We start from the raw sequence: 121,896 nt of genomic DNA on the forward strand, positions 1-121,896 counted from the left end.
ACAAGCTAAATCATTTAATCTGTCCAAAGTTTCTGCATCTGGGACTTTCACGCGGCCCGCATGAGAGATCAGGCAACTTGTACGCGGGCCGCCTGAATCCTTAAGTCAGAACGCGTAACTGCAGGTGGCTCGCGGCCCGCATCAACTCATGCATAACCTTTACGCGGCCCGCATTAGACTAAATTTTCAAGATTTCTAAATCTTTTGTAATCATTAACCAAATCTTTAGTAATTAATAACCTAACCTTTCGGTTTTGAAGGGGTAACTTTGCGATTTGGCCCTCGATTATTTACCGTTAAGGGCCTCGTGACCTTTACTCGCATTATTAAGTCCCCGGTTAGTTTAATTACTATCCGAAAAGCCTTAGCTTTCATTGTTGACGCTTTTAACCCCTCTCGTACGAATTTGATCATAACTTTCTCGTTTTAAAACGGAACTTCGCGAAACTTATATAGTATATTCTAGTGAGTATATTTTACTGTTACAAAGCCTCGGGTTCGTCAAAGGGTCACTCAGAGGTATAATTAAACATGTTGACACAGTTAACCCCTGTAGCTTGTAATCTCTCACTTTCTTCCGCGTTTTGCTCCGTACGATCCATGATTTATTCGTTTGAAGGTACGAGCATCGTTTAGGGTTACTATACAGTATATTTACCCTTTGTTGACATTTATAACCCTCGAATTTACATACTTTCAAGGTTTGTCAACTTTAGTCAACTTTAGTCCTTAATTTAATATTTAACGCCACGTGTAAACTCAGGACACGTGTTAACACATTATTGGACACAAAATTTCGAGGTGTTACACATACCGTATCCCAAATAAATAAACAAGTTATCATAGAAGCAACTAGGCAAATAAATTCTGTTCCGACAACTCAGATTTAATTGTTACAAACCAAATGTTTAAAAAAATACTGCCCAGAGTCATTAAGACTCATCCGGACAAGATCTACAGACAACTAATGCCATAGATGCTTGATCGAACAACTCCAACGGCTCCATGGCTATAGTTTATTTGCTTCTAGAGACCCCTAGGTAGGCTACGACCTACAACTGCTAGATGGGCTCTAAAGCTTTATTATTGCCTCGTTTTCCTAGCAAGCTAACACCTTAAACACCTGTCACATACGTTAAAATAAAGTTAATACATAAAATGTAAAGGTGAGCACACAAGTTTAGTAATAGCATATAGAGTTTGAATAGTTTACGCATAACCAGGCACGTACACAGAGGAAAACGATGCATGTTAATTATCGACATGGGACCATCGATACCAACGACTGCGGGTTGACCGTCCGAGACGGTTCGCAATACATGATTACCACCGTAATCCATGCAAGTAATTGTCCTTAACAACCCCCGTGTGAACGGGTGCTGAGTCCAAACTATAGTACTATGTTGCTAAGGCAGGTAGATAGCACTCCACGTGTAAACATAATAAACAACATTCATTTAGTCACATAGCACATGCATTCGGTTAGCGTTCAAATAGTTTGTGTTTGATTGTGATTTGATAGGTAAAGTATGTAACACCCAAAAGTGCTAAAAGCAAAAAGGGATCGAGTATACTCACAGTGATTGATTGTGGATTGAAGGGAGCGCTGAGAGTAAGATTAGCCTGAATAGTTCGATAGCACAACGATAAGTAACGCGGAAAAGTAAACAAGTATGGATGGATCGAATGGGCTGGTCGATCGAACGGCAGGTTCGATCGGACGGCCCGTTCGATCGGCTGATACATCCGATTGGACAGTCCTGTTCGATCGGCCGGTTGGCTCGATCGGCTGGACCATTCGAGTGGATTGTTTCTTCCTCTGGTGTGTTTGTGTTTGAGGATTTGAACTTTTGAAGTTTTCGTTGCAGCATTTGAGAACACTGAAGTGTTCCTACCTTTCAAGTCGGTCGATCGAACGGTTCGTTCGGTCGGCTAGCTCACTCGATCGGCTAGCTCACTCGATCGGCTAAGAGCTTCAAGGTTAGTCCCCATCTGAATGTCACTCGATCGAACAGTCTGTTCGATCGGCTGGCATTCCCTACTACGAACGAGCTGTGAAAACGATTAAGTGTTGAAGCATAGTATCTCATGATCCGAACAGTAATGTTCACCAATCGAGTGCCATGTTCGATCGAACACTACTTCGTCAATACTATACCTCATAAGATTTTGAAAGTGTGGGACCATGTGCTAGCCGATCGGCTGGCCCGGTCGATCGGCTGGCATGTCCGATCGGCTGGGCTGTTCGAACAGCCTAGCCGTTCGGCCAGCATTTCTGACCTGGTCGGCCTTTCGTCTAACACTTGGCTGTTTGTTTATGTGTCATTCTTTCAAGGTATCTTGACATCGTGTTGAACTATGATAACCTTCGTTCCTACTTGTTCCCTTGGCTCGAACAGGAATCACCCAAGTCCGGCCGGTGAACGGTTCGGAATGTCGGTCTTAGAGTTTAACCCGAAATCGGTGAACCTTGTTCATAGAATCTGAGTCTTGAACCTTTTAACTATTTGAATGATTAGTTAGCCGGTGCAAGCCCCGTTTTCTATCGGTTTGAAAGCATTGTGTGTAAAAGAGTTGAAAGAAAGTTGGAATTCCTTCTTTCAATCCTTCACAACTTGTGGATGTTTAGATCTTTGATAGATCTTAACTTGTTTATGTGGAAATCGGTTAGATCTAAGCTAATCATAGTGGAATGAGGCCAAAACATGGTGTTCTTCTAGACACCATGATGACATCACCCAAGAACACTTAGATCTTGATGATTTCACGGTTAAAATCCAAGTTTTGAAAGATAGAAAGGTGTAGAATCAAGTAATGATAAAAAACGTACAAGAATTAGAGTGAAAACTTACCGGGATTGAGAGAAATCTGAGAAAAGGTGAAGAAGATAGCTGGTTCGGTCAAAGCTTTCCAAAAATGGAAAGTATGACAATGACAGCCCTATTTATAGGCTTCCAAAAGAGGAAAGTGGCAGCCGATCGGCTGGGAGCTCCGATCGAGTGGGCTGCTCGATCGGCTGGCAAGATGCTAGCCGATCGGCTGGCCTGTTCGATCAGGATGCTTCCTGTTCGATCCGCCACGCACTTCGAGTATTTTGCGACGATTTTCGACGTTTCGATTTCGATGGACGATGATACGGATACGATAGAGTTCCTAGTTAAATTACTTTTAATCCCAACCACTATATTTAACATACAATCTTCTATAAGTCACGTTTCGATGTCGGTTTCGATTGAGTTCGATTGCTTTTCGAGTTTCGATTCGATTTTCGATTGATTTGCTTGAATACCATACCAAACATAAAGTAAGCACGCACAAGTAACACTTAAGGCATACACACACGTATAATAATACCAAAATTCGCATAATTCGAGTCTCGAGTCCGATTGATTGTTATATAGGTTTGATTACTGATTGGTTATCTTTATCGTATTGTTACCTCCTATCATTCACAGTCGTAGATCGGTTCGCGTTAAAACACATTCGATTACTTCGGTTCTTGCTGATTACAACACTTACTCCACATAATACAACTAAAACACAAAATCGACTATCTACAGTCAAAGAAAGTCAAAGTTGACTTGGACTTTGACTTTGACTTTGACATTCGAAAACACGGGGTGTTACATCTTCCAAACGGCAACCTACTCTGTCTAGATCTAGTGCCGAAGCGGAATACCGTGGTGTTGCAAACGTCGTCTCAGAAATATGTTGCTCAGAAATTTGCTTCTCGAATTATACCATCCTCCTACTCATGCCACGCTTGTTTATTGTGATAATGTTAGTACAATTTACCTCACGGGCAATCCCGTTCAACACCAACGTACCAAGCATATCGAAATGGATATTCATTTCGTACGTGAAAAGGTGGCTAAGGGGCTGGTTCGAGTTCTCCATGTACCGTCTCGTTATCAGATAGCCGACATATTTACCAAGGGGTTACCCAAGATTCTCTTCGAAGACTTTCGCTCCAGTCTCAACATCCGTCACCCTCCCGTCTCGACTACGGGGGAGTATTAGAAGATATATAGAATATTTTGTATTTATTGTGAATATTGTGTTAAATATAGAATTTTCACACTAATGTAATCTATATATACTATTGTGATATGGAATAACAGAGACGAGGATTTTTCCCTACTTTCAAAATGAACATAAATAAACGAACACAATGTGGGTTCATGTTCGTTTATTTAATTAAATGAACAAATTTTTTTTTCCTGTTCATTCGTTTATTAAATAAACGAACATAAACGAACTTTCCGCCGAACAAGTTCACGAACAGTTCATGAAGGTTCGATTCGTTTACAGGCCTAACTATGATGTTGTTGTTCTCTATGTGAACATGTCATAGTCTATAACGTTTACGCAATATCTTATAATTTAATTTCTTTTAATGACAAAGCTTACATACTCCTAAATTACACCAAATAAATTCTTATATACTCCTTGCTTTGAATTGAATCCAAGACCTCTCATTAAAAGGCGAAGGCCTCTACCAAGCATTGTTGCATTGTTATAAAACTGGTGAAACCATGTGTTTAAACTTGTTGAAGAGTGTATGTTTCGCAGTTTGGAAGACGGAATCACTATCTACGAAACATAGATTGATTCTACTTCTTGACAGTGACGAACTTAGGAATATTCGGGTCATAGCGGGTAGGGTCATGTAAAAAAAGAAAATCAAACTAAAATTTATATAATTATCCAAAACACGTCAAACGTCATTACAAACATACTTAAAGTTGTGCTATACGGTTTTCATTTCATTTTTCAAACAATGTTTCAATTTCAATTTTCAAACCCTAGTTTTCAATCTAAATTCTAATCATGTAAACAAACAATGTTTTATTTTTAGCTCTAAATCACATAAAAAACACAAATCTTCAAACAATAACTTGGCGAGCAGGGTCAATGGCTTGGCTGGGCGATCACTATCAGAAGGATTTGAGTGGGGGTTTGGGTAGGAGCTGGTGTATCAAAAGCCGACATATATAATGAACAGTGATCTAGGTTATATTAGGGATTTTCACTTTTAACATCAACACGTGTATGCGTATTTCTATCTCCACCGCTTCTTCTGTGGTGGTTCAAAGCCCAGATTAGACAGACAGATAGAGAGAAAGAGAAAGCGAAGCGATAGAAGGGGAGTGATAGAGGGAGGAGCGACGGTGATGGAGGAACCGGCCGTCGTCTCCCGCCGGCCACCCTCTTCGTCTTCGGTTAGACCGGTGGTGGGTTGTGGTGGTTTAGACGAATGAAACGATGGTAGAAGGCGGTGGTCCATGTTGCCGGTCGGTAGGTGGTGGATGGTGGCGCCGCCGCCTCTGCCAGACGGTGGTTGTCCAGTTGCGAAGTTGCTGACGGCGGCTAGGGTTCAATTCCGACCAAGGTAAGCCTCCAGTTCCGATTGGGTGTGAGACTTGCCCATCGGTGACCTGTTGAACCGTGGGGTTGAATCATGCAAGTCTTGAACTCAATTCCTAGGTTTCAATTTCCGACCACTGTAGGTGTTCATTTCAACTAAATAAGCAGAATATTAATCAAGAACCTTTATCATTTTTCCATCATCAATCTCTTCAGGTTTGACCCAGAAACCATTTCAAGAAAGCCTATTTGTGATGAGCTCAAGAAAATAGAAGAATGATCCGAAACCTAAATTGTATAATCTGAGACTGTTTTTCTGCTGCACTTAAGTTACAAGGTAGATTTTTTTAATTCTTTATGTGATTTTTTTATATTGAGGAATACCTTATATTCATTTGTTATGCTTTGGGGGAGTTTATGTAAGCTAAAAGTTGAAGTATATTAAATAGTTGGTGCAACTGACATATCCAATAATTAATAAGGGGATATGAATATTTGTCATGATAATACTAAAAAGGATTAGTAATTAGTTAGCTGTATGTGACAACCTATGCTAATTTCAAACTAAACTTATTTCATAACTTGTAATGATCATCATATGGAATTTGGAGAGTTGATTCGGTGCAAGTATTTTTTATTATCATTTAATTTGAATTAGTTATTTAATTGCTTAATTTGGTTTATGTGTTTAATCACTTGTATCTTTACAGTTTAATTTGTTTTTAAAGTTTTATTTACAAGATATTTTGCATTATGTCAGGGTTGTTGGAGGTTATCGAAAGAGGTGACCGGAGGTGTGAGATAGTGGTGGCAGTGGTATGATGTGTTGTGGTGGCATGAGGCACGAGGTAGACGAACATGGTTGAGAACAAGCTATGAATAGTCAATAATGTTTGTAGAAAGTATCTCTGTGGGTTAGTAAGCAAAAATGATGCTACTTATGTGTTCAACATAGTGCCTATGTGAACAGGACATCGAACATGTCCTATCCTACTCTTAGTAGTAGATATGTGTGATCTTTTATTTTTAAGACATGTGATGTAGGTGGTTGACCTTTACACGCATGCTGAATTAAAAACAAAGCATGCTCTAGATGTTTAACACATATATCTTCGTTGAGAACACACACTTTTTCTAGGAATAACTTCTAATGCATTTTTTGTAGGTAGATGGGTGAATCAGCTGTGGTCTTGATTCGTTCACAAGGGCGATGCCTCCGCCACTTTCCTTCCTCCAGTGAGATGGAGGGAGAGATCTGAGTTTGCGTTCAGGCAGTTGGTTTGATGGCTCAGGAGGGGCTGTTTGGAGGGGTTTGACGGCGGCAAGAATGCAAGATGTTGTACACTAGACAAAGATGGGTGTTGCTAGGGAGACACTCGATAGTCTATCAAATGCCAGGTTCGATTTTGATATTTTCCGAATGATAAATTAGTAAAATTTGATTATTCTAGGTTTGGCTCAAATGCTTTTGTTGCTTTGATTTTACGAAAAGGGTATGTGTGTGATGTAGATGCTAAAGGTATGGAACAACGCTAAAGGTGCATATTGGAAGCCTTGTACAACTTGATCTTCAGGAGGTATGAAAGTATGAAACAATCCTTTTGTTCACACAAAAAACTTATATTTAAACTCTGGGTTATCAGATTTTTTGGATCTTTCCACGTGTGTAACAGGCTTACCAGAATTGAACTGGTACACATATGTTGAGGGAAATGGTGGCTTATATCAACAGAGGCATGGGTAACTCAAATGTAACACTTTCACATGATGGTTTCAATTTTTAACAAATTAAATACTTATTCTATGGAGAAACTAATAAAAAGTTACCATCCAAAAATCCATCACGTCACCGCGACTCCAAAAAGTTAACAGTGTCCTCTTCGTGGGTCAATTTCAAACAAATGGATACCAGCTTAGGGATGAGTTTGTAAGGGTAGAGAGGGTGGACATGGAAATGGCGAAATAGCTCGACTTGTTTGAGTTGGAGATGAAACGAACCAAATTGATTTTTTAATCGCGTCAAAGACTTGCTGTTTCGATTTTGAATGTAGCAAACAAGAAGATAAAGAGGATGCCTTCACCTGATTCTTGAACGATAGTCTTGGATAAATGTCTACAAGTAAAATAAGAAAATCATGTTTTTTTATTAGTTGAAATTCTTGCTTATATCTTAATGACAAACTTTGTTTCATATGTTGTTTTGTAGTTGGATGTTAGATGATAGTCATCAAGCGAATCAAACTGTAACGCCCTGCTTTTTCATACTTTCCATAATTAGAAAGCTCGCCTTGTAATGCTATTTTTGGAAATCTTGTATTATTGTAGTTGTCTTTTCGTTGTAAAATCTGAGACTTGGATCATAAATAAAATTCGTATTTCTTTAAATTCACCATCTACATATTCATACATGTTCATACGTTCGAATTCATTATATATCGAATCCTCATTTGTAATTCATATTTATACGATACTTATTCACGATGCATGTCCATGCTTGTCCTTAAATTGTTGATACCTAAAAACCCCTAATAATATGCTTATTTATACAACGATTAATCATCTAATATGTGAAATATACTTGTCACTTACAAACATGTTACATACTTGTACATTACACTTTTTACCTAGTTAAATCATGTTTTATTTCATAGTTACAAGTTAGGGGAAACATTGTTGCATATTATTACACAACTTAATTAACAAAATTACTCATTATAATGTTTTAAAAAATAAAAAAAATAAAGAAATATGGTAGCCCCAATTCAGCAAAATTCAGCCCCATATAGTTGGGTTTTGTGGGCTAGTTTCAAGGTGTAACCCCTTCTAAACACTTCTAAAGCCCAACCCATTGAAACCCTAATCCTTCCCCCTATAAATACCACTTATAACCAGCCTCCCTACCACTTTTGCAACACTAAAAACTCTCAAAACATCCTCCAAACCGTAGCTGAAAGCAAGGGTTCGAGCAGATTGACACCCCTTCACGAAAATGAGCATAACTCACTCAATTCTTATCCGATTCACTCGATTCTTTTTCCTACTACTTTGTATTGACCTTATCTACGTTTCCATGGGTTTTTCACAGTAAATAATCCCCTGGAACTCTGGCAAAAAGGCTCCAAAGTCCACTGATTGTTTTTGTTTTCATGAAATCCTTGTTATTTCTTACCAAACTTGAGTCTATCACATCTCAAACCTATGTCCTAATGCTTACAACACTTTAGTGGTTGGTTAGTCTTAAAAACAAGGTTGAGACACTTAAAAATCAGAGGATTAAACCTCATAAACTTGGTGTTTTGTTTAGGGTTTTTAACCCACAAGTCATGTCAAACTTTGTCTTTGATACATGAGTGATTATGGAACAACTTGGGTTGTCCAAACATACAATCCTCACATGATTTGATGATTTCTCTTAGTTAGTGTGTATATTTCTTATTCTTTATTGTATGTTCATGACCCTCCTTGGTTGTTTTTTTACATCAAGTGTAGTGGTGAACACATAGAGGTGCCTAAATGGAAGACTTGATCTTCCTACCTCCTACATGATTTCTATGACATTTAGAGGTACCAAAATGAAGATTTTAATCTTCTACCTCATGCTTGAACTATTGGACATATATTATATAACCTAAACATATTATTCGAATAATCGAATCTTTGATGATGAACTAGTGTTCATATGTCGGGGCACTAGATTACATCATCCTAGACTATGATAACTTGTCAAGATTCTAATGGAACCTTGTTCCATGAAAACATCTAAACTCCTTCGATTTTCCTAGTGTCAAGAACAAGCATCATATGTACTAAATGATTATTTTCCATGTTATTCTCATATCTTGTTTTTATGTTGTTTTAAACACTGAATCTCGACTCTAAACATACTTGAACTTTAACCCTTATACATTCGGACCCTAAATCTCTACTCGTCAACAATTGGATAATCGGAAAGCATATGCAAGCCTTGTGAGTATACTTGACCCCTTTTTCGTTTACCACTTTTTGGGGTGTAACATGTTATTTATAAACTTACACACAAACTTTATCATAATACATAAACATTCCTATTACACGCATGCTTATTTGATTACTTGATACTTTAAACTTGGGTGATACTTATGTGTTGAACTTATCATTAACTTCGTACGAGCCTAACCGTGACATATGTAGCGCTATAGGATTAACGACCCGCCCGTAAACTTGTGGTTATGTCATGAGCATCTTCCGTTTCATTATTGGTTTGATATGTTAGACACATGCCAAATTTATTGTTTATCTTGAATCGAATGCTTGCTATGAGGAATTGTTTAAAACTTATCTTTTGTTATGTATGTATCAAACTTGTATACTCGCCTTTGCTTTTGCATTGAATTGTATTTTAAACATGTTACAGGTTGATGATGACGATGCTATGAAAAGAAGTAGCGTTGATGCCTAGATACACATATAGACGTTTAGGTTTAATATGTTGTACCAATTTTGCTTATGTTGTTATGTACTTCTTTGAACTTGTTGTATTTGAATTTCTTGTAATGTTGACAATTTACTTTATGAAATGAAATCGGTTTATTAAATATTGTCACAAATAGCGTTATGATGTCTCTAGCAATCTTCACACTTCGTCTCATCCCGATGTTTCCGCCATTGGTTGGGGTGTGACACAAACTCATTACGTGTCTAATATTAATCATGTATTTCTATTATGATTTGTTGATTATTAGCCAAAATTTGGGATATGTGATGAATCTTTTTTTTTTTTTGCTATTTTATAACTGTAGGTAATTGAAGAAAAGGTAAACATATTATGGTTTTGTGAATTTGTGGTATTACAACTTGAAAACATATCAATGTATGGCGCAAGAATCTCGGAAGGTAAACCTGGGGGTTTTGTTCTTAAAAATTAATACATATTTATGTGCGAGATGATTTTTGGACTAAATGTTAAAAGACTTATGGTTACTGTTTGTGATTGTGAAGCGTTTCTTGCAAATACAAGTGCAAATGCTTAACGCTACATAATAATGAGGGGAATTACTTGCGCACATGCAGCAGGGGAAACAACCTCAGACTAATTTGCCAAAGAGAGCTGCTCATGGGGCGAAAGATGCGATGGCAAAACCGCTTCCGCATAAGCGTAGCGTTTGTCTAAGCAACTCAGGTAATGGCGATCAACTCAATTAGTAATCAGGTAAAGTATCGTTTAATACTCTGTTTGTACCAAGTACAGAGGATGTCAATATTGCATTGCGAGGGCCTTATGTTGCTGGAGATGCGCTGGTTACAGGGTTGCCGGCGGTAACATCGTGGAACCACTGTTGTGAGAACATGTTAAAAATCCAAATCAGCGATGATGGTTTTGAAAAGATGAATCAATTTTGTTGTCTACAAAACCCATGTGGGATTTGTGGAGTTTGTCTGCTCAAAGTATGGGGGTTTTAGTTGAATCTGATTTAGTTTTGATTAACCTAACAAAGGTATATCTGTAATTATACTTCTTTGTTTGAATAAAGTTACTTGAATTTGTACTAATTATATAATAAATCCTGTAATTTTTACTTTGATTAAGTGGTGAAACAAGAGTTAGGGTCTACGTTTAGTCTTTGCAAGAAGTGAAACAGTTAAAAGAAGAGTTGCAAGATGATGTCAGTCGAAAACACCAATGTCTTTCGCGCAACGCGCGTCATTGAAAAACACTACTTAAGTTTAAAAAGATGTTGGGTTGGGCTAAGATAAGGGCTTGGACTTGAACATGTTTAGTGGGAAATTGGACAATGGATTGTGCTAATTTGTAATTTATATAAATCAAGTTAATTAATTAAATAGTATTAATTTTTTAATAAATTTATAATATATTTTTTTCTTAAGGGTCGGTTTCAAAAGTTTTAAGGGGTTCGTTGCAGTTGAGAATTTCAGCTATAACTAAACATTATCTTTTTCAGAGGGTGCGCCCACCACCCTCACACCCATGCTTATTGATTTTAGACAAAATGACAGTGCACGTCCTTTAGGTTTACCTAAAAGTACAATGCATGTCCTTAACGTTTAAAAGTTGCACTGCAAATCCTTTACCTTTAAATTTGTTGCATTGCAAGTCCTTTATGGCTAACGGTGTTAACTTTTACCGTTAAATCCCCCATGTGCCTCCCACGTGAGGGGTATATCCGTCCATTCCCTTCATTCTTCCCCTTTAAAACCCAGTCTTCAACATTTCACTACATCCCCTTCCTCTCTGTTTTAACCCTAACTCCAATATTCAGAGAATCGGTGCCACCCTTCCTCACCTGAAGAAAATAATGGAGAGATTGCATTCCGGCCAACAAAACAAACCACCTTCCCTCTCAGGTTAAATCGCCGGCAACCGGAGCCGGTATTCTGGCGTCGGACCTCCTGCCATTTCCAAAACAATCTGGAGAACACCCTCCTTTATGTTATTCACAGCCCACACCCACCTCAGGAATTAGCAGAGTCAGAGAGTGAAGCAAAGAGAAGCAGAGAGAAGCTGAAGAAAGAACACGGTGGAGCCGGCATCAAGCTCCGGCAAGGTACGACGATGGCGGAAGAACCAGAGAAAGAAAGAGAACCGGCGGAGCCGGAGCCATCTCCGACGATAGCGGTACTTCAGGCGATGGGGCCTGTAATTCCTCCTGACGAGTCACCGACGGTGGTACAAATCGGATCTCGGCAAAATAAATCGGCAGGTGTGACGGCGACAACATGCATTCTTTCAGTTCATAACTTCATAGGTTCGGGTATACTCACCTCTGATTTCTCGAGTTCTCCGTGACTTTTGATTGGTGAAATTATGTACATATGCTTGGTGATAAATTGCTGATATGTTTGTTGGAATTGTTGACTAATCAATTTAGGGACCTTGTATGTATGCCGTGACTGTAAAAGTTGATCTGGTGATTTGTTATGTAAATGGTTTGAGTTCTATTATAAAGGGCTGCGTTCCTCGAGTTTAGTAGGAATGATTGTATGATTGTGTACAAATAAAACGTTATTAAAGATTCATATCTGTTAATGATAATCTTGGAATGAACTGTTTTAATCTTGGGTTTTAAAGGGGAAGAATGAAGGGAATGGACGGATATACCCCTCACGTGGGAGGCACGTGGGGGATTTAATGGTAAAAGTTAACACCGTTAGCCATAAAGGACTTGCAATGCAACAAATCTAAAGGTAAAGGATTTGCAGTGCAACTTTTAAACGTTAAGGACGTACACTGTACTTTTAGGTAAACCTAAAGGACGTGCACTCTCATTTTGTCTTGATTTTATCACATACAATACATCAAAGTATTAACACCTTGTTGAAAAACCCAAGTAACTTGACATATATGTTACTTTCATCAATTATCCAAAAAAAATTACTAATAGAGTAGAGCCAGAGACTGATTCGATATAGAACTCAATTAATGGGCTGTTTGTTTCAGCTCTTAACGGGCTCTTAATGGTTCGAACCTCTTACTGGTTCATCACTTAATGATTCAGACTGTTTGTTTCGCGAGCAGATGTCTGAATGGTTCAGACATTTGCCTATGAATGGTTAAGCATTATACTGAGTCTGAATGGTTAAGACCTCTTATCTGAATTGGTCTGACATTTGCCTTTACATGGTTAAGCATTATACTTTTTTCTTAATGGTTTAGACCTTTTACTGATTAAACACTTTGGTAGCGTTCGTTTCATGGAATGGAATGGAATTAGGAAGTTTTTCTTTGTAAAATTGATCTTGGTTGGGGGAGGGAGGAATTTAAATCCTTCACTCTAATGAAATTTGTGACTATTTCAACATTCCTTAGAAATCCTTCACTCTAATGAAGGAATGGAATGGAATGTTGAAATAGTCACAAATTTCATTGATTAAAGAAATTCATTGGATTTCAAATTCCTCCCTCCCCCAACCAAGATCAATTTTACAAAGAAAAGCTTTCCAAATCCATTCCATTCCATGAAACGAACGCTACCTTTATGATTTAGACCTCTTACTGGTTCAACATTTACTCATTCAGAACCTGCCAAACAACCGCTAAACTTTATTCACTCGAGCTGCTTATTGTGTGTCCATCCATACGCTACCTCTCGTATCCTGAAGAATTGTCGAGTTATAGAACACATTTCTAATTTATTATAAAAAACTAAATCATCATTAGGGAAGGGGGGTGGTCACTAGTGACCATTTTTCCATCACTCACAATATCCAATCATGTTCCGCCATATCAGCAACCATTTTTCCATCACTCACAACCTTTTTTAGTGGGGGTGGTCATCACTCACCACCACACCCAACAATTTCCCCTCAGCCAACAATTACACTCACAAATAAAACTATCACGGCGTTATAAAAATAACGAAAATCGATTTCGTTGAAAATATCACTCGTGAAACTTTGTTGTGGGGGTGGAAAAAGTTCAATATAACGCGTTATATATTCCTATCACTCGTTATAAACCATCCCCCCCCCCCCCTTATTACGTTATCATTATATAAATTTAGAAGATACATACAATTAGAATAGAAAGTTTTTGTATTTCCAAACATACAATCTTTATGTTCTTTTACCAAATTTGGATGTGTCCTAAACTTTAAATCTATTATAACATAAACAATATAACTCCAGGGTTCAAATTACAATAACCAAAACCTAAAACATTCAACTATTTAACCAACGCTTACATTATATGACAAAAGCAACACCACTAAAACAATGCCACGTAGGACAAAACACCCCACACTATTCAACTATTTAAGCGCCTCTATTCGTCCCTGTTCATGCAAGTATTTATTTTCTCTCAAAATTCAAAACCCCTTCTTAATCACATAGATATGGGTCGCTCCGGCAATATTATTCTAGCAATCATCTTGATCATCGGTATGTTTTTCATATTATTACATGTTTATGATGCTACTGTTTTTTTAATTATTTATCGACAAAAGAAAAGACCATGCATCTTAATTATATAATATATGTACTAATGAATGTTATTGTGTTACTTACAGGTTGTTGTGTATTTGCAACTTCGATCGCTAAAGAAGAATCCAGCAAGTTAGGAACTGTTATTGGGATTGATCTTGGGACTACGTATTCGTGTGTTGGTGTTTATAAGAACGGACACGTTGAAATCATAGCCAATGATCAAGGAAACCGTATCACTCCATCGTGGGTGGCTTTCACGGACAACGAGAGGGTGATCGGTGAGGCCGCCAAGAATCAGGCGGCTGTAAACCCCGAAAGGACCGTCTTTGATGTCAAGAGACTTATTGGGAGAAAGTATGAACTTAGTTACAGTTTTCTTGTGTTTAAACAGTAAATATTGAAATTATGTTGTTTTACATTGTATCTTTGTTTTGATAGGTTTGAGGATAAAGAAGTCCAAAAGGATATGAAACTGGTTCCCTACAAAATAGTGAACAAAGATGGGAAGCCTTTTATCCAAGTTAAACACAAGGAAGGGGAAACCAAGGTTTTCAGTCCCGAAGAGATTAGCGCGATGGTTCTTACAAAAATGAAGGAGACAGCTGAAGCATTCCTTGGAAAGAAAGTTAAGGACGCTGTTGTTACAGTTCCTGGTAAGTAGATTTGTGGGTTTGAGTTTAGTCTAAACGGTTCATGTCAGTTTCAAGTCAAACCCGTGAACACATTTAGCTAAACGGCGAAACGTGTCGTGCCAGTGTCAACCCGGGCGGGTTAGCGGGTTAACCGTTTATGTCATTTATATATTTTCCTAGTTTTTTAATTAAATATTTTTTTATTTGAGTTTTTTTTTTTTTTTTTTTTTTTTTTTTTTTTTTTTGCTAAAATTTGAAGATTTGTATGTAAACTGTCGTAGTTTAAACAGATTTGCTTCAACAAAATACATTAAAATGTAAGTTTATTATTTTTAAAATATGTACAATTTTTTTTGGGGATTAAACGGGTGGCATACGTGTCAAACTCTCAAACAAACGTGTTATATTTGGGTTCGACCCGCCAACCCGTGGCAACAACACGTTTGGAACATAGTTTTCAACAGAATTAAGTTGTGTAATGGTTTGATTCTCCTTGCAGCATACTTCAATGATGCCCAAAGGCAGGCTACCAAGGATGCTGGAAAGATTGCTGGTTTAAATGTCGTTAGAATCATTAACGAGCCAACGGCTGCTGCTATCGCATACGGTCTGAACAAGAAAGGGGTCGAGAAGAACGTTCTTGTATTCGACCTTGGTGGAGGAACATTCGACGTGAGCATCTTGACACTAGACAATGGTGTTTTTGAAGTTCTTGCCACACACGGAGACACCCATCTTGGAGGCGAGGACTTCGACCAAAGGATCATGGAATACTTCATCAAACTCATCAACAAAAAGTACGGAAAAGACATCAGCAATGACAACAGAGCGCTCGGGAAGCTAAGAAGGGAAGCCGAACGGGCCAAGAGAGCGTTGAGCAGCCAGCACCAGGTTCGGGTTGAGATTGAGTCACTTTTCGACGGTGTAGATTTCTCTGAGCCATTGACAAGAGCCCGATTCGAGGAGCTTAACAACGACTTGTTTAGAAAGACAATGGGGCCCGTGAAGAAGGCCATGGAGGATGCGGGTTTGGAGAAACACGAGATTGATGAGATTGTTCTTGTTGGTGGGAGTACCAGGATTCCAAAGGTTCAACAACTTCTTAGAGACTACTTTGATGGAAAGGAACCAAACAAGGGTGTGAACCCTGATGAAGCGGTTGCTTTTGGTGCTGCTGTTCAAGGAGGCATTTTGAGTGGAGAGGGTGGTGATGAAACTGAAGGTAATTCATTATTCTAATCATACATGCCTTGTACAAAAGGTCTACAACGGGTCGGGTCGGGTTGGTGCCAAAAGGGTACATTTTATGGGTCTAAAACGGGTCAGATCGGGTTGGTGCCAAAGTGTATATTTTTATTTTTATGGGTCTAAAACGGGTCAGACCGGGTTGGTGCCAAAGTTTATATTTTTATTTTATGGGTCTAAATGGGTCGGGTCGGTGTCAAGGTGTATATATTTATGTGCCTAAGTGGGTCGAGTTGGTGTCAAAGTGTATATTTTTATGGGTCTAAATGGGTCGGGTCTGGTTGGTGTCAAAGTTGTATATTTGGGTCTTAGTGGGTCGGGTCTAGTTGGTGTCAAAGTGTATATTTATATGGGTCTAAATAGGTTGGGTCTGATTGGTGTCAAAAGGGTAGATTTTTATGGGTCTAGAACAGTCCGGGTCAGGTTGATGTCAAAGTGTATATTTTTATGGGTCTAACGGGTCGGGTCGTGTTGGTATCAAATTTTTTTGAGTTGTGTTGGTGTCAAAGTGTACATATTTACGCGTCATAATCGGGTGAGGTTGGTTTGATAATTGATACAAAATTAATCTGTTGACAAATCAATGCTAATGCTGCTAATGTGTTCACGAGTAGAAATCGTTCTTTTGGATGTGGCTCCGCTTACCCTCGGCATTGAAACCGTTGGAGGGGTGATGACGAAATTGATCCCAAGAAACACCGTTATCCCGACCAGAAAATCTCAAGTATTTACCACCTATAAGGATCAGCAAACTGCTGTCTCCATCAAGGTATTGGGCTCATTTTTAACCCCTTTATTTGTTTATTTTTCTTAAAAAAATTATTATTAAAAGTTAATCAGGTAAGTGAAAATCTGATATAAATCCATAGCAAAAATATCTTTGAGAAACTATGTAACAAACTCTATACAAAATGACCATAACTAGTAGTATTATCATACATGTAATGTAATATCAACTAACTGTCTAATAATTATTATTATTCTTTTTTTATAACAGGTTTATGAAGGTGAAAGAAGTCTCACAAAGGATTGCAGGCTTCTTGGAACATTTGATCTCTCCGGAATCCCTCCAGCACCAAGGTTTGTATTTCGTGTTAACGTTATCGAAATCGCATTTGTGCTTTCGCGGGGCTAAAACTTTCTTATGCTAACACAGGGGCACCCCACAAATCGAAGTCACATTCGAGGTAGACGCCAACGGTATCCTAAACGTGAAGGCAGAAGACAAGGTGGCTGGCAAATCCAAAAAGATCACAATCACCAACGAGAAGGGTCGGTTGAGTCAAGAAGAGATAGAGCGTATGGTTCACGAAGCCGAAGAGTTTGCTGAAGAAGATAAAAAGGTGAAAGAAAAGATTGAAGCGCGTAACGCGCTTGAAAGTTATGTCTACAACATGAAAAGCCAAGTTAATGATAAAGATAAGTTAGCCGAAAAGCTCGAGTCGGATGAAAAGGAGAGAATTGAAAGCGCAACGAAAGAAGCACTTGAATGGCTTGATGATAATCAGTCGGCTGAGAAAGAGGAGTATGATGAGAAGCTGAAAGAAGTTGAAGCGGTTTGTAATCCGATCGTAACGGCTGTTTATCAGAGGTCGGGTGGGGCCGGTGAAGCGGAAGATGTTGATGATGAACTGTAGAGAAGAAGATAGATTGTTTAGTATAATATTGGGATATTATATTAGTAGATGAATTAATTAGGTATTTCTGAAATTAGTTACAGCAATTTAATTTGTTTCTTGTCTGAATATTTATTTCCATTACATTGAAGATCAACATCTGTCAACTAAATTAGACAAAATATGGAACTACTTTATCTTTTGGTGTTAAACGGCAATGATAACAAAATACGAAGCTGGAATAAACTAAGATATGAAGCCAGAAGTAAGTAGTAAACAGATCAGTAATAAAATTCTGGTACGAAAAAAAAATTGAAACTTGATCCAACCATACAGTTCGGTTTGCTGGTTCAAATAAACTCAACCAGACTGGCTATGTAGCTGGTTCCGGTTCTGAAAACAGTGAGAATGAGAAATGATGATATGAAATAGGCAATTAATTAAATACATGTGCCGCATATGCCTCTTGGTCCAGAAGCATGAAGGCTGTTTTTGTTAGATTTATTAAACTAAGTTATGTTTATGTTTTTATGTTCTATTCGGATATATAATTAGAAACACTTATTAAGTTAGTTAATGATATACTTATGTAATAATCAGTGAATAAGCGGGAAAGCCTTTCAAATAACTGTCAAGAACAGTTACCCGCCAATTCCTGAACCGCCAACTTATATGTATAAATTGATGTCACCGGAAACAATATCCGGTACCAAGACATTTCCTTATTCAATAACGATCTGTCCACCATTGTTCTATATCTTGATTTTCATCACAAACACACACTATGCAAATCCAATTCGGTTCATTACCAGATATGTATTTAAACGATGTTAACACTTCCGCTGCAAGTACCAGTTCTGATCCCCAACAGTTTTGATTTACATCTATAATTAAACATGTAAAATAGACAGGTATGAAATGGAAAGGAAATCTGAATTGTATTAATGAAAAGTGTGTTTACAAATGAAGAGGATCCCTCTATTTATAGGGGAAAGAGGGACCAACAAGTAAATATTAATTACATGTAGGGACACTTATATTTACATGCAAGGACATCTATAATTGCAAGTAGAGACCTCTAGTTAACAACTAGGTCCTTCAACTATTTACAACTAACACTCCTCCTCAAGTTGGAGCATAGATGTTAATCATGCCCAACTTGCTACATATGAAATCTATTTGAACCTTCCGGAGTGGTTTTGTGAAGATATCCGCTAGTTGGAATTCTGTTTTAACATGAATTGGCTGAATAGATGGAGGATCCTTTTGAGTGCCCACTATCCTATCTCTGATTAGGTGACAATCAACCTCAATGTGTTTAGTTCTCTCATGAAATACTTGATTTTTGGCTATATGTATAGCTGATTGATTATCACAGTATAATCGCATTAAGTCATCAGAGGTAACCCCGAGTTCCCTGAGAAGGCGACGAACCCATATCATTTCTGATGTAACATCTGCCATAGCTCTGTATTCTGATTCGGCACTTGATCTGGATACGGTATGTTGTTTCTTACTCTTCCAAGACACAAGATTTCCTCCAACAAAGACACAATACCCGGTAGTGGACCGTCGTGAAATAGGACATCCTGCCCAGTCTGCATCTGAGAATCCAGATATACGTCCATCTCCATCTTCTGTGAAAGCACCTACGCGGCAATGACCCTGATCAGAGTACAAGATCCCTAGACCTGGTGTGTTCTTGAGATATCGTAAGACACGAAGAGCAGCATCCCAGTGTCCGGTGTATGGAGTGGCCATAAACTGACTTAGGACACTGACGACAAAGGAAATATCTGGTCGTGTAACTGTCAAATAATTAAGCTTTCCAACCAATCGTCTGTATCGTTCGGGATCCTTCAATGGACTCCCATCCTCTGGAAGGAGCTTCCTCGTAGGAAGCATAGGACTATCAACTGGTTTGCAACCCAATAAGCCACACTCAGTTAGCATATCAAGGACATACTTCCGCTGAGAAAGGAGTATTCCTTGTGGGGAACGAGATACTTCTATGCCAAGGAAGTACCGAAGTCGACCTAAGTCGCTAATCTGAAACTGAGACTGAAGGAACTGTTTGAGCTTGGTAATCCCAACTTCATCATCCCCTGTAATTATGATATCATCCACATAAACAACTAGAAGGATTCTTCGGCCCTGATGATGTCTAAAGAATACAGAGTGATCATATGCACTACGAACCATCCCAAACTCTCCCATAACACTAGAGAAGCGACCAAACCATGCCCTTGGAGACTGTTTGAGACCATATAGGGAACGGCGTAGTCTGCATACTTTTGAGGCCTCCTCCTCAACAATGAACCCAGGAGGCTGCTCCATATAAACCTCCTCCTCAAGAACACCATTGAGAAAGGCGTTCTTGACGTCAAGCTGGTGGAGCGGCCAATGATGAATGGCAGCAAGAGCAATACAAATACGCACAGAGGGCATCTTGGCAACCGGGGAGAAAGTCTCGTCATAATCAATACCATAAGCTTGAGAATAACCTTTAGCTACCAGACGAGCTTTCAGACGATGTAGCGATCCATCAGGGTTAAGTTTTACTGTGAAAACCCAACGACAACCAACAACACGCTTACCAGGAGGAAGTGGTTCAAGATCCCAAGTCTGATTGGCCCGTAAGGCCCCAATCTCGTCTTCCATGGCTTGACGCCATCCTGGATGAGCTAGAGCTGTCATCACATTTTTGGGAATCGGATAGGAATCAAGTGAAGTGGTGAAGGCATGAGACTCCGTGGATAGGTGAGTATAAGCAACATAATCCTGGATGGGATAACGGGTGGCATGTCTCGGTTCTTTTCGAAAGGCAATAGGTATATCAGGATACGGTGCACCTGGAGGATCATAGGTAACAGTTTCTGGTAATGGTGAAACAGGTTCAGTGTCAGGTGGTGGAACTGTGGACGTACTAGATGTAGAGGCTGGTTGTGAATCAAGAGTCTCTGTTGTTGATTCCTTACCTCGCCTAGCATATGTGAAGAGTAATGGTGGAGGATCTGTTGGAAGTCCCGAAGCTATAGGAGCTGGAACTGTGGTGTCTGAGATCGAGGGAATAGGTGACACAGGAAAGGTAGGAATGATGTGAGACTCAGGTATATCAGGATCAGGAAACAGGTCAGACACTGGAATGGAAGATTCTGGAAAGAAAGGGCACAACGGATCAAAGGTGACGTCAGCACTGGTAAAATATCGACGAAGAGAAGGACTATAACACCGATAACCTTTCTGGACACGTGAGTAACCCACGAAGATACAACGAATGGCTCGAGGGTCGATTTTAGGGACTCCGGGACGATGATCATGGACATAAGCTACACATCCAAAAATTTGAGGCTCAAGAGGAAACGGGGTTCCTCTAGGAAATAAGACAGAGAACGGGGTTTGACCATGAAGAACAGACGATGGCATACGATTAATCAGATAAGCCGCAGTAAGAACAGCATCACCCCAAAATTGACGAGGAACATGAGAATGAATCATGAGTGTGCGAGTAACATCCAACAGATGGCGGTTCTTGCGTTCAGCAACACCATTTTGTTGAGATGTATATGCGCAAGAAGTCTCATGAATAATACCTTGTGATTTGAGATATGTAGAGAAATCGGTGGACATATATTCTTTAGCATTATCGGTGCGTAAGGTTTGGATGGACGTTTTGAACTGGGTCTTGACATATGCATGGAATTCACGAAAGATCGAGTTGATTTCACTACGGGATTTCAATAGGTAAACCCATGTGGCACGAGAATAATCATCAATGAAAGTAACAAAGTATTGAAAGCCCAATGTAGTCTTAACTGGACATGGACCCCATACATCTGAATGGACAAGTTCAAATATGGAACTGGTTCGGCTTGACACTTTTGGGGGATAAGGACGTCGAGTATGTTTACCGAGCTGACATGACTCACAATGGAAGTTATCGGGAATAGAGATGCCAGGTCTCATTTGTCGTAGGACGGCTGCTGAGGGATGGCCTAACCGACAATGAGTTTCAAAGATACTAGACTCACAGATGTTTGCTTTGGGATGCGACAATGAAGACATTCGATAGAGACCTTCTGATTCGAGGCCGGTACCAATTACTCGGTTAGTACCGAGTTCATTAAAGGTACAATGAGTAGGATAAAAGGTAACGGAACAATTATTTCGTTTAGTAATCTGACTGACAGATAAAAGACTGGCAGGGAAGTTAGGAACAAGAAGAACAGAAGACAGGTTTAGGCTATCTGGGTTCTGAATGGATCCAATGCCGCGTACGGGGCACGAGGAACCATCTGCAAGTTTAACCGGTTGGCAAGAGGTATTATGAAGGCTAGTGAGAATTTCTTGATTCGCAGTCATGTGATGAGTAGCTCCAGAATCAATAATCCAGGATAAGTCAAAGCCAGAGAACGTACCTGATTGTACTGAGTTGGTTTGAGGACTCGATGACCAAAAAGCAAGGAACCGTTGAAGCAAATCATACTCCTCCTTGGTGCATGTAATGGTGTGATTTCGTTCGTCACCCATTTGAAAAGATGTTCAAGCAGAAAAGCGGAAAGCTGAGATGAAACCCGAACACACGAACCGAGGCAGAAAACGAAAGTGCTCGGATCGAAAAATTAACCTGACGAGATGGACGGGGAGGTAATTCCGACCAGACTGGCAAAAAACGGCGGCCGGAGAGGCGGCGACGCGCCGTCACGCGCGGCGCGTGGATGAGGGCGGCGGAAGGGGCGGCGGCGCGTGGGGGCGCGTGGAGCGGCGGGCGTCGGCGATTTTTGAGGGGTTTTGTAGATCGGGCAATTGCGAATACGATGGTGGTGGTGGTGTATGTTAACTCGCCGGAAAAAGGAACGGATCTGGAAAAGTAGGTGGCGGGTTGTGGTGGTTTTGGGTGTTTGAACAGATCTGGAACGGGTTTTTAGGACGGAACTGGTGGTGACCGGAAATGGTATGAAAGAGAATCCGTTTCTGATGTGGAAGGTCAGACTGAGCTGCAACCACAGAGCATACTACGAATTTTCTAAACTGAGAGACGGAAATGGTCACCCGAATGAGGATATTCTTGAGCTAAACTACCTTTAGCTCTGATACCATGTAAAATAGACAGGTATGAAATGGAAAGGAAATCTGAATTGTATTAATGAAAAGTGTGTTTACAAATGAAGAGGATCCCTCTATTTATAGGGGAAAGAGGGACCAACAAGTAAATATTAATTACATGTAGGGACACTTATATTTACATGCAAGGACATCTATAATTGCAAGTAGAGACCTCTAGTTAACAACTAGGTCCTTCAACTATTTACAACTAACAAAACATATGATATGAACCATCGACAAGGAACAGACTAATATCAGAATTTCATAGGAATTTAAAAGCTTGAACCTGCAAGTGCTCCGGCAATCCATTTGTTGGCGGTGTTTGTGGATTCGCTGAAAGAAGCAAGAGCTGCTAATGTTCCTTTTTCAAGGAAAATGATGATGCTGCTGCAGCAGCAGCAACTGTTCTTCCTTTTACAACTGTATACAAAGTAAATTTAACACTGCTAAAATTTGAAAAGTTAACTCAGATTTTAATAATACAACATAATTTGAACCCAGAGTGTACCAAAAACTTACCAGAGGGAACAGGATGCTTGTGCTTGGAAGCATAGAGAGAAAAGACCTTCTGCATATTTGAGAGCTCATCTTCGTTTATAGTCGACCAGAATAGTCACAACTGAAGCAATTGGTTCCGGCTCATCCAACACCGTAAAGCTAGAGCTCCGGGCCAGGAAGGCGCGGAGCACTCAGCTACAGAGCGCGTTAACAGGCATTAAATTCCCTGACATGCGAGAAATGTCATGGCATTGGCAAGTCATGAACATTAACCACCGGCACATGGACCTGTGGTCAATATCCTGGTCTGCTGGATAATACTTTGCAGGGCCTGTAAGGGGAAGTGAAATAAAGCAAGGGCTTTGGGCCTCCGCTTCACTAAGGCCCCAAATTCTAAAAACTATATTATATGTAGGTGATTTTGGCTTTGAGATTAGATCGTTGACATTGAATAATAGGATCTAAAGCAATCATTTTTCATTTTTTTTTACGAAAAGAGCCCCGGTTTTGTTATCCGCTTTGGGAGTAAAAAAATTTGAGCCATCCCTGATACCTTGAATCCCTGGTAACCTTGAACCCCTGGTAGGTCCGACATCTATGTATTCAGCACCACCACATGTCATAAATTTAAGTACTATCAATATTCCGCTTCTCGTACAAGTAGAGCAACCTTGCATTTGTTAAACTCAAACGGATACGCGCAGCTAATGTTCAGCATCTCTTAACACCGACACGTAGCTCTATATTCAACCGCATGAATCTTTGAAGCAACATCGAGTCATAATAGTCGCATTTTATACTCTTAGCGATACATATAATCAGCCGATTATATGGGCTGTTATCTTGTGAATATTAGTATTAGCTGTATTTGATTTGGTGTATAGCTGTCATATATTTCTGTTTCCTATTTTACGGGTGTATCATTCCCTATGTAAAGGGTTCTCTTATTCAATGGAATTCATTCAGAAATTTACACCATAAACTCTTTCATGGTATCAGAGCAATTCTGATCACCTTCCTCTCTTCCGTTCTTTCTTTTTTTCTTGTTCTCGGATACGTCCGATCATAATCATGACCAAAGATACTGTAGAGCAGCCACCTAAAACCCCATCCCTGCACCCAGCCTATTCCGTAACAAACATCCAAACCAAAATCAGAACCCTAGACGGCACAAACGTTACCTATTCTGCATGGGTAAAGCTTTTTCGTCTCCATGCCGTCGCCTACAAAGTTTCTGATCATATAGACGGGACTGCGGCTCCGGCATCTTCATCCGCTGACCATGATGCCTGGAAAGAAATCGATGCATTGGTTCTCCAATGGATATACAGTACAATATCCGATGACCTTCTGAAACGTGTCCTGGACAGCAAAGCTACGGCTCACGCTGCTTGGACAAAACTAGAGAAAATTTTTCTCAGTAACAAGAAGGCGCGGGCTGCGTCGCTGGAAACAAAGTTCTGCAATCTCACCTTGTCAGCGTGTTCCTCCATCGAGGACTATTGTCAGCGTTTGACTGACTTGGCTAACCAATTAGCCGATGTAGACGTCCCTATCACCGACTCTCGTCTAGTTCTTCAACTAGTACGAGGCCTTCCTGCTGAATACAATACCACGGCGTCGCTAATCAATCAGAATGGTGTTGATTGGGACCAAGCCGTGACTATGCTTAATGATGAGGTCTTGCGTATGGAAGCACAAAAAGGTACTCAATCTACTGTCTTGGCCGCCACATCTCCTCATACCCCACCTCCAACCAACCACTCGAACCAAAACTCACAGCCTTCGGACCCTAACTCTTATTCCACTCGTGGACGGAACCGGGGCCGTGGGTCTTGGAACCGTCGGGGTGGCAGGGGACGAGGTAATAACCGGCCACCTTACACACCATGGCTCGGTCATCAGCAGCAGCAATCTGGGTATCCCAACTGGGCCTGGTGGACACCTCCACCATGTCCTTATCCGGCCCAACAACCATGGCAGCAATGGCAGCCCAACAGCAGCCCCGTTCAGCAGCCTACAGCTCCTACCCAGGCCCATTTTTCCGGTGTTCCACAGCAGCAGTTTGGAGGATCCAGTCCATCACCACAGGGAGTCTACAATGCACTGAGCCCTTCGGATCTTAGCGTTGCATTCAACAATATGCAGATGAATCAGCCCTCATCCTCTTGGGCTTCGGATCTCATGGATACAGGGGCCGAATCACATGTCACTAACAATCAAGGTAAGTTACTAATCCCACATTCTTCTCCTGTTTGTAGTAAGTTATTGGTGGGCAATGGCAATTTTTTACCAATACACGGATCGGGAACGGGTTTCCACTCCCTACCTAACCGCACCTATGTCCTACCCAATGTTCTTTACAGCCCACAAGTTATCAAAAATCTTATTTCTGTCAGACGTTTTACTCGTGATAATCAAGTTTCTGTTGAGTTTGGCCCCTTTGGTTTTTCCTTGAAGGATCTCAAAACTAAGAAGCTGCTATCCCGCCACAACAGCACTGGAGATCTTTATCCTTTCACTCAGCCGCAACTACCTTCTCAAGCCACGTTTCTTGCTTCCACCAGTCTCCCCTGGCATGATCGTCTGGGTCACCCAGGGGCTCAAGTTTTAGACCTTTTAAATCGTACTTTTAATTTTCATTGTAATAAGAGTAAAAACTCACATGTTTGCAATTCTTGTCAACTTTCTAATAGTAAACGATTGCCCTTTCATGCTTCTAATACTTTTACATTTGCCCCATTTGATATAATCCATTGTGACTTATGGACATCTCCAATCACGAGTAAAACAGGATACAAATATTATATGGTTCTCATTGATAACTTTTCACATTTCGTGTGGGTGTATCCTCTTAAATACAAGTCTGACACATTTCCTACCTTTGCCAGATTTCACCGTCTAATTGAAACACAATTTCATCGTAAAATTAAAACATTTCAATGCGACCTAGGGGGTGAATTTGACAACCTAGCCTTTAAAGCGTTTGCAAACCAACACGGCCTTCTATTTCGGTTTGCGTGTCCCCAAACCTCTTCCCAAAATGGTCGGGCGGAACGAATGATTCGTCGCCTTAACGACATCATCCGCGCTATGCTCATTCATGCCAATCTCCCCCCCTCTTTTTGGGTAGAAGCCCTACACACGGCCGTTTACTTGCACAATATTTTACCTACTAAACGTCTAAATTTTTATACCCCTACCTTTGCCCTTTATCTTCGTCATCCCGAGTATGAACACCTACGGGTGTTCGGGTGTGCTTGTTACCCAAACACCTCTGCTACCCAACCGCATAAATTGCATGCTCGATCCATTCGATGCATTTTTCTCGGGTACCCACCAGACTTTCGCGGGTATCGATGCTTTGACCCAACCACTGGCAAGGTACACATCTCTCGCCATGTGACTTTCGATGAGCACGTTTTTCCTTACACCATTCCTCACAGCCCTACCGCATATAATTTTTTGGACGACACCTTTCCCCCGGGCTTTACTTTTCATCAGCCTATCCCCAAGCCCAAGCCATCTATTACAGCCCCTTACCCCATTACCTATAGTCGGCGCCCTAGACCACCTTCGGCCCAACAGCAGCCTGCCCCAAACAACCCACATATACCCGACCCAAACCCAACAGCCCCACCTTCCTTCCCTGGTCCCGGCCCAAACCCTCCAGCCCATTCTCCCACATCCGGCCAGCCCGTACCACAACCACCTCCCATTATCCCCCCAGCCAACTCACACCCTATGACCACCCGCTCTAAATCTCGGTCCACAACCCAATCGGCCTTTACTACCACTAACATCTCTCCCATACCCTCAACTTATGCCAAGGCCCTATCCGATCCTAATTGGTTAAATGCTATGCAAGCCGAATTTACCGCTTTACAGGATAATGAAACGTGGGAACTAGTTCCTCGACCTACGGATCGTCCAGTCATCAGATGTATGTGGCTTTTCCGCCACAAGTTTAAAGCAGACGGTTCACTGGAACGTTATAAGGCCAGACTAGTTGTTAATGGGAATTCACAGACAGTGGGCATTGACTGCGAGGACACATTCAGTCCCGTTGTAAAACCGGCGACCATTCGGACAGTTCTATCACTCGCAGTCTCACGGTCATGGCCTGTCCATCAGTTGGACGTGAAGAATGCTTTCTTACACGGGGAACTAAATGAAACTGTCTTCATGCATCAACCTCCAGGTTTCTATGATAGACGGGCTCCGAGCTTTGTGTGTCGTTTGAAGAAGTCACTTTATGGGCTCAAGCAAGCACCGCGGGCTTGGTACACCCGCTTTGCGTCCTATATTACTTCTCACGGGTTTCATAGCAGTGCCTGCGATAACTCACTGTTTATTTATAATCGGGATCCGTCTAACATTGCTTATTTACTATTGTACGTCGATGATATAATTCTTACTGCATCTAATGACACTCTCTTGCATGATATCATTGCCACTCTATCACGGGAGTTTGCTATGACTGACTTGGGACGATTGCATCATTTTTTGGGAATTAAAGTCTCTCAACAATCCCATGGTATTTTTCTTTCACAGGCACAATATGCAAAGGATATTATTGCTCGGGCTTCGATGTCTTCATGTAAACCATGCACAACTCCCGTCGACCTCTCGGCCAAACTAAGCAGTACCGACGGCCCCCTGTTTTCGGATCCTACTTTATATAGAAGCCTTGCTGGAGCTTTACAGTACCTCACATTCACGAGACCTGACATCTCCTACGCTGTTCAGCAGGTCTGCCTATTTATGCATGAGCCCCGCGATTCTCACTTTGCGTTTATGAAAAGAATCATCCGGTATATTCAAGGAACACTTGATTATGGTATACGTATCATTAAATCAGCATCTCATTCTTTGGTGGCATACTCTGATGCTGACTGGGGTGGTTGCCCAGACTCACGGCGCTCCACATCAGGTTACTGTGTTTTTCTTGGTGATAATCTGATCTCTTGGTCCTCTAAACGGCAACCTACTGTTTCTAGATCTAGCGCCGAGGCCGAATACAGGGGTGTTGCTAATGCCGTCGCTGAAGCCACATGGATACGCAATTTACTGCTTGAGCTACACACTCCTCTTCAACATGCATCAGTCGTCTATTGTGACAACGTATCAGCTGTGTATCTTTCCAATAATCCAGTGCAACATCAGCGAACGAAGCACATAGATATCGACATACATTTTGTTCGGGACAAGGTTCGCGTCGGCCACATTCGGGTGCTTCATGTACCTTCATCACTGCAATATGCGGATATTTTCACCAAGGGGCTTCCACGGCAGCTGTTCCAGTCTTTTCGCTCCAGCTTGAGCGTCTGTCCACCGCCCGCTCAATCTGAGGGGGTGTCTTAGCGATACATATAATCAGCCGATTATATTGGCTGTTATCTTGTGAATATTAGTATTAGCTGTATTTGATTTGGTGTATAGCTGTCATATATTTCTGTTTCCTATTTTACGGGTGTATCATTCCCTATGTAAAGGGTTCTCTTATTCAATGGAATTCATTCAGAAATTTACACCATAAACTCTTTCATATACATCCAAATTTAAAATGATTCTTGAACTTGCAGTGACAGAAATCACTTGAAAAATGAAAATTCAAGCACCCAATACATAATCAACGACATATTCATACCCCTACTTGGCTTCCAGAACCACAAATGACAGAATTTACAAGATATTTTATTGAGTGGTAGCATTATGTGTATGTACAGAATAACCCAATAACCAACAACTGTACAAATAAAATCCTAAAATTTGCACAAATTACTTTGATGTATCAGATAAATGATCAAGAGTGGTTGAATCTGATCCCAACTTGCACTCGTCTTGCAACGTTGCCACCCAAGCATCCACCTGAACAAATGTAAAAAACGTCAGGCAGGACAACAAACATTTTTATTATATAGATTAATTCATATTCATAACATACCAATAAATAGTGTCTATCTTGTTTTTTTTTTCGGGTTTTTTATTTTTATCATAACTTTTAACATTGACACTTATAGCCCCTCAACGTTTCAAAAACTTTGTAAAATGTCATTTTTACTCCCTGTGGAGTTTTATGTGCTTTCTTTTATGTACGCGTTGGTTTACGTTTCGACGTTGATTTTTTCCTGAAATACGTCCGGTCAAATATAATACGTTTTCGTCCTTATTTTTATGTATGTTTTCAGTTGGTCACTTGGTGTTATAAATTCGTGCATTTGTTTTACGTTTTTCCCTGGTTTTTGTCGTCGTTCGGCTAGCACGGTTTTAAACCCCCTCGACCCCACACTAGTAGCACGGTTTTACGCTCACGGCCCGCAACGCGGGGGCTTAAGACTAGTTTTTATTAATAACTAATATGTTAAATATGATCATATTTAATAACTACAATGATAAGCTAACACTTTTAAAGAGGGTTTTGTATGCAATAAAAACTGGTACCTGCAATTTTGAAGCACTTGAGCATTCATATCTCAATCCCTGACGCGTAACTATGTAAAAATGATACCGAGCAGCGTCATCGTCTTCTTGAGTATGACATGGCATATGTCCAACTTCCACAACATCAGACAAAAGGGTGGAGTCTTGTGGACTTAGATCTGCATTGTTTTAAGTCAACAAAACCATTAATAAAAAGATTAATAAGAATAAAAGCCACACCATCCGGAGCAGAGTTAGTTAGTTAGTTACCTGTGGACACAAAATACAAGAAAATGCATGTTCCTTGAAGAACAACGAATCGTGGAAGCCAGTCATCAACTTCAGAATCATCAAGAGGTGCTGGTTCTCCAGGAAGTGCGGTCCATCTCTACGTAACGAGATTTAATGGAATTATTAAACTATTAACGTAATTCACGGCAGAATAACATATGCAATGAGTTGATGGGAATACAGTTCGCATCTGTAAATAGCCTGAAAGACGAGCAGAACGCAGAATTTCATCAATATGTTCCAACCTGCATGAAACAATAAGTGAGGAAAACACTTCCTTTGCTTTTCTTGGTTTTTAGGGAAAAAATATGTGACAAATATGATTAAAAAGTATATCATTAGAATAATAATCTAATATTATATTTGAAGGGGTATGGTCCCAGACCTCGCGTCAGCATCGACCGCGAGTGACCATTACCCTTATCAAAACCCCCACTAGCTAACAACCTACCTGTGTCCGTGCGGGAACGCGCAGACACAGTGGTTGAATCCAATCTGCCCAATGATGGAGGAGGACTTACCTGGAATATGAGAACGGTATAGTGATGCGGCATGGCACCGCATCTGGTGTATGAAAACGGAAGCGTTCACAGCGATGCAGCCTAGCACTGCATCCAGTGAACACTTCTATCAATACAAGGGAGCTGGATAACAGCAACAGTCACCACGGACGACGATGCGGCTTGGCACCGCATCTCGCATATTTCTTGATCAAAGAGTGAGACGCGGGAACATCTACAGTTACCGCAGACAGCGATGCGGCCCGCACCGCATCCTGTGCACTCAGCAAGTGGGACTGACACCACAGAGCAAGTAGCACCAATGGCAGCCGCCTGTCAGGTCTACGTAAGCGACAGACTGACGTGGCGTCACCTCCACAGCCGACATGCCTGACACACCTGCAAAGGTGCAGCATGCCGTCAGTCTATCCATCCACCTCCTCCTTCACTCCTCGGCTATAAATACCAACCCCAAACCAGGTTTGAGGTATCTCTTTACAACTCTCTCACTACTACTACTATCATACTTTGCTTCCCAAGCAGACTACTGATTCTCACGCCGGAGAGTGGTAACAAGGAGCACCCCCCACCCCATCCTCCTTGTTACGAGTCACGGTTTGTTTCCTTGTGCAGGAGATCAACCGGCAGCCAGCCAGCGATCCTCGAGAGGAAGGGATTAACCCTTCTTGACGAGACCAGTGTGTTAACCCTGCCCGGTTAACCATTGTTTCATCAATATTATTATTATATATATGAATTTAAAGAGCTCATGAACAGTAAGGATCTTTTTAGTTATTTTTAAAATTTTAAGTTAACTGTTCTATATTTAAATAATATGCGTTTATAACATATTCAGTTTTCATTTAAATTGTTTTCCTTTTATAGCTTGCGTTCGTTAACTTGCGTACGTGTGTTTTTTCTTGACCTTCCGGCGTAAATTTTGTTGAAAACGGAGTTGCATTCAAAGTAGAATATTTTATTGAAATTGTAAGCTATAGCGAGTGTTGGTACCGTACTGGTATCGTGAACTGAACCGACCCATATCGGTACCAGCAACTGGTTTCGGTTTTTGTTTATATAGTTTTCGATCGATTTAAAACACGTGTCGACATCCATTTGGGCATATCATGACTTCGTTCATTTTTATGGTTTTCGATTGATGTAAAACACGTGTCAATGCCATTTTGGGCATATGAAAACTTTATACCGAGTGTCGGTACCGTAACAAACCGAGCCAATACCGATCGATCCCGCCGCATCATGTGGGGGAGTTTTCCTAGTTCAAAGTAAAACAAGTTAGGAGGTTTTACGCCTTTTGGGTCACCCGTTTAAAAATTACCCATTTGACCTGTGAGTGACGACATAATAACAAAAAATCCGAACCAACCAGTTTACCCAACAAACACGGGTCGAAGTTTACCGAGCTTTTAGATGAGCTTCTCGTTCCTCTAAATCAGCAAGTTCTGAGCGGATTGATTCTACTTGTGTAGCAGATAATGCAACCTATGCAACACCATACCAGTAATTTTATTTTAGAGAAAAGGTAAAAAAAAAATATAAATTAGAATGGGGTTGAAAAATGTTTTATTTTATTATGTTTGACCTTTTGTTTCCCATCATCTGTGTCATTTCCCCAAGATAGCCTCTTTAGGTTGAATAAGTTCAACATAGATGCTGCAGCAGTGCTTAATCTTCTTCTTCTTCTTGTCTCAGCGACCCGAACCCGTTTAACTCAAGCCCTTACCCACCCGTTTAACTTCGTGTCAATTATATCTAGGTCAGAAATGGACATTTGAATATCCTATTAGTCATCAAAGTATATATAGCTAATCTAGAATCAATAACCTATTCTGTCTTAATTACTTATTTTAATCAGCAAGAATTAGGGGAAATTAATTCAAAATACTTAACTACAAAATTAACATCATAATCCAACACACACACACACACACAAATTCGAGTTATGAACACATAATCATAAATAACTAAATTAGTAATTGTAAATAACTTACGAGGTGTGAACTGGTGAGTCTGTTATTGTTAATAGCAGATGATGTTGATGATAAGATCGTTGTATAATGCGGATTGAGAGAATTTTTTTTCTAGAGAGAGAAAGTAGTGAGAGAAGAAGAAGATGGAGATGATGATTGGTTTTTTTGTTGTTTATCAAATGATCTGATAGACTTGCCCTACACGGAGCCGTTAGCTAATACGTTATTCTTTTTTTTCTTTTTTTTTTTTTTTTAAAGAAACTAAATTACCGGATAAGCATTCTGAGATGTTCTCAATCGAGCAAATGCATCACCTCTTCCATAACTGTCAGAGTTGGATGCATATCCAAGCCACCAGTTCCGAAGAAAACACGCCGCCCGAAGGCCACTGTGGTAAAACCCGGTTCAGCTCGGTTTCAAACTGGCGAAACTTTATTGCTACCACCAATGTCCTTCAAAGTGATGCTAATGGGAGTTGAACTTAAGACCTCAAGAAAAGAAACCAAATGACTAACTACTAGACAAACTTGTCAGGATAGCTAATACATTATTACGTTGTTGGTTTTGTAGTTATGATTTTGGGCCTGTACGAAGAACAAAAATCTTAACTATTGGGCCAAGAGAGTGTTTTTTTTTTTTTTACTTTCGTCTAGAGGTGAAAAAAAACGAATTAAATAATTGAAACCGGTTAATAATCGATTGAGAAGTAATTGGTTAACCGTAGATTTATAACTGCTAAGAAGTTTCTTAAAAGGAGCCAGTTATTTTTAACCAGGCTTTTTCTTATTTATCGGTCAACTAGAAATTATTTTTTTTTAAAAGAAGGAAAACCCTATTAATTAATAGCAAAAACCGATTATTAACCGGACTAGTTAAATTAAGGTAATAATTGGTTAAAACGAAAATAAAAAAAAAACTAACCGACAATTAAATTAACAAAACCAGATAAAAAAATAATAATAAACGTTTAATGCACCTCTATTTTCATCTGGGCCTCCTAAGACCGGGTGTAGTGTTAAGAAAAATAATGTCTCCATCATGGGGCATTATCTGACACGTGGCAGTCCAGTCAGCATGGGCCATTATTGCAAAAGTGGTGTAGTGGAGCATTATTCCAATAACGCCCATGCAATCATTTCACAATTATTTTTTTTTTTAATATAAAACATAAAAATCTTCATTAATTTAAAATAAAAATTACACTACTTGAAATAAAAAAAACCAAAAAAAAATAACAGAAAATAAAAAAACCAAAAAAAAAATAAAGTTAAAAAAAAGAAGATGATGTAGAGTCCATATTTTTCTCGAATTTTTTGGCGACGCATTTGCGCAAGAATCAACGCGTCGTCTTGGAGGTGGTCGATCGGTTTGGACAAAAACTCAATGTCCTTTTCCATTTGCCTCGCCTCTTGCATCTCGTTAAACATTTTGGTTTCGGCCACTCGTTCTTTCATAATCTCATAACGTTGGTGGCCGAGGTCGCGAATGTCTTGGAGACGACGGTTCATCTCCTCGAAATCTTCCTTTAACTCGAGATCGGAAGACGACTCGACCGTTTTTTTCCCGGTTCGCTTATCCTTTCTTCTACCGGGCGGTCGGGTCAACTCTTCTTGAAGTTCCTCGTCAACGTCCACCACCTCATTTAGATCGACATTGCGGGCATCCGATGTCGGTGTTTCAGGGTCAACGGAGGATGATGTTTTTGACCTTTTAGCTCGACGTCTACTACTAGACGTCATTGGATTAACTAGCGCCCACTTTGGACTTTTTCGTAGTAGATCCCAACACTTATAGTATGGGAAAGGGCATTTCGTTTTCTCGAACTCGTCCAAAGTCTTCGTTAAAACCCCGACGTCACTTTCACCGCTCGGGCTGTCACACCCCAACCAATGGCGGAAACATCGGGATGAGACGAAGTGTGAAGATTGCTAGAGTCATCATAACGCTATTTGTGACAATATTTAATAAACCGATTTCATTTCATAATTTTTTTGTCAACATTACAAAGAAATCAAATAACATCAAGTTCGAAGGAAATACAATACAACATAATCAACATTGATACAACAATTAAACCTAAACGTCTATATGTGTATCTAGGCATCAACGCTACTTCATTTCATAGCATCATCGTCCTCAACCTGTAACATGTTTAAAATAAAGTTCAATGCAAAAGCAAAGGCGAGTATACAAGTTTGATACGTACATAGCAAAAGATAAGTTTGAACAATTCCTCATAGCAAGCATGTGATTCAAGATAAACATTTAAACATGGCATGTGTCTAACATATCAAACCAAGAAAACGCAATATGCTCATGACATAACCGATGATAAAGGACGGGTCGTTAATCCTATAGCGCTACATATGTCACGGTTTGGCTCGTACGAAGTTAATGATGTGACAACCCTCACAAAACCAGGTATCCGTACGACTTAATTAATTATTAATTGCTGCCTAATTACTGTGCTTGACTGAGATTACTGCTACTTGATTTCGGATACTTATACATGTCTGCATCATACTATGATTTTCCTGTCACTACATTACTTATTTACTGAACCTTAGTGACAAACATGATGCACAAAAAGCACAGTAGCACTAAACGGATACACAGTGAACATGCTGGTATAGCCAGCATCAGGCAAACACTGCCTCTAAAGGCCTGAATGAGCCAGAATTATTTTACTACACCCATAGTGTGTGTAGGGATACAAGGGTTGTATGATTACGTCTCTAGGGTTAAGGTATAGAGATTTGGATGTGCCTAAAACATACTTTAAGCACGAAACACAGCACTTTTACCAACACACTAGCTTCTAGCTAATTAATAAAGTGCCAAAACATGAGGAATTATTCCCGACCCTTTGCAGAATAAATTGTGTCACTAAAAATATTATTTATGACGCTTAAAGGATTACTTAAGCACTTTAACGGATTACTATCCAACCGAACAACCGGACAATACCCGGAACATAAAAATATTGCCAAAATTAATATTAGTACTTTTCTGAGCCAGTTAGGGTCCCTGATTACCCTAACACCCGCTTTTAATGCATTAAGCAACTAACGAGGTTAGTACCTTAAAGTAACGCACTTAACCAAACTGAACCGTAACTGAACGTTTGAAAACGAACCGAGCACCATTACATCCTAAAGGAATCGGCCAACTAGTGGGACCCGGGGGAGTACACCTTTATTATTTTATATTGGATTGCACGAGGATCGAGACGACTTTCTCTATAAATACCTCACTACCTCTCACACACACAAACACACACTTCACCTCACCACCACTCCCTCTCCCTCTCCCTCCTCTCGGCCGAGATCACCACCACCCCCACATCCGTTTTTCGGTTCAAGTCTTGACATTCCAAGGGTATACAAGTGTCGGTGGTTACGTACAACGGAGCTCGGAACAAACGGAACGCGAAGGACCTCTACCGTTTGCTATTATCCACTCAGTTTTCGCCATAGATCTTCCCTAGCCCCGAGCTAGAGGTATAACGTTTAAAACTCATTATTAATCGTGTCTAGAGTGGTTAAAAGGATTTTTGATGGTTGAATGTCGGTAACCCGCTAAATGAAACTTTAAAGTCTTCAAAAACGTGTATTTCGTTGGATAAAAGCACATAACGCGTGTAAAAGTCGTAGTACTTGAATATGTTGATTAATATGGCCCGATCTACGATGTGGTGGCTCTCATCATCGTTTAACCCTACTTTGTCCGGATCGCGTATCTTGACACACACTTGTTTCTTGTGTACAAGGGTTAAAAGGTGAAACTCCACCACACGGGAAACATGAACTTGTGTAAAAATGTTTTTGACATGAAAAATAGTATCTAAAACAAGCCGATCTACGGATGTACAAGTGGTATATTCGTAGGACCGGGTGTCGAGAAAATCACGTTTTTATAAAAATGGGTAAGATATGAATAAGTATGATTTTCTATAAACTACAAGTGTAGAAACACTTGTACATAAAAGATCCGACAAAATATTGAGTTTTTACAAAAGTTGTCGGGAAGTTGTGAAGAGTGATTGTTTCTAAAAACGGGGTTTTTACAAGACTAAGTTATTATATGAATAGATCCACTAATATAAAGTGATCTACAAAACGACTCTTGGAAAAAATTACAAGTTCATGTGGTAATACGACCTCGCAAAATAATCTACAATTTGAAGTGTTAAAACTTGTTTAGCATGTTGGAAAATTGTTTCGGTTGATTTGATAAATTGTTGAGATGTTTTTGTAAAAGAAAATGATACGCTTGAAAGCGTGGCCACCTCCAGTTACAGGGGAAACTCTGGCGAAATTTTCTAAAAATCTAACACTTAGAATATTTACAAGTGTTGGAATTATTTTTGAAGTATTTACAAAATATATTTCGCCATGACTTTATTAAATATTCGGAGGTGGGATTTTCACAAAAATAAACGTGATAAATATTTATTCAATAAATATATTTTTCACAACACTGTTTATGATTATTTTGTGAAAATGTATAAATATTATTTTTAGAGTAAAAATAATATTTACAACTTTGTCGAACTCAAAATAATACAAACGCTTATACGACAAGCATAAAAGTTACAACGGTAATTTCTATTACCACCTAATCATTAAAACGTAACTTACGCTTTACGCAGAAATATTCATCGACACGTATGTTGTCAACGTATTATTTTGGAAAAGAATTATGTAAAGAAAATATATTATTTTTGAGAAAAATAATTATATTTTGGAATAAGAAATAAAATATATTAAGTGGGACTTAATGAATACACATGTATTTAAATCCCCCATCCTTGGGAAGGAAAGTAAAATACCAAGTATACACACGAAGCGGTTGTCTAACCGTTTCCCAAAAATATCAACTATGAAGCTAAAGCACGGCCATCCGTCTAATAGAATTAGCACATGTAGGTCGTTGCGCAGCACACGGATATTCGGATTACTGATTTAGTGACGCCTTCACTGTGAGTTCATGTCCCCCTTTTCTCTTAACTGTTTTCAGTTTTATAAACTGCGGGGGTGAAATACATGTTACAATGATTATGGATATGTTATACAAGGTATGGTTAGCATAAGGAGGGTTGTTACTTAGATCATGTGAATGGGTAGGCGGAAACTTGAGGTCATTAATCCTCAGGGTAGGACCGAGGGGCAGGAGCGGTAGATCTATTTGGGTGTAGCGAGCCCAGTCCCAGGTCCAGCAGAACGGACCTTGGGATGACTTTGTTCCCGACGCATAAATTTGCTAGGTTTGAGCCTTCCTACTTGCATTTACACATATCAATGGCCTTGCAAACCATTGGTGATCTCTTTTTCCTTATTTGCTACATACCAGGGTTTTGATAAAGATAAAGGTTTATTTACTCATTTTCGCATGAACTCGCTCAACATTATTGTTGATTTTTCAACTTACATGTATTTCAGGGAATTAAGGATCTGGCACGGTTTAGCAGGATTTCCCGCTGCATTTAGATCCAGAGTCATCCGGGGTTCAAGGCTCATGGCTCTTTCCTGGACAAGCCATGGCCCCTGAACCGTGTTTATTTTGTTTGCATTATGGTAGTAGTTGTACTGTTTAAGACAAGTAATGGTTGTTGGGTGTTTACCCATTTAGACAATGTTTGACAATTTTATTTTCAATGGATGACTTTGCATGATTTTAAATTCATATAGCTTGTTATGGTTAAGCTATGGTATTAAGAAGTCACACCAAATTAACCACGCTTCCGCAAAGCCAGGGTGTGACAGCTTGGTATCAGAGCTCTGATCATAGCGAACTAGGGTTCATTTTGAGTCTAGACTATGATCACTAGGGCTCTCACAAAAATGTTTTTCTGCATACCACTTAAGTCCAGATCCAAAACTTTTTATAAACAAATGTTGAGCATATTTTTATATTAGGCTCAGTCTGGGAGGCTGAGGCTCGGTCTGGGAGGTCGAGGCTCGATCCAATCGATCGAGGTAGTTGTCTAGTGGGACTAGGGAGTCAGTCTGGGAGGCTGGGAAATGTTTGCTAGTGGGACTAGGGAGTCAGTCTGGGAGGCTGGGAGAAATTGGCTAGTGGGACTAGGAAGGACAGTCTGGGAGGCTGGGAGGCTAGTGGGACTAGGAGGAATATGAGATTATTATGTGGTAACTTGTGTGATTACCTGATTTGCTGATATTTGTACATACTTGTGATTGTATTACAGACTCATGGATACCTCAGATACAGGAGATTCGGACACTACTGGACCCCGACCCATGGAGTCAGACGAGAGTATGTCATCAGAGCACGAGGTGCACACCTCGGATTATACCAGTACAGACGACGACGACTTCCAGCCGTTCGCACTACCTGACGGCGTCGATGAGCCCATCGTTGGTGGTCCTGCTGCGGATCTTCCTCTCGCTGTGATTCCCGCCCCGATTCCTCTTGCATCCTACCCAGCTTATGAGCTTATGCTTGATGCCGAGGCTGGTGGCGATATTGATCTTTTCGATGATGAGCTATACGAGGACGAGGATCCTGACCCAGCTCTTTTGCCCGCTGGCGGTCTTTTGATGATCGCCGGTGCTCCTGCCGGAGACTCGCCTGTTCATTCTCCAGCTCCAGACTCCTTTGAGTCTGTGGCATCTGCTCCATCACATGTGGCGAGCACGCAACTTTTCGTTCATGACTCGGATCCTGACCAGGCGTCATCTGCCGCCCCTATGCCGAGCTTTGTTTTTGAGCATGACGATATCGAGGATTCTGACCCTGTATTTCCTCCTGGATTCGATCCAGACCGTGATATTGAGTTCGTTCATATGGACCAGCCTGTAGAGGACCCCGTTGACCCTGCCGACCCTTTTGATCCTATCGACCCGGACTTTGACTTCGATATGGCGTTTGACGATCCCGAGCCTGCAGTAGCTCCGGAGCAGGCCGCTGTTTTCGATCCCGCACATGAGCATGGTTTGGCACATGCTGATGTTCCTGTTGATCCTATTTTGGCGGGTCAGCCACTTGGCGATGTTCCTGTTGATGATATACCTTTGTTAGATGCTGACCATGTTGTTGATCCTCTTGTTGACCCTCCGATCACTGACGTTCCAGTTGACCCTCATGTCGATCATATTGATCCTGTTGTTGCTCACGTTGATCCTGTTTTAGCTCCTGTTGATCCCTTACCTATTGAGCCCGAGCATGCTCTGTTTGCAGAGCACATGGATCCCCCTGACGAGGAGGCTCAGCACGGTTGGATACCGGCTGACGAGGATGTTCCGCCGCTTCCTCCTCACCGCACTGATGCTCACCATCCTGAGTTCTCGTTTCAGATTCCTTCTGTCATACCTCCAGCGGGGCCTGGAGAGGGCTCTTCCGCCCATCCATTTGGCCATGTACCGATGCCATTACCTGTCATGCCTCAGATAGCACCCATCCCATCTTCTGTTGCACCTATCGATCTTACCAGCACGCCATTACTTTGGTCCTCTTCCTCACCCATGCCACCCACAGATCCATACCACCCATTTCATTTGGGCCATACTATTGAGGATCTTTTGATGTCATTTGTACACCAGCATGATTCCCATTCTCAGCGTTTGCAGGAGCTCGAGAGAGCTCAGATGCCTCCTTATCCATATCTTGGTCCGTCATCCTCATCTGCTCAGCCATTTCGGTCTTTTCCTCCTGATATTGTTGCTCGACTTTCGATCCTAGAGCAGCAGATTGCATCCGTGATCCGCACCCAGCAGGCCTTGGAGGAGGATTGGCTTCTCTTTCGCCGCCTACATTATCCTCCACCACCACCACCATTCTAGAGATCATCGACGTTACCAGGGTAGACACCGGTGAGACAGCCGCGATTGTTATGCACAGCTTTTGAAGACCATTTGACTACACAGATTTTTGTTGATACATGTGATGTATTGTTTGTATGTAACACTGATATGATGTATTTTGTACAGGGGTGATGTAACCCCTATGTGATTGATGGATGTACTAACACACTTACTATGCTTATGGCCTTGATATATATGCAATCGCCGCATTCTCATCATATCTGATTTACTTGATTGATTATTTTTATATTTGGACATGGGATGTTGGACATGGGATGTTGTGTGTGATATATTGATAACATGAGATGCTATATGCTATTACTATTACTATATACGTATGATTTCTATGGCCTAATCGACGTACACATCTTTAGAGAATGGCACCAAGACGTCAACCGCAGCCGATGCCCACGACTCAAGAAGAACTGCAAGGGATCATTGCTGCCGCGATTGCTCAGTATGCTGCATCGCAGGGAGGACCCAGCTGGAGTAGCTCCAATGGCAATGGCAACCAGAATCCCACTCATGGTAACCCTAAGTCTTTACGACGTACCATGGTCTAATCGGATTCCTGTAACAATTGCTAATACAGTTCCTATGTTGAAACGAATGTGCAGGGTGCACCTTCAAGCAGTTTCTGGACTGTAAGCCCACAAACTTCGACGGCACGGGCGGTGCTGTTGCCTTCGTTCGTTGGGCAGAAAAGACTGATTCCACCATTCGTATGAGCAAATGTGCGATCGACCAGCAGGTCACTTACATTTCAGGGCTGTTTCTAGATGGAGCCCTATCTTGGTGGAACCTTCAAGTGCAAACTCTAGGCGAAGCTGCCGCTTACGCCCTGTCTTGGGCCGAATTGAAAGAGCTTATGCGGAAGAAGTACTGCTCTCGCGCGGAGATTCAAAAGCTTGAAACTGAGTTTTGGCACTTAAAGATGGAAGGGTCGAAGATAGCGGAATATGTTCAGAGATTCCACGATCTGTCTCACGTGGTACCTTATATGGTAACACCCGAGTTTAAGAGGGTTGAGCGCTTCATCTGGGGATTGGCTCCTCAGATAATCAGTATGGTGACTTCTTCCAAACCCGCAACCATCACAGAAGCCATCGATCTGAGTGTGGCTTTAACTGAAGAAGCGATTCGGTTAAACAAGTTCGATGAGATTGAACCCAAGAAAAAGGAGACTCATGTGGAGTCATCTAGTGGTAATAAGCGGAAGTTTTCAAGTTTCAAGCAAAGCACCGGGACGGTGGTCAAGAAGGGAGAAGCGAATGCACCAGCTCAAGATTCAGTTGGTGGTGGAAAGAAGAGCAGGGGATACATGGGTGCACAGCCCAAGTGCAACTCATGTCAAAAACATCACTCCGGTCGTTGTGGGTTGAAAGTTTGTGAAGCATGTGGAAAGGTTGGCCACCTGAAGGAGACTTGTTGGGCAAATGCTGGCCGGGGAGGTCAGGGAGGAAATGGAAATAGAAATACCCGTAGTGGTAATGGGAACCGCCCACAAGGAAATCAGGGAGGAAATGGAAACCGTGCTAACCAAGCAGGCACCGTGAACCGAAACCAGGGAAACCACCAGGCTGGGAACAATGGTGGAAACGGGCAGAGGCCCGGGTGTTTTAATTGTGGAGATCAAGGGCACTTCAAGAGGAACTGCCCGGAATTGACCCAAGCTCGTGGAAGAGTTTTCAACATGGAGGCCAGGGAAGCGCGCCAGGATCCCAATGTTGTTACTGGTACGTTCCCTGTAAACCAACGCTATGCGTCTGTTTTGTTTGATACTGGTGCCGATTATAGCTTCGTATCGCTAGAATTTAAGAACATGCTCGGTTTAGTCGCTAGTAAGTTAGATATTCCTTATTCGATCGAGCTAGCTAATGGGAAGTTAGTAGAAGCCAATGAAGTGATTAGAGGTTGCGTAATCGAGTTAGGAGAGCGTGAGTTTGCTCTCGATCTACTACCAGTCCAGTTAGGAAGCTTCGACGTGGTAGTAGGGATGGATTGGTTAGCAAGTAACAAGGCGGAGATTGTTTGTCACGAGAAGATTATCCGTATTCCGACCGACGATGGTGAAACCATCATTGTCCATGGAGAGAAGCGTGAGACGCCGTTGCGGATTATCAGCTGTCTGAAAGCAAGAAAGTGTCTGAAGAAAGGATGTGTTGCTTTTCTAGCACACATCGTGGATAAAAAGGCTGCTGAGCCGAAGATCGAAGACATCCCTGTCGTAAGGGAGTATCCGGAAGTCTTTCCAGAAGACTTGCCTGGCTTGCCGCCTCAGAGGCAAGTGGAATTTCGCATCGACTTAGTTCCAGGCGCCGCGCCTGTGGCTATAGCACCTTATAGACTTGCCCCGTCTGAGATGCAAGAGCTATCGACGCAACTTCAAGAATTGTTGGATAAGGGTTTTATCCGACCAAGCTTCTCGCCTTGGGGAGCTCCAGTTTTGTTTGTCAAGAAGAAGGATGGTAGTTTCCGTATGTGCATTGACTACAGAGAATTGAACAAGCTGACGATCAAGAATAGGTATCCTTTGCCAAGGATTGATGATCTGTTTGACCAACTTCAAGGTTCAAGTTTCTACTCCAAGATCGATCTTCGATCTGGATATCATCAGCTTCGGATACAGGAGGAAAGTATCCCGAAGACAGCCTTCAGAACTCGTTATGGGCACTACGAGTTCCTTGTCATGCCGTTTGGTTTAACAAACGCACCTGCAGTGTTCATGGATTTAATGAACCGAGTTTGTAAGCCGTACCTGGATAAGTTCGTGATTGTGTTCATCGACGACATCTTGATCTACTCAAAGTCGAAGGCAGAACACGAGCAACACCTCAGAGCTATTTTAGAGCTACTGAAAAAGGAGCAGTTGTACGCCAAGTTCTCTAAGTGTGAGTTTTGGCTGAGAGACGTGCAATTCCTTGGGCACGTGGTAAATGAAAGTGGAATTCATGTGGATCCAACCAAGATCGAGGCGATCAAGAACTGGGAAGCGCCAAAGACGCCAACCGAGATCCGGCAATTCTTGGGTTTGGCTGGTTATTATCGAAGATTTATTGAGGATTTTTCAAAGATCGCTCAGCCATTGACGCTCCTCACGCAAAAGGATAAAAAGTTTGATTGGGGAATCAAACAGGATGAAGCATTTCAGTTGTTGAAGGATAAGCTTTGCAACGCGCCAATCTTAGCTCTACCGGAAGGTACCGACGATTTTGTGGTATACTGCGACGCATCGCGTCAAGGATTGGGTTGTGTGTTGATGCAACGTCAAAAGGTTATCGCCTACGCATCACGCCAACTGAAGGTACATGAAAAGAACTATACCACGCACGATTTGGAGCTAGGCGCAGTGGTTTTTGCTTTGAAGATTTGGAGACACTACCTTTACGGTACGAAGTGTACGATCTTTACAGATCACAAAAGCCTCCAACATATATTCAACCAGAAGGAGTTGAATATGAGGCAAAGGCGATGGGTTGAGTTGCTAAACGATTACGACTGCGAGATCAAGTATCATCCGGGGAAGGCGAATGTGGTCGCCGATGCCCTAAGTCGCAAGGAGAGAATCAAGCCCATAAGGGTTAGGGCTATGGAAATGATTATCCAAACCGATCTTTCCTCACGCATTCGAGCAGCGCAAAAAGAAGCTCTCAAGGAGGAGAACCTTGAGAAAGAATATCTCCGTGGGATGGAGAAGATATTGGTTCCAAACAAGGAAGGAACGTTATGTTTCGAGAAAAGGATTTGGGTTCCTTTGTTTGGTGATTTAAGAGAAGTTATTTTTGATGAAGCTCACAAGTCACGGTACTCTATCCACCCGGGAGCGGATAAGATGTACCAAGATCTTAAGGATTATTATTGGTGGCCTAGGATGAAAGGCGATGTTGCTATCTATGTGAGCCAATGTTTGACTTGCGCTAAGGTTAAGGCAGAATACCAGAAGCCTTCGGGACTTCTGCAGCAACCAAAAATTCCCCAGTGGAAGTGGGAAGAAATATCCATGGATTTTGTTACAAAATTGCCAAGAACGCCTAAGGGCCATGACACTATCTGGGTGATAGTGGATCGCTTGACGAAATCAGCACATTTCTTGCCTATCCGTGAAAAGGATCATACAAGCAAATTGGCTGAAATTTACATGAGAGAAATTGTCACTCGCCATGGAGTACCTCTCTCGATTATTTCTGATAGAGATGGAAGGTTCGTATCGAGGATATGGCAATCCTTCCAGGAAGCTTTTGGCTCGAAGCTGAATATGAGCACCGCGTTTCACCCACAGACCGACGGCCAAAGTGAGCGGACGATTCAGACATTGGAAGACATGCTGAGAGCATGTGTGATGGATTTAGGCGGTAGCTGGGATAAGCATTTACCCCTGGTTGAGTTTTCATACAACAACAGCTACCACACCAGTATTGGTGCCGCGCCATTCGAAGCTTTGTATGGGCGCAAGTGCAGGTCGCCGCTCTGTTGGTCTGACGCAGGTGATAGACAATTGGTAGGTCCCGATGTAGTTCAGGAAACTACAGATAAGATCGCGCAAATCCGAGATCGCATTAGCGCGGCTCGTGATCGCCAGAAGACCTATGCAGATCTGAAAAGGAAACCTCAAGAGTTTGAGGTTGGGGATATGGTTTTGTTGAAGGTATCACCCTGGAAGGGTGTAGCACGCTTTGGGAAGCGTGGGAAGTTGAATCCACGCTACATTGGTCCTTTCAAGGTTTTGGAGAAAATTGGAACAGTAGCATACAAGTTGGATCTACCTGCCGAGCTGAATAACGTTCACGATACATTTCATGTATCCAATCTTAAGAGGAGTCCAACTCAAGTTAACGTTGCCATTCCTACCGACGAGATTCATATTGATGACACGCTCCACTTCATTGAAGAACCAGTTGAGGTCACGGATTGGAAAGTTAACAAGACCCGCCGGAGCAGTGTCAAGCTCGTCAAAGTTCGCTGGAATGCTAGACATGGTCCTGAATTCACCTGGGAGCGTGAAGACCGAATGAAAGAGAAATACCCCCACCTGTTTCCTAAGAACCCTACTTCTTCAAGCAGAACCTAAATTTCGGGACGAAATTTATTTAACGGGGGGAGAATGTGACAACCCTCACAAAACCAGGTATCCGTACGACTTAATTAATTATTAATTGCTGCCTAATTACTGTGCTTGACTGAGATTACTGCTACTTGATTTCGGATACTTATACATGTCTGCATCATACTATGATTTTCCTGTCACTACATTACTTATTTACTGAACCTTAGTGACAAACATGATGCACAAAAAGCACAGTAGCACTAAACGGATACACAGTGAACATGCTGGTATAGCCAGCATCAGGCAAACACTGCCTCTAAAGGCCTGAATGAGCCAGAATTATTTTACTACACCCATAGTGTGTGTAGGGATACAAGGGTTGTATGATTACGTCTCTAGGGTTAAGGTATAGAGATTTGGATGTGCCTAAAACATACTTTAAGCACGAAACACAGCACTTTTACCAACACACTAGCTTCTAGCTAATTAATAAAGTGCCAAAACATGAGGAATTATTCCCGACCCTTTGCAGAATAAATTGTGTCGCTAAAAATATTATTTATGACGCTTAAAGGATTACTTAAGCACTTTAACGGATTACTATCCAACCGAACAACCGGACAATACCCGGAACATAAAAATATTGCCAAAATTAATATTAGTACTTTTCTGAGCCAGTTAGGGTCCCTGATTACCCTAACACCCGCTTTTAATGCATTAAGCAACTAACGAGGTTAGTACCTTAAAGTAACGCACTTAACCAAACTGAACCGTAACTGAACGTTTGAAAACGAACCGAGCACCATTACATCCTAAAGGAATCGGCCAACTAGTGGGACCCGGGGGAGTACACCTTTATTATTTTATATTGGATTGCACGAGGATCGAGACGACTTTCTCTATAAATACCTCACTACCTCTCACACACACAAACACACACTTCACCTCACCACCACTCCCTCTCCCTCTCCCTCCTCTCGGCCGAGATCACCACCACCCCCACATCCGTTTTTCGGTTCAAGTCTTGACATTCCAAGGGTATACAAGTGTCGGTGGTTACGTACAACGGAGCTCGGAACAAACGGAACGCGAAGGACCTCTACCGTTTGCTATTATCCACTCAGTTTTCGCCATAGATCTTCCCTAGCCCCGAGCTAGAGGTATAACGTTTAAAACTCATTATTAATCGTGTCTAGAGTGGTTAAAAGGATTTTTGATGGTTGAATGTCGGTAACCCGCTAAATGAAACTTTAAAGTCTTCAAAAACGTGTATTTCGTTGGATAAAAGCACATAACGCGTGTAAAAGTCGTAGTACTTGAATATGTTGATTAATATGGCCCGATCTACGATGTGGTGGCTCTCATCATCGTTTAACCCTACTTTGTCCGGATCGCGTATCTTGACACACACTTGTTTCTTGTGTACAAGGGTTAAAAGGTGAAACTCCACCACACGGGAAACATGAACTTGTGTAAAAATGTTTTTGACATGAAAAATAGTATCTAAAACAAGCCGATCTACGGATGTACAAGTGGTATATTCGTAGGACCGGGTGTCGAGAAAATCACGTTTTTATAAAAATGGGTAAGATATGAATAAGTATGATTTTCTATAAACTACAAGTGTAGAAACACTTGTACATAAAAGATCCGACAAAATATTGAGTTTTTACAAAAGTTGTCGGGAAGTTGTGAAGAGTGATTGTTTCTAAAAACGGGGTTTTTACAAGACTAAGTTATTATATGAATAGATCCACTAATATAAAGTGATCTACAAAACGACTCTTGGAAAAAATTACAAGTTCATGTGGTAATACGACCTCGCAAAATAATCTACAATTTGAAGTGTTAAAACTTGTTTAGCATGTTGGAAAATTGTTTCGGTTGATTTGATAAATTGTTGAGATGTTTTTGTAAAAGAAAATGATACGCTTGAAAGCGTGGCCACCTCCAGTTACAGGGGAAACTCTGGCGAAATTTTCTAAAAATCTAACACTTAGAATATTTACAAGTGTTGGAATTATTTTTGAAGTATTTACAAAATATATTTCGCCATGACTTTATTAAATATTCGGAGGTGGGATTTTCACAAAAATAAACGTGATAAATATTTATTCAATAAATATATTTTTCACAACACTGTTTATGATTATTTTGTGAAAATGTATAAATATTATTTTTAGAGTAAAAATAATATTTACAACTTTGTCGAACTCAAAATAATACAAACGCTTATACGACAAGCATAAAAGTTACAACGGTAATTTCTATTACCACCTAATCATTAAAACGTAACTTACGCTTTACGCAGAAATATTCATCGACACGTATGTTGTCAACGTATTATTTTGGAAAAGAATTATGTAAAGAAAATATATTATTTTTGAGAAAAATAATTATATTTTGGAATAAGAAATAAAATATATTAAGTGGGACTTAATGAATACACATGTATTTAAATCCCCCATCCTTGGGAAGGAAAGTAAAATACCAAGTATACACACGAAGCGGTTGTCTAACCGTTTCCCAAAAATATCAACTATGAAGCTAAAGCACGGCCATCCGTCTAATAGAATTAGCACATGTAGGTCGTTGCGCAGCACACGGATATTCGGATTACTGATTTAGTGACGCCTTCACTGTGAGTTCATGTCCCCCTTTTCTCTTAACTGTTTTCAGTTTTATAAACTGCGGGGGTGAAATACATGTTACAATGATTATGGATATGTTATACAAGGTATGGTTAGCATAAGGAGGGTTGTTACTTAGATCATGTGAATGGGTAGGCGGAAACTTGAGGTCATTAATCCTCAGGGTAGGACCGAGGGGCAGGAGCGGTAGATCTATTTGGGTGTAGCGAGCCCAGTCCCAGGTCCAGCAGAACGGACCTTGGGATGACTTTGTTCCCGACGCATAAATTTGCTAGGTTTGAGCCTTCCTACTTGCATTTACACATATCAATGGCCTTGCAAACCATTGGTGATCTCTTTTTCCTTATTTGCTACATACCAGGGTTTTGATAAAGATAAAGGTTTATTTACTCATTTTCGCATGAACTCGCTCAACATTATTGTTGATTTTTCAACTTACATGTATTTCAGGGAATTAAGGATCTGGCACGGTTTAGCAGGATTTCCCGCTGCATTTAGATCCAGAGTCATCCGGGGTTCAAGGCTCATGGCTCTTTCCTGGACAAGCCATGGCCCCTGAACCGTGTTTATTTTGTTTGCATTATGGTAGTAGTTGTACTGTTTAAGACAAGTAATGGTTGTTGGGTGTTTACCCATTTAGACAATGTTTGACAATTTTATTTTCAATGGATGACTTTGCATGATTTTAAATTCATATAGCTTGTTATGGTTAAGCTATGGTATTAAGAAGTCACACCAAATTAACCACGCTTCCGCAAAGCCAGGGTGTGACAAATGATAAGTTCAACACATAAGAATCACCCAAGTTTAAAGTATCAAGCCATCACGTATACAAGCATGTTATAGGAATGTTCATGTGTTTAAGCAAAATGTTCATGTGTAAGTTTGTTGATAGATAAAACATGTTACACCCCAAAAGTGATAAAAGTAAAAGGGGAATACGAGTATACTCACAAAGTTTGCATATGTTTTCCGATTATCCAATGTAACAAAGTTGCCGAGGTTGGAAGGTTGAATGCGTAAGGGTTTAAGTTCAAGCATGTTTAGAGTCGAGATTTGGAATAAAAGTGACATGAAAATATTATATCAAAATATTCATCTTCACACATAACACTTGTATGACACTTGGTAACCTCATGGGTTATAATGATTTTATGAGTTGAACACCCATAAGAATCATAACAAGGTTTAGGTCCTTAGATGATAACCTACTACTTTGACAAATGAATATGATTTCAACATCAAAGATTCGAGTGTACATAGATAGTATGTAGGTCGTATATTATACACATATTATTAAGTCCAAATGTTCAAGTATTCAAGTAAGAGGTAGAAGATTACATCTTCATTTAGGTACCTCAACTTGAGTCATGGGTGTCATGGATGGGGTAGGAAGACAAGGCTTCCATTTAGGTACCCCTTTGATGTTCACCACTACACTTGATGTAAAAACAACCAAGGAGGGTCATGAACTAAGGTCTTTACATGTATGTAAAGTAAACTAACTAATAGAAATCATCAAAGCATGTGAGGATTGTATGTTTGGACAACCCAAGTTGTTCCATAATCACTCATGTATCAAAGACTATGTTTGACATGATTTGTGGGTTGAAACCCTAGACAAAACACCAAGTTTATGAGGTTTAATCCTCTGATTTCAAATGTCTCAACCTTGTTTTTAAGCTTAACCAACCATGGGATAAGTTGTAAGCATTAGGACATAGGCATGAGATGTGTTAGACACAAGTTGCATAGGTTTAAACAAGTTTTGAAGAACATAAAAATCAAACAGAAAGTTTATGGACTATTTCGGGGCATTTCCAGGTCTGATTTCTCCAAGGAGAAGTCTAGGAATCGAACCCCATGATTATCCAAGCAAGTAGGAAAAAGAATCAAGTGAATCGGATAAGAATTGAGTGAGTTATGCTCATTTTCGTGAAGGGGTGTCAATCTGCTCGAACCTTTGCTTTCAGCTACGGTTTGGAGGATGTTTTGAGAGTTTTTAGTGTTGCAAAAGTGGTAGGGAGGCTGGTTATAAGTGGTATTTATAGGGGGAAGGATTAGGGTTTCAATGGGTTGGGCTTTGGAAGTGTTTAGAAGGGGTTACACCTTGAAACTAGCCCACAAAACCCAACTATATGGGGCTGAATTTTGCTGAATTGGGGCTGCCATATTTCTTTATTTTTTTTATTTTTTAAAACATTATAATGAGTAATTTTGTTAATTAAGTGGTGTAATAATATGCAACAATGTTTCCCCTAACTTGTAACAAGGTGAAATATGAAATAAAACATGATTTAACTAGGTAAAAAGTGTAATGTATAAGTATGTAACATGTTTGTAAGTGACAAGTATATGTCACATATTAGATGATTAACCCCGTTGTATAAATAAGCATATTATTAGGGGTTTTTAGGTATCAACAATATAAGGACAAGCATGGACATGCATCGTGAATAAGTATAAGTATGAATTACAAATAAGGATTCGATGTACAATGAATTCGAACGTATGAACATGTATGAATATGTAGATGGTGAATTTAAAGAAATACGGATTTTATTTATGTTCCAAGTCTCGGATTTTTCAATGAAAAGACGACTACAATAATACAAGATTTCCAAAAATAGCATTACAAGGCGAGCTTCTAATTATGGAAAGTATGAAAAAGCAGGGCGTTACAGTCTCCCCTCCTTTAGGAAATTTCGTCCCGAAATTTATTCAAGAGGAAGACCTTGGAGAAAAAGCATTTTGGCTAAAAGAACCGAGACTTGGGAGTTTTGAAACGTTTAGAAAAGTACGAAATTTTGAAGAACGATAGGATAGGAATTTGTTTGACTAAAATGGGTTGAGGCGTTTAAGCATAGGTAAAACGGGTATGCGTGCGCATAGGCAAAGGAGTTTAAATAAGTTTGAATGTGAACGGGGTTCATATGAAAGAAAGGATAATGGAGAATAATAGGAGTATGGGGTGAACAATTGACACTAAATGAATGTAAGTATATGAATGATATAAGTATTAGATAGACGAAAGTAGCGTGTTAAAGATGAAGTCTCGGCATGGATAATCGGATATGATGCGTTTGTGAGTTGTTTAAAGCTTGTATTAGGTCCAAAAGGTCTGTAAAACACTGAATTTCTCATGGCACGTTTTACGAAAGTTTGGTAACATGGTGAAAACACTTATATATAGGAAGTACCAGCGGCGTATCCACCATGTTTTGACCATGTTACGTCCGTTTCGTCTTCGGTGTCATGTTACGTTCCGTGTATTACCATACGCAGTAGCACACTCTATGGTTCTCATACGCCTATCACTATAATCCCGTGTGCACCCGTGATTATTTTGATCGTCGCATGATCCGCATAGCTTGTACTAGTTGTGTATGAATCGGGGTATACATAAAAAAAATTTAGAATGTGTACGTACAAGAATGTAGTATATAAGCAAGTCCATGTTTAAGTATGTGTGGGACCCACGCAAGCGAATCTCTCGGGTTGCGCTCGATTATAGGTACGAATGTATGAATCATGAGTAAGGATGAGAGTATGAGCATAAGGTTAAGTATGAATACGCATGTATGTATGAGCATAAACATAAAACGTGTAAGTAGTATGTGTACAAGTAGAAGCGTAAAACGTATAAGTAGTATGCGTATAAGTACAAGCATAAGACGTATGAACATAGGTGTAGGTATGAAAAATAAATATTGCGTAAATAGTGTTTGTTGGGACACCACGGATCTAAGTGTGTAAAACATTCAAAAGGTCGAGTATGTAAATACGAATGATATAAATGATGTTATCGCGAGGTATCGACCAAAATGTGTACGATGATATGCATGTATAGTTGTTTAAATGAAACATTGAGTTTATCGAATCAAAATTAGGTTGACCTTGGTTGAAAGGGTAGAATATAGTTGTGTATGTAAGAGGATATAAAGTACTAATTGGTTAAGCATAATGTATTTTTGTAATGATTGAAATGCTACTTTTGTTAAAAAAAAAATTCATGTAAGTCAAAGATTGTCGGTTCCCATGAAGACTTCTTGCCCGCGTGTTTTGTAAATTGGTGTAGGAAAAAGGTTTTCGTTAAAAAGTAAGTTCGTTTCATCAAATAAGAAATTATGAATTTAGGAGGTCCTTGTGAAAACTAGGATCTTTAGAAGGGAAATTTAGCAAAAGGACTTAGAAATAAAAATAAAATAACAATTGATTTGTTGGTGTTGGAAAGGGTATTTGGTAAAACAATCATATAACTTCTATAAGATCTTATAAGTATTCGGGAAAGGTTGGTTGGATTTTGATTAAAAGTAGAAGGTGGGCGTGTTTTAGTGATTAAGTCGAATATGAAGTTCATGGGCAAGAGTTTCATTGAACCGATTAAATTGATAGGTAGCATTTCGTAAGGTTTTGAAGTTCGAGCAATAAAACGTTTTAAGACATGATTATGAATTTCGCGTATATGAGTTGAGTGAAAATAGATTGTAGAATAAAAAGTACGTTTGATAAAACAATGTATTTCGAAATCTGTATGAGTGGGTATTTTTAAATAACATTAAACAATTTGGGTATAAAGTATGATCGAGTTTGCATAATAAGATGTTTCGAAAGAGAAGTTTTGGTAACGGTCACCTAAGTTAGGGAATCACCCCTAACTCGTTGGTGAGGTCGTTTTAAGGAAAAGGGAGTGGAGCTAATCGTCAAGGTAAGGAAGTCACTCCCATCTCGATGATATTTCTCCACTTGTCGTTACAAGGAAAACGAATTTAAATTATATGAAATTGTAACAGCCCAGCGTAACCGCACCATGATATTGTCCGCTTTGGCAGCCAGCACGCCCTCAGCGTCTGCCCCTCACGGTTTTAAAAACGCGTCATGATGGTGAAGGTATCCAGCCCCTTATAAGGAAGCCTTAGTTCCCCTTCACAACCGATGTGGGATATCACAGTCCACCCCCCTTAGGGGGTCCAGCGTCCTCGCGGGACCTGGCACAATCGGTCCGGCCCTGGAAGTGTATGTCGAAGGAGATACACAAACAAGTGTAAACACATAGGAAAGCATATCAAGAATGGTACTTAAATAATGAAATGATAAAACAAGTATTAACACATAGAGAAATATGTCAAGAATAACACATAAAGAATCAAACAACGAAACAAGTGTTAACACATAATAAAACAAGCATTAATGCGTAAGAACAATATGTCAAATATTACACACGAGTAACATACATGTTTAAAAGAGCATGAATAAGTAACAAATAAGGCTCTAAAACTATAGACTAGGTGAAAGCATTCCTACTTTTCCTAATTCCCTATAGTTATGGCTCTGATACCAATCTGTCACACCCCAACCAATGGCGGAAACATCGGGATGAGACGAAGTGTGAAGATTGCAAGAGACTTCATAACGCTATTTGTGACAATATTTAATAAACCGGTTTCATTTCATAAGTAAATTGTCAACAATACAAGAAATACAAATAACAACAAGTTCAAAGGAAATACATAACAACATAATCAAAATTGATACAACATATTAAACCTAAACGTCTATATGTGTATCTAGGCATCAACGCTACTTCTTTTCATAGCATCATCATCCTCAACCTGTAACATGTTTAAAATAAAGTTCAATGCAAAAGCAAAGGCGAGTATACAAGTTTGGTACATACATAGCATAAGATAAAAGTGTGAACAATTCCTCATAGCAAGCATGCGATTCAAGATAAACATTAAATATGGCACGTGTCTAACAAATCAAACCAAGAAAACGCAACTTGCTCATGACATAACCAAAGTTTCAGTAGAGGCGGGTCGTTAATCCTATAGCGCTACATATGTCACGGTTTGGCTCGTACGAAGTTAATGATAAGTTCAACACATAAGAATCACCCAAATTTAAAGCATCAAGCCATCACATATACAAGCATGTTATAGGAATGTTCAAGTGTTTAGACAAAAGTTCATGTGTAAGTTTCAATAGGTAAACATGTTACACCCCAAAAGTGGTAAAAGTAAAAAGGGGAAAAATGCGAGTATACTCACAAATTTGCATATGCTTTCCGATTATCCAAGTGAAGACGAATGTATAAGGGTTAAGGTTCAAGGTATGGTTAGGGTCGAGATTCGGGATTAAGATTCAAAGAATAACAAAGTAAGTATTATGAAAGTAATCTCTATGGTATTAGCACTTGTCTTTGACACTATAGTAATCCCTAAGGATTGTATGTGATTTCAAAGGTTCAAGACCTATTAGAATCGTGACAAGGAACTACACTCATAGTGATAAACTTATTAACTTGGTAGAGGATTTATATAATCACTACCAAGGGTTCGGTTTTAAGGTTTATTATTGTAGTCATATCATGTACATAATAATAATTTAGTCATGTAGGAGGCGGGAGGTTGAACCTTCCACTTTGGTACCTCTTGGTGTCATATAAGTCAAGTAGGAGGTAGGAAGATGAATCTTCCATTTAGGAACCTCATAGATATGTACAAGAAATGATGCAACTAAACTAAGTAAAACATCAAGTGATGTGTGGACTTGTATGTAGGTTAGCCTAGGCTAACCAAGTAGTCACACTATCTTCAAGTTCGAGACTTGGCACCACTTGTGAGTTAAGAACTCGATTAAAACAGAAAGTTTAGAGTGTTTAGACACTCATATTAAGTGTAAAACAACCTTGGTTTGGCTTTACTAATCATACAATGGATTAGGAGCATAGGAACACAAGTTTGTTTGATGTATACAAGAGTTTAAGAAAGTTTAAAACACAACAGAAAGTTTATGGACACTTTCAGGGCATTTCCACGTCTGATTTCTCCAAGGAGAAATCGGGGAATCAAACCCAAAGATTATCCAAGCAATTAGAAAGAAGAATCAAGTGATTTGGTTGAGTTTTGAGCAAGTTATGCTCACTTTTGTAAAGGGGTATGAATCTGCCCGAATTTCTGATTTGCAAGAGTTTTGAGAGGTTTTTTTTGAATGTGTTTAAGGGTTGTAAAAGTGTGAAAATGGCTAGACATAAGTGGGTATTTATAGGGAAAGATTAGGGTTAAGTTGGTTGAGTATTAATTAGAGTTGTTGGTGGTTAAAAGTAAAAGAAAAAAAAAAGACAATCAAAACAGCATTTAAGCTACGTTCGGTTGTGGGCTGTTAACAGCCTTGTTTATTCTTTCTTTTTTATCATCATTTTAACATATATGATTAGGTATTTTACATATTAATATATGACAGGTTTGTTGCACAAATTTACCACTAAAATATCATATTTAAACATTGAAAAAAAACTTAAGGTAATCAGCCACATGGGCTGTTCCGGTCGCAAGTGGGGGGCTGTCCCCTTTGTTTATTTTTTTTTTTTTGTGAGACATAATATGATATATATGTAGTACCTATTATATATTTATTATATTTATTAATTATTCCACACGAATCAAAGTCACAAGTTTCAAGTAATTGGGATTTATTGAACAAAAGAACGTTAGGGTGGTTGTCTAATTCCATTCGCATGGCTGTTAAGCCATTTAATTATTTTTTTTTTCTTTTTTTTTATCCAATGCCCCTCAATTGATTATTATATATGTTTAAAATACTACCATAAATTAATGTATAATATGAACATATCTACCAAATTCCTTGAATGGAATTGATGAAAAAAAAGTGTACGTGGATTTGGATTCAGACAACTTCCATTTGTTGGCAAACTTTATAATAATTTATATTATGTATCAATAATATATAAGTAAGTAATTTGTTAATCATATATATATATATATTAACTTACATATAGAACATGAAATTAAATAGGTTCGTATAAACTAAAGTATGGGTTGTGTATTGTGAACATATAATCAAATGTTTGCACGTATAGAAGATCTAGAATCACGTATTGATTGTAAGTTATGCATGTGTTTACAAGGGTACGAGTATGTATCAAATGTACATAAGGATTAAAAATATAAGCATGTAAAAAAAAACGAAGTATAATTCATATGAAATAATTAATTTTATTCCGATCAAAGTCTCGGGTTTACAATGGCTTGAAACGAAGTATTACAAGAGAAGCAATGTTTCCAAAAATAGAGTTATGAGGTATGCTTTCTAATTAAAGAAAGTTACGAAAAAGCGGGGCGTTACAGTCTCCCCTCCTTTAGAAAATTTCGTCCCGAAATTTATTTAAAATGAAGACTTGAAAAGAATTTTGGCAAAAAGAATGATTGTCTAAAATCGAGGCTTAGAAGTTTGAGACGTGTTGAAAAATATGAAAATTTGAGGAACGAAAAGATAGGTTTGTTAGAAGGGTTTGTTTGACTAAGATGATTAATCATAATTAAAACGTGTGTGTGTGTGTATTTACAAGCGAGTTTAAACAAGTTTGAATAACCCAATGAATAGGTATTTAAAATATGTTACCTAAAAAGGAAAGCTTTCGTATAAAACGGTATGTATTTCTGATGATCGGACATAATTGGATAATCGGACATAATGTGTTTGTGAGTTGCTTAAAGCTTGTATTAGGTCCAAGAGGTCTGTAAAACACTGAATTTCCCATGGCATGTTTTACAAAATTTGGTACTCTGGTGAAAACACTTATATATAGGAAGTACCAGCGGCGTATCCACCATGTTTTAACCACATTACGTCCGTTCCGTATTCGGTGCCCTGTTACGTTCCGTGTCTTACCATACACAGTAGTACACTCTATGGTTCTCGTACGCCTATCACTATAATCCCGTGTGCACCCGTGATTATATTGATCGTCGCATGATCCGCATAGCTTGTACTAGTTATGTATGAATTTGGGTAGGTATACTTTTAAAAAAAATAAGAATGTGCGCGTATAAGAATAAAGTATGTAAGCAAGTCCATGCTTAAGTATGTATGGGACCCACGCAAGCGAATCCCTCGGGTTGTGCTTGCATATAGGTACGAATGTATGAATCATGAGTAAGGATAAAAGTATGAGCATAAGTTTAAGTATGAATACGCATGTATGTATGAGCATAAACATAAAACGTGTAAGTAGTATGTGTACAAGTAGAAGCGTAAAACGTATAAGTAGTATGCGTATAAGTACAAGCATAAAACGTATGAACATAGGTTTAGGTATGAAAAATAAATATTGCGTATATAGTGTTTGTTGGGACACCACGGATCTAAGTGTATAAAACATTCAAAAAGGTCGAGTATGTAAATACGAACAATATAAGTGAAATTGTCGCGATGAAATGGCAAAACGTGTATGATGATATGCATGTATAGTTGTTTAAACGAAATGTTGAGTTTATTGAATCAAATTTAGATTGAGCTTGGTTTGAAAGGTAGAATATAGTTTGTAAATGTAAAGGAACATAAAGTACTCATTGGTTATGCTTAACGTATTTTGTAATGATTGAAATGCTACTTTTGTTTAAAAAAAAAAAGAGTTCACGTATGTTGAAAATTGTCGGTCCCCATGGAGTCCTTTAGCCCACGTATTTTGAAATTTGGGTGACGAGTTAAGCGTTGTAGAGGGGTTTTTTTTAAAAAAAATAAAAAAAAAATAAAAAAAAATAACGGGTTTGCTTCATTTGCATCAAGACATGAAATTTTGAACTTTGAAGGTTCTTGTGAAAACGTCGACCCTAAGAAAAGAAATTTAGTAAAGGACTTAGTGATTGTTTTAAAAAAAAAATTAAATTTAACAAATGATTTATTGATGTTGAAAAGAGTACTTGGTAAAACGATCATATAACATCCATGAGATCTTATAAGTAATTGAGAAAGGTTAGGTTGATTTCGATTAAGAATGGAAGTCTCTAGTATGATGATATAATGTGAGCGTATTTTAGTTAATAAATCGGATATGAAGTTCATGGGTAAGAGATTCATTAGACCGATTAATTGATAGGTAGCATTTCATAAGGTTTGGAAATTCGTGAAATAAAATGTTTTAAGACATGATTAAGAATCTCGTGTATATGATTTGAGTGAAAATGGATGGTAGAATAAGAAGTACGTTTGATAAACAATGTATTTTGAAATAGGTATAAGTAGGTATTTTGAATAATGGTAAATGATTTAGGTATAAAACATGATCGGGTTTGCATAATAAAATATTTTGAAAGAGGAGTTTTGGTAACGGTCACCTAAGTAAGGGAATCACCCCTAACTCGTTGGTGAGGTCGTTTTAAGGGAAGAGGGGTGGAGTCAATCGTCAAGGTAGGGAAGTCACTCCAATCTCGATGATACATCTCCACTAGTTGTTACAAGGAATATGAATGTAAATTATATGAAAATCATGCATATATAAGTGTATCGGAAAGGTTCGATATGTTGTGCGTGTGAAAAGAGAAATCAAAGGTAAACTCGAGGTTGAAAGATTGCATCGTATAAAATGAACAATAGAAGCACATGTTTGACCAAAGTTTGGAGTGTTCCAAAACGGAACTTTGACTAACCAAAGGGGTCGAAAAGTCTTTTGAATTTGAGGAGCATGCTTTGGCCTAATAGGTAAAATACTCTCGCCGACAAGTCGGTTAACGGTATTTACCCTTCCGGTTACTACATGTCCCAAATCAATCAAAATTTCGAGACTTGGCGGGATTTATGAAAAAAAAATGCCAAGGAGTGGAACTAGTCGACAAGGTGCGGGTTTCACCCCTAACTTGACGATTTCGTATCCTAAGTGTGGTTGGTACTCGTCGGGTCAAAATTTAATTTCGATGTGTTGACGAGGGTCCACTAGAATTTGAAATTTGAGATTTACCATTAAGATGTGGATTTCACTCCTAGCTTAATGGCGATATCTCGTGTAAAAAAAAAAGAATAGGTAGATTGAGAGTCGTTCACCAAATTGTGGGTTTCACGCCTATTTTGGTGAATTCGTCTCATTTGTACAATATGAGTGTTGTCGGATTTAGAATAATCGAGTAAAATGCATGAGGGAAGTGTATGTCGAAGGAGATACACAAACAAGTGTAAACACATAGGAAAGCATATCAAGAATGGTACTTAAATAATGAAATGATAAAACAAGTATTAACACATAGAGAAATATGTCAAGAATAACACATAAAGAATCAAACAACGAAACAAGTGTTAACACATAATAAAACAAGCATTAATGCGTAAGAACAATATGTCAAATATTACACACGAGTAACATACATGTTTAAAAGAGCATGAATAAGTAACAAATAAGGCTCTAAAACTATAGACTAGGTGAAAGCATTCCTACTTTTCCTAATTCCCTATAGTTATGGCTCTGATACCAATCTGTCACACCCCAACCAATGGCGGAAACATCGGGATGAGACGAAGTGTGAAGATTGCAAGAGACTTCATAACGCTATTTGTGACAATATTTAATAAACCGGTTTCATTTCATAAGTAAATTGTCAACAATACAAGAAATACAAATAACAACAAGTTCAAAGGAAATACATAACAACATAATCAAAATTGATACAACATATTAAACCTAAACGTCTATATGTGTATCTAGGCATCAACGCTACTTCTTTTCATAGCATCATCATCCTCAACCTGTAACATGTTTAAAATAAAGTTCAATGCAAAAGCAAATGCGAGTATACAAGTTTGGTACATACATAGCATAAGATAAAAGTGTGAACAATTCCTCATAGCAAGCATGCGATTCAAGATAAACATTAAATATGGCATGTGTCTAACAAATCAAACCAAGAAAACGCAACTTGCTCATGACATAACCAAAGTTTCAGTAGAGGCGGGTCGTTAATCCTATAGCGCTACATATGTCACGGTTTGGCTCGTACGAAGTTAATGATAAGTTCAACACATAAGAATCACCCAAATTTAAAGCATCAAGCCATCACATATACAAGCATGTTATAGGAATGTTCAAGTGTTTAGACAAAAGTTCATGTGTAAGTTTCAATAGGTAAACATGTTACACCCCAAAAGTGGTAAAAGTAAAAAGGGGAAAAATGCGAGTATACTCACAAATTTGCATATGCTTTCCGATTATCCAAGTGAAGACGAATGTATAAGGGTTAAGGTTCAAGGTATAGTTAGGGTCGAGATTCGGGATTAAGATTCAAAGAATAACAAAGTAAGTATTATGAAAGTAATCTCTATGGTATTAGCACTTGTCTTTGACACTATAGTAATCCCTAGGATTGTATGTGATTTCATAGGTTCAAGACCTATTAGAATCGTGACAAGGAACTACACTCATAGTGATAAACTTATTAACTTGGTAGAGGATTTATATAATCACTACCAAGGGTTCGGTTTTAAGGTTTATTATTGTAGTCATATCATGTACATAATAATAATTTAGTCATGTAGGAGGCGGGAGGTTGAACCTTCCAATTTGGTACCTCTTGGTGTCATATAAGTCAAGTAGGAGGTAGGAAGATGAATCTTCCATTTAGGAACCTCATAGATATGTACAAGAAATGATGCAACTAAACTAAGTAAAACATCAAGTGATGTGTGGACTTGTATGTAGGTTAGCCTAGGCTAACCAAGTAGTCACACTATCTTCAAGTTCGAGACTTGGCACCACTTGTGAGTTAAGAACTCGATTAAAACAGAAAGTTTAGAGTGTTTAGACACTCATATTAAGTGTAAAACAACCTTGGTTTGGCTTTACTAATCATACAATGGATTAGGAGCATAGGAACACAAGTTTGTTTGATGTATACAAGAGTTTAAGAAAGTTTAAAACACAACAGAAAGTTTATGGACACTTTCAGGGCATTTCCAGGTCTGATTTCTCCAAGGAGAAATCGGGGAATCAAACCCAAAGATTATCCAAGCAATTAGAAAGAAGAATCAAGTGATTTGGTTGAGTTTTGAGCAAGTTATGCTCACTTTTGTAAAGGGGTATGAATCTGCCCGAATTTCTGATTTGCAAGAGTTTTGAGAGGTTTTTTTTGAATGTGTTTAAGGGTTGTAAAAGTGTGAAAATGGCTAGACATAAGTGGGTATTTATAGGGAAAGATTAGGGTTAAGTTGGTTGAGTATTAATTAGAGTTGTTGGTGGTTAAAAGTAAAAGAAAAAAAAAAGACAATCAAAACAGCATTTAAGCTACGTTCGGTTGTGGGCTGTTAACAGCCTTGTTTATTCTTTCTTTTTGATCATCATTTTAACATATATGATTAGGTATTTTACATATTAATATATGACAGGTTTGTTGCACAAATTTACCACTAAAATATCATATTTAAACATTGAAAAAAAACTTAAGGTAATCAGCCACATGGGCTGTTCCGGTCGCAAGTGGGGGGCTGTCCCCTTTGTTTATTTTTTTTTTTGTGTGAGACATAATATGATATATATGTAGTACCTATTATATATTTATTATATTTATTAATTATTCCACACGAATCAAAGTCACAAGTTTCAAGTAATTGGGATTTATTGAACAAAAGAACGTTAGGGTGGTTGTCTAATTCCATTCGCATGGCTGTTAAGCCATTTAATTATTTTTTTTCTTTTTTTTATCCAATGCCCCTCAATTGATTATTATATATGTTTAAAATACTACCATAAATTAATGTATAATATGAACATATCTACCAAATTCCTTGAATGGAATTGATGAAAAAAAAGTGTACGTGGATTTGGATTCAGACAACTTCCATTTGTTGGCAAACTTTATAATAATTTATATTATGTATCAATAATATATAAGTAAGTAAATTGTTAATCATATATATATATATATATATATATTAACTTACATATAGAACATGAAATTAAATAGGTTCGTATAAACTAAAGTATGGGTTGTGTATTGTGAACATATAATCAAATGTTTGCACGTATAGAAGATCTAGAATCACGTATTGATTGTAAGTTATGCATGTGTTTACAAGGGTACGAGTATGTATCAAATGTACATAAGGATTAAAAATATAAGCATGTAAAAAAAACGAAGTATAATTCATATGAAATAATTAATTTTATTCCGATCAAAGTCTCGGGTTTACAATGGCTTGAAACGAAGTACGATTACAAGAGAAGCAATGTTTCCAAAAATAGAGTTATGAGGTATGCTTTCTAATTAAAGAAAGTTACGAAAAAGCGGGGCGTTACAGAAATCATGCATATGTATAAATGTATGGAAAAGGTTCAATATGTTGTGTGTGTGAAAAGAGAAATCGAAAGTAAACTCGAGTTTGAAAGATTGCATCGTATAAATAAATAATAGAAACACATGTTTGACCAAAGTTTGGAGTGTTCCAAACGGAACTTTGACTAACCAAAGTGGTCGAAAAGTCTTTTGAATTTGAGGAGCATGCTTTGGCCTAATAGGTAAAATACTCTCGCCGACAAGTCGGTTAACGGTATTTACCCTTCCGGTTACTACATGTCCCAAATCAATCGAAATTTCGAGACTTGGCGGGATTTATGAAAAAAAATCAAGGAGTAGAACTAGTCGCCAAGGTGCGGGTTTCACCCCTAACTTGACGGTTTCGTATCCTAAGTGTGGTTGGTACTCGTCGGGTCAAAATTTAATTTCAACACTTTGACGAGGGTCCACTAGAATTTGAAATTTGAACTTCTCCATCAAGGTGAGGATTTCACTCCTAACTTGATGGTGAATTTCGTGTAAAAAGAAAAGGAAAGTGGATGGATTGAGGGTTGTTCACCAAATTATGGGTTTCACGCCTATTTTGGTGAACTCGTCTCGTTTGTGTAATATGTGTGTTGTCGGATTTAGAATAATCGAGTAAAACGCGTGAGGAAAAGTGTATATTAAAGATTAAACAAACAAGTATAACATGTCAAGAACATCACAATAAAAGTGAAATGATGAAACGAATATTAACGCATAAAAAGTATGTCAAGCACACACATAAAGGATAAAATGAAGAAACAAGTATTAACACATAATAAAATCAAGTATAGCATGTTAAGTGTTAACCCACAAGTGACACATATGCTTACAAGATCAAAAGAGAATAAATAAAAGCAAATAAGATAGCATGCTAGTAATTTCAAGTAAAACATACGAATAAAGCTCTAGAACTATAGACTAGGTTAAAGCATTCCTACTTTTCCTAATTCCCTATAGTTATGGCTCTGATACCAATCTGTCACACCCCAACCAATGGCGGAAACATCGGGATGAGACGAAGTGTGAAGATTGCTAGAGTCATCATAACACTATTTGTGACAATATTTAATAAACCGATTTCATTTCATAATTCTTTTGTCAACATTACAAAGAAATCAAATAACATCAAGTTCGAAGGAAATACAATACAACATAATCAACATTGATACAACGATTAAACCTAAACGTCTATATGTGTATTTAGGCATCAACGCTACTTCATTTCATAGCATCATCGTCCTCAACCTGTAACATGTTTAAAATAAAGTTCAATGCAAAAGCAAAGGCGAGTATACAAGTTTGATACGTACATAGCAAAAGATAAGTTTGAACAATTCCTCATAGCAAGCATGTGATTCAAGATAAACATTTAAACATGGCATGTGTCTAACATATCAAACCAAGAAAACGCAATATGCTCATGACATAACCGATGATAAAGGGCGGGTCGTTAATCCTATAGCGCTACATATGTCACGGTTTGGCTCGTACGAAGTTAATGATAAGTTCAACACATAAGAATCACCCAAGTTTAAAGTATCAAGCCATCACGTATACAAGCATGTTATAGGAATGTTCATGTGTTTAAGCAAAATGTTCATGTGTAAGTTTGTTGATAGATAAAACATGTTACACCCCAAAAGTGATAAAAGTAAAAGGGGAATACGAGTATACTCACAAAGTTTGCATATGTTTTCCGATTATCCAATGTAACAAAGTTGCCGAGGTTGGAAGGTTGAATGCGTAAGGGTTTAAGTTCAAGCATGTTTAGAGTCGAGATTTGGAATGAAAGTGACATGAAAATATTATATCAAAATATTCATCTTCACACATAACACTTGTATGACACTTGGTAACCTCATGGGTTATAATGATTTTATGAGTTGAACACCCATAAGAATCATAACAAGGTTTAGGTCCTTAGATGATAACCTACTACTTTGACAAATGAATATGATTTCAACATCAAAGATTCGAGTGTACATAGATAGTATGTAGGTCGTATATTATACACATATTATTAAGTCTAAATGTTCAAGTATTCAGGTAAGAGGTAGAAGATTACATCTTCATTTAGGTACCTCAAGTTGAGTCATGGGTGTCATGGATGGGGTAGGAAGACAAGGCTTCCATTTAGGTACCCCTTTGATGTTCACCACTACACTTGATGTAAAAACAACCAAGGAGGGTCATGAACTAAGGTCTTTACATGTATGTAAAGTAAACTAACTAATAGAAATCATCAAATCATGTGAGGATTGTATGTTTGGACAACCCAAGTTGTTCCATAATCACTCATGTATCAAAGACTATGTTTGACATGATTTGTGGGTTGAAACCCTAGACAAAACACCAAGTTTATGAGGTTTAATCCTCTGATTTCAAATGTCTCAACCTTGTTTTTAAGCTTAACCAACCATGGGATAAGTTGTAAGCATTAGGACATAGGCATGAGATGTGTTAGACACAAGTTGCATAGGTTTAAACAAGTTTTGAAGAACATAAAAATCAAACAGAAAGTTTATGGACTATTTTGGGGCATTTCCAGGTCTGATTTCTCCAAGGAGAAGTCTAGGAATCGAACCCCATGATTATCCAAGCAAGTAGGAAAAAGAATCAAGTGAATCGGATAAGAATTGAGTGAGTTATGCTCATTTTCGTGAAGGGGTGTCAATCTGCTCGAACCTTTGCTTTCAGCTACGGTTTGGAGGATGTTTTGAGAGTTTTTAGTGTTGCAAAAGTGGTAGGGAGGCTGGTTATAAGTGGTATTTATAGGGGGAAGGATTAGGGTTTCAATGGGTTGGGCGTTGGAAGTGTTTAGAAGGGGTTACACCTTGAAACTAGCCCACAAAACCCAACTATATGGGGCTGAATTTTGCTGAATTGGGGCTGCCATATTTCTTTATTTTTTTTATTTTTTAAAACATTATAATGAGTAATTTTGTTAATTAAGTGGTGTAATAATATGCAACAATGTTTCCCCTAACTTGTAACAAGGTGAAATATGAAATAAAACATGATTTAACTAGGTAAAAAGTGTAATGTATAAGTATGTAACATGTTTGTAAGTGACAAGTATATGTCACATATTAGATGATTAACCCTGTTGTATAAATAAGCATATTATTAGGGGTTTTTAGGTATCAACAATATAAAGACAAGCATGGACATGCATCGTGAATAAGTATAAGTATGAATTACAAATAAGGATTCGATGTACAATGAATTCGAACGTATGAACATGTATGAATATGTAGATGGTGAATTTAAAGAAATACGGATTTTATTTATGTTCCAAGTCTCGGATTTTACAACGAAAAGACGACTACAATAATACAAGATTTCCAAAAATAGCATTAGAAGGCGAGCTTTCTAATTATGGAAAGTATGAAAAAGCAGGGCGTTACACGGGCGAGTATCGTAGTTACGTTGGTACACTTCTTAGAACGCATGACAGTTGTTGTTGATGTCGGTCCGTTTGCTAGAAATTGAATCTTTGTCCCGATGTTCGCCTGGACCCCACGTGCTAAAAAAGAGTGCACGAACCCTATCCCAAAAAACGGGGCCCGTTTGAAAGTTTGCTACAAATTTAAAAAATAAAAGTAAAAATATAAGTTGTATGTTAAAAATAAAAGTAAAAATATAAGTAAAAAATAAGTAAAAAAAAATATAAAAGTTACCAGTCACGCCCGAGTCAACGTGAATTCCTCCTCTTTCATCCATTTAATGGTAGTTTTTGTACGTCGAGGTTCGTCCTTTTCCTTCTTCTTATGCGACCTTCTGTCGCGTTTCGATTTCTCTTGCACCGGTTCGGGTTGCGTCTCCGGCACGATATCGACTTCGGTTTCGGGTTCGGCTTGTTGTTGTGACGGTTGCGACCCGCCGACTTGACCATAGCCGAAGGTGGGAGGCACGAACGGAGTGGCGCCACTCAAGTAAGCCGCGTACGTTAACATGCTCGGGTCCATTTCTTGAAGGTTAAACGTGTGTTGCGGTTGGGTTGTGTTCGGGTTCATGGGTCTTACGGGGACACCAAAAGGGGGTCGGAATGGATGCATGATTGTGTAAAATATAAAAGAAGTAGGAGAGAAAGTAAGAGTTTTTTTATAAAAAATAGGAGAAATTGGGTGATATATATAGTGGGTAAATTTTTTAATTAAAAAAAATAAAATAAACAATTGACTGTTGCCAACGGTCATGTCTCAAGCCCCAATGCAAATTCAGTGTTTTAAATAAAACGCCAACACCAATTTTTTTTCAAAAAACCGCCTAATAACGCCTAGTGTAATGGGGGGGGGGCGTTTTTTTTCAATTTTAAAAATACCGCCCCACTACGGGTGTCTAACTACATATTTTTTGTTTGCTTTACTCAATGTTTCAGTTGGGCCTTCGAAACTTAACCCAATCAAGCTCAAATCCCTTTAACCCAATTAAAAAAGTAACCATTTGCTACTTAGGTTAGGGTGGAGGGTATAACCTTCGGGGAGTTGTGTGGTGACTTGAGTCACCGATTCGGTGACTATACCCTCGGTTCCAAGGCATTCGGTGAGGAGGAGAGATAAGGTGAATTTCGGTGAGTGTTCACAGATTGAAGTGATTGATTTTTGACCCTTTTTTTAATTATTTGAACGTTATTTTTGACCGTTTGTATTTTTTTCGACCGTTAGAATTTTTTATATAAATACCCATAATTTCAATCAATTTAAAATACACAACTCTTCTCCATCCAACTTTATTTTTTTTTTAAAAAATCACTCCTATTTTTTCAATGGATGATATACCACCGCTATTCCTACCAATTGATATTAGTGAAGACGATGATTCTTCCTCGAGCGATAGTAGTTTAATTTTTTTCCAAAATCTTATTAACGAAGCCGCTCAACTGGAAGACATGGGCACTTCTAGAAAAAGGAAAACTGTCCATCGAGATCGAGTGAAATGTCACGACAACCTTATGAGAGATTATTTTGTCGAGGAGCCCGTATTCAACGAAGATGTTTTTCGTCAAAGGTTCCGTATGTCCAAAAGGTTGTTTTTAAAAATTTTGAGTGACGCGCAAGCGAATAACTCGTGGTTTCAAGACGCCGCGGATGCTAGTGATAGGAAGAGTTTTACATCGATTCAAAAAGTTACTTTGGCGATTAAGCAACTAGCAACCGGCAATGCTCCAGACGAGTTCGACGAGTATTTAAATATGTCCACAAGGACTTCCAGAGAAAGTCTAGAATATTTTTGCGAAACTGTATGTAATTTATACGCTTCCGAGGTTTTACGTAGACCTACTAGCCACGACGTTGCGCTCTTGTACCAAGCTCATGAGGAGAAACATCACCTTCCTGGGATGTTGGGTAGTCTTGATTGTACACATTTTGTTTGGAGAATGTGTCCAACGGAGTTGCGGGGTCAATATATGAGGGGGGATAACAGTCACCCGACAGTTATGCTCGAGGCGGTGGCCTCTCAGGATTTATGGATTTGGCATGCTTTTTGTGGTTCAGCAGGTTCACAAAACGACATCAACGTGCTCCAACAATCTCCGTTATTTCTTACTGAGCGAAATGGAACTGCACCAAAATGCCCATTTTACGTGAACAACCACTTGTACAAGCGTGGATACTATCTTACTGATGGAATCTACCATACTTGGTCCGTGTTTGTGAAATCATTTCCATATCCTCACATTGTGAAAGAAAAGAAGTTCAAGAGGCAACACGAGGCGGCAAGAAAAGACGTGGAGCGGGCTTTTGGTGTTTTAAAGGCAAAATGGCATATACTTCATCGCCCGATGCGTTCTACGAGTGTTAAAAAAAATTAGGATGGTCGTATATGCGTGCATTATTATGCATAATATGATTCTAAAAGACGACGGAAACGCGATTGCACCGGTACATATTCGGGATCCTCCAGTCGAGCCCGTTTTCGAAGACACTGCTTATAACGAGCTCATTGATGAAGATACGCATTATAGACTAAAATATGATCTTGTGGAGCATCTTGGAAAACAAGATTTACCCCACCTTTTAGCGGATTCCGACGACGAATAGTTAAATTAGGTTTTTTTTAATTTATTTTTATATTTTAAATTAGGTTTTTTTTAATTTATTTTTATATTTTAAATTAGTTTTTTTAAATTTATTTTTATATTTTAAATTAGGTTTATTTTAAATTTATTTTTATATTTTAAGTTAGGTTTTTTCTTATGTAATGCGTTTTTTTAATTAAAAGTACCTTTGTTTTTATATTATTTAATATGTTTTGTTTATTTATGAATAATTTCTAGAAAATAAAAAAATATATAACTCAAACACCCTAGGGTGTTTGACTATATCCTCTGATTGACTGTAAAATGGAGAGTTGACATGGCATAATATTATTGGCTAGGATTTTACTAAAACACCCTAAGGTGTTTGACTATACCCTCCACCCTTATAACCTAGTGATCAAGAGAAATTATCTTTTATGGGGAGACCAATGTTCAATCATTGAAAGATGCAAGTATTTAAGGGGAAAAATTAGCTGTTAAAAAAAATAAACATTTAATTTAGTAAACCTAATTAAAAAAGTTTAACCCAATCAAGCTCAAATCCATTTAACCCAATTAAAAAAGTAAAAAAAAAAGTTGACTGGCAAACTGTGGAGCGCTTAGGTCACTAGGGCAATTCGATAGTTTTGTTTATTATTATCACAATTATTTTCGTGTTTATATGTGTGTATATTATATACATGTGTGAGTTTATATTTTAATGGTTCATTTTTCATAGATCTAATACTTGTACAAAACATCTAAATTCTCTAAGACAACCCTATGTACATATGTACCTACATACACCTGCATGTACCTAGTACGTAAATTTAATATGTTATTGTGTACTTAGATTTAATCTTACTAGAATCTTGTTTATAAGACTGGGTGTTGTGAGTTCACTAGCAACCCATTAACGGTGTCATATAGGCTGTTGGCAACGGTTAACCCATGCCGACTAGTTAACGGTGGATGTGAATGGGAATGGAATGGGGAAATCGTTAACTTATTAACTATGTTAATGAAAAGGTTGAGATGATGGTGGGGCCCATGGATGTGGGAACCAATCACATGTCACCTTTTTATTATTTTTTTAGTTATTGGTATTGGGTGTTTAGTTAATCTACAACACATTATTAAGAAATATTTAGTTAATGATCAAATTCTTATATGGCGGTGACGGTTGATGTAGCAACGAGTTTAGTTTACCGATATGATATCATACAGGAAGTAATATTTTAGAATTTAGATAGCTGGTCCAATTGGAAAATTTCTATCTATTACTCTTTATGTTTCTAGAATAGAGTTAAGCATTGAAATAGGATATACCAAAAAATGGAAATCTAATGAAGCTAGCCCTACATTCTTTTTCTGGCTTAGCAGTAATCCATCTTATTCTTATCTTATTAATGGTATATTTAGAAATGTAAACTGTGTTATAAAAATTATACAAAGGTATATTGACATCTTAGAAATGTAAATTGTGTTATATATATTATACAAAGGTATATTGAAATCTGACAAAGAAACTGAAATTTAAAATAAAAAATATTGTCATTTTTTTATTAAACTTATTTCTTTATAATCTTATTAAAAAGGAAAATAATCTAAATCTAAATATTAATAAAAGACTACAAATAATGCCATGTGGCAATTTCTCCTTCAACTTCACAATTATACTTTTATTTTTATTTAAAAATATTTTGTTATCCTTATCCTTATTATTATTATTATTAATATTGTTATTATTATTATTATCTATAAATCTCTTAATTTCAATTTTAATATTATATATAAAAAATATTTTGTTATCCTTATCCTTATTATTATTTTTATTAAATCTCTTAATTTTAATTTTAGTAACATACGAAGGAATATTATATTTTTTGTCTTCTTTTTTTTTTCTTTTCTCTTTGGCATGTGATTTTTCATTTTGTAATAAAACTTTAGTTTTTATAATTTGTGTCACAAAGGTTAAATAATTTTAGTTTGTTTGTTAGGTTTTTGTTTTACGTTTTTCTCGGATTTGTTCAACGTTCGTTGCTATTTAGCACAGTGTTTGATAGTCACATTTGGCCCCTCAGGGTTTTTTTTTTCATTCCTATTTGGTGGTCACATTTGGTCTTTTAAGTTTGTTTTACCCCCTCCACTTTCTAATACGCATCATTATAAATTCGACTCCTTCTACGTTTTACGTCACATAAGTCGCTTTGTGTTGGAAATTTGTGTTTTTTTACGCTTTACCCGGTTTTGGTCTTCGTTCGATGCTACTTAGCATGGTTTTACATCCCCACCTCCTTATTATCTATAAATCTCTTAATTTCAATTTTAATATGATATATAAAAAATATTTTGTTATCCTTATCCTTATTATTATTTTTATTAAATCTCTTAATTTTAATTTTAATAACATATGAAGGAATATTATATTTTTTGTCTTCTTTTTTTTTCTTTTCTCTTTTGGCATGTGATTTTTCATTTTGTAATAAAACTTTAGTTTTTATAATTTGTGTCACAAAGGTTAAATAATTTTAGTTTGTTTGTTAGGTTTTTGTTTTACGTTTTTCTCGGATTTGTTCAACGTTCGTTGCTATTTAGCACAGTGTTTGATAGTCACATTTGGCCCCTCAGGGTTTTTTTTTTCATTCCTATTTGGTGGTCACATTTGGTCTTTTAAGTTTGTTTTACCCCCTCCACTTTCTAATACGCATCATTATAAATTCGACTCCTTCTACGTTTTACGTCACATAAGTCGCTTTGTGTTGGAAATTTGTGTTTTTTTACGCTTTACCCGGTTTTGGTCTTCGTTCGATGCTACTTAGCATGGTTTTACATCCCCACCTCCTCAACGTTGGTAGCACGTTTTATGCCCACTGGCCCGCAACGCGGGTAGCTTAAGACTAGTACATGTTAATAAAATAATAAATATAGTAATTAAATTTTATAGATTATTAGTTCTTTACCCATCATTCACATATATTTTGTTAAAGACCTTATGTATATGTATACAGGGTAGTGTGTCTAACTAGTTCCGCTATATTTAAAATATAACTTTTTTTTATTATTTGGTATATGGAATTACATTTACACAACCGGTACAATACCGAGGTTCTTAAAGATATAACTTTTTTATTTTATTTAATATATAAAATTACATGTATTCAACTCATGTAATAAATGAGGTTTTTAAAGATATATTATTTTAATATTTAATATATAAAATTATATTTATTCAACTCATGTAATACACGGGGTTCTAACCTAGTAATATTATATACGATATGGGCTACACTAATGCACTATAAAAGCTAATCTATAGCAAAAGAAGAGTCACAATTTTCTTCAACACAATAAACTTCTTTTTGGTGCTAATTCGACCCATCTTCTTCCTCGTGACAATATCTTTGATGTCTTACATTCATACTCCTATCATTTCTTCTATGAAACTACATAGAGTTAATACAATTACCGCGATGAAGCTTGAAATCCAATCAAGAAAACTCATCAAACCCTCAGTTTCAACTCCCCTTACCCTTCGTCATTACAAAATAAGCCTCATCGACGAGTTTGCCCCCACAATGAACTTACCTCTTGTTCTTTTCTTCCCTCCTAGTCTTGATAATAACCCAACACTCATTGTCCAACTCGAGGAATTGTTAAAGAAAACCCTCACAAATTTGTACCCTTTGGCGGATAGATACATGGAGGACACTCACACAGTGGACTGTAACAATCAAGGTGTTGAGTTTATACAAGCCAGACCTGATATAACGATTCAAGAACTTCTTATTAAAAAAACTAATCTCCATCTTGTCAATGAGTTAATTCCCTCCAAACTTTTGGCCTCAGATCTTAATAATGCAATGCTTGCTACACAAGTAACCACGTTCCAATGTGGAGGTTTAGCGCTAGGTGTAAGTAGCGCACATAGGATTGGTGATGTCTCTACTATGATCACCTTCCTAAATCAATGGGCTACTTTGACTCGTAAAGACACCAAACTTGGTTTCGGTGGCATTGATTTCACATCGTCCTCAATGTTTCCTGCTCAAGGCTTACTTCCCCTCGGCGGTTGGGAGGGCCGTGGAATCCCCCCCCCCCAGATGTAGGGTTTCGCAAGTTAGAAAGTAACGATGATTACGTAACAAAGAAGCTTTCATTCGACGAGAATGCAATATCAAACATGAAAACCAAGGTCGCGTTCAATGGAAAAGACAACACCCATCAATTGTTTAAGGTAAGGTTGGTGTCAGCATTGATATGGAAGGCTTTCATAGGTGTAGATTATGCAACTTATGGCGATCTAAGAACATCGGTCTTGGACTCTTGGTCCAACCGGTAGCGCTAAGACAAAAAAGGGAAAAAATTGCTTCGTTGAATCCTAAAAGTCCTTTAGGGAATCACTGGGGGCTAATAGTAACCGAAAGTGGTACTACCAAAGAGTTTGAAAACTTGACAGATTACTAGTCGGTTCGGTTACTAAAACTATTAAAGACTACTCAAAAGTAGGTCATGATAGTAGTGAAAGGAAACAAATGGTTTTGAATTCCTTCTCTGATGCTGCCAATATTCCTGATACAACAAATGTAACTTGGTTAGCTAGCTGGTGTAAGTTCCCATTTTACAATGTTAACTTTGGGTTCAGGAAACCGTTATGGGTAGGTTGTGGGTTTGTCTCGTTTAAGAGGGGTATGATGCTATTGGATGACACGAAAGGTAACGCAGTTGAAGCATATGCGACTATGGGAGTAAAAGATGTCCCCTACTTCGAGCAAGATGAGGACATTAAAGCCTTTGCCACTTAAACATCTATTGATCTCGAGTTCAAAACCTAACATCTGGATATGGTCAATCATATGTAACATCCCAAGTTTAGGGAATTTATAAAATTTGATGTATTATGAATAACTATATACATGTTTGTTTTATATAATATATGTAGAGGGTCAAAAATGGTGGATTAAGATTCAACCATATTTTCATGGTTTTGATTTGCCATAACATAAAGCAGTTTTTTCGTAAAAGTATCTAAAATGAAACGTCTTACACGGTCTTCTCTCTTGAAACCGCTTCATCAACTTCATAAGCAACCACCCAACTGTCAAAAGAAGAAAAGGTATAAAAAAAATAACAGTACTTAGTTTTAAAAAAATGCAGAATATAGAAAACTGCTAACTTGATCAAGCCAAGCTTGAACCTAGCAAAGATAGTCAAATAGACCCAAGCTTGACAGCTTGATGAACCTATAGCCTAAACGAATTGAGCCCATCGAGCCCATAAGAACTAAGAAGCATGTATCCTAGTTTTCATATAGGCCACAAGTTTTGGTCTTTTAGGTTATAATTTTTACATTCAACTTTAAAAACTCCATACCAAACTTCACAAAGGGTGTGATCAGGGCGATTGTTTTTTTTTTTTTTTTTTGGGTAGCCTTAAAGCCCTTAACAACCAAACAAACAAACGTACCCAAAAATATCCTACGTGAAGAGTAGGGTCTGGAGTGGGTGAGATGATGGCAAACCTCCCAACTCAACAAAACTTTTTTTTTCTTTTTTTATTTTATGAATAAGATGTAACGGTAACAACCCATTATTAGCAAACGCACAGGAACCATTAGTATCCTGCTAACCGATGGGGTCAACACACGGTGATCATTAATCAACCCTTCATGAGAATATTATAAAGCGATAAAGTCCAGGTAAGAGCATAATGACTGCAAGTTACCAGCATAAAGTATAAATAAGCAATCACAAAAGAATATGGCTTACCAAAATAGCATCAATTTCCTCTTGAGTCATTGGTGTTCTTTTCGGTTGAAGAGAGGCTTTCCCACCGAGAGTTTTCTCCGATGGGGCAGACCTTGAGAAAAAAGTGGAAGAAACATTCTTGCAGCAGGCACTGCTAACGTCTGAGTTGCAGAACCTACAAGATGGTCATACACTTAGAACACGTTATAGAACAAAATGCATAAAGTGTTAGTTGATACATAAATCATCAAATATCGATCTTAAATCCAGAATCATATTGTATAGTCAAGCAAAAAGTAATTTAAAATCTGCAGAAATTTTAAAGATTCCATATCAATTAGACGTCAAAAATCAAAAGTGATCCCTCTAATTATAGTGCCACCCTGCATTCTGATGTTTCGATTAAACATTGTTATACATTACAAGTTACTAAATTAGTTAATTCATAAATCATCAAATACGGACCTCTTTAAATTCATAATCAGAGTACATATTTAGATATCATCATCATCATACTCAGTAAATCCCACCAATAGCAAAACAAAGGTAGGGTCTGAGGAGGCTAAGATGTAGACAGCCTTGCCTCTACCCCGTAGGAATAGAGAGGTTGCTTCCAGTGAGACCCATGGCTCGATAGTAGTTTTGCATCAAGCCTTGGACATAACGCACATAACACTCAGCAATCGGGACAAAGGCCGATTAGCGTAGAGTACATATTTAGACACATTGTGCTAAAAATAATAATTTTAAAATTTGCAGCGATTTTAGAAAATCCATATCAAAGTGTGACAAGGCACGTCGTGGTCCAGGCCCAAGACCATGAGGTCCAATCCCAAGTATTAGGCCCATAAACTTGGAAGAACGCCCAAACCCATAAAAGGGGCCCAATTTGCTGACACGCATGCTGTTCATATCGGCATTTCATGGTCATGGTAAGGACGGCCGGAGGTAACGTGTTGGAGCTCACCAGAGGGCAAAACAGGCCTGAACAGTTGCCATCGCTTTTGATGAAGACGCCCTCGCAGATTTTCCCGCTCATATCTGATGGGACAAGCTCGATCCGTTGAACGGATACATCCTTTACCCAAAGGAGAACCCTCTGACCAATGAAAGGGACGTCTAAGACCTAACGATTATAGATAAAGGATCTCCAGACCAGAATGAGATATATACAAGATTACGAGATTTGAAAGAGAAGAAAGACACATTGAATTCTCCTCATTAAACTCACCGAAAATTCTTCATTTACTCACACATTTATCACTTCGATTACTGGAGATTGAAGAAACCTTTGTTGGTTCTCACGCCGGAGGTTGGTCGTTTTAAAATGCATGATGCGCTCCGATGTGTTTTGATCCCAAAAGACGATGCGTGATGCGCACGCATCACGTATGTGAGGCGTTGTTATTTAAAATAATATTGATAAATAATATTTTTACTTGTTAACTTTAAACACTAAAACTTTAGAGATTAAAATAAATAAATACAGCAAAATAGCTATTGTACCATGAAAGAAGTTTAATATAACCAAAATAAGCCTTGAACTCTTTAAGTGTACAAGTAGTCTATGCAAAAGGTACAAGTAATCTATGTAGGAACTCATTTAACAACTTCATCAGCTCATTGTACAAGCTTGTTAGGCACATTCTACAAGCTCATTGTACAATTTTACTCAATACTGGTCGATTTGAGGAAAAATGGGCGCATCAGGGCGCATCATGCATCAGGAGCGCATTATTCGATTTAGGACGTATCATCAACCTCGTATCATGTAATTGTAGTGCATTGCATCACCTGATGCAATCTCATCAGCGCATCGTACGCAACATGCATTCTGCGCGCATTTTAAAACCAAGGTTGGTCGTGGACACACACCCCGGGCTCCCCACAATGAGACTGACGGTGATCGGTTTTATAGGTTTTCTAGCCAGATTAACGACCGGAGCAGTTCAAGATATTTGTACCAGAAGCTGTGCATATTTTGGACTCGAAAAAAATTCATTTAGGCCAAAAATATTAAATTAGTTCCTTTTTTTGCAGTGTCATTCTGCATCCTGCGGTTTAGATTAACTATTGATGATACATTCCAAATTATATATCTGCTTCACTGTGTAAACCAGAAATCAATAACCTAACTTTTAACATACATAAGCTGCATTGGGTCAAATAATCACGTATAGATAGAATTATCAGATTTCACACCTAATCTAACCGATAACGCATTTTCTTACATTCTATCTAAAAAATATCATGTTCCGAAACATAAACACATTTATTTATTTATTTATAAAAAAAAAAAAAAAAGAAGAAGAGAAACCAGAAGGCTTCGGATGACGTTTTGGAAACTTGATTAGAGGAATTCTCTTCATCGCTTGTGATGCTACCGTATCTCCACCGGTCAGCGGTGGCGGTGAAAGGGTTTTCTGCGGTTGCGGCACCTCATGGGGCTTTTTTTGCTTGTAGAATGATGAAAGAATGTAACGGCATTTGGTGAGTATTGTCATTTTTAATCCAAACGAAGACAAAAAGAACAACCAACATTACTATTTATTTGGGCATATCCTTTCTTTTACAATTTTACACCAACGGTTCATCTTTGATCACATAAGTGTTATGGTTTGACTTTCGGTCGGCGAGTTTTCCTCGGAGTTAGGGTTTTACTTTTAGTGGATCTTCGATCGGCAAGTTATTCTCGGAACTAGTCATGGTGCGCTTAAGCTACCTGGCTCTATCTGCAGTCGCGGGCGTATGAGGTCGCCTTTTGCCATTAATTTCGTTGGGCATTCAAAAAAACTTAAGGTTTTTGTACTTAAACCGTTTTAATTCATTCTTATAATGTTTAAACAGTTTTTATTAGATCTTATAAATAACAAATAATAAAAGCCGTAATAAAACCTAAAACCTGCTTAACTCTGGATCTCACGTAGAGGTGTACAAATCGGTTAATCGGTTTTTAAAAAACCGGTTAAAAAAAAACCGGTTTTTTCACCCAAAATAAAAACCGTTTTTTTTCTATAACCGGTTCCGGTTACTAACCGGTTTTTGAGGTCCAAAACAATAACCGGTATAACCGGTTGGGACCGGTTTTTAACCGGTTTTTCCCAAAAAAACCGGTTTTTTTCCGCTTTTAACCGGTTTTTTAATAACCGGTTCGGTTAATAACCGGTTTTTGAAATCAAGAATAGTAACCGGTATAAAAACCGGCGGTTAAAAAAAACCGGTTATAAAAAAAAACCGGTTAAAAAAAAACCAGTTTCGGTTTTTTTTCCGGTTTCGGTTCTAAAACCAGTTTTTTTGTACACCTCTAATCTCACGTACGTCTGGGTCATCACCAATCAACGCATATGGTTGACTGGATCTTACGACGAAGATTGACTTATGAATAACTTTACCTCTGTGTTAGACACATTGCCACAAGCACCACCACACCTCTAGTCGTTGGGACGCAAAACCCATGGCTTTATAGCCTAGTGGTATCTTGGGGGTGAGATAAGACTTTGGACCAATAGGTCTTGGGTTCGATTCTCACAAGGGGGTTTTTTCCCATATTTATTGGGTTTCCTCCTGAATTGGTGTATAGGCATTATGCCTAGTGGAGATGGATATGATCGGATGGTTCCGCTGGTGGCACGATGATACTCCAGTGGTCCGTCAGTGATCCAAATTTGCCATTAAAAAAAATAATGCTTGTTATCTTTTAATGTCTAACATAAAATACCCAATTACCCTATATATTAAAAAAGGAACGTTTTGAACAGTAATTTTCTATATATTATAATAATATAATAAAATATTATAATAATTGTTATTATTTTTATTTTTGAGTTTGATAAGTTTGGTGTCAACCAGTACTTGTATTGAAAATACCGGTTCAACGCTAAAAGTCGGTACCGGATTGAGTTTGATAGTCTTTTAGTTCGAGAAATTTGGTACTGCTACCCAGTACCATTTGCTCATCCCTGATCACGGGTACCATACGAACAACAACGGTATCATACACCTTTTTTTTTAGTTTCAGGGGTAGGGATGAGCTCGATGCGAACTGATACCCTGGTTACGGTATCGGTATATGAATGTAAAAACCGGTAGCGAAGCGGTACCAAAAACGCTAAATGTCAGTACCGAACTGGTACTTAGGATCTTTCGATTCAGGAAATTCGGTATCGGCACCCATTACTATTTGCTCATCTCTGAGTACGGGTTTCAATAGAACAACATCATTACCATACAACTTTTTAGTTAATTTTGTTTCGGTTATTTTTTAGTGTTTTTTTCTACATTTTCTTTTTATTCTTGTCAGCGGTTCCATATGTAACGCGCTTGTATTGATTTCAAACACATATAAACACAGACTAAATAACAAAATAAGTTCGCCGCAACGCGGCGAAAGTTTTTATAACTAGTTTCATTAAATCATGATATAAGCTATTTTAATTGGATAATTTATTACAGTATAAGATTTGAATCAAAAGTTACATATAACTTTTTTGGACTTAACTACATTTTATACATAAGTTAGGGAAATTACATAACAACGGGAGGTAAACAGGCAACAAGTTACGCCGCTACCTCTTTTGAATAAACTAGTGGGGTGCCCGCGCGATGCGGCGGGGGTGACATTTGCATTGCGGTAGTTGTTTTGAATGATTTATTTTGTAATTTTTCCGAAAGGTTTTACGTAAGTAACTTCATTGTGGTAGATAGTCGTTTACCCGCGCGATGCGGCGCGAAACATATCACTTTGGTTGGTGAGTTTAGGGCTATGTACAGGGCGGTTCGGTTTTGTGCCATAACCAAAACCAAATTCGCGATGCAAAGGAAAACACAACACTTGTTAGTAATTTTAAGGGTGTGGCGATTTACAATAGGATACTCGTTTAGCGTTAGTTTATCAGTCGTCTCGTGATTTATTGAATAGTACTAAGTTAGTTTTCTTATTCGTGATATGTTGGCACTCGTTTTTTTGTTAGTTTATCAATTCTTTGGCGATATACCTTTGTTCATTTTTTTAGCTGTAGGTTCGGCGTGATATATCTTGCCTTGAATGTTTTTGGAATTTTTGAAGTGAGTACGAAGAAAATTTGAGGTTGTTGGATACGTTTAACCAATTTGATAAACTATGAGTTTAAAGTTGATGTAGGATAGCGTAATTAAGTTAAAGGGAAAACAGTTAACTAACTTACTGACTTTTAATGTCAAATATTGATGGATATACTAATTTGTTTCTTCAAGTTTTGAAACCTTTCGAACTTAACTTAAAAATAATGTGAAAATTGTTAAATTCTATCCCTATCCAAAATTTAGAACTTTATTACATTTTAAAAATCAGGTTATAAGGTTAAAGTACACATGGCAACGTTGTCGCTTATAAAAAACATACACCATCAAAATCAAGAACTATAATTATATAATACCAAGTTACAATCAATGAGTTATATATTCAATGGTGAAGTGGGATTTGATGGCACTGAAACGATGTTAAAATGGGATGCGCCATATATGGTCAATTAACAGTAATTTATAAACATGATTTTAACTCTAAGATTTATTGAATAACTTAATTGTTTAGTTTAAAAAACAATATCAAACGAATTATAACATAGAATACAATTAAGTTTCTGAAAAAAAAAAGATAAAATAGGAAATGTAAGATAAATCATCAAGCACAAGTACGATTGGTGTTCATCACATGCAAGAGGATATGTTTAAAAAGGAGAAGTTTGACCGCCTAAGTATGTAGTTATGAAGTATAAAAACATGTTTTCAATTAAGTTTTGCTTGCATGTAATTTTTTGCTACACGCACTTGTAATGTACAGAAGCAAACGACTCCATCATCCGATGAAATATACACAAGCACTCAGATGCTTATTTTGAGTGCCCCTAGCCAGCAACTTAGCAACTTAGCAACTTAGATGTTGCTACACGTATTCTTCTTTTTGCCTCAAGTTCCAATCTTCTTGAATTTAAACAAGATGAAATTGGGAAGATTGACACAGATCTTTTGTCATCCCTATTTTTACTAAAGTTTGAAAAGAACTTAAAACTTTTAGCAGCGCCATATCTTCTTCTGATGCTTGTTATAATCGTATCACATGACTCATCTTCCTTGTAAACACCTCTTCTTCAGAGACCCTGTTGCCAAGTGTTTTTAAGGCGCTCCAACAACTCTCCATCTTTACTCTGTGATGCAGCTTTTGCAGCGTCTTAAGCCATGCCTATTCGTGCATACGCCTGTTCAACACAAATAAACTTTTCTTATTAGCCTGCCTATACACTTTTGTATAAACTATTTACTTGCATCAGCAAGTAAACACATGTATCTAAGCCTAAGCTGAATCTATGACAATTAGCCTTGAAGTTTAATGAAAGTCTACGACAACTATAAACTCAACCAATAGGAATATGTCACCTCCTTTGAACCCACTCCAACCCATTTGACCACTAAAAACCACAATTCATTTACATAGCTGGCCAGCTGCCTATAATCACTAATTGTTTAAAAAAAATTGGAACTAAAGCCATTGTTGGTAATCCCTTTTTACTACATTGCTAAAGGGCGAGCAAATAGAATATGATTTTGATGATCCCTTTTTACTATATGGATCGAAACGGGGTCGATTCGGGTCGGGTTTCGGGCCGACACGGGTTTCTACACGGGATGGGTTTCGGATCGCAGCGGGTTTTGGGCGGAGACGGGTTTTGTACCGTTTCGACGCGTTCCGTTTCAACATGAACCGTTTCGACGCGAACCGTTTCGACCCGTACTGTTTCGACCAGTACCGTTTCGACACGAACCGTTTCGACGCGTACCTTTTTAAATGACCGTCTAATGCGATTCACGCTGTTCACTATTTTATATTTAGCGGGTCTCTTTTAGTCAAACTTTACTTTGGAATTCATAACTTACCAGTCATATCAATGATTACACATTTTACAGATGTGCCATTATTAGCTGCTAACCACTCTTCCTCTTCTCTAATCCATCTCAATATCCTGCAAAAGAAACCGAAACTTCAACAGCCCGAGATGCATTTCCAACTTGTAACTTTTTGCATTAACGACTTGTATATCATACCTTTCTTGTAGATACATATTGGATCCATATATAAACTGGCCCACCGTGAACCGGCTCGTCTCTATGGTTGAAGTGATCACCCGTACCGTTTCGAATCGAACCGTTTCGACGCGGACCGTTTCGACCAGTACCGTTTCGAACCGAACAAAATTGACCCTCGATGTACAATCTGTTTAAAAAAACATTTTTAACCGTTCCGACCGGAACCCGTTTCGACCCGAACCAAAACAACCCCTTTTTAATTACCCCGTTTTGACCCGAATCTGTTTTGACTCATGACCCGACCCGACCCGTTTGCCAGGTCCACTTAAGATGTTCCAAGAGATATTGAATAGTCTGCATAACATGTGTTTTCCTGCAAGATGCCAGCAATAAATTAAATAATACATAAATTAAACTAAGTGAGAAGGTACACATTAACAATATTGTTCAAGTATGAGCCTTAAGATGTGGATCATGCTACTGACCTAATAATTTAAAAGAGGTTAACAGATTCAATACCAGGTTATTAAAATCAAAGTGCAAAAGTGTATAATGACACTACAATGTTAATCAAAAAAAAAAAAAATAGAAATGAGGATTGTCATTATAATAACACCTGTTAACCATATATGATAAAAATTAGGAAACTTTTGTATCCTATCTTCTACTGATTTACACATGATTTGAATTACAGAAATAAAATGTCATGATATTCCTACCTCTTGACCATGAAGTGGGAAAATCGTATGCATTATATGGTCACCGCCTATAATCAAGGTGTGTAGAAAGAAGCGAGTCAGAAACACCATTTGATAGATCAAACTCATTGTCGATATCACCAAATCCTTCCTCATTTTCATCAACATCAACTCTTGTAAATACACTATATGCTGCTCCTTCAGCTGGATGATATATCTCAACATTATGTCTAAAAAATACAAACTTTTACATAGTAGAGGGTAGAAACATGGGTAGGTCGAGTGAGTTCAGTACGGGTCAGAACTGTTCGTTTTTAATATGGGAGGCTGGGTTGCTCTGGGAGAAAATTCATCCATTTTATTTTTTATCATAATATGCAACAATATATTGCATGATTCCTTTCAACTCTCCATACTTTATGACTGGAAACATGAGCAATGTCAAAACATTCAATCAATGGGTAACCAGTGGGAGCGAAAACATTATTATTTTATTGTTTCATAGAAAAGTACCAGAATCGAAGCAAATCAAAATACATGATGAATTCAAAGTATCATAAAACATATTTTTATTTACCTTCAACGAAACCCTAGTCTCCTCCACCGGAGTTCATCAGAGGTGTCGAAACCATTGTCGGAAAGCTGTAACAACCAGTCAAAATCGTCATTACACAGATCAATCTAACAACCAATGGAAGTGGAGAAAGACTTACCGGACCATCGTCTTCGCCGGAACCCTTGGAATCTATCGATAATGTTTACGTGATTCTTAAGGACCACCATCGTCACCACCGTATGGAAAGTTCTAGCCGAATCATTACCTCCGTTTATAGCTTGCCCAATCCGTCTTCACCATCGGATTTCCTGCCTTCTGATTAACAAGTTGTGGTGAGAAAAGAATAAACTCAAGTGTTTTTAACCAGCAACACAGACTTTCCAAAGAATACAAGGTGCTAGCTGCAAGTACATAAGAGGACCAGTTATGATTGCCTCAACTAATATGTACATATATTACCTCCCTAAAAGGATTCAAAGTGTGAGTTCTTGTCAGACAACCTCCATGCTAATCTGCATCACTTCATTCCAAAAACCTTAACGTTAACACAATTACATATAAATTGCATACATTTAAATTTAAAATAGCATACCTGTTTACCGGGTCAAAATGATGGCGTGGAAGCTGATGTGTCAGATTGTCTTGTGTTAATCTCTTCACCAATATACAGCCGTTTGAGAAGCTATGGTCGGCAAATGATGACATCATAGTAGCAGCCTGAATTCAACAAGTTTTCTCTAGGTATCCTAAGATTGTCAAACCTGAAACACATGTAGACTCGAGATTAATACTAACCCTGGTCGTTGTCCACGTCTGTGTTGCCTTCCATAACGCTGGTCGTTGTCCACGTCTGTGTTGCCTTCCATAACGCTGGTCGTTGTCCACCGTCTGTGTTGCCTTCCATAGCGTTGTCCATGTCTGAAAATGACCACACAACCACAGGTCGGTGGTTATTTACCATTTAAACAAACGGAACTCGATTAGGGTTTGGAGGTTTATCTTAGCCGGAGTACCTTCAGATCTAATCTGGAAAAACTGATGCTCTTTTTCTTCTTCGGTTTAATGATGGAGAGAGAGAGAGAGCAGACCGAGATCCTGGTTATCATCTGAGAGTGGGTTTGAAATTCAAAATATGATTAGGGGTTTTTCTTGTCCCACCTAACTGTGCGTTTTTTAAGGGAAGGGCTTTATGACTTTTTCCTAATTTGATGTGCTTGAAATGCTTGCACATTAGCTTTAAAAGTTAATAAAAGTTGGCTTTAATTAATTGTTCATTTACGCATTTAAAGCGGGCTTGGGTAAAAAAAATGTTGGCTTTAATCAATTGTACATTTACGCATCGGCTATTTGTACTTTATGAACGCACGGCGAAACTAAAAAAAGAAAACTATCGAAACGTTTAAAAAATGTGCCGATCGTCATGGTACCTTCAGATTTTTTTAAAACATTACAGGTTGTAACATATCGCAGGAATACGTTAAAGAATTAAAGAGGGGGGAAGTGTAACTAATTACCCATAATTATGTTAAACGTAAAGGATTTAAATGTAAGAGATTGAGGGACTAAAAAATAATTATGGTTTAAAAGACCACTTTACCCTCATTTTAGGGGTTTATTTATAAATAAAGGGAGAAGAAGTTCTTAACTTTTGGAAATCCTTTCCTCCTGCATTATAATATAGTATAGATAATAACATAAGGAATAAAACGACCCAAACACAGCCTATTGAGTTTAATGTGTTTAGTGGCCCAACCCAAAACTGAGACAAGCTTGTTATCATGACTTTCATATTAGGTTCGTGTCATGTTTTACCGTCGTTTTATGGGTTTATTTCATACCATAAAACTATAAGGACTGAACTTGCATATTAAAAGAAGTTTTAGACCTTACAAATATATTCTCCAAAACCCTCTCTGTTACTTTCATACGATCCCACCGTTCGCCGCTCTCCTCCGTCGGCTACAACCGGTGACTGCACGAGTTTGATTACTTATATATTCTTACGGTAATTACATTTATCTTTAACTTTTTTCTTTTTTATTTAATTCTTAAGATCTCCGAATTATTATTTTCTGACCAAAATTATGTTAATATATCTGCTGTATTGTTTTTTGTTTTAATTTCTTTTGATATGCCTAATTTGATTTTTGCACTGTTTGTGTTAATAAGTATAATTGATTTTGTAAAGTTAGTGAATTTTACTCATTGAATTGAAGTCTACATGAACTAATAATTAAGTTTATCAGCTATAAGTGTTCTAATTGTTAGGGAATTGTGGTCTAAAAATTATAAGTTAGAATTTGATATGAGTTAAACAGAATTAGATAATTAGAATTAGCACAACTCCTGCAAAAAGTAGTTTTTTTTATGGGCGAAATGGATTTAAATAATCACAACTTTCTCAATTTGGCCGATAATACTCCGAACTGGTCCACTTTTGGCCGATAATCGTTCGCCGTTGATCAGAACGAGGGTACGAGTCGATTAATGTAAAAATTACCTCGAAACGATGCTTCAAACGACTTGATTTTTGTTAATTGGAAGTTTAAACACCTGAAGTGAAGCACTGTTTTTGTCGTTTGGGGGAGTATTTCGAGGTAAATTTTACATCAATCAACTCGTATCCTCGTTCTAATCAAAAGCCCTAAAACACCAGTTTGTAATTCAAAAAAAAACTTAACTCCGTTAAGCTATATTTAACGCAGACTATTATCGGCCAAAAGTGGACCAGTTCGGATTATTATCGGCCAATAACTGAGTTGCGATTATTATCGGCCAATAACTGAGTTGCGATTATTATCGGCCAAATTGAGAAAGCTGGGATTAATTAAATCCAATTTGCCTTTTTGATGTTATGATAATATGATATTTACCAGTTTGGGTGTTTGGAAAGTTCTGATTATTTAAGGATTTGCATATAATATGACTTATAATACCAAAACACAGTGCCAAACACCCCTAATTAAAACAATGCTTGTTAATTTTTGGCAAAGTTGACCCTGAGGCGCGCACCTCATGTATTTCAGACATCTTTGTGCAGCAGATTGTTGTACAGTATGCTTTTCAGGTTGTACATATATATAAACTCAATATTAAACCACATATAAAGCTTATTTGTGTATATGTGTCTAAAGATTGGGTAAATGATGCTAAAAACCTATAGGAAGTGTATAACTAATTATATTATTATTTGCGCCTCGGTCACAAAAAGCGGTGCAGTTTTGCGCTTGGCGCCTCGGTTCTAGACCTTGTCGTTTTTGTACGTTTCTCGTTTGTTAAAACCAACGTGAGAGCTGAAATTTGATTAAAACTAGGATGTATCCGCCGCGTTGCGGCGGGTGAAGTATGCTTCGTTATAATGATGACGATTCGTTTGGTTACACTATGTCCTTAATGAAAAATAACTTATACATATTTATGCTATCTTGTTTTGTTAGTTAACTCAGGCCAGACAAAAGAAAGGTTAACGGGTTGACACCGTTTAACCTTGCAAAGAGATGTTGTAGTAGATAGACGAAAGGATTCCTCTACTTTAGTACTTTATGATCAAAATAAATCCAAAATCCTAATGTTACACCATACAAACTTCAAAGAAAGTTTTGTCCTCCAAAATAATAGTAAAAAAGTTAAACAGATCTTGTCAGTGTATTTGGAATCTAAGATTGTTATGGAAATTAGTTACCTTAATTTTAGCAACCAAAAATACTTAAAATGAGAAAAAAAGAAAAATAATCTATATAATAGAAATTAAAAAGCTGAACCTATAACCAGCCAGGAATATAATACACATACACACACACAAAACCAGCCTTGCCGTCATTCTATTATACTCAACTGCAATATACATGCTAACAAAGTGCTGCCATTTTAATTGTACAAAATGAAAATAAAGATGACCAAATACTGAATCCGATCTTCTAAAAAATATATATATATTTATCCAGACAGCATCAACAAAACGTAAACAATATAGATCCTGATCAAGCTCTTACGTCCAAAACCCACAGCATAAGCGGAAATTCATATAGAACATACACCCAAATGACCGTCGAATCAATTCAAAACACACACAAATCCTAACTCCATGAAAGTCGTAACCGATTAAAGAGTTCCTTGAAGTATGCGTGTGGCCAGGTCAAATATCCAAATCTAACACATAACCTGAATCCATGAAAGTCGAAACCTAGGTCAGATATTTGATTTTACCTTCAGTCCTTGAACTTGAAAACACTCTAACTGAACACTGTACAACTTCAATTATTGAATCAATTAAATCAATTATTGTCATTGTGTTAGTAGTGGCACTTAGTGGTTTCACCAATGCAAGGTAGTTTCAAATTTCTTGTCTTCAACATAAGTTTTTATATCTAAAAAAAAGAACAACAAAATGTCTTTGGTTGTTTAAGGCACACAGAGGAAATATTTGCATCATGTGTCACCCTGTACTTGATCTAAAACCATGGTTATGTATTGTATGTTATCGGTGCATCTATGTTTTCTACTGTATTTCAAGTTTTATCTTTTTAAAAAATAACATATATATGTTAAAACAGACCATTCTATGCACATACATACGATGTGTACTGATGTTGGTGCATAAAAATTTCCAATCATATTTCAAGTTTAGACTATGGGGTATGGGGCGGGGGTTGGGACGTGGGTTGGAGAGAAACGCTCAAGTCACCACCCCGGGTGGGCTTGGGTTTGGGCGTGGCCCCTTGGGCGGGAGTTTAAGGCCGGGCGTGTGGCATGCTAGCGATCCTATGTGGCCGGCTCTTATTGGCTTGTTGGCTAGGGCATAGCGGGCCATGTTTTAATTTTAGATTTTTTTTTTATTTTAATACACCTGGCCAAGCCACGCCGGGCTAGCCACGCCCCACCATACCCCACGGACACGTCACTCACCAGCGGGGGGCTCGAACTCCACGTGTCAGCCCATGCCCCAAACCCCCGCCCCACCATACCCCACGGTCTTATCTCTTCATATAATAGACATACACAAACAGAAACACATACATACATATGCCTATATCACTATATGCACACACACATATACACAATCAATATTTCTAGCTTTCGAGTCAACTGTCCATCAAGTCAACCCATTCTGCAATACATACCTAATTATCGAAAACTACAGCTAAAAGAATGTGAAGACTAAATTCTATCTAGTATGAAAACAAAAGCAAAAATCAACTGTTAACAATAACAAAATAGAAATCAACAAACACATAAACAAATTAAAACCACCACAATCAGAACCAACAAAAAAACCCTAGAAATCAAACCCCTAAACGCCCAAATTAAAACCAAAAACCTAACCGATTGACTGCATTCGGTGGTCAAAGCAGCATCAGAATATAACAATACGATAAACATTGACCCACCGACAGATAATAAAAGTATAAAACCAGAAGAATTCATGAAAGAAATAGGGCTCAAAGATGATCGTACCTGAATAAAACGGAATCAGTAAAGCAAAATCACGAATTGGAAGCCTCGTTAAACGGAGTGAATTTGTGATTGTGTAAATTATTTGGAATTGGAGGAATATGAGAGAGTTTTAGAGAGAGAGAGAGAAAAGAGGAGTTGGCGCCGTAGAGAGAGAAACACGTTTTGGGTTTAGGGGAAATATGCCGGTCCACTCTCTCTCTCAACATCCTATGTGAGTAAGTGAAAAAGCAGAAGGTAACAGAAACCTCAAACCAACTGTGGTCAAAAATGAAAGACCACAAACTTCCCTAGCGCAATAGCATGTTATAATTTGATATATATAATAATATGCTGACATCACCAGGAAAGAATATTTAAAATCATGGCGGGAGGGAAAATAAGGAAAGAGAAACCATCGCGTGGAGGAGCTGCTGGCTCTTCAAATCACTATCAAGGAGGCATACAGTTTCACAAATCGAAGGGTCAACATATCCTGAAGAACCCTTTACTTGTTGACTCGATCATCCAGAAAGCTGGAATCAATAGTACAGACGTGATTCTTGAAATAGGTCCCGGTACGGGTAATCTTACGAAGAAGCTTCTAGAAGCTGGAAAGTCTGTTGTTGCAGTTGAGCTTGACCCGCGTATGGTTCTTGAGTTGCAGCGTCGGTTTCAAGGCACTCCACACTCCAATCGACTCAAGGTAAGTATTTGTTTTAAGTTTTAGATTTTTTGTATGAGTCTAAATGGTGCATTACATGCATGTTAGTAGGGCTGCAAACGAACCAAACGAACAAGACCTTGTTTGTGTTACTTTCTTAAGAAATATATGTGTTCACGAACTGTTCATGAACACTTACCGAACTAGATTTTATGTTCGTGTTTGTTTGTTAAGGAAATGAACTTGTTTGTGTTTGTTTGTTAATTTTAGGCAACCGACGAAAACGAACGTTGATGAACACAAATGAGCACAAACTCATGTTCATGAACACAAATGGAAACAAATAAACACAAACAAGCGTTCATGAATAGAATATATAATACACCGACACTTATTAAGTATTTTATTTGTTGGGATTTTGAAGTATTTAAATAAAAGATAAAAACTAAAAACACTAATGAACTATTGAACACAGACGAACACGTTACCGAACAACATTCACGACCATAAACGAACAAACGCAACATCTGTTCATGTTTGTTCGTTTAACTAAACGAATGAAATTTCTTGTTCGTGTTCGTTTGTTTAATAAACGAACGAACACAAATGAACTTCCCGCCGAACGCTTGACGAATTATTCGCTGAACGTTTGGTTCGTTTACAGCGCTACGTGTTAGTAATCTTTAGTTGCATTACTGATTATTGAATGTAGGACACTTGACTTGTGTTTGTATTTGACACAATTTATAGGTTATTCAAGGAGACGTACTCAAATGTGATCTTCCATACTTCGACATATGCGTAGCCAACATTCCATACCAAATATCATCTCCTCTTACTTTCAAACTATTAAATCACCGTCCCGTATTTAGATGTGCCGTAATAATGTTCCAAAGGGAATTCGCAATGAGACTAGTGGCCCAACCCGGTGACACGCTCTACTGCCGCCTTTCAGTAAACACCCAACTTCTGGCCCGCGTTTCCCACTTACTAAAAGTCGGAAAAAACAATTTCAGACCCCCGCCAAAGGTTGATTCATCCGTAGTCAGAATCGAGCCAAGAAAACCTGCTCCATCGGTCAACTTTAAAGAATGGGACGGTTTAGTCAGAATATGTTTCACTAGAAAGAACAAAACCATAGGGGCAATCTTTAAGCAAAAACGCGTGCTTTCAATATTGGAGAAAAACTATAAAACGCTACAAGCGTTACAGACTTCTCAGGGAAACGGTAACCAAGTGGTAACCGATGCATCGGTTCTTGGAGATGCCGGTGAGCTGACAATGGAAACGGATGAAAATGATGACGGTGATGATGACGACGATGATATGGAAATGGATGATGGTGAGGCAAATGGGTCGGATTTTAAAGAGAAAGTTTTGGGTGTGTTGAGACAAGGAAAATACGAAGAGAAGAGATCGTCGAAGCTTGCGCAAGCTGATTTTATGCATTTGCTATCGTTGTTTAACCAAGCGGGTATACATTTTTCTTGATTGATTTGCAAATTTTCATGATATATGTATTTGTTTTTAGCTATAATTTTATATATCCATGGTACCTATTTTTTCATGGTATATAGTTTTTGTTAACTTTATAGTAGTTTGAAACAATTTTTAAAAAACGGAAACGAGTTTTGAGGCATTTTCCCTTCGCCTTACGAGGCGTAAGCCTCGAGGCAAACCGAGGGCCCGAAGCGGAATTAAAAAATAAATATAAAAATTATACATCTAAAAAAAATAAAATACTAAACATAAAACATAAAACATACAACTTTCCTAATGTAAATAAAGCTGTGAGAATAGTTTTGGGTTAAATATGAAAAAGTTTAATGTTTAAGGGTCCTAATGTAAGTGCTTGTAAATGGAATGAATAAAGGGGCCGTCATTTTTTCAGTAACCCTAAAAGAGTTACGCCTCCATCCTGAAACCCTAATTTTTCTTGGTCACTCATCTCATCGCTACAAGCCAAGTACGTCTCCATCTACCTCTATATTTCATCTCGATTCTTTCATAATCGACTCCGTTTTCTTCGGTAATCCTAAAAAACCCTAATTTCTCCCGCCTAAAAGGTATATACGCCTCTTAGTTACAGTTCCACCTCGACACGAAACGTCCGCCTCACAACACTGAGGCGTACGTATGAAAACAAGCAGTGAGGCGCCGCCTCTTATTCGATTTCTTGCCGTTTCGCCTTGAGGCGCGCCTCAAACAGATGTTTGACATCATCCCCTTACATGTTCATGAAAATGAGTTTTTGTTAACTTGGAGATGTTAGATAACTTTCATTTTCATCATTACCACCCACTATGGAGTCAATGATAACGCTTTTTTTTAACGGCAAATTTGGATTACTAACGGACCACTGGAGTATCATCGTGCCCCCAGCGGAACCACCCGATCATATCCATCTCCACTAGGCAATAATGCCTATACACCAATTCAGGAGGAAACCCAATAAATCTGGAAAAACCTCCTTGTGGGAATCGAACCCAGTACCTCATGATCCCTAAGCCTTATCCCACCACTAGTCTATAATGCCATGGACTCAATGATAACGTCTGATCTTTACTTGACAATGATGATTTAGGATCGACTTTTTGTTCCAGATTTGTGATTTTAGGGCTGTGAACATTTTCTAACATGGTGAAAAAGAATATTGATTGCTATAATACTAGTTAGGAAACATGCTCGTGTTACATCACGGGGTTTTGGTCGGTATCTGTTTGGTTTGGTACGACACTCACTGACACTTAGTATAGCAACTTATGTCCAAACGGATATTAACACATGTTTTATGTTGATTGATAAGCATAAAAGATATTTACACTGGATGGTATTGTTGTAGCTCATTTGATGCAGGAGCATCAATGTTATCTTTTATTTATTTGAATTTTGAATTTCCTATTTTTATGTGATTTAGTTTCCTAATATTTTTATGAGTGAGAGTTATAAATTAGGGTTTAGAGTTTTTTATTGAGTTTTAGTGATAAGAACTTTGTTCTTGAACCTTTGGTTCGTTTTATCGTCTTTGATTAATCATTAAGCTTTTGAGCCATTTGATTGCGTGAGAAACTGCATCATCATTAGGTTAGGCGCACCACCATATATGAATTGACACATCTTTACAATCATAGATGCAATACGGTTATAATCAAAAGTGCACGTGATCATGTAAAAACGTTAGTTTAGATCATGTAAAACCATTAGTTAAAAAAATGCATTCATATCAAATCAAAGAGTATAAAATTCTGGATTTAGTGGTACAATTTTACTAAAATGTAATTAAAGTATATTAAATATATCTGATGAAAAACTTGATTAAGACTGTGTTTGGTTCAAATTTAAAAGAACTCTTCACTACTTATTTTATGTCAACTCTTTACTACTTAATTTATGTCCTATTTTACACTTGCAAGATATTTAGTTTTCCATTAATTATATTTTATGCCCCCCTAACCATTTGTACCCTCTATTTTTATTAAGTCGACACATTTTCTTTCTACACGTATACAGAAATCTAATGTTTACAAAAAAACCATTCAAATTACACCTGTTTTGTACACTTTTTTTTTGAACGGTAAATTTAGGTTTGGTACACTTTATACAGAAAACTAGTACAACATATACAGAAAACTATCATTTACAAAAAAAAAAAAAAAAAAAAAAAAAAAAAAAAAAAAAAAAAAAAACATTCCAATTACGTGATTTCGTCTATCGATCTATTAACAGAGCTGCCTCATCCTCCTTCCTTGGTATGTGACCTCTTCCTCCTTTGATTATTTGATATGTTTAAGTAGTTTCGCTTTAATTCTGGTTATTACCTATCAAGTAATTTCACTATGTATCAAAGCTTTGTAGCTCGATCAAGAACATACTAAGGGTCAAAAACTTTTGAGTCTCAAGTATTATCAACCAACTCGAATATTTACAGTTTAGATTACGAAAATAACCTTTGACCAAACAACTTTACAAAAATAAACATCGTTTGCGTCTGGGGAGATGCAAACACGGAAATAAATGCAAGTTTTGTGTTTGGGTCCAAAGTTTGCGTTTAAGACTCAAACTTTACGTCAGAGAATATGGCATGGGTTGTCGTGCCTACTTTTTTTACTTTTCCACCACGATTTTTAATCAAAAAATAATTTTTTTTCATATGATAATTTTTTTTATGAAAAATACATCAAATTAAAGATAATAAACTTTTTTTTTTAAATATGGACATATAAAAAGTTATGGTCGTTTAAAAATCGTGGTTAAAAAAAAAGTCTAAGGATAATGACACGTTCACTAGGATTTATGAGGCAACCATAGACGCAATTTTTAAAGATTGAGGCAGCCAGACGCGAAACATATTTATTTTTGTAATTTTGACCAGTAAAATGTCCATTTTCATGATTTTCCCTTTCTTTAACTTGTTTTATAATTTTTTAATGTATTTGAATCTCTAATTAAATGAATATTGTTAAAATTTGAATATATGGAAATAATAAAATATTTTACCTTGTTAAAATTTGAATATTTGGAAATAATAAAATATTTTACCATATACAAGACTATCCCCATTGACGATCTTTATGTAGGTTGGTTGTCACTTGTTAAAATATTATTTGTTGTACTAAAATTTAAAAAGGGAAAAAGAAAAGAAAACCAACGACAAGGTTGTTGGAGCAACGTAGGTCATGACCCAAAACTTAAATACACGGTATTTCTTAAAATAATTTTGTCAACATCCCGATATAAATTTTATTAAAAACAGATTTGGTTAAAAAACATTTTTAATATAAAATAAATATTTATTTATAAAAGTTAGTTTAGGTAATGTTTTATAAACCAGTTTAAACCGGCCGGTTATACCGGTTGAACCGTCTAGTACACCTGGTTTAACCGTACGATACATTCGGCCGGATTTTAAAACATTGGGTTCAGGTTGGGTTATTGGGTTGTGTAGGGGAAGAAAGAGAAAATTAGGGCTCCGTCTTTACCGCACCAACATTCTTCATTTTCACACCCCGTTGATTTCGATCAACATCGTTCATCTTCGCAGCCCGTTAATTTCGATTTCGAAGGTAACTATTACGTTTTTTTTTTTTATGGATTTGATTCCAGAATTTACAAAACCAGACGTATGTCTAAAATTAATTGTTTCTAAACCGCATTTGTTTTAGGGTTTTAAATATTTTCATTTTCTGCTGTTAGTAATCAGTTTTACTATCGATTAAGTAAGTCATCATTTATATTCCATGCATTTGTAAAAGAATGCTTATTATGTTTAGATTTACAGTTTTGATTCTTTAATTTTGTTTTGGTTATTTGAACACTCGTTATTGGCTTGGTTAAAAGCTCGAACTAGCCGTTCAAATTTGCCGTTCAAAAAAAAAAAAAAAAAAAAAAAAAAAGCTCGAACTAGCCGAGCTTTAACGAGCCTGAGCTCGAGCCTGAAATAGAGCCTAAACGAGCCCAAACAAAAAATTATTTATTTTATGTATAATAAATATAAGAATATTGATGATAACATTGGTGAGCCGAGCTCGTTTAAGCGATACTAAAGCAAGCCCGACCTGAGTTTTTAGCTCGTCTGAGGTTGTTCTTAAAATAGCTCGAGCTCGCTCGAGCTCAAATAAGTAGGCTCGAGCCGAGCCGAGCTCGAGCTTCATAAAAACATGACGAGCCGAGCTCGAGCCCAGTCAAGCTCGGGCTCGGCCCGGTTCGTTTACACCCTTAGTCATTAGGGCTGCAAACGAACATAAAATTATGCTAAGGCTGGAAGTTCGTTTGTGTTTGTTCGTTTAACAAATGAACACGAATAAGGAATTTCGTTCGTTTAGTTAAATGAATGGACATGAACAGAGTATGCGTATGCGTTCGATCATTTGTGCTCGTGAACGCTCGGTAATGTGTTTGTTTATGTTCGATAGTTCATTAGTGTTTTTATTTTTTGTGTTTTATTTAAATACTTCAAAATTCTGACAAACTTAATATTTAATAAGTGTCAGGGTATTATATATTATGTTTATGAATGCTTGTTTGTATTCGTTTGTTTCCATTAGTGTTCATGAATATTAGTTTGTGTTTATCAACGTTCGTTGCCTAAAATTAACAAACAAACACAAACACGTTCATTTTCTTAACGAACGACCACGAACATAAAATCTGGTTCGGTTAGTGTTCATGAACCGTTGGTGAACACGTATATTTCTTAACAAACGAACACGGGCAAGGTTTTGTCCGTGTTCGTGTTTGTTCGGTTCGTTTACAGCCCTAGTGTCATTTTTCATTTTATAATTTCTTTTGTTGATAAAGCATTTCTATATGCTTATGAGTTTTTGTTTATTTAGGACAATGGAATCACCTGTGGAAATTGAAATGCTGCTTTATACCGGAGGCTCATGGAAGGTAGACCATACACCGGGGGATGCGGTGTACACCGAGTACAAGGGGGACACTATAGGGACACATCTTTTGAAGGTGCCTTTGAATTTTACATGTTCCATGTTGCATGATCATGTGAGAAGGACAGCTGGTTCATCCCCCTTTAACCTTAGTTACAAACGTCCCATGCAGGCGGATGATCCTGACATTACATTTATGAACATCACCATCGAAAAGGACGAGGACTTGGAGTACCACTTTAGGGATCATGTGAGGATGCAAATAGATGAGGGTAAACCTGTTGAATTGTATCATACGGTTCGTGACTGAGTTGGGAGTTTAGGGCACTTCTGTTGGTAGCTAGAATAACTAGTCTTATGATTCGTGTCTAGGCTAGGTTTCATTATCAGTATATCCTAGTATTTGGTGACTTGCCCCCTTTCGAATCGGGCCTCTATCCAAAAATCTCGGTTTTTATAATATTTCGTCTACTTTTCTTTTTAAATTTAATTACAATTATGTTATGGAATGTGAATGTGTTTTCGTAGTCAGATTCCCATGGTTTTGTTATGAAATTTGTGTGAAATCAGTTGGATATGAAGTGATTGGGGACTTGTGATTCTAAAATCTAACATTGGCAATGGTGACATTTAGAGATTTTTGTAATTATCCGACCCACTTGCAATTTTCATAGGAAAACAGTCTGTTATGAAATTAACTGATTTCAAACCGACGGGTGAAAAGGAAGCCAATAATTCAAGAAAAAATGTCCAACTTCAAGAGATAAACAGGCGTCAACGCATTAATCTTCCAGGACTCGGAGGCTTCTTATAACAGTTTCGTGGAAAATGTCGGAGGGATTTGAAGGTCAGTTAATAGTTCTGCTTTAATCACTTGATTATCTGATCTCTAATCTGGAAAAAAAACTGAAATTTTTATTCCATATGATGTACTCAAGGTTAAAGCAACCAACATAAACCGAGGGATCAAACAGGGAGATGTTGAAACTAAAGGATGAAAAATTCAGTTTATAGAAGCCAGTGAGGAAAAATCCTATGTGAAATGATGATCCACCAACCCCCTTCTATTGAGGTAAGAGCAGTCTAGTATGTATGTATGTATGATAATTGTTGGAAATACATATGTTCCTATGTTAGTTAAACTTTAGTTATGTGATAATTACTCGAATGATATGTATATGTATATGATATGCAAACCGATAACTAGTATATTAGGGTAGTATGATAAGCGGTTTAAAGGATAAGCGGGTGTGTATATTTAAACTGCATTATAAGGCAGTTACCCGCCAAATTCTAACCGCCAAAAAATGTAACATATAAGTATGAACTGCCGGCAAATGTTTTAATCACCAAGACATTTTCCCTCCAAACAGAAAGTGTCCATTTTACATTCATTTCTTTCAATCTATTCATATTGCATCCGTGTGTTCATCATGCCTGCATATCATGTTATGTTTTCCGCTGCAAGTAGTAATACACATGCAGACAATGGTGATGAATCGGCTGTCCAACATAGTGGTATCAGAGCCACGTCAAGATCCGATGCAGAAATTAAACCAACAGCCACAACGATGCCATGTCAACACTGCTGTGATGAAAAGAATGAAAGAAAACGAAGATCCCGACGAGAACGTTTATGTTATTACTGTCACTTGCCCGGTCATCAAATCTACACATGTAAAGCCAAGGAAAACGATGAAGAATTACAACTAATTCGGCAAGCGATCAATGCCGGAATCAGAACCCAGAACGAAGATGTACACTGTCATGATGAAATGATAGTCACAGGGACAGACGGTGGACAATGGAAGGATATCTGGTATGTTAATTCAACTTTTCATCATCATTACGTGGGCAATATTGATGTTTTCAAAAGGGTCAAGCATATCATGGGTGTCGAAACGAAATCCGGTATGAATAATTTTTTATTCATACGCGGAGTAGGGATTGTTGAGATGAAAACAGGAAATGATACGCTGAGAATTCCTAGTGTATTTTACTCACCGGATATTGATCGAAATGTTCTAAGTCTTGAACAGTTAACCCTCCAAGGTTTCACGGTCAGAAAATCCGGTGACTCATGTAAAATATTTCCTATGTTTTCATCTCCGGTGGTGAACTCTATAAATGATACAACTGGGCTCTCAAAAGAACAGGAACTGGGGTTAAAAGAGAAAGAAAGACTGCATAATATGTGCGGAATTGATGATGAATTCAAGAGTGACTATCTGAATTCATATTTTGAATCGCTGAATGTGTCGGAGAAGGAAGGAGAAGACTGGAATTTAATGATCTTAAATTCGTTAGAATTTCATAATTTCGAGGACTGCAAGGCCCTAATGGATATGCTTGATGATCGTGAATACGTATTCAAGTACAAAGTCATTTTACAAAAGAAATTCGAAGACTTGGTTCGGTGGTTTCTGTATGATTATATGGGAATCACTTCAAGGCCTATTCCTCCTTTCACCACTGATCAAAAGAAAATAGATCTACTAAGTCTATACATTCTGGTGGCAAATGATGGTGGGTATCGAGAAGTTACGACTGAGAATACATGGCCAATTATAGCAAAGGATTTAGGTCTCGGATATGCAGATGGAGATTACATAAGAATAGTGTATGCTATGTATCTTGATGTCTTAGAATATTACTATAAATTCAAGACAGTTCAAAACAAGGTGCACGTGAAGGAAATGATCAATGAAGACGCTGGCTTGCTTAAAAACTGTGATAGGAAGTCCGGAAGTGCAGACATGGTTCAAGAAAGTGCTGCAGGAATCAATCAACATGATGAAGGCTCGTCACAAGAAAGCCACAGGAAGATCAGAAGTGCAGGTGATACTCGAGAAGGTGCTGAAATGAACAGTCAATCCATGCATTATGCATTGTTTGCTGAAGACGGATGGGCAGACAACTGGAGTGCTCGCAAGAGGAGGAAAAGATTTAATTTTACTCACATAAAGAAGGCAATGGAAGAGGCAAACCGAAGTGTAATGCAGAAGGGTTCCAACATAACCAAAGTTTAAGGGGGTTGTGTTGGAAATACATATGTTCCTATGTTAGTTAAACTTTAGTTATGTGATAATTACTCGAATGATATGTATATGTATATGATATGCAAACCGATAACTAGTATATTAGGGTAGTATGATAAGCGGTTTAAAGGATAAGCGGGTGTGTATATTTAAACTGCATTATAAGGCAGTTACCCGCCAAATTCTAACCGCCAAAATATGTAACATATAAGTATGAACTGCCGGCAAATGTTTTAATCACCAAGACATTTTCCCTCCAAACAGAAAGTGTCCATTTTACATTCATTTCTTTCAATCTATTCATATTGCATCCGTGTGTTCATCATGCCTGCATATCATGTTATGTTTTCCGCTGCAAGTAGTAATACACATGCAGACAATGGTGATGAATCGGCTGTCCAACAATAATGTGGAAACATGCTTTTATCGGTTATGGTTATGGTTTTGGAAATTCAATAACCGAACAGAACCGCCATTTGCACACCCCTAATTCTTGTTGCTTCTTTACTTTATGCTGAATAATGTTTATTATTGAAATACTATCCAGAAAGGTTTTGCTTGATGAAGGTTCAAGAGAAATTGTTGAACTAGAACAAGCTGTTACCTGGAGGTTCATCATCTCTAATGTGTTAAATGACTAACTTAGAAAAGGGTTTTGCTAACCAAATTTCCTAGGGCTGCAAGAGAGCCGAGCTCAAGCCGGCACTAGAACATTAGGCTAAGCTCAAAATCGGCTTGATGATTCTTCAAGATTTGACTCGAGAGGAGGATTGGACACGGGCTTGAGCTTGGCTTGGCTTGGCTTGGCTTGAAAAGGTAGAAAATATGTATAAAAGTAATTTTAATAGCCAAATTCATATCAAATATGTATGCATGCCTCGATTTTGGCTTGAACAATTTTCAGTTTTAGATTATATCATTTTGTAGACAATAGTTTGTGGAGATCTGGCCCCTTTGGTTAAACGGAGTGAATTTGTTTGGTTTAGCCCATGTATGTATTATGCTGGCGGGCCTTTACTTACTTAAGAGTCAAGATAGATTGCTAAGTTGAGGTTATCAAGGGGAATTGAGGTTGTGGAAGGTGTCCTTATAGTCAGTCGTTCACATTTATTTTTTGAGTGTGAGTATGCTAGAGCTGTTCGGAAAGGCTTTGGCTAATTTTACTAATGCCCCGGGGGGTTCATGGCCTGATTACGTTGAGCAAATTAAGGTGTCAACATCTATATGGCTGTGTATTTCATATGGCAGGAGCGTAATAATAGGTATGGAAAGACCGGTGCAGGTTGTTTGTAATAAGATTAATTAAATGAGCAGAATATATGAAGAGCTGGGCAGAATTATAAAGGTAAATGCTGCTGAGTTTTTGAATAATTTCATATGGCAGGAGCGTAATAATGTTTGCAGGGAGGGTGCTGTCATCTTTAAGGAATAAATAAATAGAGTAAATTACTTTTTGAGTCCTTGTGTTTTAGTGGTTTTAACCATTTGAGTCCAAAATCAAAATGTTTAACACCCTGAGTCCCTAGACGCTTTTTTATAACCATTTGAGTCCAAATTTTAACCTTTTGAGTCCAATTTTTTTTAACAAAATTGGACTCGAACCGTTATAAAATGAACAAAATTGGACTCAAAACGTTATAAAATAAATGGCTAGGGACTCAAAAAGTAATTTACTCAAATAAATAATATGGTTTTTCTGTAGTTGCTTGAACCCAGAACTTATTATTTGTTTTTGTCTGGCATATATAAGATGGGTGAGTTTTTTTAGCTTGATTTGTTGGTTATACACCATCTAAACTTCATTTCTTATTTAAAAAAACGATATAGCTATTTGTGCTAGTATTTTACGGTAACTGTCCATTTTTTATACAGATTTGAACAAGGCAAAACAAGTTTGGTAATTAACCACTTACAAAATAAGTTAAATCCAAGATATTCAGACTCTCAAATTAGTTATTGAGTCAACTTGACCTCAGTCGAATCCAGGATTTTATTCTAATGGGTTTCTTTTAATAAATTCTCTTTAATTCTCACTATCTTTTTTAAAGCTTTCATGATTTTTTTTTTTTTTTTACTTTTTATTAGTTTTATGTAAGTTCCACCTTGGTAGCAAGTAGCGGAATTGTCTATCCTTCAACTAAAAAATAAGCAAATTGTCGCTCGCAAGAATCGTTGAAACATGTTCCACCAAATCAGCTCGAAGGTTCTGATGTATATCCCTTGACTTTATTAAAAATTCATTTGCCGCTTTATCTTCGTCTGTTACGTTACCTGGTTGGGGGTCATCGTCATCATAGTAGGTAACGACCGCTCTACCTTCATCCTCCAAAATCATCTTGTGAAGAATGATACATGTGTACATCACGTTTCCAATTTGATCCTTGTCCCATAGTCGACAAGGCATTGCCAATATTCGCCACCTTTTCTTCAAAACACCGAATGCTCCCTCGATGTCTTTACGTGCAGCCATCTGGACCCTGTTAAACTTTAATCTCTTTGGATCTGAGGTACCGTGTCTTGTGAACGATTTTACGAAAACCCCCACACTGGGTAAATCCCATCAACTAGGTAGTACCCGTACACGTACTCAACCCCGTTTATAAAGAAAGTTCCTTTGAGTCCTATACCATTTACCCGATCATTGAAAAGAGGCGAGTGGTTTATGATGGTAATATCATTATGTGAACCTGACATACCGAAGAACGCATGCCATATCCAAAGATCTTGTGATGCAACCGCTTCAAGCATGATGGCTGGCACCCCGTGAAATCCACTAGTGTGAGCGCCTTGCCATTAGGTAGGACAAAGTTCCCAAGGCCATTTCATACAATCTAAACTACCTAGCATCCCGGGTAGCCCATGATGATCTGCGTGATGTTCCAATATTTGTTGCATTTCACTGAAGGAGGGCTTTCTCAAATATCTTTTCCTATAAAGTTCTAGAATACACGAACAAAAGTTGTGAAGAGTTTCTCTAGCTACACGTGCAGACATTTTTCAATAGTCATCCATAATGTCCGAACTATTGCCGTACACTAACTGCCTAAGTGCGGCCGTGACCTTTTGCCACGTACTAAATCCTAATTGTCCGGTGACATCGGGTTTTTGTTGGAAACAAACTTATTTCTCCTCAAGATCTCTAGATATTCTTAAAAATAAGTTTCTACTCATACGAAAACGACGCCTAAACATTTTTTCATCATACTTAGGTCCGCTGAGAAGTAATCGTTTACCAACAAATCGTTAGCGGTGTGCCGTTCACGAGCGATGTACCTTCTCCTCCGTTTAGGTTGTTGAGTCTCTTCCTCATCGTCTTCGTCTTCCACGATAGCTTTCACCACCGCCACGATCGATTGTAGAAATATTTCCGCACCATCGTCAGATGATGATGACGATTCACTATAACTTAAAGAACTCATGGCAATATTGTGTTTTATGTGTTTGATATTGTGTGAGAAAAATGTTAAATGTGGTAAGTATTTATAAAGGAAATTTTTTTTTAAAAAAAGTAGCCCCCAACGGCTACTTTTAATGGGCCAATCACAATCCGCCAACTCACCTTACTCCCCCGCCCCACGCCCGGCTTGAAAGCCAAGCCCCAAGGGGCCACGCCCCAACCCAAGCCCACCCGGGGTGGTGGCTTGGGCGTTTTACCTCAACCCACGCCCCAACCCAAGCCCCATACCCCACGGCCTTAGCTAACTAAAACCACCCTTACTCCTGAGATTTTGGGTGTTCTTTTTTGGACGAAAACGCCGGAGCACGCCCCCCAAGCGGCCCCCGTGGGCCTTTTTTTTGCAAAATTCATATGAAGCGTTGTATATTACACGCCAGACGAAACTTGAATGGGCCAATCACATGTTTCCATGCTCCATTTGTTCAATAACATTTTTTATGGTTTTTTTTATTTAATTCTATTACACCACAATGCCCACATCCCCACTACACCTATTTTAGAAAACGCCCCATAATGCCTCATTGCTGACTGGGTTGCCACATAACGCAAAACGCCCAAGGGTAGGGGCATTACCACTACACATCGACGCCTCTTGCAAGGCAGTGGTATCCGAGATATAAATTAAAGATTTAGGATGAATAATTTTAGGCCAGGTCTATTCGCACACGGCTGTTGTCTTTTTGCACATCTAAAGCGCCTCGCTATGGCCAAAGCGGGGCGCTTTGGCTTTGGTCAACAGACAAGGACTGACAGCTAAAGCGCCCCGCTTTGGCCATAGCGAGGCGCTTTGGATGTGCAAAAAGACAACAGCCTTGGTTGGGGTTGATTTGGGTTGATGTGGGTTAGTTTGGTAGGGATTTTTGGTTGAATTAGTATGGTAGTGATTTTTTGAGGAAAAAAATTTTATGTGAGAGTTGCCGTTGTGAATGGGAATTTGTTTTTGAATGATTGAATGTTGCCTTTTTGAATTAAAACGTTGTTTATTTTATTAAATTAACGTTTTATAATTACATCATTACGTCATTATTTTTATAGAAGGTGTATAATATAAGTTCTTAATGTTGTTTATTTTGTTAAATTAAAACGAACACGTTAAATAAAATGTACAGAAAGCCATAAGAATTAAACGTAAACAATCCAGAACCAACGTGATGTAAATAGAAGATTAACTACAATATATATATATATATATCAGTTTGTACATACAATACACAACAAAAAGGTACAACTAAGTACATAATACATAACAAAACACTAAACAAACAAAGTAATGTACTAATCCTCGTGCGGTGGGGACGGTGGGAGGGGAAGTGGAGGCAACGCGGCGAGCTCTCGTAGATCAACGAGCGTCTGGACGATCCAGTCAATGCGTGCGCCCTGACGTCTGAGGCGTCGGTCGAAGTCCCGAGCCACCTCACGCGCTGCCGGAGGCAGGTCAGCGTAAACGTGCTGCGGGTGCTGTGGCGGCTCAGGAGCTGGCTGAACTGGTGGTACCGGGACCTCCTCGACCCGCTCCTCCTGCACCGGATCATCCTGAGCCTGAGCCTCAGGCTGAGGCTCAGGCTGAGCCTCAGGCTCATCGATGCCCAGAGCCTGTAGCTGAGCCCGCCGAGCGGCCCGCTGAACATCAGGAGGGGCTAACATCCCAGGCCTCACCTCAATAACAACCGGGATGACCTCCGGCAACACCTCTGGCTGCCAAATCAGTCCGTCAGCACCCCTGAACCTCAGACCGACATCAAAGGTACGGGTGATCTGCATAGCGGCTACTGACGCGCGGCCCAACCTGGATGATGGGACCGGATCGGACAGCAGCGGATCATGCTCGGGCACGATCCCTAGCGATCGTGCAATGGCGGTGATAAATGAGCCAGTGTGAAGAAACCCGCGGAGCTGCCGGTGGTATGCAGTAGAAAAGTACTCTGCCAGGCTGGCTGCTAGATCGCAGGGCTGGCGGCGTAGTAGGCAGTATAGAAAGAAAAGGTCACTGAGGTTGACATTCTCCTTGCTGGAACCCCGCGGCACGATAGTCGACGCGATCACATGGTGCAGGTATCGGTACAAAGGGTCTTTAATGGTGGTGGCCTTTTGCCAGGATTTCCCAAAGGGAGCCCTGGAAATGACCCTCCAGAAACTGATAAGCGTCTGCCTGTCCATCATCGTAACCGCCTGCGTATATAAATCAGTATCAAGCTCAGGCTCAGTGTACAAACCTGTGTGGACAGCAAACTCCCGCACACTCATATCAAACTGCTGACCGGCCAGACGGAATGTAACCTCGTGGACTGGAAAATGGGGGTCCTCCACGTAATCCGCCGGATGCGGCGTGTATGTAAACGTAGAGCAAAACTCGACCGTAAGCTCAGGGTACGAGTCCTCCATCGCTAACTCAAATAGGCGCGACTAAGGAGTATCTAGCCCAACTATCTCACGCGCCCGCTCGACCTCTCCCAGGGTAGATAGCAGCTCCCAGTCTATGCCTACGTGCTCCCCAATCGGTATGGTGCGCAACCTAGCGCATCTCCCCCTCGCCCGTGACCCCATCGGAAACTGAAGATACGGACATGCCGGCTCCTCCTCGTCCCCCACCACTCCCTCATCCTCCATATGCTCAATCTCCTCATCGGATAAATCCATCCCTGCACGTTGATCAATTAAACAAATAATTAAACAAATAATAATTAAACAAATAATTAAACAAATAATAATTAAACAAATATTACTATACCCTACAAAAAGCAACTTGAGTTATGTACCCTTTCTTCAAGAGTCGCGTCGGTTTGTATCTATATATTAACTAAAAGGAATGTACACTGCAAGATGGAAACTGTTCCATTGGTCATCGCAACTTTTCAACAACGAAGAGACGCCTGTTCGAATCCCCTCAACAACCGTTTCTTTTTTTTTTCCTCCATGTGAATTAATAATTTCTCCTTCATAAATGGTACTCCACCGTAAGAAGAATAATTATTTGTATGGATTCCACCGCTTCATTATGTATATTGGATTGCACAAACCGTTTCATTATATATGGATTATTATATATGGATTATATATGGATTATTACACCATTCATTGTTTTATTAAATTAATTAATCTAAACCAAAAAGCAACTAGATGTTGCATTTTCGTTCAAAGCAAAACTAAACGTTGCATTTATCGGTCAAAGAAAAAAATAAGGCTCGCATTTAAGATATGTGTTTTCTATCTTTGCTTTTCTTATCCTTCTTGAGTTGCGATTAGGGTAAAATTCCAATTTAGACGCTTAAATAATATGCGGTTATGTGTTAATTTTTCATACCAAACATAAAGGTTCTGCACGAACCGTAATCCCAGTACTGATCACGTAAAAGTTATTTGCTTTTTGAAAGTTTAGTCAGAATGCGTGGAGTTTTTAAAAGGATTGAATTGACTAAACAGGGTTAAATTTAAAAAAAAAAACATATGTTGTTTGCAAATTGTGCTTCAACAAAATTTTTCTAACTCAAGAGTCAAAAGAACCAAGGTTTTGACAGTCTTTTGTGTTTTTCATAAAAAAGACCTTGAATTTAATTTTCTTTTCCAAATTTGATTATAGAGAGTGAGTTTGTGTTAACACTTTTGTAACATTTAATCTTTAACAATGCAGTTTGAACATGTTTTTGTGTTTGAATCGATGATAATCAAGAGAAACAGTGATACTAAAGACTTTTATAATTGACATCCCGCCGCAACGCGCGGGTTTACGTTAACTCGTTAATAAACAAATAATAATTAAACAAATAATTAAACAAATATTAATAAACAAATAATATTAAACAAATAATAATTAAACAAATATTAATAAACATATATTAATAAACAAATAATATTAAACAAATAATAAATAAACAAATAATAATTAAACAAATATTAATAAACAAATAATAATTAAACAAATAATAATAATTAAACAAATAATTAAACAAATATTAATAAACAAATAATAATTAAACAAATAATAATTAAACAAATATTAATAAACATATATTAATTAACAAATAATATTAAACAAATAATAATTAAACAAATATTAATAAACAAATAATAATTAAACAAATAATAATAATTAAACAAATAATAATAATTAAACAAATAATAATAATTAAACAAATAATAATTAAACAAATAATATTAAACAAATAATAATTAAACAAATATTAATAAACAAATAATAATTAAACAAATAATAATAATTAAACAAATAATTAAACAAATATTAATAAACAAATAATAATTAAACAAATAATAATTAAACAAATATTAATAAACAAATAATATTAAACAAATAATAATTAAACAAATAATAATTAAACAAATATTAATAAACAAATAATAATTAAATAAATAATAATAATTAAACAAATAATAATTAAACAAATAATATTAAACAAATAATAATTAAACAAATATTAATAAACTAATAATAATTAAACAAATAATAATAATTAAACAAATATTAATAAACAATTAATATTAAACAAATAATAATTATTAAACAAATATTAATAAACAATTAATAAAAATTAAACAATTAACAAAAAAGCTCGAAATATCTTCGAATCCGGCTCGAGTGTGTGAGGATCGCACCTTTGTGTGTGTTTTTGGTGTTTGGGTGAAGTGGGGGGGATGATGCCCCGCTTCAGTGTATAACGAGGGACCAAAGCGCCCCGCTATGGCCATAGCGCGGCGCTTTGGGTCCAAAACGCCGCGTTATGAGCATAACGGGGCGTTTTGGGCATTTTTTAAATTTTTTAAAATTGTTTTTAATTCACAAACGCGTCGATAAATAGTCTAAATTTTCCGTTTTTTCCATTATACATCATTTTTTAATATATATGGACTATACGGCAAGTTCCGGATCTAATCGGTTACGTGTGATGTCTTATTCCGTTATCTCGTATCATTTAGGTTTGAAATCACAAGTACTCCTGTGAGAAGTGTTATGCGTATCAGCTGCCTACCGTACATGAACATGACGTATTTTTTCATTAATTGCAGTATTATGATGTATATTGTCATTTCGGGTCGTACAAGTGCGTATTGAATCTGATTGGGTCGTGTCGGTGACATTCGGTTTTTAACGTGATGTAACGCGTATATTGAACAAACACAAACGTGATTATTATTAAACACATTTAAGATACATCGTGAACATATGGGGTTGCATTAAGGTCCGGGGCACGATACGTAAGCATTTCGTACGTGTTGATCTGATCCCTGTATAATGTATGCCAGGCTGCTGCGCGCTCTGTTCTGTTCGTTGTCCAGAGTAGGTTTGGGGGAGGCATTGGATAACAACCTCCAAGCTCTACATGTATGAAATGCCCATTGTCGACGAACACAACCGCAACTACCAGCAGAGGGAAAATTGTATCGCTCCCACGAATGTCGAAGGTGTGAACAATCACACCGTATCGTTGGGCAATAAGAAACCCCGTCTCAGGCATCGACATGTAATTTTCGATACCTGCTCGTCCCACCCCCTTGAAATCGATCCGTTTAACCAGCGCATCATAATGTCCTATGTTTTCCGGATCGAAAACCTGCCTCCAAAGCGATTCGTTCATACGTAACTCCTTTAGAAGTTGTTCCCGGATCTTTAAATATGAATTTTGTTTCACTCCTAACCCAACAACCACCGATCGAAATCCACAATGACCATCTGGTTTCACGTCCTTTATTCTAACGATGTATGGATGGATCACTTTGGGAATCTGAGATGCGTAGTTGCGGATCGCTATATCCGTCTTAGGACCGAGCTTGATATTCGGGAAATCAGGATATAGGTTGAGCGGTTTGGTATTCTTTTCTCTTCTAGAATCTTCGGCTGATATGTACGAGCTGTGACGAGGAAGATCGTCTGAGGCATCAACCCAAGTTTCTTCTGACGGAATGTAAGAGCTTTGTCTAGCGGTTTCAACCTTTCTTTCTTCTTGCGTTTTCAATGTTGGTCGACGAGTTTTCTTCAGAACAGCAGGAGGTTTTTTGTTACTGTTCCCTGGATTGAGGATTTGCTGAAACTTTTCAAAGAAGCTCCTTTTCACTTGAGGGGGTGTTGGATCGATCTGTTTTTTCAATTTTTCAAATTCCGCGTCTACATCGATATCCTCTATGTTATTCCTTGCAGGCTTGAAGTCAAGCTTCTTCCAAAACACGTCTATGTGTGTGATCCGGATTTGCTGACCTGTGGATGAAAACAAATTAGGTGGCAAAATCATAACGAGAAAGGTCAAAAATATTAATTACCTTTATTTTCCAACTTTTCCAAACGACAGGCACATGGCAAACCACAGCTGTTAAAAAGTTGGCAAGCACAGCTTGCACCGTAGGCTCTCAACCCGTCTTCCTTACGTTTTAGTTCCATACTCAAAAGCTCAATCGCATATATTGAAACCTTTCTGAGAATATATGCAAGCATGGGCTGATTCTTGTGGTGCGTCATCACTTTTCGGAGGCTTGTTTCAAAGCTACTTCTAATCTCGGCGTATTGTTTATCAACAACATGATCAACATACAGTACAAGTTTATCCAGTGTGTTGCGATGACTTGGAAAGTGACTTTTTAATGTTGCATGCATGCTCTCAACCCTGTTGGTCGTAGTCTGGTGAAAGTTGATAGTTTGGTTAATCCAGCAAGATACAAACTTTTCACGGTACGGATCCAACCAGGATTTCTTCAAATAATAAAAAACCTCTAAAATTAAAAAACGTAAATAGTCAGTTTTTGTTATTATATAAAATTTGAACATAATTATGTAAGAAATACTCACGTTCACGGTCAGCTTCTTTCAGCTGTGCTTCAAGGTTTTCCAAGTTATACCTGTATATTTCCTCGGTCGTAGACTCGCACAATGTCCAAAATGTACGTACGAATTCTTTCCACTCCTTGTCAGAGAATTTCTTCTTGCTGTTCTTATTAATATTTTGTTGAATATGGAACCGACAAAGATACTTATGCGCTTTTGGAAAAACTTGTTCACACGCGTTCATTAGCGCAAAATCCCTGTCTGTTAAAATCACGCGCGGTTCCATACATCCTGCCAGCATAGACTTGATCCTCTGCAACACCCATAGGTAGTTCTCTGACTTCTCAGCGGAAATTACCGCACAAGCAGCCGTAAACGATTTGTTTGTCGACGTCATGCCTACGACCTGAACAAATGGCAGGTTGTACATGTTCGTTTTGTATGTGGCGTCAATCATTAGCACATGCGGGAAGGCACACCACATAGTGAATGATTTTTCGTGAACAAAGAAGACGTCTTCAACTTCGTTCGATATCTCATTCGTGCGCATGTAATAAGTGTAATTTTTTTCGATAAGAATGTTTTCAAGTTTTTGCATCGGAGACTTACCGACATTTTTTTCGGCGTTGATCTTCTGAACAGCGTTGTGTATATCTTTCGGAATAAGCTTTCTAGCCGGATTGTTTTTTGTCAGCGTTCGCCAGATACTTTGGTTGCGAATATCTTGCTCTGCCAACTCCTTAACCAGTTTTTTGTCCTCCGAAGAAAGCCTTCTCGCATACGCGTGACCCTCGAAGTTTTCAATAGGAGTGTGGTTATGCTTCGCCTTCGTCACCTCGATCCTCCAAACACTTCCGGATGATTCCGAAAACCCGATCATCTCGAACGGGCAGCCTATTTTCTTGCTACCCGTTTTCCTCTATGTAGCTACACTCTTATGCTCCCCACCAAAAGTACATTGAAACCAAATCTTGTAATTCTCTCCTCTTTTATTCGACCTCTTAGTCACAATGAGGTAACCATTGTCTTTTGCCGTGTCTTGTACCCAACGCACCAACTCTTTACGTGACGAAAAGGTCTGCGCTGTAAACGAAAATGTAACCGGGTAACAACCTTCCTCGTCAACAGACACATCCTCCGGCTCACCGTCGTCACCGAGGTTCGAATAGACTTGATGTTCAAAGCTCTGTTCACAACCGTAACTCTGGTTTGGATAACACTCCTGCTGTACAAAGCTTTGCTCGCCACCGTAACCGAAATTCGAATAACCTTGTAAGCCTTGTTGACAACCGTAACTGTCGTTTGGATAACACTCCTGCTGTACAAAGCTATAGTCGCCACCGTAACCGAAATTCGAATAACCTTGTTGTGCGTAAGGGTCCTCCACAGGGGTATTCAAATCCAGCGGCACCGTGTTATCACGATAACGAATGCCAGATACAACCTCTGTCTCCCTCAAGTTGGACGACACCGGTTTCTCAAACGAGTCAGAAATAGCGGTCCCCTCGTAAGAATCAGGAACAACTGACTCGTCAGAATATTGACCGAAAAGATAGTTACTGAACCACGACATCGTTTTTTCAAAAAATGTAACTAATAGAGCAAAGAAGATCGACAAAAAACAATCCGAATTATGAATGTCGAGTCTGGCCAGGGATTTAAAGGCAACATTTGGGGTCGAAGCGCCGCGCTATGGCCAAAGCGCGGCGCTTAGGGTTCACGGGGCGACTGAAACCTCGTATCACCTTTATGTCTGTCAGTCTGTCAGTTAGTCAGTCATTCGAAACCTCGTATCAACTTTTGTCGCCCTAAGCGCCCCGCTTTGGCCATAGCGCGGCGCTTAGGGGTGTGAAAATTATTTTGGCCGTGTATAATTAGCATGATCCTAATTTTATAAGGACCAATAAAGAGAGCGCATTTTTTTTCTCAAATGTATAAATGGATTATTGCAAGAAAGGCACAAAATTATACAAGTTGAAATATGTATTATCACACTATAGTTAATGTCACGGACTAGAATTATCTTTCAAAGTTAGATGAAACATAACTTTTCTAAACGAAACTTGGATGTTATCTAAAAAATCTGACCATGTTTTGCTTTTGGATGAAAATGGTAACAAAATTAAAATCACAAGGACCAAGATTCAAAAGGTTTAAATTTCGGTTTAAGACTATGGGGTATTGGGCTTGGGTTGGGGCGTGGGTTGGGGGAAAACGCTCAAGCCACCACCCCGGGTGGGCTTGGGTTGGGGCGTGGCCCTTGGGGCTTGGGTTTCAAGCCGGGCGTGGGGCGGTCTTGACATCCTAGCTGGCTGCCTCCCATTCGCTGACCCCGCCATGTCATAGCGGCCATTTGAAAGTTTGAATTTTAAATTCAAACCGTTTGGCTACCCCAATCCGCCAACCCCAACCCCACCGGTCCCCCCATCCCACGAACCCGCTACCCCACCGGCTACCCACTTCATTCCACGAACCCGCTACCCCACCGAAGAACATGGCATCTTGGACTCACGAGGAAGAATTGGCTCTCGTCACAAGCGTCGTTAACGCTATGAAGGGGCGGCAACAAGGCCAAACAAAATATTGGCCGGAAGCATTCGCAACCTACCGACATAACGTCGGAAACGACCGCCACAACCTCAACGCGTGCCAACATAAATGGCGCGAGCTACGGCCCAAGCTCGATCGTTTCAAGACTTACTACGAAGCCGTTCCGAGCGGCGAGTTAAGCCACGAGGACCGGGTGGCGGAGGCAAGGAGCGAAAGGCGTTCGACAAGATCGCCCTTTTTGAAATTTATCTAACGCTCTAGGTTTGTTACTTTGTAATTTCTAGAAATTATGTAATTTTTAGGATTATGTAATTTTTAAAATTTTAATGAAATTGTAGGTTTTTTTTTATATATGTTGTGTGAATTTTATAAATTTTTTGTAATTTTTTTTAATAATCTGCCACGCGGTGCACCCAACCCACGCCCCGCCATACCCCGCGGACACGTCACTAGGCGGGGGGGGGGGAGGGGGGGGGGCTCCCATTCCACGTGTCAACTCATGCCCCAACCCAAGCCCAACCCAAGCCTCACCATACCTCACAGTCTAAAGTGTTAATAGTGACAAAACCTTTAGGACCATTTTAGCAGTTTACTCCAAAAAAAAAAAAAAAAAAAAAAAAAAAAAAAAAAACACTTACGGAGCTGCCAAACTTTTACCCAACAAGTGAGACTGTGTACGGATGGACCATTCACAAACCAGTAGCCCAAACTAACCTCATCCAAACAGACCAAACCCTCAACTTTATTAAAGCCACGTCCAATGAAATATTTGTGGATGCCCTTATAACATGACCCATATAACATATATATATACTAATAATTATAGATCATAAATTTCAATGTTAACAATCTCAAAGCTAAATTACCAACATATAACATGTTTTCTTAGAATTTAAAGCCCTAGAAAAATGGAGGCCTAAAGCTCTTGCTTGATTTCACCCTCTTGAGCCGGCCATAACTAAAGTTAACATCCCCCAAGCTAAATTACTATCAAATTTTGGAACTTTTTCAATCAAGCTCACCACAAATTAAGGTGTTGATACCTCGTAAAAAACGCCAACGAAATATAACTTTTTAAATAAATACGCCACATCAAGCTCACCACAAATTAAAGTTAAGATAGCTATGCATTCCTCCACACAATGACCTTCACGTCGACTAAAATATCATATAAAGGAATCATGTTTTGTTCATGTAATATACATTTCTGTTTTAAATAGCATATCATATCCGTTACACATCGTATTACTTTATTGGTAAACCAAGCGTGTATCACACTTGCGTTGTATGATGGCTTACGGAACAAAAAATAAGGACTTAAGAGTTACATTGTTTTGCTTTATCATAGTGAAGTTGTTTAAAAATATCATACTAAAGCAAAACACGTGTTTATCACCAATGTCTATTGTACTGCCATTATAAACAATTTTTATAGTAATGTCAGTATCGTTTATTCTTCTAACTTTATACGATACAAATAAACTAAAATGTTGAAATTGATTTACACGTTGTTACAGTCGATGTTACATTTGGCTAGACATGTGTGTTTTCATGTCTTTTCAACCTTCATGTTTGCCGCTACTTTATTTATTTTTATCCACTTAGCTAGCCCACCCTCTTTATTGTATTTGTCAAATATGAGTTTTACATAGTTCTAAGTAGTTATACATCGTTTCTAATATCTTACATTTATTTATAAACCGACTTGTTGTTCGAGTTGGTCGAATAATTAATGTTCTATTTATTGTTGGTCCAACTAGCATGTGTAAATGATATTTATAACTTTATATATGTATGGTCGTGCATGTGTACATACATATATCATCAATAAAGTGATTACGGTCAGTGACGGATCTAAAAACTTTTTCTACTGGGTTCCTTTTGGTAAATTCTCATTAATTCTCACTATTTTTTTTCTCAAATTATACGAGGTTCTCACTAATTTTTCCCATTTTTTCTAAACCGAATGGGTTCCTGAGAACCCACAAAAGTGGCCTAGATCCGCCCTTGATTACGGTCCTGCGTTTTTTGCCAGGCCGGCTGATTTTAATGAAGTTTACCTTTAAAAAAATCAATTAGGTCATTGTGAAACCAAAGAAAATTCAAGTGATGTTTTTTACCTGATGAAGGGGTATGGTCCTAAAAGCCGCGCAGACCTTCTTCCAGGTCGCACGCAGGACCACACTCCTTAATCAATAAGATGTTCAGTCCCAACCTCGCGCGGGTTACTTCAGTAAGTACTGGCCTCGCGCGAGGTCTAAACAAGGAAGAGCATTGATTTCGACACTTAGCATTCTGGATGAGTCTCCAAAACCTATAATCCTGCGCGGGCTAATAACGTGCTTAGCAAAGGTCGCGCAGGATCTATAGCGCATGACCACTTCAGAAGGTACGAAGGTACAAGTGACAGATGAAAAGAGCCAATCCGCATCCTCCAGGCTCTGCTCAATCGTGCTCCACGATCGTCTGACGTGCAGGAGGCAAAAAGTACGTAAGGACGCCTATGTGGCACCAATCACAGGGCAGAGACACCTGCCCCACGATCTCCACTTACCTGCTGATGGCAGATGGACAACAAGGCCGACAACAGTGACACGTGACTCCATTCACGGTGCGCCAGCACCGGAAAACTTCTAGAAGTCACTAACGGTCGACACCAGTGAGACAAGGAGCATATCCGCTATGTTGTCGCCTTCTGGCCCAAGGCCCATCAGCCCACTTCCTCTTACACCTCTCCGGCTATAAATAGGGACCTTGGTTCACAGGTTATTCATTCTGTTCCCCCTACTCTCATTCTTAATACTTCATTATCTCCTCAAAGCAGTTGCTTATTCTCACGTCGGAGTTTGGTTAAGAGGGAAACCCCCATATTCCCCTTTTAACGAGCTAACGGTGTTTTGTTTTGCAGGATTAGCCGGTCATTAAGGAGCTCAGGAGTTTAAAGAAGATTAACCCTTATGGTAGAAACATAAACCAAACTGATTATCCCTAAAATTAGTTACGTGTTTCTTCATTGGCGCCCACCGGTTTTTTGCAAATCACTCTCATCTTCTTTTTCTGAGTTGTCTTAACTTGTTTTTCCTTCGATCATGGCTGGTCAAGGAATCGTTACTGATTTTGGCTTTGGAACAAACTCTAATGCAGTGTTGGGGGGGGGATGACAATCAAAACGTCCAAGTCCAACATGTAGAAGAAATCGGTGAAATCGAAGTAACCAACACCGGGGGACCCCGCGCGAGCATAACTCGCATCACCCAGACGGTAACCCCGGGAAACAATGGTGCTGGACCATCAAATCCAGCTCCACCTCAGAACATTTTGGCGCTATTAGGCCTACCTGAAGGCGAAACTCCAGCCTCTTGGTACGCCAAGCAAATTGCAACCATCAATGCCGCGTATCAGTCTCTGAGCGCACAACAAGCAGTCTTACAAGCAGAGCAATCTTTGGTTACACCTACTGGTCCGAGTCAGGGGGCGCGCCAGATACCCCCGCAACAAATCCTACAGGGAAGAATGACCAGGCCTCCTCCCCTACGAAGACCAAGCTTGCACGACACACACGATACACGGGGAGAGACAGAAAGCTATTATGACTACCCGTCAAACGTCCAAAGAGGACCAGTTCACACCAGACTTGGAGCACGCAACCTGAACAATGAATGGGACGACACAGACCCAAACGACCCAACATGGCAAGACAACGAAAGTTCCTCAGTTTTCAATCGCTTGCAGAGGAATCATGAGTATTACAAGCCAAGACAGCGCATCGCATACAGCGAAGAAGCAGAACGAGACTTCAGCCTCGCCTACAGGCCGGCTGAAGCTGCAGAACACTCAAAGTTCATTCTGAAGATTGCTTTAGCACCATTGACGAAAGAAAAGTTGCCTCCAACAGTCGGGAAATTCAACGGCCTAACTGATCCAGATGATCACGTTAGAGTATTCACAAGTGTTGGCGTTATGGGAGGTTGGAATACGCCAATGTGGTGTCACTTGTTTATCCAGACGTTTACGGGGGCTGCTCGCACCTGTTTCGACAGCCTTCCGCCTGGAAAAATCAGTTCATGGGTTGATTTTAGGACACAGTTTGTTAACCATTTCAGCCAACAAAGACGTTACCAGCGCGACACAGCTGAGGTAACAGACATCTGGCTAAGAGAGAATGAGGGATTGTAAGACTTCATCACTCGCTTTAACAAAGAATGTTTGGAGATTGGCGATGTAAGCGAGCAACTCATGCGCGCTCATTTTAAGAAGGCCATTCGCTGTGATAGTCTCATCAGAACTATCATCGGAAAGGATGGAATGCCCAAAGAATGGGATAAGCTCATGGAGGCTGTGAAAATAGTTGCGTAAACTGAAGAATCGTTGGTCGGTAATAAGAACTCTTATCCTGAGGATCGCTTCTCCAAAGGAAGCTCGCGAGACAACAAGCGCGACAAAAACAAAAGTCAAGATTGAAAATCCGGAAAAGCAAGAGGTTACGACGATAGACCGCGCTACAGAGAAGACGCGCGAGAGACAATTGACAGAATTGGGTATCGAAAAGCAGTCAGGATGATAACTGAGAAAAACACTGGACTCCGCTCATAAAAACCCCAAAAGAGGTGCTAATGACGGAGAACCATGACTTCAAGGCTCCAAGGCCTATGACAAACAAGAAAGGGCAAGACCCGAACCTGTACTGCGATTTCCACAAGGATACAGGCCATCTCACAGATGACTATATCAGCTTACGTCAAGAGATCGAGAAAGCGCTAAAGAGCGGAAAGTTAGGCCACCTGGTGAAAAATGTGCACAAAGAAACGCGCCAGATCCAGCGCCATGACGATGGGATTCACAAGAAAGTCCGGCGCCTGGAGACACATATGGTCAACGGACCAAGATACAGTGCAAGAGAAAAAGGCTAGCGCCCGTATGAGCTATCTTGGCAAGAACAGCAAGTCATTTCCCAGTAGTACGCGGGGGCCCTCGCGCAACACGCCCCGTTGTTATTACCTGTATTGTTGGTCATTATGAAACAAAGTACATCTTTATTGACCCAGGAAGTACAGCAGACACCATCTATTAGCAAAGCTTTAACCAGTTCGACGATGAAGATAAAGCGAGACTCGAGCTAGTTGACTACCCACTGTCAGGCTTCTGAAACGAAATGATCTTCCCACTAGGCCAAATCATCTTTCCCATCACATTCTCTGACGGAAAGCATTCAAGAACAACAAATGTGAATTTCATGGTAATGCTTGTCAAATCAAGGCATGATGTGTTGATTGGGAGAGAAACCCAAGGCGAATTAAACATGGTAACTTCCACACCCCACTCAGCCATCGGGTTTCCAACAGAGACGGGGGTGGCAATTATCTATGCGAAGAAGGAAGTAATGTCGGCAGAAGAGATGCGCCCAACCAAAGCGGCGAAGGTTTCAACAACTGAACCAGAAAAGTGGGTTTTAAACCGAAAGTACCCAGAGCAAACGGTGACGATAGGCCACGCAATCTCACCAAACATCAGAACGCACCTCAAACAACTCTTGTTCAGGAACATGGACATTTTCGCCTGGACTCCGGCAGACATGACCGGTGTCCCGCGCGATGTCACTGAACATTGTCTGAACACTTATCCCTCCGTCGAACCAAAAGTGCAAAGAAGACGCAGCTTAGGGGCGGATAAAACTAAAACGATGAATGAGCAAGTGTGTGAACTGCAAAAAGCAGGAATCTTGAGAGAGGTGCGCTATCAGAGTTGGGTGGTAAACCCCGTAATGGTGGAGAAATCAAACGGATGATGGAGAATGTGCGTCGATTATACCGACCTCAACAAGGCATGCCCCAAAGATTGCTATTCCTTGCCTGAGATCGACAAAAAGATAAACTCTCTCGCACCATACAGATGGAAATGCTTATTGGATTGTTACAAGGGGTATCATCAAGTCCAGATGAAGCTGGAAGCTGAAGACAAGACAGCCTTCAGAACTGATCTTGGAATTTTCTGCTACACACAGATGTCGTTCGGCCTCAAGAACGCTGGCGCAACATACTAGCGCTTAATGGATACAATCTTTGCTGATGATATCGGTAAACATATTGAGGTGTACATCGACGATCTGGTGATTAAAAGTCCCGAAGAGTACCAAATGTTAAAAGATATCGAGAAAACATTCAACTCACTGAGAAGCGTGAATATGAAACTGAATCCAGCCAAATGTTCCTTTGGTATGGAGGAAGGAAAATTCTTGGGCTTCGTAGTTACAAATGGCGGATTTAAGGTAAATCCAGAGAATGTTCAAGCCATAGAGCGCATGCCATCACCACGAACAATCAAAGAGATGCAAAGAGTAGCCGGCCGTCTGGCCGCGCTCAATCGATTTCTGTCAAACCACGCCGCAAAATCATATACTTTTATCAGCGCTTTGCGCAACTGCGTAAAGAAGCAAGAGTTTAAGTGGACGCCGGAAGTAGAAGTCGCGTTCCAACAAATGAAAGAGTGCCTGATAAAGCTCCCCACACTGACTGCGCCGTTCGAAAAAGAGCCGCTCATCTTGTACTTGTCTTCGTCAGACAAGGCAGTTGGGTCGGTATTACTAGTGGAAAGAGATGGAGTCCAGACTCCAATTTATTACATCAGTAGGGTGCTTACCGATCCAGAAACGAGATATTCAACAATGGAAAAGTTGGTGCTAGCGCTGCTGCATGCCTCTAGAAGGCTGCGCAGATACTTTACAGGGCACATGATCACAGTACTCACCAACTTTCACATCGGCATAATATTGCAAAAACCAGAGACGTCTGGACGGTTAGCAAAGTGGGCAATCGAGCTGGGGGGCCACAACATCTTGTATAGGCCGCGCCCAGCCATCAAGGGTCAAGTTTTAGCGGACTTCGTCACAAAAGTCTCGGTAGATAAAATCAAGGATTGTGAGATTGTCGAGACTCCTGTGAAAGACACGTCCAATGAGTTATGGTTGCTGTACACTGATGGGGCCTCAAACGAAGATGGCGCAGGAGCCGGATTGCGCCTTGTGAGCCCCGAGAAGCATGAATTTACATATGCCATTAAGTTGGATTTCAAAAACACCAACAATGAGGCGGAATATGAAGCATTCTTGGCAGGCTTACGCCTCGCCATAAAAATGGGAGCCCAAAATCTACAAGCACATGTCGATTCGCTTTTGATCGCCAGCCAAATCAACGGAATTTATGATGCAAAAGGCGAAGTCATGGCCTTATATTTGGACCAGGCGAAAGAGTTACTCCAACAATTCAAGTCGTACAAGGTAGTTCACATCAACCACTCCTAAAACAAACCAGCAGACGCCTTAAGCAAGCTCGCTTCAACTTCTTTTCAACATCTCGCCAAAGATGTAAGGATTGAAGTACTCAAAAATCCATCAGTGCTGCTGCAGCAGGTTAATGTGATCGAAGTAGGGCAGCCATCGTGGATGACCCCTATAATTCAATACCTGCAAGAAGGAATACTCCCGGAAAGCAAAGCAGAGGCAAGGAAGATTCAAAACAAGGCCCTGCATTATGAAATGAATGGTGGTATCTTATACCGAAAGTCCTTCTTGGGGCCACTGTTGCGTTGCGTGGACTTCCAAGACGCGAACTACCTGATTAGGGAGATCCACGAAGGGATCTGTGGCATCCATGCAGGCCCACGCATGGTTGTTGCAAAGATTATGAACGTTGGATACTATTGGCCAGGGATGCACGTCGACGCCTTGAAGGAGCTGCGCAAATGTGACTCCTGTCAGCGACATTCTCCAAAAACCCTGCGCCCAAAAAACGATCTTATCCCGGTATCCACTGCCTGGCCTTTCCAGCAGTGGGGAATCGATATGGTGGGACCCTTCCCGGATGCTCCTGGCGCTGTTAAGTTCATAATAGTTTGCCGTCGATTACTTCACAAAATGGGTGGAGGCCAAAGCACTAGCCTCAACTACTTCAATGATCGTGCACAAGTTCATTTGGGAGCACATCATTTGCAGTTTTGGCATCCCACTCAAAATTGTAACAGATAACGGCACCAACTTTGCTTCCGAAGACCTCCAAAAGTGGTTGAAAGAGATGAACATCGAACACACTTTCTCATCTGTTGCGCATCCTCAGGGCAACGGACAAGTCGAAAGTGTGAACAAGAGCATCGTTGAAGGGATAAAAGCTCGACTGGGCACAAAGAGAAGAGGCTGGGTAGATGAGCTCCCGAGCATCCTATGGGCTCATCGAACCATGCCAAAGACAAGCACTGGTGAAACCCCCTTTAGCCTAGTCTATGGCTCAGAGGCGGTTATCCCAGCTGAGATTGGCCTGCCCTCACCGCGCTTGACAGCAGTCAACACAATTGATAACGAGGTAGAGCATCGTCTTGACTTGAATTTGCTGGAGGAAAGGCGCGAAATTGCGAAAATTAAAGAAGCCAAGTACAAGACACAACTGGAAAGGTACTACAATGAGAGAGTGCGCATTTGTACCTTCACTCCAGGAGAATATGTCTTCCGAGACAACGAAGCTTCAAACACTGAACGTCTAGGAAAGCTAGAACCCAAATGGGAAGGCCCATACTTAATACACGAGGTGCTAGGGAAAGGGGCTTACAAGTTGCGCACTCTGGATGGATACATCATCCCGCGCACATGGAACATGCAACAACTGCGCAAGTGCTATATGTAACACTCCCGGCCTTGTGCCTTTACTTTCTCATGTTGGACACGCGCCTTTTTGATTTCCTATGTTGGCTAAACGCCCTACTTGTTTGCGATATATGTTGGCCCAAGCGCCTGTTTCTTAATGAATGAAAGCATATGCCTTTTACGTTACAAATGCATGTTAAACTTTTGATCAACACGAAAACACTTCCGTAAATTACGAGCTCTTGAGTTGCGCCTCTAAGGTCCTCCGCGAACACAGCGCGAGATCGGGCAGTTACACGCGCACAAGAGCCACACACGTTTATTCGCGCTAACTTAACCAAAGTTTCTAGCAACAGTGCAAAAATTGTAAATGGACAAAGGAAAATCAAACATAAGGATTATATTAAACAAGCGCAACCGCGCAACGATTACATGGCAAATTAACATAACATCATCAGTCCAAAATAAAATAAGCGCAACCGCGCAAACAGCTACATTTAACATCCAAAAACAAAATTATAAGGCACAAAGCCTACCAACCCTATCTACTCATGGCCATCACCATCGGCTTCACCATCATCACCATCATGTTGGCCATCACCATCATCACCATCATGTTGGCCATCACCATCACCATCATTGCCCGCCGCCTCCTCCTCATCAGATAATTCAACAGTTTCTGGTGGGTCGAGAATGGTCTTTAGATGCTGGCACCAGTCGTCATGCTCTAAAGCCTTTGCCACCAAGTCCATAACAGACAATGTCAGATGATCGTAAGAATTTTCAGCGCGAGCCACTCGGCATCAGCTTCACTGGTTACCGAGCAATGACTAGTGTCAAACTCCTGCCCAAACACCTACTCAACATGCTGCGCGCACTCAAGATAACCTCCACGGTGACCAACCGCGCGAGAGGCATCTATAAGAGCAGTGACAGCCCCATCTAGTTATCCAGCATATAGAATAGAGTTGGCCATCTACACCAAAAGAAACAAATGAGAAGCCGGGTTTAGCAAATAAAACCTAAGTAAAGAAGAGAACAATACCAGGACTAATCCTCTACCACGCATCCATTCAGCTTCGGAAACTAGCGTGTCAACAATCCTTGAGCCTCAGCATAGTTATTTTGCGCCACATTAAGGGTAGATGAACTTATGGCGCACGCTTCCTCAGCCTTTTGCTTGGCCTCCTCAGCAGAGGCAGCTTTTCCCTTCTCGGCCTCCAGGTCGATCTCCAAGGACTCACTTTTGTCGACATGCTCTTGTAGGCGACGCTTCAATTCCGCAATCTCGACATCCTTGGCCATCAAATCTTTGTCTTTTTCAGACAGCTGCGTCTTCACCTCAGCCAGCTCAACCTACAAAGGATAAAAGACTTAGATAATTCTGCAAGCAAAAAGCACTAGGAGAGAGGGTAAACGATTTGCAAACCTCAGCATTCTCCTTAGCAGCCTGCGCATATTCGACCTTTCCGTTCACCTCGGCAACCTTGCCTTCGAGTTCAGTAATCTTCAAGCGTGCGACATACATGCGCTGTTTATCTTTCTCACATATTTTCTTCCATTTAGCCTTCTCTTTAGCCAGGAGGTCTTCAGCAGCGCGAAGCTTGCCCATAAGGCCCTCGCGCCCCCATTCTTCTGATTTCCTATCAGCTTCGAACTTGGCTTTTTCTTCAGCATTAGCCTTCTCAAACTCCTTCGCCTGCCTCACAAGGCGATCACGATATTTCACCCAGTCAGCTCGCTCCTTGACCATGGTGCGCCACTCACGAACAATTTGGTGATTGGCGGCGCGAGCGTTAGCCTCTCCAACCACATAGGCTTGATACAACCCATCGTGAGTCCGCGCCCTTTGCCGGTTAACCTCACCGGGAGGGAAGGAGTTCAAAAACCAATCGCGACATGCCGCAAACTCATTAAACGTATCCTTCTGCTTCATACCCCAAGGAGCTTGGTGTGGAGCGTTGCCGCGTGACTCCTCGGTATAGGTTTTGTAATAAAGATCACCCACAGTATCCTTAGGACCGATGGGAGATTGCGGCACAAACCCTCTAGCACCACCAGAACTCGCGCCACCAGCAGCAGCAGTTTTCCCCTTGTGAGCAGCAGAGCCCGACCCCCCAGTGGTAGAAGTTACTTGAGCAGTATGAACGCGGGCATCGGCTGGCGCAGGATCAGTTGGTTTCTCAACCTCAGGTTCTTTTTTCTTCTCATGATGGGGTTGGTCAAGCCACGTGATATGAACAACCTCCGGACCCTGTGCCTTATCACTAGCAATTGCAGCAGCGGTCCCGGTATCCTTTGGATCAGCTCCAACAGGCTTTTCAATGGTTTTCTCCTTGGTTTTCTTTTTCTCCTTCTCCTTCTCAACAACCATGTCAACGGGTTCTTCAGTGTTTTTCTCCTTCTCAGACTCTACCCCAGCAGTCTTGAAGGGTTTGATAGTAACCTTGGGCCTCTTCTGGGTCGGTTACTTAGGATTTGTAATAACAGCACCCTTCTTTTCAGGGGTCTTCTTTTTGGCCTCTGCAAAAAAGGAGCGTTAAGTAGACGGAACGGCAAAGAAAGTAGGGTAACAAAGAAACTAACCAGGAGAAAATCTATACAAGGAGCGCAAGTTGCTCTGCTTCCCAATCAAGGGAACCCCTCCAACCTTCGAGGCGATAGACACACCAGCTGTGGTCTC

The 121,896-nt window shown here is 38.9% G+C and overlaps 6 protein-coding genes and 2 long non-coding RNA genes across 12 annotated transcripts; 5 read left to right on the forward strand and 3 right to left on the reverse strand.

Moving 5' to 3' along the window:
• Positions 1–14,175: 14,175 nt before the first annotated feature.
• On the forward strand, positions 14,176–17,930 carry LOC110901836 (luminal-binding protein 5). The gene is made up of 7 exons (XM_022148608.2): positions 14,176–14,241; positions 14,370–14,640; positions 14,725–14,939; positions 15,418–16,140; positions 16,778–16,932; positions 17,161–17,243; positions 17,320–17,930. Exons 1-7 carry the CDS (start codon positions 14,196–14,198, stop codon positions 17,798–17,800), a joined length of 1,974 nt encoding a protein of 657 aa, XP_022004300.2. The 5' UTR covers positions 14,176–14,195; the 3' UTR covers positions 17,801–17,930.
• An 11,082-nt stretch (positions 17,931–29,012) lies between these two features.
• On the reverse strand, positions 29,013–32,769 carry LOC110899506. Its single transcript, XM_022146392.2, has 7 exons — positions 32,610–32,769; positions 32,201–32,370; positions 32,018–32,100; positions 30,279–30,342; positions 30,077–30,194; positions 29,828–29,985; positions 29,013–29,254 (listed from the first exon to the last, which is right to left on the reverse strand). The coding sequence occupies exons 2-7, from the start codon at positions 32,264–32,266 to the stop codon at positions 29,165–29,167; spliced, it is 579 nt and encodes a 192-aa protein (XP_022002084.1). The 5' UTR covers positions 32,267–32,370; positions 32,610–32,769; the 3' UTR covers positions 29,013–29,164.
• Positions 32,770–66,979: 34,210 nt separating this feature from the next.
• Positions 66,980–68,255, forward strand: LOC110901835. Its single transcript, XM_035982389.1, has 2 exons — positions 66,980–67,571; positions 68,074–68,255. The coding sequence occupies exons 1-2, from the start codon at positions 66,980–66,982 to the stop codon at positions 68,253–68,255; spliced, it is 774 nt and encodes a 257-aa protein (XP_035838282.1).
• A 3,451-nt stretch (positions 68,256–71,706) lies between these two features.
• On the forward strand, positions 71,707–72,342 carry LOC110901834 (vinorine synthase). Its single transcript, XM_022148606.1, has one exon. It carries the CDS (start codon positions 71,707–71,709, stop codon positions 72,340–72,342), a length of 636 nt encoding a protein of 211 aa, XP_022004298.1.
• A 745-nt stretch (positions 72,343–73,087) lies between these two features.
• On the reverse strand, positions 73,088–76,659 carry LOC110899505. The gene is made up of 3 exons (XR_004876221.1): positions 76,298–76,659; positions 74,002–74,155; positions 73,088–73,331 (listed from the first exon to the last, which is right to left on the reverse strand). It is a non-coding gene; the product is annotated as an uncharacterized LOC110899505 (long non-coding RNA).
• A 2,959-nt stretch (positions 76,660–79,618) lies between these two features.
• Positions 79,619–83,468, reverse strand: LOC110899504. 3 transcript variants are annotated; one of them, XR_004876223.1, is made up of 10 exons: positions 83,307–83,468; positions 83,126–83,211; positions 82,886–83,010; positions 82,753–82,813; positions 82,451–82,608; positions 82,315–82,379; positions 81,759–81,941; positions 81,058–81,412; positions 80,890–80,975; positions 79,619–80,213 (listed from the first exon to the last, which is right to left on the reverse strand). It is a non-coding gene; the product is annotated as an uncharacterized LOC110899504 (long non-coding RNA). The 3 variants fall into 3 exon arrangements; XR_004876222.1 differs by having other exon boundaries at positions 82,451–82,605; positions 83,089–83,211; XR_002570326.2 differs by having other exon boundaries at positions 83,089–83,211.
• A 706-nt stretch (positions 83,469–84,174) lies between these two features.
• LOC110899503 (ribosomal RNA small subunit methyltransferase) lies at positions 84,175–89,954 on the forward strand. Its single transcript, XM_022146390.2, has 3 exons — positions 84,175–84,298; positions 88,091–88,429; positions 89,138–89,954. The coding sequence occupies exons 2-3, from the start codon at positions 88,109–88,111 to the stop codon at positions 89,876–89,878; spliced, it is 1,062 nt and encodes a 353-aa protein (XP_022002082.1). The 5' UTR covers positions 84,175–84,298; positions 88,091–88,108; the 3' UTR covers positions 89,879–89,954.
• A 3,341-nt stretch (positions 89,955–93,295) lies between these two features.
• Positions 93,296–98,755, forward strand: LOC110899502. Of its 3 annotated transcripts, none has more exons than XR_002570324.2 (4): positions 93,296–93,450; positions 94,720–95,620; positions 95,712–95,845; positions 98,359–98,373. XR_002570324.2 is itself a non-coding variant. In XM_022146389.2 (4 exons), exon 4 carries the CDS (start codon positions 96,207–96,209, stop codon positions 97,800–97,802), a length of 1,596 nt encoding a protein of 531 aa, XP_022002081.1. In that variant the 5' UTR covers positions 93,296–93,450; positions 94,720–94,849; positions 94,946–95,620; positions 95,712–96,206; the 3' UTR covers positions 97,803–98,755. The 3 variants fall into 3 exon arrangements, 2 of the variants coding, with proteins under 2 accessions (XP_022002081.1, XP_022002080.1); XM_022146389.2 differs by having other exon boundaries at positions 94,720–94,849; positions 94,946–95,620; positions 95,712–98,755; XM_022146388.2 differs by adding an exon at positions 93,550–93,603 and having other exon boundaries at positions 93,297–93,450; positions 95,712–98,755.
• The last annotated feature ends 23,141 nt before the right edge of the window (positions 98,756–121,896 follow it).

Source organism: Helianthus annuus, chromosome 13, assembly GCF_002127325.2.
Source record: "Helianthus annuus cultivar XRQ/B chromosome 13, HanXRQr2.0-SUNRISE, whole genome shotgun sequence".
NCBI lineage: Eukaryota > Viridiplantae > Streptophyta > Magnoliopsida > Asterales > Asteraceae > Helianthus > Helianthus annuus.

Bases quoted from the DNA above. Each gene is read 5' to 3' on its own strand.
- LOC110901836 (XM_022148608.2), top strand. From the start codon at position 14,196: ATGGGTCGCTCCGGCAATATTATTCTAGCAATCATCTTGATCATCG. The intron at 16,141-16,777 runs GTAATTCATTAT...GTTCACGAGTAG, and splicing joins GGGTGGTGATGAAACTGAAG to AAATCGTTCTTTTGGATGTG. The intron at 16,933-17,160 runs GTATTGGGCTCA...TTTTTATAACAG, and splicing joins AAACTGCTGTCTCCATCAAG to GTTTATGAAGGTGAAAGAAG.
- LOC110899506 (XM_022146392.2), bottom strand. From the start codon at position 32,266: ATGTTGAACTTATTCAACCTAAAGAGGCTATCTTGGGGAAATGACACA. The intron at 29,986-30,076 runs GTAACTAACTAA...AAAACAATGCAG, and splicing joins CTTGTATTTTGTGTCCACAG to ATCTAAGTCCACAAGACTCC. The intron at 29,255-29,827 runs GTACCAGTTTTT...ACATTTGTTCAG, and splicing joins CAAGTGCTTCAAAATTGCAG to GTGGATGCTTGGGTGGCAAC.
- LOC110901835 (XM_035982389.1), top strand. From the start codon at position 66,980: ATGGATGATATACCACCGCTATTCCTACCAATTGATATTAGTGAAGAC. The intron at 67,572-68,073 runs GTACACATTTTG...TGATTCTAAAAG, and splicing joins GATGTTGGGTAGTCTTGATT to ACGACGGAAACGCGATTGCA.
- LOC110901834 (XM_022148606.1), top strand. From the start codon at position 71,707: ATGAAGCTTGAAATCCAATCAAGAAAACTCATCAAACCCTCAGTTTCA.
- LOC110899503 (XM_022146390.2), top strand. From the start codon at position 88,109: ATGGCGGGAGGGAAAATAAGGAAAGAGAAACCATCGCGTGGAGGAGCT. The intron at 88,430-89,137 runs GTAAGTATTTGT...CACAATTTATAG, and splicing joins CACACTCCAATCGACTCAAG to GTTATTCAAGGAGACGTACT.
- LOC110899502 (XM_022146389.2), top strand. From the start codon at position 96,207: ATGCCTGCATATCATGTTATGTTTTCCGCTGCAAGTAGTAATACACAT.